Here is a 144179-nt window from a genome sequence, read left to right as displayed (position 1 = left end):
TTACTGGAAAGTGTTGAAATTTTATCCACTTTGTTTGGGGCGGCACAGTGGCGCAGTGGTTAGCACCGCAGCCTCACAGTTCCAGCGACCCAGGTTCAATTCTGGGTACTGCCTGTGTGGAGTTTGCAAGTTCTCCCTGTGTCTGCGTGGGTTTCCTCCGGGTGCTCCGGTTTCCTCCCGCATGTCAAAGACTTGCAGTTTGATAGGTAAATTGGCCATTATAAATTGCCCCTAGTATAGGTAGGTGGTAGGGAAATATAGGAACAGGTGGGGATGTGGTAGGAATATGGGATTAGTGTAGGATTAGTATAAATGGGTGGTTGATGGTCGGCACAGACTTGGTGGGCCGAAGGGCCTGTTTCAGTGCTGTATCTCTAAACAAAATGCACAGGATGTGCACATGACCAGGCCTGAGAAAAATAAAATAATTCAAATTTACTGTGGAAATCCCCGACTCCCAAAGACATCAACATCTGATTGGATGTTGGGTGTGGATGAAAAAAAAATACGCAAATATAAAATTTTCAGAGAGAAAGAGAGAGACAACAAGAGAGGAGAGAGAGAGATGGTCATATCTGTTTGGAAAAATTTGGACTAAAATTAAATTAAAATTGAGATTTCCAACTTTTTGATAAGATGTTTGTAGGGGTTATTCGCTGTTTGGGCGCTCTCTCATTTTCAGCTGGCAGAGGGATCACACAGGTCTGAAATGATCTGATTACATGCCAACTTATATCAATTTAGATTTAGAAATGACTTTCTATCTCTCTTCTGATGGTGCTCTTTGACAATCTAATACTAGCCTTAGTCTAAGTTACACTTGGCATCATTTCTGCCTCTAGTTATCTAGGTTGCATCCCCCCGTTACAACTAAAGAAAAGATGGGAAATGAAAATGAAATGCTTTCCAATTATTGTTCGGATGGTAAATTAACCCTTAAGCATAAACCCACACATTTCCTGATGTGTAGTAATTCAGCAAGAATCATAAAATCTGAAGCACAAAAACCATAAACTGAGCTCAGATTTATTTCTGGCATATTTATACTATTTAAGGTTCAGAAAAAATTGACTTTAAAAAAAAAGTGCTTTTAATTCAAAATCAGTCATGACTTCATTGTTCTTCCATAATGCAGCCGAGTACTCACTGGTTAAAGCACAAATTAGGTTAAATGCCACATCCTACTACCTCACCTGATGTGATTAGTGTCTGTGAAATCCCTTCAGTCTGATCTGTGGACTCTGTATTTGCCAGACCCAGGAAATGAGACTAGATGTAAAATTTATATTTAACTCTTGCCACTGAGGGCTATGTCTTCAGGTCACACTCCAGAGACTTGAACATTTAACCCAGGCTAGCACTCGGGTGCAGAACTGAGGGAATGCTGCACTGTCTGTCAGATGAAATGTTAAACTGAGGATCTTTCACAAATTCAAGATGATCCAAAGCGCTTTGCAGCCAAAGGAGTACTTTTGAAATGTAATCACTGTTGCAATGTAGGAAACGTGGCTGCCAAATTAATGCATTAATCCCATACACAGTGATGAGATAAATAACCAGATCATCTGTTCTTTTTAGTGATGTTGGTTAAGGGATAAATGTTGGCCAGGACACTGGGGGTAACTCCCTTGCTCTTCTTCGAAATAGTGCCAGGGATTCATATTCGACTGAGAAGGCAGATGGGGCCTCAGTTTAATGTCTTACCTGAAAGACGGATCCTCTGACAGTGCAGCACTCCCTCAGTACTGGCACTGCAAGTGTCAACCTAGATTTTCTGCTTAAGTCTCTGGAGTGGGATCTTGAACCCATGTCTTTCTGATTAAGAGGTGAGAATGCTACCCATTGAACCACAATTGACAATACATAGCATCGTGTTATTTTGGATTAATGTATCAATTAATTTTGGAATGTAATCAGGAGTGATAATTATCAATAGAACGCATATTGATAGATGGTCAGACTGGTGCTCTGGCTGGGATTGGGGGGGAGACAATGGTCAGTTCTTCGATAATTATTTCTTTTTCTTTTCTATCCTGCACTGAAACATGAAGAAATTCCAGGAGGTAAGATATGGAAATTTTCAAATATTCAAATATTAAAGGTCCATATTCTATACTATAATACTGCTTGGAAAGTTAATTTCCTCTCCTTGACACATCAGCATGAAGTTCCTTTCCTCTGCTATTTTAATGCAGTTGATGATCTATTTAAATTCTTTATCTAAACACATTAAAGAAAGAACTTGCATTTCTACAGCACTTTTCATGACCTCAGGATCTCCCAAAGCACTACAGCCAATGAAATACTTTTGAAGTGGAGTCACTTTATAACGTAGGAAACATGGCAGGCAATTTGCGCACAGCCAGCTCCCACAAACAGCAATGTGATAAAGACCAGATAATCTGCTTTTAATGATGTTAAATCCACTGCTGTTCTTTGAAACAATGGCCGAGGGATCCTTTACATCCACCAGAGAGGGCAGACAGGATCTTTGGTTTAATGTCTCTAATGAAAAACGGCACCTCTGACAGTGCAGCACTCCCTCAGTCCTGTACTGGAAGTGTGAGCCTAGATTTTTTTCCTCAAATATCTGAAGTAGATCTCAAACCCAAGAATTTCCGATGCAGGAGAGAGAGTACTATTTTGAAGAAGAGCAAGGGAGTTATCCCCACAGCTGACATCACATGACTCAGAAGAATAGAATAGATGCAGGAGTGATGGAGCAGGGTGAACATTGGGAAGGAGAAACTGAAAAAGAACAGGAACAAGCTGAGAGTCATGCTAGAGGACTGGAAGTTTATGCGAAAGAGCCCGAGAGACGCCAGTCACACAATTTACAGCTGCTCATATTGCCAACGCTGGTTGGACATATTCCTAGTGTTTTCAGCACATGACCTGCTGCCTCCAACCGCCCACCCACACGTTACTGGTATTGGCCGTCCAACACATCCATTATTGCGGTGTCCCACCTTCCCACGCCCAATCAGAAAGCAAACAGACTCTTCATCATCCTATTGGATGATTCTTGAATGTCGGCCAAATAGCCTTTTTTTCTATCTCATTATTATTACTAATAAGTAAAGTGTTCCATGAATTTTTCAAAAAACACTATTATTCCCAATCCTGGAATGTTGGCAACCTTACATGTTACATGAGTGACCTGCGTACTTTGTTCTGTGTTAGTAGCCCCTCAATGTTGTGTTCTACTCCATGAGTGTCCAAATTGTGGCCTGTAAACTCGGGGAAGGCTGATCCTTTTATTCAAAATTAATTCTCAGGATGTGGGCATCACTGGCAAGGCCGGCATTTATTCCCCATTCCTAGATGCCCTGTGAGAAGGTGGTGGTGGGCCTCCTTCTTGAACCGCTGCAGTCTCATGCAGTGAAGGGACTGACATGAAGCCGCAGCCATTATAGTTCCAAGTCAGGATGGTGTGTGACTTGGAGGGCAACTTGGAGGTGATGGTGTTCCCATGCACTTGTCCTTCTTGGTGGCAGGCTTGGAAGGTGATTCCTGTTTTGAATTTTGTGGGACTTGTGCTTTATGGAGAAAGCTATACTTGGCACTGTCGGCTCTTTGTAAAAAGGTATATTTTTGTTTAGATCTTGTGGAAGATTGTCTCGATTTTTCAAACAAAGACACTGTGCTTGTGCGGGATAACCTACATCAACTATTGATGATCTCGACAAAAGAAAACATTGCAACGGCAGAATTTCAAGATCTGAATCAAAGACAAGTGACTGAAGGTATTGTTTCCTTTTTGTTGAAGTATTTAACAACTGAATGATTGATATGTGTTTCATCCAATCTCCAAGTCCCAGTTTTTATTTAATTCATTCATGCGATGTGGGCGTTACTGGCCAGGCCACCATTTATTGCCCATCCCTAATTGCCCTTGAGAAGGTGGTGGTGAGCTGCCTTCTTGAACCGCTGCAGTCCATTTGGGGTAGGTAGACCCACAGTGCTGTTAGGAAGGGAGTTCCAGGATTTTGACCCAGCGACAGTGAAGGAACGGCGATATAGTTCCAAGTCAGGATGGTGTGTGACTTGGAGGGGAACTTGCAGGTGGTGGAGTTCCCATGCATTTGCTGCCCTGGTCCTTCTAGTTGGTAGAGTTCGTGGGTTTGGAAGGTGCTGTCTAAGGAGCCTTGGTGCATTGCTGCAGTGCATCTTGTCGATGGTGCACACTGCTGCCACAGTGCGTCGGTGGTGCAGGGAGTGAATTTTGTAGATGGGGTGCCAATCAAGCAGGCTGCTTTGTCTTGGATGGTGTTGAGCTTCTTGAGTGTTGTTGGAGCTGCACCCATCCAGGCAAGTGGAGAGTATTCCATCACACTCCTGACTTGTGCCTTGTAGATGGTGGACAGGCTTTGGGGAGTCAGGAAGTGAGTTACTCACCTCAGGATTCCTAGCCTCTGACCTGCTCTTGTAGGCACGGTATTTATATGGCTACTCCAGTTCAGTTTCTGGTCAATGGTAGCCCCTAGGATGTTGATAGTGGGGGATTCAGCGATGGTAATGCTGTTGAATGTCAAGGGGAGATGGTTAGATTCTCTCTTGTTGGAGATGGTCATTGCCTGGCACTTGTGTGGCACGAATGTGACTTGCCACTTATCAGCCCAAGGCTGGATATTGTCCAGGTCTTGCTGCATTTCGACACGGACTGCTTCAGTATGTGAGGAGTCGCGAATGGTGCTGAACATTGTGCAATCATCAGCGAGCGTCCCCACTTCTGACCTTATGATTGAAGAAAGGTCATTGATGAAGCAGCTGAAGATGGTTGGGTTTAGGACACTACCCTGAGGAACTCCTGCAGTGATGTCCTGGAGCTCAGAAGATTGACCTCCAACAACCACAACCATCTTCCTTTGCGCTCGGTATGACTCCAACCAGCGGAGGGTTTTTCCCCTGATTCCCATTGACCTCAGTTTTGCTAGGGCTCCTTGATGCCATAGTCGGTCAAATGCTGCCTTAATGTCAAGGGCAGTCACTCTCACCTCACCTCTTGAGTTCAGCTCTTTTGTCCATGTTTGAACCAAGGCTGTAATGAGGTCAGGAGCTGAGTGGCACTGGCGGAACCCAAACTGAGCATCACTGAGCAGGATATTGCTAAGCAAGTGCTGCTTGATGGCACTGTTGATGACACCTTCCATCACTCTACTGATGATTGACAGTAGGCTGATGGGGCGGTAATTGGCCGGGTTGGACTTGTCCTGCTTTTTGTGTACAGGACATATCTGGGCAATTTTCCACATTGCAGGGTAGATGCCAGTGTTGTAGCTGTACTGGAACAGCTTGGCTAGGGGCGCGGCAAGTTCTGGAGCACAGGTCTTCAGTACTATTGCCGGAATATCGTCAGGGCCCATAGCTTTTGCAGTATCCAGTGCCTTCAGTCGTTTCTTGATATCACGTGGAGTGAATTGAATTGGCTGAAGTTTGGCATCAGTGATGCTGGGGCCTTCAGGAGGAGGCCGAGATGGATCATCAACTCGGCACTACGGGCTGAAGATTGCTGCAAATGCTTCTGCCTTATCTTTCGCACTGATGTGCTGGGCTCCCCCATCATTGAGGATGGGGATATTTGTGGAGCCACCTCCTCCAGTTAGTTGTTTAATTGTCCACCATCATTCACGGCTGGATGTGGCAGGACTGCAGAGCTTAGATCTGATCTGTTGGTTATGGAATCGCTTAGCTCTGTCTATCGCATGCTGCTTACGCAGTTTGGCACGCAGATAATCCTGTGTTGTAGCTTCACCAGGTTGACACCTCATTTTGAGGTATGCCTGGTGCTGCTCCTGGCATGCCCTCCTGCACTCTTCATTGAACCAGGGTTGGTCTCCTGGCTTGATGGTAATGGTAGAGTGGGGAATATGCTGGGCCATGAGGTTACAGATTGTGGTTGAGTACAATTCTGCTGCTGCTGATGGTCCACAGTGCCTCATGGATGCCCAGTTTTGCATTGCTAGATCTGTTCGAAATCTATCTCATTTAGCAAGGTGATAATGCCACACAACACGATGGACGGTATCCTCAATGTGAAGGCGGGACTTCGTCTCCACAAAGACTGTGCAGTGGTCACTCCTACCAGTACAGTCATGGACAGAAGCATCTGCGGCAGGCAGATTGGTGAGGACGAGGTCAAGTATGTTTTTCCCTCGTGTTGGTTCCCCCACCACCTGCCGCAGACCCAGTCTAGCAGCTATGTCCTTTAGGACTTGGCCAGCTCAGTCAGTAGTGGTGCTACTGAGCCACTCTTGGTGATGGACATTGAAGTCCTCCACCCAGAGTGTATTCTGTGCCCTTGCCACCCTCAGTGCTTCCTCCAAGTGGTGTTCAACATGGAGGAGTACTGAGTCATCAGCTGAGGGAGGGCGGTAGGTGGTAATCAGTAGGAGGTTAAGTTTATATATTTAATTTTTTCTCAGGACCAGATGAGCAGTTGAAAAACCCCCAATGTTTCAGTGCCCACAATCAAAGTGAGACTTTTTCCTGTGCATCTCGGATTTACTGTATGTTGCTGTATTTGGGTCAACTTACATTCGCCAATCCAAATAATATTAAGAAACCTGTGCCCATAAATCCCATTTGTCCATTCCTGCTGTCCTTGTCAGCACAGACCTGTTTTGGAAGCTGCCTGGTGTCCTGCACCCAAGGCCACTTTTGTCCCTCTGCCCCAGCTAGCACTGACCCCCACACTGCCTCTGCACCCCACTCCCCGCCACCAGAAACATCGTGCAGCCAACAATGCCTAAAATTACAGCCCCTGTCCCTGCCACCTGTAACCAACATTCATTCAGCTAGAAACATATTAATTTCCATGCAGGTGTGAGAAGGAAAATGTAAAGCGTCCATCTGGTGTCAACACTTTCAGGCATACTTCATTGTCACTGGGTCAAAATCCTGGAACTCCCTTCCTAACAGCACTGTTGGTGTTGCTGCACCACTTGGACTGCAGCGGTTCAAGAAGTCAAGAAGGTGGCACATCACCACCTTCTGAAGGAAAATTTGGGATGGGCAATAAATGCTGGCCGAGCCAGCGAAGCTCACATCCCAAGAATGAATTTAAAAAACTGCCTTTTGAAAGAATCTATTAAGCAATATAAAGTTCTTTTAGAGCTGAAAAATAAAGTTATTTTCTACCCATGGAGATGAATTGCAAGGATTTTATTTTCTCCTATCTTTGGTGTCTGCATAACAAATTTATTTTTACATCTGAGAGACGGGGAGGGTGGGAGTGCGGAGGAGAAGGTCACAGACTGGTGAAGCTAATACAATAATTAATTTTGAAATGCAAATTACAGATCCATTTCAGTAAAAACCAAATCATAATTGGTGCAAAGGGGGTCATTTTGACCTTGTGCGATAGTGAAACAGCAGCGTATAAAATAAAATCCAGGAGAGGTGTAAAATGAGCTGATGATTTGCTCCTCATCCATTAGATCTTGAATTTTTTTAAATTCCAAATCTCCTGCTATAAAACCCAGGAACCCATTATCTTATTATCTACTCGAATCCATTTGAGATGCTGCTTTTAATAACTTGTGCACCTGAGCTCCCCATCTTCCTCTGCTATTCCACATCACCCAGTCTATTCCCACTCAAAAAATTATTTATTATTCTTTATAATTATTTTTAAGCAGAATGACACACCTCACATTTTTTTTTTAGAATTAGAACATTACAGCGCAGTACAGGCCCTTCGGCCCTCGATGTTGCGCCGACCATCTGACCTACACTATTCCATTTTCATCCATATGTCTATCCAATGACCACTTAAATGCCCTTAAAGTTGGCGAGTCTACTACTGTTGCAGGCAGGGCGTTCCACGCCCCTACTACTCTCTGCGTAAAGAAACTACCTCTGACATCTGTCCTATATCTTTCACCCCTCAACTTAAGGCTATGTCCCCTCGTGTTTGCCAACATCATCCGAGGAAAAAGACTCTCACTATCCACCCTATCTAACCCTTTGATTATCTTGTATGTCTCTATTAAGTCACCTCTCCTCCTCCTTCTCTCTAACGAAAACAACCCCAAGTCCCTCAGCCTTTCCTCGTAAGACCTTCCCTCCATACCAGGCAACATCCTAGTAAATCTCCTCTGCACCCTTTCCAAAGCTTCCACATCCTTCCTAGAATGCGGTGACCAGAACTGCACGCAATACTCAAGGTGCGGTCTCACCAGAGTTTTGTACAGCTGCAGCATGACCTCGTGGCTCCGAAATGGGATGGGGTCATGTGACCACATAGACGTTCTCTGCCAATTCTCAATTTTGTCACTAACCTGAGTTTCTTTTTAAATTCTTTTTGGAACTAGCAAAGAGGCCTGACAACTTAGTAAAAGGTAAGTTATTGAATTGTTCTGACCTTAATATTACTGATAAATTTACAAATTAGTGGGGAAAATAGTCGCCCCCAAAGTGCTTGCCTGACTCTCCGGTACATGTACGTTATTCCAATCCCTCTTTCTTCTGACACTCAGGCGGGTTTCATTTTAACTGAACCCACCAGTAATGAGCAGGGCGGGTTTGTGGTGGCTGGGGAGGGGGCGAGATGGCCATTTTAAACCCCACCTGATTTTACGTTCCATTGAAGGCAACAGAACGTATATCAGACAGGGGTGTAAAACTAGCCTGTGATCCGATGCCCCAACCAGGTGGGTTAGATTAAAATAAACTCCCTCTTAGGCACCTCTATGGGGCAGGTTTGAGGCATGGCATTTCCTGATGGCTTATTGGGTAACTGCACTGTGAAGGGTAGCATTGAGCCCTACAGAGTAAGCCTGGGGTTTGCTCCTCTATTTGAGCTGAGACAGATCACAGTCAGAGTTCTAGATTAGACCCTAAGGCAGCCCTCAACATCCTGAGGCTAGACCTCAGCACTACTCATGCTGGTGCTATGGCCACTCTCCAATACCTCACCGAAATTCTTCAGCCTAGGTCATAAGTATGGCAAGGCAATTCAACCACTGGAGGCATCACAGTCCAGCCAAATCTTACTCTCACCTGACATGTACACCATCTTGGAGGGGTTCTGTGTGTGGGGAGAGGGTAATTACTGCAGAATTTACCACAGTGCAGAGTCGCCGGCGATGGAGGCAAAGACAAAAGAAGCTTAAAAATTAAGTTTGACAATCCTCCATTCTTTGGGGTGCAATCTGTTGCTTTTGGATTATTTAGATTAGTGTGTGGTGACCTTTAAAACTTGAAAGGTTTTCCCCTATTTATTCTGTCAAAACTCTCCATAATTTTAAACGCCTCCATTAAATCTCCCCTTAACCTTCTCTGCTCTAAGGAGAACAATCCCAGCTTCTCCAGTCTCTCCACATAGCTGAAGTCCCTCATCCCGGGTACCATTCTACTAAATCTCCTCTGCACCCAAGCCTTGAAAGCCTTCCTAAAGGTCGGTACCCAGTACTATTCTTGCTGGAGCCTAACCAGTATTTTATGAAGGTTTAGCACATATTTCTTGCTTTTGTACTCCTTGCCTCTATTTATAAAGCCAAGGTTCCTGTATGCTTCTTTTAAACAACCTTCTTGACTTAACTTGCCACCTTCAAAGTTTTGTGTACATATACCCTTATGTTACCGGCACCCCATTTAAAATTGTACCATGTAATCAGAATATCGATCTACCACAAGATGCAAGTTACAGAATCTATTGTTCATGATTTTTGAGACCTCATGCTTTGCTTTTGATCTTTTCATAGGCATCATCTTTGACATAATTTTCTACGAGTCAACAGAGTGCATTAAAGATTGCAAATTCAAGGATTCTGTATTTCCAGTTTCTTTTGCCGTGAAATGCAACTCGAAGAGATATCAAATGTCATGCAGCAAGTCCAACAATATCGAGTTTCTGGTGGGTGCAGTCCTAAAATGATTACATCAAACCCTTGCCAGTGTCCCCAGTACCATCCCTAGTGATGGTAGCACATGTGCATCAGACAACCTCAATCCAATTGAAGGATAATGTTGAAGAACAGAACACTTTGTGTTCATCTGTCTCTCACACTCTGAAGTGAGAAGTTTAATTATTTTTTTTTACCAGGGCTCAATTTTCCATTACTCACCATGGGGAATTATTCTGTCACTCACTATCAGCATGAAACAGTCCTGGTTTGGGTACAGCACGGTAAAGTAAAGATTGCTAGAAGATTCAACCTGAGGCGTTCAGCTGGTTACAGCAGCCAGTCACAAAGCCATACAGCAAGACTCCAGGTTCAGTCCCCCATTGGGGAGGTTAGGGCTGCTACAATTGGTTTCAATATACCTGGTGTCAGAAGGGCTCAGTGCTAGCGCTCTTACCTCTGAGTTAGACGCTTATGGGTTTAGATCCCATTCCCTGTGCCAATGAGTTTCGTGTTCTCACCACTCAGTATAAAGAAATTTCCCCTAAGTTCTTTATTTGGTCCTCTTGTTCTGGAGGCAGCCACGAGTGGAAAAGAAACAGTTCCTCTACATCCACCCTTTTGAACCCCTTCATTTTAAAGACTTTGATCAGGTCTCCACTTCACCTTCTCAATCTTTCGTGATAGTTGCATCCTCCCAATTCTGAACATCTTTGTAAATGTGTCCTGCACTTTCCTCAGTGCTTCAATATCCCTTTTGTAGTACAGAGACCAGAATTGTACACAGTATTCCACATGTGCTCTAACCAAAGCTCCATATAAATGTAACATTACTTCCCTGCTTTCTCTTCCTCTGGATGTGAATCCCAGTGCTCGATATAGCCTTATTGACTTACGTTGCTACTTTTAGCGATTCATGTGTCTGCATTCTCTGGTTTCTTTGCTTAGTTTCTTCGTGGAAGTTTTATGTTCTAGTCTTAGTAAATATTCCTGAATGCACTCTGACGATTTTGATTTTTTCTAAATCAGGAGCAGAATACCCCAGAAGACGAAATAGTGGATGGCAGCAAACGCAACATCATATTCCACATGGAAAATTACATGGGACAATTCTCAAGGTTTGAATCCGAGGTAGCACGTGACCATTGGCTGTGTACAGAGTTTGTAAATGGGCTTTATAAATTAGCATTAAAGAAGGTACAGGTCGATAACGATGAAGGAACATTGCTGGAAGTATCATCGTGCTCACCAAACTAGAGTACTGGCAGGAACAGACCAATCAACCCCTAAAAATAAGCTGACACTGGCCTCCAAAAAACTGACAAGTCAAGGACAACTCCAAGAATAAGCTGATGATGTGTGACAACAGGCAGTTAGTTATCTGTGCTTTTTTACTTAAGCTGGAGGTGTACCAGGCATCCCATCACATTTGTTTGGATTAAAAAAACATAATTATTCATGAGCTTGAAAGAAAAGATATAAATATTGTTGAGTAGCTGGCCTTGGGAAACTGTAAAAAAGTCTTGGTTTACTAAGGTGTTAACCTGTTATTTTCCTAGGTTAAAGGTGCTTTAGAAAAGTACAGTATTTTGTAGAGAAGGAACGGGTTAACATTTTAATTGCAGACTCTTCATCAGAGCCAAGAATTATGTTGTGTTGAGCTGTAGGGTCAATTAATCTTAAATATTGAATACAGGAAAATATCTGAGTACAATATTATATTTATATTTTTCCCCTATTTTTGTCATTGTATAAAGATTTGCAAATGGTTTTAAAGCTGTTATGGGTTTTGTTCAAAATTAAAACTATTTAGAAAAAGAAGTTTATTGTAAACATGATTTGTAGGGGTCAATATGCCTGTGTCATTGTAGGTTATGTTGTGAATAAAGCTAAGGCATTGCTTTCTCAACTTTCATTGCTTGTTGCCCAGATTTATTCTCGAAACTGGAACAGTTCTCAGGATGTTAAGGCTGCACAGATGATTTCTGGCAACATTGTACCTTAATGAGAACAAAAAATGGTATTTCTATAGAGCCTTAATACATCCCTCAGAAACATCCCAAAGCATTCACCTACAATAGATTACTTTGAACTGTAGTCACTGATGTTACATAGCAGCAGAGTCACAAGAAACAGCAATGAGGAGAATGACTCGTTGACTTATTCTCCTTGATACAGCTGAATAGGTACTTTTTTCCCGACTAGGCAGCTCCAGGTCCAGCAACACCTCAATTCTAAATTGCTCATCGTTGCTTTCAAATCCCTCAAGGCGTTACCCCCTCCCCTCTGTAGCCTCCTACAGCCCTACAACCCTCCGAGATCTCTGCACTCCTCAACTTCTGACCTCTTGTGCATCCCTGAATTTAATCGCTCCACCATTGATCTCCGTGTCTTCAGCTGCCGAGGCCCTAAGCTCTGGAACTCCCTCCCAAAACCTCTCCATCTCTCTATACTTCACTATTCTCCTTTAAAATGCTCCTTGAAACCTACCTCTTTATCAGGCTTTTGTTCCTTTATCCTAATATCTCCTTCTTTGGCCCAGCGTCAAATTTTGATCGATAATGCACCTGTGAATTGCAATGGGACAGTTTGCAATGTATAAGGTGCTATATACATGTAAATTGTTGTTGTTGAGTGTTTTGACAGTAAAATTTACACCATTTAACACGGCAAGTTACTTCAGATTGCAAGTACCAGCATTGCCTTTTACTTGGGGTAATGATTTCTAAAGAGCCTGTCAGTAAGAGGTTGGAGGGAGGAGTCTAGCCAAGAGCCTACAGGGTACAATCCAGAAACAAGGGAGGCCGAGTGTTGGAGGGAGGAATGGTCCAGTGCTTCAACGGCTGATTCAGCCTCGAAAGAAACTTGCCCCAATCGCCATCTAAACTCAGCGGCAACTCATATCTGCTGAGCCTTGCAGACTGCTATGACATTGGGCAATCCATGTTGCTAAGCTAATTATGTCAGACATGACATTCCCCATTGTTAAGCTGATGATGTGATTGGGAACAAAATACAATTATCGAGCTGTTGGGAGATATATCTTCTCTGCTCCTTTTGAAAGTGGTGCTAACCCTGTTCTAAATGCTATATTGAATATTGAAAGAAAAATTGCTCAGTAAGACTTCAGTTGATTCACAGCTACAGAAATCTGACGGTTCCTTATACCTGTCATGGTGCAATTGAGGTTGGTTCAAACTGGGCGCCTGTCTACCCGTTGGAGACTGGGCCATTGCCCCCCCCCTCAAAATGGGGGGGGACAATGAACTCCTGTCCTGTTGGCAACATCGCTGTGGCCGCACCATGATTCCCGCAGGGTGGGGGGGGCGGGGGACAGCTACTGCTGGGCAGGGGAAGTGCTGCATGAATGATGTTCATGCTGGATTTTGGGGTCCTATGACCCATGTTAAACTCTAATTGCCATCCATGGACTGAACTGGTCACTCGGGTGGGCTAAGGGGGCAAACAGCCCATAATTTCCGATTGTTGTAATGTGTTAATACAGTCTGGTTGAAACTCCATACCATAGAAAAAAACCATAGAAAAGTTACAGCACAGAAGGAGGCCATTCAGCCCATTGTGTCTGCGCTGGCTGAAAAAAACTAGTCGCCCAATCTAATCCCACCTTTCAGCACCTGGTCCATAGCCTTGCAGGTTACAGCACTTCAGGTGCATCTCCAGGTACCTTTTAAAAGAGTTGAGGGTTTCTGCCTCCACCATCGATTCGGGCAGTGAAATCCAGACACCCTCTGGCTGAAAAGGTTTTTCCTCATGTCCCCTCTAATCCTTCTACCAATCACCTTAAATCAGTGCCCTCTGGTAACTGACCGCCCCGCCAGGGGAAACAGGTCCTTCCTGTCTACTCTATCTAGGCCCCTCATAATTTTGTACACCTCAATTAAGTCACCCCTCACCCTCTTCTGTTCTCAGGAAAACAACCCTAGCTGATCCAATCTTTCTTTATAGCTGCATCTTTCAAGCCCTGGCAACATTCTTGTAAATCTCCTCTGCATTCTCTCCAGAGCAATTATGTCCTTCCTATAATATGGTAACCAGAACTGTACGCAATACACCAACTGTGGCCTAACCAGCATTTTATACAGTTCCAGTATTACATCCCTGCTTTTGTATTCTATACCTCGGCATTAAAGGGAAGCATTCCATATTCCTTCTTCACCATTCATTGGACGCCGTCATCCTGTGGTTTGTGAACACAGTAAGACTTTTCACTGCTTTGTTTGCCTGGCTTCTCAAGAGAAATTGCTTGAATGTCAAAGGAGGAAAATGTCTTTATAACCAAGAATCTTTCCATGCTCACCAGTTCCTGCTCACCACAATCGATAGGAGTATATAGTGCTTCACTGTTCTCAGAGTTTGCCGGAAGGGGTTGCATGAAAATTGTTTCCTTTAAACAGTAATTCCAGTTGTATGTGATGTAAATTATTGTCCCTTGCTGATATTTTACCTCTCTGAATCATTTGTAAATAAATCTGAACAAGTTTAGCTTGTACAAAGTGGTCTTGTGTGTATTTTCTCCACTTTTATAATGGCTACCATATGTGGTAAACCATGGTCATTTCTATAGCGTCTTCCTCAATTACTGCACGTCCCAAACCGCTTTACAGCCAATGAAGTACATTTGAAGTGTAGTCAATCTTGTAACACAGCAGACAATTTGTGCACAGTAAGATCCCACAGGCAAACAAAATATTAACAGTATTGCCTGATTTAGTTTGGCAACGGCATAGATGATAGAGAGGAGTGAGTCCATTTCATCACACTGAAATGGTTAATTTCCAATCCAACACCATTACCATCAATGACACTTATTTATTTAAATAAATTATGGTCACTGTTACTCAAGTGTTCTCTTACCTTCATTTCCCTTACTTGCTCTGCCTCATTGCCCAGAACCAGATCCAGCCATCAGGAATACTTTGGACAGCCTAGATACTGTGCTCACATCTCTGGAGTGGGATTTGAACCCACAACTTTCTGACTTAAAAAGCAAGAGTGCTCCCCACTGAGCCACAACTGACAGGACTGTTCGATTTTTAAAAAATTATTTATTTGGGCATCACTGGTGACATCGGTATTTACTGCCCATTCCTAATTGCCCTCGAGAAGGTGGCGGTGAGCTGCCTTCTTGAAGATAACTGAGTGGCTTATTAAGCCATTTCAGGGGGCAATTAAAAGTCAACCACATTGCTGTAGGTCTGGAGTCACATGTAGGCCAGACCGGGTAAGGAAGGCAGATTTCCTTCTCTAAAGGACATTATTGAACCAGATGGGCTTTTATGACAATCCAGTAGTTTCATGGTCACCATTACTGAGACTAGCTTTTTATTCCAGATTTATTTGATTAACTGAATTTAAATTCCGCAGCTGCCGTGGTGGGATTTGAACTCATGTCTTCAGATCATTAGTTCAGGCCTCGGGATTACTAGTCAAGTAACAATCACTCAGCTACCATACCCTAAATTAGCTCTGAAAATGGATGACAGTGGTGCCTCAGGCCCATACACAGCCATCACCGGCAATGGAGCACATTCAATTTTATCTGGTAAAGCAAATGATTAAAGGGCTCGGAGCCAAAACAATCTCAACCTATTCTCAAGCTTGAAATGGGTAAGAAGCCGGACTTGCAGGCTTGGAGCCAAACGTGGAACGTGAGTGCAAAATCAGCCACTTTTGATAAGAAGAACTACACTGCAGAATGAACCAGAGATTGGCTACACAGTGGTTATCACCGCAGCCTCACTGCTCCAGCGACCCGGGTTCAATTCTGGGTACTGCCTGTGCGGAGTCTGCAAGTTCTCCCTGTAACTGTGTGGGTTTCCGCCGGGTGCTCCGGTTTCCTCCCACAGCCAAAGACTTGCAGGTTGATAGGTAAATTGGCCATTATGAATTGCCCCTAGTAAAGGTAGGGGAATTGAGGGAAGGTGGGGATGTGAGAGGGTAATGGGATTAATGTAGGATTAGTATAAATGGGTGGCTGATGGTCAGCACAGACTCATTGGGCCGAAGGGCCTGTTTCAGTGCTGTATCTCTAAATAAAAATAAATAACAAAGTTGTCCAATGCTGATGTTCATCAGGCCCCCATTATTACAAAGCATCATAACGTACTAACAGCACCGAAACAGGCCATTCAGCCCCACTGGACTGTGCTGGTGTTTATGCTCCACCCGTGCCTTCTCCCTCCCCCGTGTGACACAGTGGCGTAGTGGTTAGCACTGCAGCCTCACAGCTCCAGGGACCCGGGTTCGATTCTGGGTACTGCCTGTGTGGAGTTTGCAAGTTCTCCCTGTGACTGTGTGGGTTTTCGCCGGGTGCTCTGGTTTCCTCCCACAGCTAAAGACTTGCAGGTTGATAGGTAAATTGGCCATTGTAAATTGCCCCTAGTGTAAGTAGGTGGTAGGGAATATAGGATTACTGCAGGGTTAGTATAAATGGGTGGTTCTTGGTCGGCACAGACTCAGTGGGCCGAAGGGCCTGTTTTAGTGCTGTATCTCTAAAAAAATATAACCCCATCAACAAATCCTTCTATTCCTTTCTCCCTCATGTGTTTATTCAGCTTCCTCTTAAATACATCAATCCTATTTGCCTCAACTGTTCCTCGTGGTAGTGAGTTCAACTCAACATCATTGAAAAATACCCAGATTATCGGATCATTATCACATTACTATTTTTGGGAGCTTGCTGTGCACAAATTGGCTGCAGTGCCTCCTGAATTTGAACTGTGACTGCACTCCAAAAGTACTTCATTGGATGTAAAGTACTTTGGAATGCTATATAAATGCGAGTTCTTTTGAGTCTGGAAACCAGTATCTGAACTATAATGATATATTTGAGAATTAAATCATTGTTTCAGCCCCAAAGGTTTCAATCTGTCTCAAAATGGAATCCAGAATTTTAACTTTGAAAGTTGATTTGGCAGTAGACAAGGATGTGGGACACAGTTTTTGTGATAATGCAGTGCCAACTCCTGCACACTTCTGCTGCAGCACTGCCAACCCTCTCCACCTTAAACTGCAACAATTCACCTGAAGTGTGTTGGACATTGCAGCAAGTACACACTGGGAATAGTAAGTTGTATTCCCACTGTGGCTGAAGTGACACTGTTGATCAGGAGGGTGAACTGAGTTGAGAATAAAGCTGTATACTGTCTTTTCTCATTGTCAGCAAAACTGAGGGAAAGGGTCCAGGCCAGCAGTGCTGGCCTGAATGGCCTGTTTTTGTACTGTCATATTGTTAATGTTAACAGGGTCTGGCCCCTTTAAGAACCCCTTTAAAAATAATTCCCCTGAAGTGTAAGCACCTGGAGGAGGAAACTTTTCCCAGTCAAGTGAACATAAAAGGAGAGGTTCCTACCTTCCTTACTTCTACACTTGACTATTCTGGTGTACTTTGGCCAGCTGCTTAACAAGGTCATAAATCTGTGACTGTGACAAAGGTAACTATCATTCTCAACCTGTCTGCAGACTTTGATACAGTTTACTACACTATCCTCCTCTAACACCTCTCCCCTGTCTTCCAGCTGGGTGGGACTGCAGTCATCTGGTTTCATTCTTAGCTATCCAGTGTAAGGTTTTTTTGTGTTTGGGGGTGGGGAGACATTGACTAGTTTTGGACCTGCAAGGTACGAATTCTGGTATTCTTAAATCAAGATAGAGAGTTTATTGAACACAACAAGGATTTACAATGTAACACTTAACAACAGCAGTAGCAATACAGCAAAGTGTCCTTGGTTCTTGCTTCCTGACCCGCTGTGGCGCAGTCATCTCTAGTTAAGTGTTCTGTTGACCATAGTCTGGTTCCTTATTCAAATCTGCACATGCTGATGCCTCTCAGCACCTTACTTTTAACCCTCTCTGAGGGTTACTTCATTCCATATTAAATCATATTCCAACTTAATCCTTTCAATTGGTCAAGTATGGCCTCACCTTCCATACATTATCTCTACAAATGGTTTGATGGCCTAAGTAATTGTCACATGATGGGGAATGTTTGATATGCCCCATCAACATCCCAGTTATGAATGACCTCTGAGTATCGTTATTTACATTTCCATCCCCATGAGGCCTCCAACTCTATCAGTTATTGTTACCAAGTCTCTCTTAATTGAAATAGAACCATCGGAAAATTACAGTACAGAAAGAGGCCATTCAGCCCGTCATGTCTGTGCCAGCTGAACAAACTAGCCACTACCTAGTCTCACCTTCCAGCACCTGGACCATAGCCTTGTCCAGGTACCTTTAAAAGAATTGAGGTTTCTGCCTCCACCACTGTTCCTGGGAGTGAATTCCAGACACTCACCACCCTCTGGGTAAAAAAGATTTTCCTCATGTCCCCTCTAATCCTTCTACCAATCACTTTAAATCTGTGCCCCCTGTTAATTGACCTCTCCGCTAAAGAAAACAGGTTCTTCCTGTCTACTCTATCTAGGCCCCTCATAATTTTATACACCTCAATTAAGTCACCCCTCAGCCTCCTCTGTTCTAAGGAAAACAACCCTAACCTATCCAATTTTTCCTCACAGCTGCAACTTTCAAGCCCTGGCAACATTCTTGTAAATCTTCTCTGTACTCTCTCCAGAGCAATTATGTCCTTCCTGTAATGTGGTTGCCTGCTCAAGAGCAAAGAGCAAAGTAGGGAAAGTCCTCATCAGGGAACTCCTCTTTGCTGACGATGCTGCTTTAACATCTCACACTGAAGAGTGTCTACAGAGACTCATCGACAGGATTGTGGCTGCCTGCAATGAATTTGGCCTAACCATCAGCCTCAAGAAAACGAACATCATGGGACAGGACGTCAGAAATGCTCCATCCATCAATATCGGCGACCACGCTCTGGAAGTGGTTCAAGAGTTCACCTACCTAGGCTCAACTATCACCAGTAACCTGTCTCTTGATGCAGAAATCAACAAGCGCATGGGAAAGGCTTCCACTGCTATGTCCAGACTGGCCAAGAGAGTGTGGGAAAATGGCGCACTGACACAGAACACAAAAGTCCGAGTGTATCAAGCCTGTGTCCTCAGTACCTTGCTCTACGGCAGCGAGGCCTGGAGAACGTATGTCAGCCAAGAGCGACGTCTCAATTCATTCCATCTTTGCTGCCTCTGGAGAATCCTTGGCATCAGGTGGCAGGACCGTATCTCCAACACAGATGTCCTTGAGGCGGCCAACATCCCCAGCATATACACACTACTGAGTCAGCGGCACTTGAGATGGCTTGGCCACGTGAGCCGCATGGAAGATGGCAGGATCCCCAAGGACACATTGTACAGCGAGCTTATCACTGGTATCAGGCCCACCGGCCGTCCATGTCTCCACTTTAAAGACGTCTGCAAACGCGACATGAAGTCCTGTGACATTGCTCACAAGTCGTGGGAGTCAGTTGCCAGTGATCGCCAGAGCTGGCGGGCAGCCATAAAGGCGGGGCTAAAGTGTGGCGAGTCGAAGAAACTTAGCAGTTGGCAGGAAAAAAGACAGAAGCACAAGGGGAGAGCCAACTGTGTAACAGCCCCGACAACCAATTTTATCTGCAGCACCTGTGGAAGAGTCTGTCACTCTAGAATTGGCCTTTATAGCCATTCCAGGCGCTGCTTCACAAACCACTGACCACCTCCAGGCGCTTACCCATTGTCTCCTGAGACAAGGAGGCCAAAGAGAGAAACAGAAGAGAATGTGGTGACCAGAACTGTACGTAATACTCCAGCTGTGGCCTAACCAGTGTTTTATACAGTTCAAGCATTACATCCCTGCTTTTGTATTTTATACTTTGGCCAACAAAGGAAAGCATTCCATATGCCTTCTTCACCACTCTATCTACCTGTCCTGCCACCTTCAGGGACCTGTGGACATGCACTCCAAGGTGTCTCACTTCCTCTACCTCTCTCAATATCCTTCCGTTTATTGTGTATTCCCTCACTTTATTTGCCCTCCCCAAATGCATTACCTCACACTTCTCCGGATTGAATTCCATTTGCCACTTTTCCACCCACTCAACCAAACCATTGATATCATTCTGCAGTCTACAGCTATCCTCTTCACTATTAACTACATGGACAATTTTGGTGTCATCTGCTAATTTCCCAATCATGCCTCCCACATTTACGTCCAATTCATTAATAGACACCACAAACAGCAAGGGACCCAGCACTGAGCCCTGCAGAACGCCACTGGAAACCCCGCATTCCATTCGATAAAACATTCGTTGACTACTACCCTTTGTTTCCTGGGCCTGAGTCAATTCTGGATTCAACTTGCCACATTCCCCTGTATCCCATGGGCTTTCATTTTTCTGACCAGTCTGCCATGTGGGACCTTGTCAAATGCCTTACTAAAATCCATGTAGACCAAATGGACTGCACTACCCTCATCTATCCTCCTTGTTACTTCCTCAAAAAACTCAATTAAGTTAATATGACATGACCTTCCCCAAACAAATCCATGCTGACTATCCCTGATTAATCCGTGCCTTTCTAAGTGGCAGTTAATCCGGTCCCTCAGAATTGAATCTAACAATTTACCCACCACCGAGGTCAGACTTTAATTATTTGATCTATCCCTCACACCCTTTTTAAACAAAGGTACGACGTTTGCAGACCTCCAGTCGTCTGGTACCTCTCCTGTATCTAGTAAGGATTTGAAGATGATCCTCAGCACATACGCTATTTCCTCCCTGGCTTCCTTTAACAACCTGGGATACAATCCATCCGGCCCTGATGATTTATCCACTTTCAAGGATGCCAGACCTTCTAGTACTTCCTCTCTCATTATGTTTATCGTATCTGATATTTCACACTCCTCCTCTTTAACTATAATGTCTGCATCAACCCTCTGCTTTGAGAAGACAAAGACAAAGTACTCAATAAGAACTCTGCCCACATCTTCTGCATCCACGCATAAGTTCCCTTGTACATCTCTGACAGGCCCTACCATTTCCTTAGTTATTTTCTTGCTCTTAATGTACTGATAAAACATCTTTGGGTTTTCCTTGATTTTACCTGCCAATATTTTTCCATGTCCTCGCTTTGCTTTTCTAATTTCCTTTTTTACTTCACCCCTGCACGTGCTATACTCCTCCAGGCTTTCTAAAGCATTAAGATTTTTTGATCGTCATAAGCTTTCTTCTTCTGCTTTAACTTACCCTGTAAGCTTCTAGATAACCAGGGGGCTTTAGATTTGGCAGTACCACCCTTTATCTTTGTGGAGACATGCCTACACTGTGCCCGGAGTATCTCACTTTTGAATGTCTCCCACTGGTTTACCACTGATTTTCCTTCAAGTAGCTGTATCCAGTCCACTTTCGCCAGGTCACCTCTCAGTTTTGTAAAATATGCCTTCTCCCAATTTAGAACCTTTACTCCTCTTTTATCTTTGTCCTTTTCCATGATTATGCTAAAACTAACTATATTATGGTCACTATTTCCAAAATGGTCACCCACTGTTACTTCATCTACTTGCCCAGCTTCATTGCCAAAGACTAAATCTAGAATTGCGCCCCCGTTCGTTAGGCTGGCTAAAAAAGTTCTCTTGAATGCAGTTCAAGAAGTTTGTCCCTTCTTTGCCCTTCACACTGTTTGTACCCCAGTTGATATTGGGGTAATTGAAATCCCCAACTATTATTGCCCTATTGTTTTTGCACTCAGAAATTTGTCTACGTATTTGTTCTTCTATCTCCCTCTCACTATTTGGGGGTCTATAGTACACTCCCAGTAGTGTAGCTGCCCCTTTTTTATTTCTGACATCCACCCATATGGCCTCGTTTGATGATTCATTTAGCATATCATCCCTCCTCAAAGCTGTTATTGATTCCTTAACTAATAATGCTACAAATGGACAGGGGCAGTCATCGGACATCCTGCCTCATCTCAAAACCATTTCTGCCTTTGTCCCACAGCAGACACCATCTTTCACCATCTTCCCAGTACAGCATATGAATATACATTTCGCATAACATTGTGATTCCAGACACAAGGTACAAAACTTAATCCTAATAAAACATACACATACAAAGTGTTCCCTAGCATAACTGCACCATTTCCTAAGATTATTCTACTTAAAAAATATAGTGCATCATATAAACTGCAGCAAGTCATAACAGTTTCAATCAAGTAATACAGTAACAACAGATTAAACATGGCAGTTGTTAACCCCTTAATTGCTACACCAGTTGTAGCCAGAAAAATATCTGCGGTGACGTCACTTCCCACATCCACACTGTTAACTCTGGTGTTCCCCAAGGATCTAACCTTGGCTCCCTCCTATTTCTAATCTACATTCTGCCTCTGGGCAACATTATTTGAAAACACAGCATTAGTTTCCACATGAACACTTAACACCCAGCTCAACCTCACCACCACCTCTCCTGACCTCTCCACTGTCTCTCAGTTGTCAAATTGCTTTTCCAACATCCAGTACTGGATGAGCAGAAATTTCCTCTAACTAAATATTGGAAAGACCAAAGCCATTTTCTTCGGTCCCCACTCCAAACTCCAATCCCTAGCTACTGACTCCATCCTTCTCTTTAGCAACTCTCTGAGATTAAACCCGACTGTTCACAAACTTGGTGTCATATCTGACCCCAAAATGAGCTTCCGACAACATAGCTGCACCAACACTAATACCAGCTATACCCTCCTCTGTAATAGCGCCTGACTCCACCCCTGTCTCAGCTCAACTGCTGCTGAAAACCCTCATCCATGTCTTCGCTACCTCTAACATTAAATATTCCAATGCTCTCCTGGCCAGCTTCCCATCTTCTGCCCTCTGTAAATTTGAGGTCATCCAAAACTCTGCTGCCTGAGTCCAAGTCCCATTCCCCCATCACCCCAGTGCTCACTGACCTACATTGGCTCTCCGTCTGACAACACCTTGACTTTAAAATTCTCATCATTGTTTTCAAATCCCTCCATGGCCTCACCCCTCCCTATCTCTGTAATCTCCTCCATGGCCTCACCCCTCCCTATCTCTGTAATCTCCTCCATGGCCTCACCCCTCCCTATCTCTGTAATCTCCTCCATGGCCTCACCCTCCCCCCCCCCCCCATCTCTGTAATCTCCTCCAGCTCTTCAAACCACTGAGAACTCTGCGTTCCTCTAATTCTGCCCTCTTGACCAACCCCCAATTTTAATTGGTCCACCATTGCCAGCTGTGCCTCCAGCTGCCTGGGCCATAAGCTCTGGAATTCCCTCCCTAAACCTCTCCACCTCTCGATCCTTGCTTTCCTCCTTTAAGAAGCTCCTTAAGACCTACCGCTTTGACCAAGCTTTTGGCCAGGTGTCCTAATATCTCCTTATATGGCTCGGTGCCAGATGTTGTTTGATAACTCCTGTGAAATGCCTTAGGATATTTTCCTATGTTAAAAGTACTAAATAAAAGCAACTTTTTGTTGTTGGTTCAGCGTGAGCTCAGTGACAGTGGGGCTGGGAGATGAAGAGCTACAGGACGGTGTGACCTTTGTTGATTCTATGATCACATAGCTGGACTGCTGTCCCACCCAGCTGGCTGGGGCCCTGACGTCTGACCAGAACCACAAACAAGCTTAGAAACTGAGAACTGAAGCATTCTGATTCATATTGAAGAATGCAGTTGGTCAGGTATAAAAGACATTGGCTAATTGGAGATTGAACAGTTTCATTGCTTGTGTTAACTAAACCTTCCCCACATGGCAATAGTTGGAGCCCTGTCCTCATTGCTCTATACACGAGCCATGATTAGATATAAGCTTTAAGAAAGCCATTTGTACCTTGTTTCCTTACATTCTCTCCCCGCCCACCTTCTGTGGAGTCAGAATCTCCACGATGAACCATGCAGGTTGCAACTTTACGTTCAATAAGTTTTAAAATTCATTCATGTATTTTTTCCAGGAAACCATTGTGATAAGTAATGTGCGCCCCCACAGCGATTACTGAAATCAATCTTGTCCAAATTATTGATAATGCACAGATATTGATGTGGGAAGGTGTATAGAGTCATAGAGTTATACAGCACAGAAACAGGTCCTTCAGCCCATCATGTCCGTGCTGGCCATCAAGCACCTATCTATTCTAATCCCATTTTCCAGCACTTGGCCCGTAGCCTTCTATGCTATGGCATTTCAAGTGCTCATCTAGATACTTTTTAAATGTTGTGAGGGTTCCTGCCTCTACCACCCCTTCAGGGTTCACAGGTTGCAGACAATGCTGGCAAGGTCAGCAATTATTGCCAATCCTGAGTTACCCTTGAGAAGATGGCTGTGAGCTGCCTTCTTGAACCGCTGCAATCCGTGTAATGAAGGTACTCCAACAATGGTGTTAGCTAAAGAAGGGACGAGCGACTTCAGTACTGTGGAGAGACTGGAGAATCTGGGATTGGGGAAGACTAACGGGAGACAAGAACAAAGAACAAAGAACAATACAGCACAGGAACAGGCCTCAAGAGGGCTTCAAATTTGAGGGGTATTGATCGAGCAAGAAGGGAGAAACTATTTCCTCTGGTAAGTGAGTTGATAACCAGAGGTCACAGATTTAAAATAATTGACTAAAGAACTAGAGGGGAAATGAGGATTCACAGAAGGTTGTTAAGATCTGGAATGCACTACTTGAAAGGGTGGTGAATTAAATTCCAGAAGAACTTTCATAAGGCAATCAGACATGTATTTGAAGACAACGAATTGCAGGTTTCTGGGGGAAAAGCTGTGGAACTAAATTAGACAACTCTTTCAAACAGCTGGCACAGGTATGACAGGCCGAATGGCCTCCTCCTATGCTATAAGATTTTATGATTCTAATTCCAAGATATTAAACCCAGAGACAATGAAGGGAAGGAAAAGCGATACACACCCAATACAAGATGGTGTGTGACTTGCAAAGGGACTTGAATGTGATGAAGTTGCTGTAAAATCTAGGCATTTAGGAACTACCTGCACAGCAAGCTCCTGAAATTGGCTGTTCTCACAGGGAACAAATGAGACCTGGAGGGTAAGGTTGGCTGGAGTAGCACACAACTCATTTCTCATCTGATGAGAAAGCAACCAGAACAAAACTGGGCAGGGCAGTCGATTAGCTCACAACAACAACTTGTATTTATACAGCACCTTTAACACAATAAAACGTCCCAAAATGTTTCAAAGTGGCATTATTAGACAAAATGTGACATTGAGCCACATAAGGAGACATGAGGACAGATGATCTAAAAGCTTGGTCAAAGAGGTAGGTTTTAAGGAGTGTCTTAAAGGAGGAGACAGAGGTAGAGAGGCGGAGAAGTTTAGGGAGGGAATTCCAGAGCATAGGGCCCAGGCAGCTGAAGGCAGAGCCGCCAAAGGTGGAGGGATTTAAATTGTGAATGCTCATGAGGCCGGAATTAGTGAAGCGCACAGATCTCAGCGAGTTGTGGGGCCAGAGATGATTACAGGAGAGGGGCCAGTCCATGGACAGATTTGAAAACAAGGATGAGAACTTTAAAATCAAAGTGTTGCTTAACCGGAAGCCAGTGTAGGTCAGCGAGCACAAGGGTAACAGGTGAATGGGATTTGGTGCAAGTTAGGACATGGGCAGTAGAGTTTTGAATGACACCAAGTTTAAGGAGGGTGGAATGTGGGAGACCAGCCAGGAATGGGTTAGAATAGTCAAGTCTGGAGGTAACAAAGGCATAAATGAGGGTCTCGACAGCAGGTGAGCTATGGTGGGGATGGAGTCAGATGACGTTATGGAGGTGGAAATAAGCAGTCTTAGTGGTGGCAAGGATATGTGGTTGTAAGGTCATCTCCGGGTCAAGTATGACACCAAGGTTGCAAAGCCTGGTTCAGCCTTCACAGATCTCTTACCTTTAGAATTAAGTTGAATCTAGTGCATTCCAACAAGATTGAAAGTCTCCTCTGTTTGCTGGTTGTAGAAGTCCAGAGAGAAATGATTTTGGAACTGGCAATCCAATTCCTCATGTATGTGAGATACAGTACTAACACTGGCGATAAGATCAGTGAATCGCACAATGTACAGCCCATGACTTGTGTCAGTCCTAACTCTTCCCTTTTCCCATATACTTTTATATTCTATCTTTTCAAATACATATCCTGTTCCACATCAAATCAGAGAATCACCTGTCATGACCAGGTGAGAAAGGTGTCTAGGGGTCTTTTGCTGTCTTTACCTGGTAAAGTGTAACAGGGTTTAATTTTAAACACACTGTGTTTTGAGCTCCCGTTTTTGTGAATCCTCGTTCACAGTTTCCAGTTGTAAGGCAAAGAAATGAGCACACCAGGTTTTCTCAGGTTTAAAGAAGATGAAATTTTATTCAACCTTAAACTCTAATACGGGTCATGCCTACGGATAGACGACGTGCCCATGCTAGCATGCACACGCGATATAAACATGTAAATAGGGACAGAAAATAGGAGGAAAATATACTAGAGAGGGGTTTGAGGCAATTTCAGAAGAGTTTCTTGTTTACGGTGCTTCTACTCACTTGTTTGTAGGTAGTCTTGCTTTTTGTCTGTGCCCAGTGTTCCTTTTAAACCTTGTTCACTTGGGGGACTTTTCTCTTTCTGGTTCATGTGTTTTCACAAGATTCAGCTCCGTGGGAAAGAGATGGAACAGGCAGACAGGAGAGGCTGTAATTCTTGCTTCAGTTGCAGGAGCACATGGCATTCTGAGTTCAAATCCTTTGTTGGAAGTTCAAATTCTAAAAAAACTCCCAGGTTGCCCAGCAGGTTAGTCATGTGACTAGCTCCTAATTTCTAACCGCCTCTCCTGCTAGGTTTGTGGATTGTACCAGAGCAGTCTCTGGAATGCTAGCTCCCACCGCAACCCCCCGCCTTCAACATCTGGTAATCAAAAGTCCATTGTTGGTTGAATGAGTCAGGGCATGGCCCTTTGTCCCAACACTGTCGGTTATCATGCAAAAATGTCTTTCGAGTCAGAGGCTTGCATTGTTATGTTTTAATGTTCATGTGATGAAATCATGTGTGCCTCAATCTTGGCAGGTAGTGGGGGTTGCATGACGCAACACAGGAGGCCATTCATCCCACTGTGCCTGTGCCAGCTTCGAGTGTTTCACTCACCCGAACTTTCCCCAGAAAACTGCAAATTTCTCCCCTTCAAGTATTAATTCAATACCCTTTTGAAAGTTACTATTGAATTTGCTGTCTTCACCCTTGCAGGCACTGCATTCCAGATCATAACATCTCTCTGATTAAACAGAATTCTCAGCTCACCTCTGGTTCTTCTGTCAATTATCTTAAATCTGTCCCCTCTGGTTACTGACCCTTCAGCCATCGGAAAGTTTTTGGTTTAGTATGTAAAAACAACTTCCTGATTTTGCACACCTCTACTAATTACCCCTTAAACTTCTCTGTTCCAAGGAAAACAATCCCAGCTTCTCCGGTCTCTCCACATAACTCAAGTCTCTCTATTTTCAGTACCAATCTATTAAATCTACCCTGCACCCTCTCCAAGGCTTTGACATTCTTCCTAAAGCTGAGGCTGAATCAGTGAGTAGAATGGTTTATTGATATTGAAAGGCCAAAAATTCTGATTGGCCTGTTCCAGTTTAAATCCAGAGGACAGGGCCATACACAGGTGGCATCTGTCCCAATGGAGTCCTGGAAAATCAGAGTGGCATCCTCCTGCTCCAATGTGGAAATAGAGGACAGAGCAGAAATGTTCAAAACTTTTTCTCTTCACCCAAGGGGACACCAGGGTAGGCACCTTAAGATAATCACATTTGGAATTGGTTTACTTTTTCTGAGCATTTCAGATCCCATGGAGCATCTATAATGGAAGCCACATCAAAGGCTACTAGGCTAGATGGGATTGAGGTTCACAAGGAGGAGGTGTTATCAATTTTGGAAAGTGTGAAAATAGATAAGTCCCCTGGGCCAGATGGGATTTATCCTAGGATTCTCTGGGAAGCTAGGGAGGAGATTGCAGATCTTTAAAGATCCTTGATCTTTATGTCGTCATTGTCGACAGGAATAGTGCCGGAAGACTGGAGGATAGCAAATGTTGTCCCCTTGTTCAAGAAGGGGAGTAGAGACAGCCCTGGTAATTATAGACCTGTGAGCCTTACTTCGGTTGTGGGTAAAATGTTGGAAAAGGTTATAAGAGATAGGATTTATAATCATCTTGAAAAGAATAAGTTAATTAGCGATAGTCAGCACGGTTTTGTGACGGGTAGGTCGTGCCTCACAAACCTTATTGAGTTTTTAGAGAAGGTGACCAAACAGGTGGATGAGGGTAAAGCAGTGGATGTGGTGTATATGGATTTCAGTAAGGCGTTTGATAAGGTTCCCCATGGTAGGCTATTGCAGAAAATACGGAAGTATGGGGTTGAAGGTGATTCAGAGCTTTGGATCAGAAATTGGCTAGCTGAAAGAAGACAGAGGGTGGTGGTTGATGGCAAATGTTCATCCTGGAGTTTAGTTACTAGTGGTGTACCGCAAGGATCTGTTTTGGGGCCACTGCTGTTTGTCATTTTTATAAATGACCTGGAAGAGGGTGTAGAAGGGTGGGTTAGTAAATTTGCGGATGACACTAAGGTCGGTGGAGTTGTGGATAGTGCCGAAGGATGCTGTAGGGTACAGAGGGACATAGATAGGCTGCAGAGCTGGGCTGAGAGATGGCAAATGGAGTTTAATGCGGAAAAGTGCGAGGTGATTCACTTTGGAAGGAGTAACAGGAATGCAGAGTACTGGGCTAATGGGAAGATTCTTGGTAGTGTAGATGAACAGAGAGATCTTGGTGTCCAGGTGCATAAATCCCTGAAGGTTGCTACCCAGGTTAATAGGGCTGTTAAGAAGGCATATGGTGTGTTAGCTTTTATTAGTAGGGGGATCGAGTTTCGGAGCCACGATGTCATGCTGCAGCTGTACAAAACTCTGGTGAGACCGCACCTGGAGTATTGCGTGCAGTTCTGGTCACCGCATTATAGGAAGGATGTGGAAGCTATGGAAAGGGTGCAGAGAAGATTTACTAGGATGTTGCCTGGTATGGAGGGAAGGTTTTACGAGGAAAGGCTGAGGGACTTGAGGTTGTTTTCATTGGAGAGGAGGAGGAGAGGTGACTTAATAGAGACATATAAGATAATCAGAGGGTTAGATAGGGTGGATAGTGAGAGTCTTTTTCCTCAGATGGTGATGGCAAACACGAGGGGACATAGCTTTAAGTTGAGGGGTGATAGATATAGGACAGATGTCAGAGGTAGTTTCTTTACTCAGAGAGTAGTAGGGGCGTGGAACGCCCTGCCTGCAACAGTAGTAGACTGGCCAACTTTAAGGGCATTTAAGTGGTCATTGGATAGACATATGGATGAAAATGGAATAGTGTAGGTCAGATGGTTTCACAGGTCGGCGCAACATCGAGGGCCGAAGGGCCTGTACTGCGCTGTAATGTTCTAATTCTAAAAAAAAAGAGGGTGCGAAAAGGTTCAAAAATACACACAACTTCCTGTTAAGCAACTTGTTGAAATAAAATGCTTCAGATTTAGGAATGGGTGGGTTATTGTTTGTGTCTCAGTCTGTTTGTGTCTCTGTCTCAGTCAGAAGGTGATGGGTTCAAGCCCCACTACAGACAGTCCTAGCAACTAGAGACAAGAATATGGTCTCTCAATACTGGGTTGCCAACCAGTGGGGTACTAAGAAAGATCTGGAGTGGTCAGTGGTATTACTCCCACCTGAGGCAGAAAAGTTAGGTTAAGTCCAGACACTGTTGGCTCTCAACACTAGATTGAGATCCCACGAGGTGATGTATCCAATGGGTGAGGCTTTCCCCCACCCTATCATGAAGATTAGGTGGGGCTCTTTAACCTTGGTTGGAACCCACCTAGGTTAAAAAGGTAAAAGCCATGTGGAAGGTAACACAGTTACCACAGAAACCACAGTTGCTCTTCCTGAGTAAGTGACTCAAGAATCTCACCTGCGACATTTGACTTAAGACCTATGCCAGAACACAATGGATAGAGTGCAGGAATAAAAAGTCAATTGTTTTGATTAAGAGTGCATAATTTTAATTTAACTTGATTTCAACTGTTACTTGACCATCACAATGTAATGGCTCAAAGCTGTAGTTTACAAAATATGTACAAAGAATTGACCAATTGTATGAATGAGGCAAATTCTAATAATCATTATTGAAACTGACACTTCAACATTTTAAATGTCCAGGATTGATGATTTTACAGCTAGTTACATATTACCAGATGTTACTTACTTAAACAATTGTTGAAAAAGAATTGCCAAAGTTTTAAAGTAACATATTTTATACATTTACACTGGTCGAGATACTGACTGTATTCAATAATAAGCAAAACATTATAGCATGTAAGTATCCCACCCCACACCCTCAGTCATGTCATGAATTAAATCTGAAGCCAAGCAATTTCCCTTGGCAAGTCTGACTTAACTATAACATCGCATTGTACCAACATCCGTGAAAACAGCATTTCGAACAGAAATATTCAGTTGAAGGAAGGGTACAATAAATGTTGGTATTTTACTGGTTCTGTCATGATGTAACTGTAAAATTCGTAAGAGCCACTGGACAGAGAAAATAATCAAGACTGCACTTAGATGGATTCAATCCAGTTGAGGACTTCACCACTGACTGAATACACTGTATTAACTGGTGTTTCACTGTTGGTCTTTGACCCATATAAAACATTTATCTGTCATACCTCACAGGCTCACATATGCAAACTGGTCACGTTTTTGAAAAAAGGTATCAGGAAAGACAGTCATTGGCATCGAATTGACCTCTGCAGTTAGCCTGTAAATGTCGTTGGGAAGTAAAGCCTAGCTACCCGACCTAAACCCTACTACATGTCGGGTTCGGGTTGGGTCGGGTCTGTATTCGGCGTCCAGCATTCGGGCTCGGGTTGGGCTGGACTGTATTGTTTTGTTTCGTATGGTTTTTGTTTTATCTATGATCTTTTTCCAGTTTCAAAAATATGCTCGTTATTTTCGGGTCGGGTCGGGCATTTAAAAAAATTAAAGGACTCAGGCCCGGGTTGGCTGTTGTCAGGTCGGGTTTTAATTTTATACCCGAGCCAGGCGTTATTGGGAAGTACAGGAGTTAGACCTTGTAGTCTCAGACACTAAGTCTCTCACTGCTTCAGCTTAACTGCAGAATAATGCATTGCACATTAGATGATATAATGTTTCTCTCCTTATAAAACACCATGTCCACAGACTTACTATGAGCATGACCACAAGATCTACTGATCTATTCAGATTCCAAATACAGTATTTTGGTATGCCTGTTTACCTATCACACACAGGGAAGAGAGAAAAATATACATCTCTGCAAAAAGTTGCTGACACAAGTTCCTTGCATGTATAAGTCAACAGGAGATACATTTCTTTCTCTCCCAAGTCTCTCCAAATCTATTGGTCACATGCGTGACAAAATCACAGATTGTGAGGCAAGCCTCTAAACCATGCAGTTCAACTAATTTTGGTTCTCTCAACAGCTCAGTTGCAAGTTGCTGCGCCACCACCCCCCACCCTTGGCCACATGAATCATGTAAATTGGACAGTGAAGGAACAACCCTGACAGTCTCTAGTTATTGCCTGTGTCAGAAGGTAAAGTGGTTAGGATGAAACTTTTTTTGCAGTTTAATGCAGTCTCCAACAAGGCAAATTTAAGAATATTGTGCACACGTAGTTATATATCAACAGCAGCTGTTTCTACCTACTGTTCATACAATCAAACAGGTTATCCATTTCACAAAGTGAAGCCATCTTATTTTTGCAGTTTTTTTGCTGTAGCCAGCAGCACCAGTCACAGACTGACACAGAAACTGAAGAGATATCATAGTACACTTAGACAGCATAGTCACTGAGAGGTTATTTCCCCTGGCTGGGGAATCTAGAACATGGAAGCTCAGCCTCAGGATCGGGGGTTGATCATTAGGACAGAGATGAGAAGAAATTTCTTCACTCAGACTAGTGAATCCTTGCAAACCTCTACCCACTGGGTTGTGACTGTTACATCTTTGATTATATTCAAGGCTGGGATAGATGGATTTTTGGAGTCTGAAGGATTATGGGAAGTGGGTGGGAGAGTTAAGGCAGAAGGTCAACCACGACCATATCGAATGGCAGAGCAGGTTTGAAGGGCCATATGGTCTACACCTGCTCCCATTTCTTATATTCTTTGAACTTTAAGTGGTGTTGGATTTTATTTTATGGAATAATTGATCAGGCATTATTCTGAGGGTACAGAAAACATCCTAAGCCACACTAGTGAAGCTCGACCATTATCTGAACCCAAGGACTGCCACTCATAGGTACATTATCAGAAAAATGTTAATACCGCATTTTAATTTTCTCCCCCTCCTCCTCAAAAACCCAAATTATCAGAAAATCTCCCTTGAAATACCTTTGTTGAAAAATGAAGAGTCAATTCAGTGTTGCAGGTAAATGAAGATTTTCTACTTCTGCTACTCAAATGTCACAGTGAAGCACTCCATCAGGAGGTGCAAAAGGGCAAGACAGAGGTGAAAATTCCCTTTATTCTGCAGTCTGTTCCTTAAACTGGGACCACCTGGCCCTCCCATGCCTATCACACGAACAACCACACACACACACACACCATTGTAAATACAAAGAAAATTACAGCACAGGAACAGGCCCTTCGGCCCTCCAAGCCTATGCCGATCCAAATTCTAATGGCTTGTTAAAACGATTAATAATTAGAATGACAGTTGTTTAAATTCGTGCTGAATTGCGGAGAATTTTGGGATGTGGGCCTATCCAAATTCACTTCACATTGGACACTTGCAAACTTGGGTGTGGGGGATGATATTTCCACCAGGATGAGTAAATTTTGAACTCAGATCCCAAAGATAAAACTACAAAGCACTGATGAATACAACCCATTCCCATAAAAAACTTCCGTTCTCTGATTACAATCAAGACTCATCGCTTCAAACAGCAGCGTTGTGACTCAGCAGAGTATAGTGCACTAGCTACCAAAGCACTCTAATTCTGCTGTTCAGCAACACAATTAATTACAAGAAAAAAAAAAGACACTTGTGGATTTTATTCTCCAATAACCAGCAGACCGCACAAGGAGAGTTACTCAACTTCTTTACCCAGAAAGTGGTAGAATGTGGAACTCTCTACCACAGGAAGTAGGTGACACAAATAGGACAGATGTATTTAAGAAGCAGCAGAAAGGAATGGAAGCTTATGCTGATAGTGAGATCAAACAGGATGGAGAATGCTCATGTGGAGTATAAACATTGGCATAGACCTGTTGAACGAATGGCCTGTTCCTGTGCCATAAATACTATGTAAAACACAATTTAATATCAATAAAATGATAATTTCTGTATGGTTGTGAATCAAATTGATTCCTGTTTGTATCCTTGTGCAAAACAAGTCCCTTTGAACATGACCTTAAAAAAATGAATATTTTTGCAATGGCAACTAACGCACAAGGTGGGGAAAAGAACTGAAGTATGAACGCGCAATTTGTTCACAAGGCTGGTGGCATGACTGGACGATATAAGGCAACATCTACGATCAGTGTAAACAAATGTTTCAACGATACATTCGGAAAAATGTTTCCATTTTGTCAGCTTTGTAAAGAAATTACTATCATGATGTCAAAAAAAAAGTATACAAATTTATATACACTTTAAAAATCAAAGCAAGCCCAGAAGCTGGTTGGATGGCGCCAAGATCAACTGGAGAATTAGAGGCTCCAGAGCATTGCAACGGCCTTGCAAATCCCCACGTCATGGTAATTGAAGTAGCACAGGCCAGCGAAAGTGACAGCTGACAGTATCTGGAGGCCCGTCTTGGCCAGCTTCACCTTGGTCTCTCCGTGTACATAATCCGTAAGTATTTCCCCAAAGCCCCTGAAAGAAAGCAGAGGGGTTAAAGAAAGAAAAAAATTAACTGAATAAATAAGCAGCCAATGAACATACATAAAATCCAAAATCATTGCTCAGTGTATCCATTTTGCATTACAGAATGAATGCCAGTGTTTGCCCAGACTGTATTTTTGGATATCTCATGATAAATGGGTCACTACTCCACCCTACTGTAGTGTCATTATTAACATTTTAGAACCTGCATGTTTTCAACTGATGCATTAATAAGTCTTTGTATTACTTTGAGAAATCTTTAAATTTTTCAGTGAAAGATGACTCATTCTAAATGCATAGATAGCAGCTTAATATTAGGGGGCATCATTTAAAAATTAGAGCCAGACTTTTTTGGGGTGATATTAGGAAACACTTCATGCAAAGGGTGGTAGAAGTTGGAACTCTCTTCTGCAAATGGCAATTGATGCTACATCAATTTATTAATTTTAAAAGAGAATGATAGATCTCTGTTAACCAAACTTAAGGTATGTGAAGCAAAGACAGATGCGTGGAGCTCGGTTGCAAATCAGCCATGATCTCATTGAATGGCGGAACAGGCTCGAGGAGTTAAATGGCATCCTCCTGTTATATGTGAAATGATTCTTTTGCAATAAACAAACCCTAAACCAGAAGTAGTTAAGGAAGCGAAGCAAATACAACACGACAGAGTGAGCACGAGAGAAAGAGAAATAAGAAGGATGATCTGGAGTGATGTTCCACTTTCAGGAATAGCCACCAGATAATTTTGACGAATTAAAACTGGGCAAAAAGGTTGGATTTGGGACTTCTGCACACAAATAGAATACTATATCACATTTAGTTTGCAGTGACCCCCTTCCTTTGAAGCATTTTTATTTTTCAATTAAAAAAAAACTATTAACATAAGTACGTATAACCCTCTGTCACCCTGGGCATGATACATTTACAGCAAAGAAGGAAAATCAGCAACTTTGCTTCAAGGTATCCATAGCCAGCTGTCAAGTGACACTCAACTGCTCCAAGGAGACTCTCCTGGCAATATTTCCCAACAGAAAGAGAAAAGAAAGCATAGAAGGGGAGAGGAGTAGTAGCATTCTCACCTCTAAGTCAGCAGGTAGTGGGTTCCAGCCTCATTGCAGACTTGTGCACCCAATCTAGGCCAACATATATGAAAGCAGTATTGAGGGAGTACTACTGCACTGTGGGAGGTGACAAGTAGTTTTAAATTAATGACCCCTCATTACTGAGTTCCTATCCAGAGGAAGTAGTCTTCATTTTTCACACAATCAAAACCCATCATTATTATTGAAAGCTCTTAATTCTTATCTTAGCTTTCTCTGCTCCAGTGGAAACAGTCCCAGTCAGTCAAGTCTTTCCACATTATAGTTTTTTTTTATCTCCAACACATCTGCACTTTACACACTCTGTCCTTTCCAGAATAGGACATCCAAAGATGTATACAGTTCTCTAAATGTGGCTGGCCCATTACCATGTACAAACTGTATAACGTCTGTACATTATGAAGTTCCCTCAGTTTTCTCGACTCCTTCCCTGGAAGTACAGCACCTTGTTGACATACTGTTCTAAGCTATCTAATCACTACCTGAGTCAACATGTTTTGGATAGGGGTGGAGGAAGAGAAAATAAAAAAAAAGGACAAAAGAGATTAAAATAGGTTCATCCGTGCACAAAACTTGTGCTTGCTTCAAGTTCAGCTAAAGGCAGCACAGGCAGTGAAGAGGTCAGTGTTATGGGATGTGGGTGCAGGCAGTTTACCACTTAAAGCAGAGCAGGATGTCACACATCTGTTTCTAAATTAAAGAAAGTACCCAACAGAACATGCCTGTCCAAAGCATTTAACAAGATGAGCCATAAACATATTATTTAAAAGGCAGATTTGCTGTCCCACCCATAAACTAGTTTGGCCGATTTTACTTTTGTCAGCTCCTAACTCAACTCCAACAATGGCTCCACAGCCATCAACAGAGCTTGGACATCTTGCTTAAGTGAGCATGCTTGCTGTGCAAGCCTATACAGCAGGAACCAAGCTACTTGACCACAGCAGAGCATGATTCTATTCTTGGCAAAATCATCCATCATTCAGAAGGAACTGTGGCTGGTGAATTAAGCTTACCTCACACCATCCAGTTACCTCAATTCCTGTTCTCCCTCCTCCCCATGCAAGGAACATCTGACTAACACTCTGCTATTTTAGGCAGTTACTGTAAACAGTTGAAACAAATTTTCCTAATGAAAAAAAAAATGAATTTTTTCATAAAGGTCAAGCACAAAAATATTCTTTCAAACCAGGAAATTAAGTGAAACTCATTGATGTCAGAATTGTGTGTCTGGCAAATGTGTAGGTGACTGCTCGTTAACCACAACACATTCTGTTTTTAGCCCAATGCCCATAAGAACATAAAAAAGCAGCATTGCTAGCAAGATCAGCACACGAGAAAAGTTAGATCACGTCTTCTACAAAACAGCCATCAATTCTTTCCCGCTGCTCCTCCCAAATGGTCATTCGTATTGTAGACATACATTTATTGTAATCAGAAACAAAAACAAGAAATGCTGGAAATACTCAGCAGGTTTGGCAGCATCTGTGTAGAAAGAAGCAGAGTTAGCGTTTCGGGTCTGTGACCTTTCATCAGAACTGGCAAAGGTTAGAAATGCAAGTTGTAAGCAAGTAAAGGGGGTGGGGGGAAAAGAGAACAAAAGGGAAGGTGTGTGATAGCACAGAGGGCCAGAGAGATTAAGTGACAAGGAGGTCATGGGGCAAAGGCAAAGAGAGTGTGCTAATGGTGTGGTGAAAGACAAAACAATAGTGCAGAGAGAGGGTTAATGACAGAATAATGAACAGCCCTAGCCAAAATCACAGACATGAAAAACCCAGTTTAAGGCAGGCACATGGTAAAAACAAAATGGTGAAACAAAATAAAATAAATAAAAAGGGCCAGTCTCGAGGACAAGGGGAACACGGTTGTACGCCCATCGACTCCCACATCTACCTCAAATACACTTCTTCACACCCAGCTTCCTGCAAGGACTCCATTCCATTCTCCCAATTTCTCCATCTCCGCCGCAACTGTTTTGATGATGCAACCGTCTACAGCAGTGCTTCTGATATGTCCTCCTTTTTCCTCAACCGAGGATTCCCCCCCCCCCTCCCAAACTGTGGTTGACAGGGCCCTCAACCATGTCCGACCCATTTCCCGCACTTCTGCCCTCACTCTTTCCCCTCCCTCCCAGAACCGTGACAGGGCTCCCTTGTCCTCACTTTCCACCCCACCAGCCGACACATCCAAAGGATCGTCCTCCACCATTTCCGCCACCTCCAGCGTGATGCCACCACCAAATGCATCTTTCCTTCCCCTCCCCTGTCAGCATTACAAAGGGATCGTTCCCTCCGCGACACCCTGGTCCACTCCTCCATTACCCCCGACGCCTCGTCCCCTTCCCATGCATCGCAAGAGGTGTAATACCTGTTCTTTTACTTCCTCTCTCCTCACCATCTCAAGTCCCAAACACTCCTTTCAGATGAAGCAGCCATTTACTTGTACTTCTTTCAATTTAGTACACTGTATTTGCTGCTCACAATGTAGTCTCCTCTACATTGGGGAGACCAAATGCAGTCTGGGTGACCGCTTTGCGGAACACCTCCACTCAGTCCAAAAGCATGACCCAGAGCTTCCGGTTGCTTGCAATTAAAACACCCCCCACTCTCATGCCTGCTGCAGTGTTCCACTGAACATCAATACAAGTTCGAGGAACAGCACCTCATTTTCCGATTAGGCACTCTACAGCCTTCCGGATTGAACATTGAGTTCAATCATTTCGGAGCATGGCTGTCCCTTTTTATTATTTTATTTCATCATTTTTATTTACCATGTGCCTGCCTTAAACTGAGTTTTTCATGTTTGTGATTTTGGCTAGGGCTGTTCATTATTCTGTCATTAACACTTTCTCTGCAGTAATGCTTTGTCTTTCACCACACCATTAGCACACTCTCTTTGCCTTTGCCCCATGACCTCCTTGTTAGTTAATCTCTCTGGCCCTCTGTCCTATCACACACCTTCCCCTTTGTTCTCTTTCACCGCACCCCCACTTTACTTGCTTAAAACCTATTACATTTCTAACCTTTGCCAGTTCTGATGAAAGGTCACTGATCTGAAACATTAACTCTGCTTCTCTTTCCACAGATGCTGCCAAACCTGCTGAGTATTTCCAGCACTAAGTTTTTATTTCAGATTTCCAGCATATGCAGTATTTAGCTTTTATTTTATTGTAAGCAGACTTGGCAATAGATTCCAGCCATATTACAGCCATCACAAGCATGAAAGCGCATCAGCCACTCGATAGTTTAATCAGCAGACACAATTGAACAATGTGGGACATGATTTGTATGTGTCCAAAACACCAATGTGCATTTATATAGCACCTTTAACGTAGTGAAATGTCCCCTGGCACTTTACAGGAGTGTTATCAAACAACATTTGATTACTAGCCATATAAGGAAATATTAGGACAGGTGACCAAAAATTTGGACAGAGAGATAGGTTTTAAACCTTCCAAATCCGTGATCTCTACCACCTAGAAGGGCAAGGGCAGCAAATGCATGGGAACACCACCAACTTAAAATTCCCTTCCTAGCCACACACCATCCTGACTTGGAACTATATCACTGTTCCTTCACGGTCACTGGGTCAAAAACCTGGAAACTCCCTTCCTAACAGCACTGTGGGTATACCCCCCACATGGACTGCACTGGCGCACCACCACCTTCTCAAGGGCAATTAGGGATGGGCAATAAATGCTGGCCTTGCTAGCGACGCCCACATCTCATGAAACGAGGGGTTTAGGGAGGGAGTTCTAGAGCTTAGGGCCTAGGCAGCTGAAGGTAGGGCCACCAATAATGGAGCAATTAAGATCAGGGATGCGCTTGAGGTCAGAATTGGAGGAGTGCAAGGATCTCGGAAGGTTGTCGCACTGGAGAAGGTTACAGAGATAGGGAGGGTTCAGGCCATGGATGGGATTTGAAAACAAGGGCATTTATCATAGTCAAAAGGGCCCCACAGGTGAAGAGTTAAGGGGCACTGACCCTGTCCAGTACAAAAGCAAAACAATCACTAATCTTGTAGAACATTCATTTGATCTCTAGCGGGCTAGGAACACACTGAGCACAGGTGTTCTCAGCATGCAGATCCAAATTGCTCCCCTGCTATCTTGAGGGACACTAACTCATGCTGAAGGCACAGCTCCAACCGGCTATGCCTTGGTTAAATGACCATTTTTGTGTGTGAGCCCGATGGCACCACAGCCGAGAACCATCTTATTCTGACATGACATGCATACAGACACGCAGTCACTGCATCATAGGACACGGGATGGCCATCAGATCCTAGAATTTTGGCTGCATTTTCTCCTCGATACCTTGAGGCAGAGAACCATTACCAACTTTTCTGAGAAAATTAACAGCACAGATCAGAATGAAACCTCAGACCCTCTGCCCCAAATAGCTGTTTCTGCCTTTACCAGCTAAGGTACTAGAGAATGCAGCTATACATTTATAATCTCCTACATGTTCAGTGCTCAACAACTAAAAAGGTCAAAAAACATCGTGAAACATAAGTAGAACAAAAAGAACAACATGACACAGATGTTCAAAATTATAAAATTTGCTAGATTATTAGTGCGTATTTCATACTTCAAGAGTTCACCTACCTAGGCTCAACTATCACCAGAAACCTGTCTCTAGATGCAGAAATCAACAAGCGCATGGGTAAGGCTTCCACTGCTATGTCCAGACTGGCCAAGAGAGTGTGGGAAAATGGCGCACTGACACGGAACACAAAAGTCCGAGTGTATCAGGCCTGTGTCCTCAGTACCTTGCTCTACGGCAGCGAGGCCTGGACAACGTATGCCAGCCAAGAGCGACGTCTCAATTCATTCCATCTTCGCTGCCTTCGGAGAATACTTGGCATCGGGTGGCAGGACTATATCTCCAACACAGAAGTCCTTGAAGCGGCCAACACCCCCAGCTTATACACACTACTGAGTCAGCGGCGCTTGAGATGGCTTGGCCATGTGAGCCGCATGGAAGATGGCAGGATCCCCAAGGACACATTGTACAGCGAGCTCGCCACTGGTATCAGACCCACCGGCCGTCCATGTCTCCGCTATAAAGACGTCTGCAAACGCGACATGAAATCGTGTGACATTGATCACAAGTCGTGGGAGTCAGTTGCCAGCATTCGCCAGAGCTGGCGGGCAGCCATAAAGACAGGGCAAAATTGTGGCGAGTCGAAGAGACTTAGTAGTTGGCAGGAAAAAAGACAGAGGCGCAAGGGGAGAGCCAACTGTGCAACAGCCCCGACAAACAAATTTCTCTGCAGCACCTGTGGAAGAGCCTGTCACTCCAGAATTGGCCTTTATAGCCACTCCAGGCGCTGCTTCACAAACCACTGACCACCTCCAGGCGCATATCCATTGTCTCTCGAGATAAGCAGGCCCAAAAGATTTCATACTAAAATTAAGGACTTGGAACTAAAATCCTTTCTACGCATACAGCACAGTTCTTAAAAGCTGGACTGTCAGGAACAGAGCCCTGTCATTTTCTCAGAAAAACCATGGTGGTAATGGTTCTGTAAAAACCATTTACATTTCATCTGGACCCACCTTCCAGTTCCCCTTTCCACAGACACTGCCTGACCCGCTGATAGTTACCAGCATTTTCTGTTTTTATTTAAGGAGTGTTACGACCGAGGTGGGAGGAGTGCACTGTTTATTCTAGTTCCATTTCTCCACAGGTCACAACATATATTTAAATGTTCCCACTTATCGATAGAGTCAATCATATACTCTATTTTTCCCCAGAATAAAGCACACCAACCAGGTTTCTTTAACAAAATTATTGCTTTATTATAAAATAAATCTTAACCAGTAATAAAGTAAAGCATTAACACACAGATTGAAATATTACAGTTCCCTTTTTACCTTAGCCCTTCACACATACACTGGTTAACCAGAAAAATAAAGGGATTTTTGTTTTTAGAGTTCTATTACAGACGCAAAAACATTTGGGCTGAATATTTGAATTGCTAATGTTGTCCCCTTGTTTAAGAAGGGTAGCAGGGATAATCCAGGTAATTATAGACCTGTGAGCCTGACGTCAGTGGTAGGGAAGCTGCTGGAGAAGATACTGAGGGATAGGATCTATTCCCATTTGGAAGAAAATGAGCTTATCAGTGATAGGCAACATGGTTTTGTGCAGGGAAGGTCATGTCTTACCAACTTAATAGAATTCTTTGAGGAAGTGACAAAGTTGATTGATGAGGGAAGGGCTGTAGATGTCATATACATGGACTTCAGTAAGGCGTTTGATAAGGTTCCCCATGGTAGGCTGATGGAGAAAGTGAAGGCGCATGGGGTCCAAGGTGTACTAGCTAGATGGATAAAGAATTGGCTGGGCAACAGGAGACAGAGAGTAGCAGTGGAAGGGAGTTTCTCAAAATGGAGACGTGTGACCAGTGGTGTTCCACAGGGATCCGTGCTGGGACCACTGTTGTTTGTGATATACATTAATGATTTGGAGGAAAGTATAGGTGGTCTGATTAGCAAGTTTGCAGACGACACTAAGATTGGTGGAGTAGCAGATACTGAAGGGGACTGTCAGAGAATACAGCAGAATATAGATAGACTGGAGAATTGGGCAGAGAAATGGCAGATGGAGTTCAATCAGGGCAAATGCGAGGTGATGCATTTTGGAAGATCCAATTCAAGAGTGAACTATACAGTAAATGGAAAAGTCCTGGGGAAAATTGATGTACAGAGAGATTTGGGTGTTCAGGTCCATTGTTCCCTGAAGGTGGCAACGCAGGTCAATAGAGTGGTCAAGAAGGCATACGGCATGCTTTCCTTCATCGGACGGGGTATTGAGTACAAGAGTTGGCAGGTCATGTTACAGTTGTATTGGACTTTGGTTCGGCCACATTTGGAATACTGCGTGCAGTTCTGGTCGCCACATTACCAAAAGGATGTGGATGCTTTGGAGAGGGTGCAGAGGAGGTTCACCAGGATGTTGCCTGGTATGGAGGGCGCTAGCTATGAAGAGAGGTTGAGTAGATTAGGATTATTTTCATTAGAAAGACAGAGGTTGAGGGGGGACCTGATTGAGGTGTACAATATCATGAGAGGTATAGACAGGGTGGATAGCAAGAAGCTTTTTCCCCCAGAGTGGGGGATTTAATTACAAGGGGACACGAGTTCAAAGTGAAAGGGGAAAAGTTTAGGGGGGATATGCGTGGAAAGTTCTTTACGCAGAGGGTGGTGGGTGCATGGAACGCATTGCCAGCCGAGGTGGTAGACGCGGGCACGATAGCATCTTTTAAGATGTATCTAGACAGATACATGAATGGGCAGGAAGTAAAGAGATACAGACCCTTAGAAAATAGGCGACAGGTTTAGATAGAGGATTTGGATCGGCGTAGGCTTGGAGGGCCGAAGGGCCTGTTCCTGTGCTGTAATTTTCTTTGTTCTCTTTGTTCTTTATTTGCTCATTCTTGAAGAAACAGCAGATGAGATATGTTGTGTTCCAAAACTGGCAGACAGACTGGCCTATGAGTGCACATAGACGGGTCACTGGGATCTTTTAGAACAGCTCTTTTCAGGCGGCGTTGAGAATTAATTTAGCAGGCTTTTCTTCAAAGACGAGACGAGATGAGTTGACACAGTGGACTTCTCAGGGTCTTTTAGAGTGGTGCTGGAAAGCTGAGCTGGGTTGTGGTCTTCTCTCCTTCCTTATGAATTCTTTTCTCTCCTTGGAGGTTCTCTTCTCTCCTTCTGCAGGCTTTTTAAAGAGATGGAACAAGCTGGGCTGAGCTGTGGTTCTGTCCTTCAGTTTTATTTTTTTTAAAACTCCGTTTAAACAGCTCACTCCCAACTTCAAACAATTTAAAAGTGAAACCGGAAACAGAAAGTCCACCTTCTGACCTGTTACTTCTCTGCACACATCTTCCCCAGTTACTTGGGCTTCTGCTCTATTTTTAACTTGAGTCATGACAACCAGTAAATGTTGTTGTCAAACAGGTCCTTTCAGTTTCCTCGCGATGACCCTCTTGGAAAAAAAAAACGGGTCCAACATTTCTTCAGTTTGACTATGAATCCTTCAAAAATATTTTTTAATAAAAACAGAAGCACTTTCGAAACAGGAACTGAGGTTTGTTGGTCAAAAAAATTGATGTTTTGTCATAAGCAAAGGTTTTTTTTCTGCCTGTTTCAAAGGCGCTGATTCCTGCTCACTTACTGAACCATTGATGAATGCTAACCACACTTCCAGTATCTCACTCAAGCGGCCACTTGGTATCTGAGATTCCCCACAGGGAGTGTCAGCGGGGTGGTAGACCAACGCAATCCCATCTGCACGAGATATACAAACGTGCAGCTTCCAGCAGGCAGTCTTTGAACTGTAAATCACCAAATTTTATTCCCTTCTCCCTCCCAGATCTCCCCCCCCACCCCACCCCCGAGACTAACCATTTCACCCCAATTGTTGAGCCAGCTGAAATTTGTGGACTCAGTGCATAGACTAGGAATCAAACCAGAAGCTTCAGTCTTGTAACACACAATGTGTTTACTGACAGCTTTGGTGAAGCTTGCAGATTTGTGTATTTACAGGTGCTACTCTTACTAAGGTTGAAACTTCTAAATTCCCTTTTTTTGGAACCTCATGATGATTTTACATTTGCAGCCATTAAAACACTGAATGAAAGGTTTTTATTTTTAAGCACTGTTTAGCATTCTGCATGGCTAATTAAATAAAAGCCTTATTTTCTTTTCACCAACAATGTGCCACAGCCCTAGCCTCCAAATTTCTCCTCCTTTGAGCGAGACTGTTTACCAAATAATGGGGCAACATTGTGCTGTACGAATGGAGAAGTCAACCAAATTCCTTGTTTTCAAATCCCTCCTTGGCCTCGTCCCTTGCAACTTCCATAACCCTCTGAGATCTCTGCACTCCTCCACTTCCATTAAATCTGCTTCTACCACTCTCGTAGTGAATTTCACATAACAATTCACTGCATCAAAAAAAAATCTCATTACCCTCTGGCTCTTTTGTTTTGAGATAAAGTTTGTTGGGCAATGAGAAAAAGATTATCGTTTTGTCATATATCTAAGATTCCTTTCCTATCTCTCCCAAAGGTACCTTTAGTGAAAGCAGTTTCTCCCTCTTTATCAAAATTGAACACCTCTATTAAATCTCTCCATAACCTTCCCTGATCTCTCAATCATCAGCAAAGTGATGGAAGATGTCAGTGACAATGCTGTCAAGCAGCACTTACTCAGCAACAGTCTGCTCACTGATGCTCAGTTAGGGTTCTGCCAGAGGCAAGTGGCTCCCGACCACATTACAGCCTTGGTCAAAACATGGACAAATGAGCTGAATTCAAGAGCTGAGGTGCGGTGAGAGTGACTGCCCTTGACATCAAGGCAGCATTTGACTGATTGTGGCTTCAAGACAAATTGATGCCAATGGGAATAAAGGGAAAGCTCGCTACTGGGTGGAGTCATACCTAGCACAAAGAAAGACGGTTGTAGTTTTTAAGAGGCCAAACATCTCAGCCCCAGGACATGGTTGCACAAGTTCCTCAGGGTAATGTCCTAGACCCAACCATCTTCATCTGCTTCATCAATGATGTTCCTTCCAACACAAGGTCAGAAGTGGGAATGTTCCCTGATGATTGATTGCACAGTGTTCAGCTCCATTCACTAGTCCTCAGAAACTGAAGCAATCCATGCCCCCATGGCAAGTGGCATTCACACCACACAAGTGCCAGGCAATAACCATCTCCAACAAGAGAACCCAACCAGCTCCCCTTGACATTCAATAGAATTACCATTGCTGAATCTCACACCATCAACATCCTGGGGGGTTTCCATTGACCAGAAACTAAACTGGACCAGCCAAATAAATACTGTGGCTACAAGAGTAGGTCAGAGGTTGGGAATTTTGCTGTGAATAATTCACCTCCTGACTCCCGAAAACCTGTCCATCATCCACAAGGCACAAGTCAGGAGTGTGATGGAATACTCTCCACTTGTCTGGATGGGTGCAGCTCCAACACCACCTCAAGATACTCAACACCATCCAGGACAAAGCAGCCCACTTGATCAGCACCCCATCCACCAGCACTGCACAGTGGCATCAGTGTGTACCATCTACAAGATGCACTGCAGCAACTCACCAAGGCTCCTTCAACAGCACCGTACAAACCCACAACCTTAACACTGAAGGACAAGGGCAGGTGCATGCAAACACCAGCACCTGCAAGTTTGCCTCCAAGTCACACTACCCTGACTTGGAAATATATCATTCCTTCATGGTCACTTGGTCAAAATCCTAACAGCACTGTGGATGTACATGCAGTACAGGACTGCAGAGGTTCAAGAAGGTGGCCCATGACGATCAGCTTAAGGGCAATTAGGGATGGGTAATAAATGCTGGCCTTCACAGCGATGCTCACATTGCAAGAACAAATCAACAAGATCTAAAAGAGAACAATCGCAGCTTCTCGAATATCTTCATATAACTGCAGTCTTTCATCCCTCCTATCACTTTACCTCAATAGTCTATCCTCTCCTAATACTTTATTGAAAAAACAAAGTTATAGAAGAATTACAAGAACTTAAAAAAAGTGATCTTACCAGTGACCATGGAGAGTAACAGCTGCGGCTAGCGAATAATCCATGACTGATCCGGGGTAGAAGTAGGCAGCAGGTAAAAGGCCCAGTAACGTTACACTCAGTATTCGTTCGCTAGTCCAGTGTAGAGAGGCAGCTTTCGAACCAGCTAACAGAGGAAAGGACAAAACAGGATCTAATAACTGGATTTTATGATGTCCTTAAAACCAAGTACAAATCTCTCAAATAATGCTAACATAATTGTACAGTAAAGGCCTCATAAATGGCCCTATGATTCCAGCTTGTTGCAGGAATCAATTAGTGGAGGATGGTTAAAAATTCTCTACTCCTGATAATTCAAAGTCACATTTGTGCGAAAGAATTTATCCAACAATTTGAATTGAGCAACTTTGAATCAAAAGTAAGCTATAGTAAATTATATGCCAATAAAAACAGAACATAAAAGGTGCCACTGTTTAGAAATTGTGCAACATTTGAAATTCAGATCAAATTTCAGGTGTTGACTTTTGCTGTTGTAACCATTTGAAGAAGGAACATGGAAGAGAGGTGCATTTGATGAAATTGGAACCGTTTGCATTATCCATGGATCAAATCAGACACATGTACTCTTTTTCAAGAACAACGTTCTAATCCATGGTCATTTCCAATTTATTCTCATTGCCATTGACAGAAGTTTGTATTTCTGCAACACCTACATTCACCTAAACACAAACAAAAATGGAATATACCAAGGACTGAGTGTCATTGCTCACAATACATTCATGAACCCTGTGTCATGACATTATGTGACAGCACAATGTATTATTCTTCAGTTAAAATGGTTGTGTGTATAACCCGCTGTCCCCTTTGAAAATCACAAATTCTAGTTGCTATACATTCTGGTGATCAAATATAGGTTAATTGCTCTATCTCTCCCACATGTGGCTCCTAAGATCAGTCAGAAGCTATTTTATACTGCTTGGAAATGTTTTCTGTAGACTGGAGATTAATTCCTGCCTTTTTTTTCCCCCCAATGGGACTGAAATATGCATGTAGTAGAGTGTGACATCAGAAATACGACAAGAATTGCATTTCTGTTGAACTTCTCATTATAGAAAGACAACTGAAAAATCTTTACATGGAGCTAAAGGCAGTGACTGCCAATTAACAGGAGGAAAGGGAGAAGAACAGAATTGTGGCCTGGGAACCTAAAACACGGTTACAGGAGGAGTTTTAAGCACATTTTTGAAAGGGCTCAGGGAGATGGCAAGGTGGAAGGGAGTAGGCAGGAAGTACAGGGGACAGGGGGATTGTGGCCAGCGATGGAGCAGAAAGATGGGGACAAGGAAAAGACCAGTGCCAAAGGAAGACTTGTATTTACATAGAGACTCCTACAATCTCAGGACTTCCTAAAGTACTTTGAAGCCAATGAAATCCTTCTGAAGTGTAGTCACTTTTCTAATGTAGGTAACATGGCAGCGAACTCGCCTATTTTTCTTCAAAATAGTGGCGTGGGATATTTTACAATCACCTGAGAGGGAAAGAATGGCCTCAGTTTAATGTTGTCTCCGGAAGAGGCACCTCCAATAGTGCAGCACTCCCTCAGTACTGCACTACAAGTGTCAGCTTAGATTTTGTGCTCAAGGCTCTGGAATGGGACTTGAACTCACAACCTTCTGACTCGGGGGTGGGAATATTACCCATGGAGCTGCAGCTGAACACCTAAGGAGCAGCAGGTGTATGCGTGCAGGGAGGGATGAGAGGCCAAAGAGGCATTTAAAAGCAAGGATTTCAATCTTGCAGTCAACATAGAGGCACATTAGAACTTGCAGTGGAAGGGGATTATGAACAGGGACATTTTGTGTTAGTAAGGAGGCAGCCTGCAGTATTTTGCACAAGTTCTGGCCTGAGTTAGGCAGGTTGGAAGGAGAGCATTAGAGAAGGTGACAAAGGCCAACACTTGTTGTTTAGGTCCACACATAAACAATAGTCACTTCCATGAGGTAGCAGAGGGCAACTGACATCAAAAGGCACCTCAAAAAGGAATTGTCTTCAGAACAGATGGGGAAAGGGGGGAAATTACTGAAAAAGGAGGTGGAGATAAAATGGTATTATGTAACAATTCAGAAAGTACCCCCACCCTTCTCAGACAGCACAGGGTGTTAGTAGTTAAGCCCCTACATATAACAGTAGGCAGAGGAGTTCCTAAGAAACAGGCCTAGAATGAGTTCTACTTATTTGGGGGCTGCTGGGGGTGAGAAATGCAAGAAAGACAATGAAACACACAGTGACAGAAATCCAAGTAGAAAAGGCTTGGAAGAAATTGAGCAAACCTGAATATAGACCAAGCAGCTGAAGAAGCAGACCCAGTGCAACTGAATCATCAGTGACAAGAGAAACCTTTAAGTCTGTGACCAGACCACATTGCTAAATCAGGTGCCATACTGCAACCCGTTTAAAAACTGGGTCCACCAGTCTGCCACTGGGATAAGGGAATCAGAATAACAACAACGTAAACAAATGTCATTCTTAGAAACTGCACCAGTATAAAAAAAGTGGATTTTCTCTTAAATCAAAATGCACCAACTATTTTCTTTTCTCATGTGTCTATATAGCAAGATAAAAATCACTGCCCACCCATACAGTAACCACATGCAAGGTAAGCATAAGAACATTCAACTCACACATTCATTTTGCTTTGAAGTAAACTTTAATGGTGACTTAGGGCAGTTCTAGAAAGTTCTCAGGCAGTTTTTACTCAGGATGGAATTATACATTGCTACAGTGGTATAGATTCCTATAACATTATCCCAGAAATTGTCCTTGATAGCTCACATCCCAGAGGCCATCCTTTACTGATGAGAAAGGTCACAGACCTGAAACGTAAACTCTGTTTCTCTCTCCACAGATGCTTCCAGGCCTGATTATTTCCAGCATTTTCTATTTTTATGCCACCCTTCACTGGCCTGGCACTAGAAAATTTACATATACCACATGCAGAATTAGCACCAACTAACATTATACTGAATACAAAACTGGATCATATTACTCAAGAAACTTAATGCCAATCTCCTGCCACATCAGAGACCTTAAGCAAACCTGCCCTTGCGTGCATCTAGCTGGATAGCCTAAGTTCCGTTCCCCCAATTCGTCAGGAGGAGAAAAGTGTTTTAGGAGATGGAGTGCTCCTGGGACCCATCTATCAAGTAAAATGATAGGGCTTTGGACTTTTACACATTATGAGGGCAGCTCTGCTACTAATAATGTGCTCCTGATTTGTGTCACTGCAGGTAGAACCATGCTGCATCCTAGCAACAGGCACAAGTAATGTATCCAAGGCAAGATAGGCCAGAGGAAGAAAAAACATGAAGCAAGGAGAACGACTCAAGGGAGTGGGTTGGGAAACAGCTCTCAGCCTTTCAGTATGTCACTCTGGAGACATCCCGTGGGAGCTGTTTAACTGGTCCAAGGCAACTGACAGCCTTGATAGGGAAATATCTGGCCTTGGCTGAGCTGAAACAGGCAGGTGCTCTTTTCTCTAGAAACGTCTGAGGAGTGACCTGATAAAGGCAACCAAAGAGTCTGAATAGGGTTGAGAGGAGAAAATGTTTGCACTTTTGGTGGAGCTCCAAAACCATGGCCATGAATATAAAAACAATCACAAATAAATCAAAAGGGAATTCAGGAGAAACTTCTTTATGCAGAGACTGGTGAGAACGTGGAATTTCACTACCACTAGGAATAGTTAGAAATATAGAAAATTTACAGCACAGCAGAAGGCCATTGGCCATCTTCGCTGTGCTGACCAAAAAGCAGCAATCCAACCGTACCCCATTTTCCAGCTCTTGGTCAGTAGCCTTGTAGATTACAACACTTTAGGTGCATATCCAAGTAGTTTGTAAATACGATTAGAATCTCTGCCTCTACCATCCTTTCAGGCAGTGAATTCCAGATCCTACCACCCTCTGGGTGAAACAAATTTCACAACACCCCTCTAATGCTTCTGCCAATTACTTTAAATCTATCCCCCCTGGTTATTCACCTCTTTACTAAAGGAAATGGGTCCTTCATATCCACTCCATCTCGGCACCTCATAATTTTATACATCTCAATTAAATCTCCCTTCAACCTCCTGTGTTCCAGAGAAAACAACCCCAGCTTATCCAACCTTTTCACGGATAAAATTCTCCATTCCTGGCAACATCCTCATAAACCTCCTCTGTACCCTCTCTGTGATCATATCCTTTCTGTAATGCAGTGACCAGAACTGTACGCAGTATGCTAGTTGTGGCCTATCTAGTGCTTTATACAGTTCGAGCAAACCTCCCTGCTCTTATATACTGTGCTTCCACTAATAAAGGGAAGTAACCCATATGTCTTCTTAACCTCTTTATCGACCTGCTCTGCTATTTTCAGGGATCCGTGGACATGCACTCCAAGGTCCCTCTGTTCCTATATACCTCTCAGTATCCTACCATATATTGTGCATTCCCTTACTTTGTTCGCTTTCCCCAAATGCATTACTTCACATCACTCTGCAATGAATCCCCTTTGCCACTTTTCCTCTCACCCGACAATCCCATTGATGTTTTCCTGCAGTCGACAGTTTTCTTCCTCAATATCCACCACACGGTCAATTTTTTATCATCTGCAAATCTAATTGTACTCTCTACATTTAAGTCTAAATTATTGATATATACCATGAGGAGCAAGAGACCCTGTACTGAGCCCTGAAGAATCCCACCGGAAACAATCTTTCAGTCATAAATACACCTGTCAACCATTACCCTTTGCTTCCTGCCAGAGCTAATTTTGGATCCAACTCATCACTTTCCTTTGGATCCCATGGGCTTTTAATTTTGTGACCAGTGCGCCACATGAGGCCTTGTTAAAATCCACAAAGACTACATCTTTGTTAACTCCTCAAAAAAAATGTAATCATGTCAGTAAGACACATATTTTCATTAACAAGTCCTTGCTGACTGCAGTTGATTAATCCTTGCTTTTCAAAATGTGATTTATACTGAGCCGCAGAACTTTTTCCAATAATTTGTCCACCACCAAGGTTAGGCTCCCTGGCCTGTAATTTCTTGGCCTATCCTTTCCTCCCTTTTTAAACAATGGTACAATGTTAGCAGCCCTCGGGCACCACACCTGTAGCCAGAGAGGATTTGAAAATGATTATTGAGGCAAATAGTATGGATGTATGCAAGAGGAGACTAAATGAGCACATGAGAGCTCAAAGAATAGAAGGATATGCTGATAAGGTGAGATGAAGAGAATCATGTGGAGCATAAATAAAAGCAAAATACTGCGGATGCTGGAAATCTGAAATAAAAACAAGAAATGCTGGAACCACTCAGCAGGTCTGGCAGCATCTGTGGAAAGAAAAGCAGAGTTAACGTTTCGGGTCAGTGACCCTTCTTCGGAAGGAGCATAAATGCTGGCATAGACCAGTTGGGGCAAATTGTCCGTTTTTGAGCTGTAGGCTCAATGTAACTCAACATTTAGTTCAGGTCGTTAGAAACTGTGGACACAAATCTACATCCTATAGCTTCATTTTGGGGCATATTAATGCACTGTGTTTTTGAATCAATGATTCTCTTCTTGTTGCTGATTTGCTTCCTTATATTCCTCTCCTAGCTGGGGTATAGTTTCACAGGGACAGTCACACTCTGTGTAAGCCAAGACAACAAGTGGCAAATGGTAATTGAACTAAAGGGAATACCACAGCCAAGCCTAACTGTGTCCTCTCCGAAGAAGCCCATACCTGCCCATTCCAGCAGGGAAGCAATCAATTCCTAAAATTAGCTGATTTTCCCCCTTCCTGGCCCAGAGGTGCCAAAAGCCAATGATAGTGCCCAACTGCTCCCCCAGCAGAGATCAACTCTCTGCACAGACCAGGGGTCATGTCTGAAACATTTGGAAAGCATCTGAGAGCGCAGATTTTTAACAGTAACAGAATAAGGTTGCAGAAAGATGCAGTTCCGATATGCGTTTTAATTTTTGTATCATTTCCCATCTTAGGGCAGATTAATAGACTAATGGTAGGGAGAACATGATTTTAGCACATTCAGTTCCCTAATCCTGCAGAGTTAACATTTATAGCAATACTATTGCAGTCGGCATTGAGCTGAAGTCAGACATGTGAAGGAAGGGAAGGAAAGGCGTTGATCAACACTGGACCACTCTTGCACATGGCACAGTAGCCTGGTTAAGGGCCAGGTCAGGGAGCAACCAGGCTTCCCACTTTTCTTCTCAGTTGCAAGTTATGTGGGCCTGGGGAGACAGAGCTGAAAACAGTCACTATAGAAAGTAACAGCACTAAAATAAACACTCGTTGAATGGTTCCAGCTCGTTTGGATAACTGGAATAGGCACACGCCATTAAAGAATTACACAATAGTTTACGTCATCACATTACAGGAAGGATGCGATCACTCTAGAGAGGGTACAGAGGATATTTATGACGATATTACCAGGAATGGAGAATTTTAACTAGGGAGAAAGATTGGATAGGCTACATTAAAGCACTGTAATGCCTTATATGTGAGGTAAAGGTCTGCAAAGGAAACCCGACCGAGCCCGAATCGGGTAGCAAGCCTTTACCCATGCACTGATGTAAAGGCCTGCTACCCGAACTGACCCCGACGGGACCCAACATGCGTCAAGTTCAGGTCGGGTCGCACTTCCGGGTCCAGCATTCAAGCTCGGTCGGGTTTCCTTTGCAGACCTTTAGGCTACAACGCCCACATTTTTGGCCCCATTTGTTAATCCCATCCATTCGTTCTTGCCTCCCATTTGGTATCCATTTTTTTTCCCCTCTAGCACACTGCAAGGTGCTGAGATTTCTTTAATGTGGAACTATACAAACGTAAGGCTCTGTTGTAAAAACAGCACATTTCTATGCCTTTACTGCCACCTCGTGTTTACAACAGTATGCTGCAACACATTCCACCAAAATAACTCAAGCTGTAAATCTGCATGAAAGCACACCTGAAATCTACTGTAAACACAGAGCAGTGGATAACTGAAAGGAGAAGCAGCTTTTTGCAATAACGCTGAGCTGCAAATTATTTTGCGATGGTGTAATTTTGTTTTCTGTACAGTTTTAATCAGAAAGATGCAATTCAAAAAAAAACATGGGGGAAAAAATTCTGTACAGAAAAATGGGTATGTTTGTGTTTCAAGTGCAGACCCTTGAGAATGCTGAGTTCGGAAGAAGGTTCTGCACCAAAAAAACATTGGAACAGGAGGAGGCCATTCAGCTCCTCGAACCTATTTCACCATTCACTTAGATCTGTATCTTAAATCTATCCATCTGCCTTGGTTCGAAAACCCTTCATACCCTTGCTGAACAAAAATCTATCAATCGCAGTTTTGAAATCTTCAACTGAAGCCCAGCCTCAACAGCATTTTTGGGGAGACTTTTCCAGATTTCCACTACCCTTTGTGTGGAAAAAGTGCTTCTTCACATCAACCCTTAACAGCCTAGCTCTAATTTTGGAGTTCAGGATCCCCCCACCAAAGGAAATAGTTTCCCTCAATCTATCCTAATTATCTTAAACACCTCAATTAGATCACCCCATGATCAAGCCTAGTATTTAAAAAGTACTGGAAATCTGAAATAAAAACAGGAAATGTTGTAAATACTCAACACGTCAGGCAGCATTTATAGAGAAAGAAACAAAGTTAATATTTCAAGTCAATGACCTTTCCTCAGACCAAGTCAATGCAAACCTGTTCTCATAATTTAACCCTTTTAGCCCCGGTATCATTCTGGTGAATCTCCATTGCACCCTCTGCAAGATCAAAAGGAAATGCTGCAGATGCAAGCCTGGCTCCAGGATTTAATTTAGGCCAAAACCTCTGAACAATATCAGAGGTGCAATCCTTCAAATGAGATCTTAAACCAAGGTTCCACCTGGGAAATAGATTCGAGAGGCTGAATGGCCTAATTCAATGTGAAGCCTATTGGGATATTTCTGTGAAATGTGATAAAGTGCTATGTAAAATGTTGTTCTTCCTTTCTTACAGCCCCAGTTGATCCGCATTTCTCTCACATACCATCCATGGTTTTGATACACATAACCTGTGTACAAGTATATTGCTTTGCCACACTATGTTTTATTACTATTGTAGAATATTTTCTTTCCTCTTCAGTTCATCTGCTCCCACACTACCACAGCTAATCTGTAACCAGCCACAAGCTTTCAAAGAGAAACCCAGAGAGAACTTCCTGTGTGATCGTAACTTGTGACAAATAACCTGGCCTCTGTCCATGTGTCTGAATCCCAGCCCTATTGTCACAGGAAGGAATTATGGGAACAGCTCCCCATTCCACCCATCTTCCCATAAAGAGAAAAAGCTCAATATCACAGAACCCCGCAGTTACAACACTTACTCAAATGGCTGGGAGACGTGTGAATCTGCGAAGTCAGAAGCACTGGGGGCTGCTGGGTCTTTCTGGAAGCGACAAGAGGCCTGGCCGCCAATGATATAGTGAAGAACGGTGCTGGAGAGAAGCAGGGAGAAACAGGCATTAAGCTTTCTCAACAGCAGCTGCAAAACATGATACTTTCAAAATTTACTTAACCAAGTCATTAATTCTCCATAGATGGGGGTTACAATAAACTTATACACATGCGTGTATACACATTATAAATGTGCCTGTGTGCGTTTGGCAAACTTTTGCTTATTAAACATAGGAACAGGAGGAGACCATTCTCTTCTGCCATTCATTAAGATTATGGCTGATCTTAACTCCTTTTACTCGCTTTGCTTCCATAACCCTTAACACCCTTGCCTAACAAAATCTTTCAATCTCAGTTTTGACATTTTCAAATGACCTCCAGCCTCAACAGCTTCGTAGGGAATAGAGTTCCAGATTGCCACGACCCTTTAAGTAAAGAAGTGCTTCCTGACATCGCCCCTGAATGGCCTTGCTCTACCTTATGCTGAACTCCCTCAAAGAAAATTATTTCTCTCTAGCTATTGTTGCTGCAGGGTAGATAAACAAACCACGTGACAGTTTTATCACAAGTAATGTCATGGTTCAGTGATGAAATGCATAAAGATGGAGATTAATGTGGGAAATAGATTCCCAAAAGAAATGACAGACCTTGTCCAACTGGCCATGCTTCCTATGAATGTTCAAAGCTCATCCTCTGAAGGAGGGAGGGAGAAGTCACAGCTGGGTCCAATCTTTGCACTGGTGGGAGTTTTGAAGGAGTCTGCAGTATATGAATGGGACATTTTGTGCAGCCCCATTTGGTGGGCAACCTCCATGAATATAATATTTACCTACCTACCTCTCTCTCTACCCCACATCCATCTCAAAACCCAGCTTTTCGACCAAGCTTTCAGTCAGTTCTCCTAACTCTCTCCAAGACTCACTGCTTATACTTATATTCCTTTTATCTGCTGTTTCTCTGATCCCTCCCTCCATTCCCCAAAGTACATGTAAAGCTCCTTGTGACATTTTCTACATTAAAGGCTTGGTATTTAAGTGCAAGTTGCGTCTTTTGTCGAGAGATTTAGGATTTAAGTTCCAATCCCAAACAGGTGAGGAAAATAAATCACAGCAACAAACATCCTCCAGGAAGCTGCGACTGCTCTTCCTTGTCCTCCAAATATCTATGGTCTTTTTCACACATTAAAAGTATGAAAGATTATACTTCCTGAATAGGTTCTGTTACAAATCATAACACATTAAACTCTGAACGCCCAGAAAAGTGCAACATGTAAAATAAATGCAAGGCACTTTGTTTAAATCCAGATAAAATCAAACAGCATATCCGGACTCTGGATGAGTCAGCCTTTGAACTGGGATGGCTAGCAACAACTTGCATTTAAATATTGCCTTTTATAGAGTAAATGTCTCGAGGTACTTCACAGGCAGGAAAAAAATGGACTCCAAGCAGAAGCGTTAAGTAAGTAACTGAAGGTGTGGTGGAATAAATAGACTTTGAGAAGGCTTTCAAAAGTGGAGAGAAAAGCAGCAAGGTGGTGGGTGTTAGGAAGAGTGTTCCTGGGTCTAGAGGTAGAAAAGCTGAAGGTTCTTCTGCAGGTGTCAGGGAAACGCACAGGAGGCCAGGGGTGGAAGAGTGGAAGGCACATACCAGCATGGACAATTGAGGCGGTCACAACTGGAGGGATGGTGCATCACTGTGGGCAGTTTTACAAATAGGAAAATAAACTTACATTTAACACTGTGGAAAGGACAGAACAACTAAGTGGGATCTCCCACATGATTGGATGGGTAGTGGACTTTTGGATGACTTTGAACTTTTGTAGGGTGATGCTTGGAAGTACTGAAATCTAGCCTGGAGATGATAAAGATGGGGATATGGGTCTTAGAAGTAGTCAAAATATGGATTTAATGTTAGCTTGGGGCCAAATAGGTCTTCAAGCCTGTTCACAGTGTGAAGGAGGAGGATGTTCTTGGTCTTGCAAGTGTCAAGTTGAAGGATGTTCTGAGGCAGCAACAACCCAATGTTGGCAAGCAGTCAGTTAATAGACTGATGGATGCGAAATTCAGAATGGCTGTGCAGAGAAACAGCTGGATACTATTTGAACACAAATGGTAGCTGATACTGCCCCACACTCCCATTCCCTTTTTTTTTTAATTCATTCATGGGATGTGGGCATCGCTGGCTAGGCCAGCATTTATTGCCCATCCCTAATTGCCCTCGAGAAGGTGGCCTTCTTGAACCGCTGCAGTCCATGTGGGGTAGGTACACCCACAGTGCTGTTAGGAAGGGAGTTCCAGGATTTTGACCCAGCGACAGTGAAGGAACGGAAATATAGTTCCAAGTCAGGATGGTGTGTGACTTGGAGGGGAACTTGCAGGTGGTGGTGTTCCCTTGTATTTGCTGCCCTTGTCCTTCTAGTTGGTAGAGGTCACGGGTTTGGAAGGAGCTGTCTAAGGAGCCTCGGTGCATTGCTGCAGTGCATCTTGTAGATGGTACACACTGCTGCCACTGTGCGTCGGTGGTGGAGGGAGTGAATGTTTGTAGATGGGGTGCCAATCAAGTGAGCTGCTTTGTCTTGGATGGTGTCGAGCTTCGAGTGTTGTTGGAGCTGCACCCATCCAGGCAAGTGGAGAGTATTCCATCACACTCCTGACTTGTGCCTTCTAGATGGTGGACAGGCTTTGGTCAGTCAGGAGGTGAGTTACTCACCACAGGATTCCTAGCCTCTGACCTGCTCTTGTAGCAACGGTATTTGTATGGCTACTCCAGTTCAGTTTCTGGTCAATGGTAGCCCCTAGGATGTTGATAGTGGGGGATTCAGCGATGGTAATGCCGTTGAATGTCAAGGGGAGATAGTTAGATTCTCTCTTGTTGGAGATGGTCATTGCCCGGCACTTGTGTGGCACGAATGTTACTTGCCACTTATCAGCCCAAGCCTGGATATTGTCCAGGTCTTGCTGCATTTCTACACAGACTGCTTCAGTATCTGAGGAGTCACGAATGGTGCTGTACATTGTGCAATCATCAGCGAACATCCTGACTTCTGACCTTATGATTGAAGGAAGGTCATTGATGAAGCAGCTGAAGATGGTTGGGCCTAGGACACGACCCTGAGGAACTCCTGCAGTGATGTCCTGGAGCTCAGATGACTGACCTCCAACAACCACAACCATCTTTCTTTGTGCTAGGTATGACTCCAGCCAGCGGAGGGTTTTCCCCGATTCCCACTGACCTCAGTTTTGCTGGGACTCCTTGATGCCATACTCGGTCAAATGCTGCCTTGATGTCAAGGGCAGTCACTCTCACCTCACCTCTGGAGTTCAGCTCTTTTGTCCATGTCTGAACCAAGGCTGTAATGAGGTCAGGAGCTGAGTGTCCCTGGCAGAACCCAAACTGAGCGTCACTGAGCAGGTTATTACTATGCAAGTGCCACTTGATGGGACTGTTGATGACACCTTACTTCACTTTACTGATGATTGAGAGTAGACTGATGGGGCGGTAAATGGCTGGGTTGGGCTTGTCCTGCTTTTTGTGTACTGGACATATCTGGGCAATTTTTCACATTGCAGGGTAGATGCCAGTGTTGTAGCTGTACTGGAACAGCTTGGCTAGGGGCGCGGCAAGTTCTGGAGCACAGGTCTTCAGTACTATTGCCGGAATATTGTCAGGGCCCATAGCTTTTGCAGTATCCAGTGCCTTCAGTCGTTTCTTGAGATCACGCGGAGTGAATCGAATTGGCTGAAGTCTGGCATCTGTGATGTTGGGGACTTCAGGAGGAGGCCGAGATGGTTCATCAACTCGGTACTTCTGGCTGAAGAATGTTGCAAATGCTTCAGCCTTATCTTTTGCACTGATGTGCTGAGCTCCCCCATCATTGAGGATGGGGATATTTGTGGAGCTACTTCCTCCAGTTAGTTGGAGAGTATCGTCAAAGGGAAGACGGGACTTTGTCTCCACAAGGACTACTAATACTATCATGGACAGATGCATCAGTGGCAGGCAGATTGGTGAGGACGAGGTCAAGTATATTTTTCTCTCTTGTTGGTTTGCTCACCACCTGCCGCACAGTCTAGCAGCTTTGTCCTTTAGGACTCGACCAGCTCGGTCAGTAGTGGTGCTACCGAGCCACGCTTGGTGATGGACATTGAAATCTCCCACCTGGAGTACATTCTGTCCCCTTGCCACCCACTGCTCCCTCCAAGTGGTGTTCAACATGAGGAGTACTGATTCATCCGCCGAGGTGGAGATGGGGCGGGGTTGGTGGTAATCAGGAGGTTACCTTGCCCATGTTTGCCCTGATGCCGTGAGACTTCATGGGGTCCAGAGTTGATGTTGAGGACTCCCAGGGAAACTCCCTCCCAACTGTATACCACTGTGCCTCCACCTCTGCTGGGCCTGTCCTGCCGGTAGGACAGGACATACCCGGGGATGGTGATGACGGTGTCTGGGACATTGTTTGTACGGTATGATTCCATGAGTATGATTATGTCAGGCTGTTGCTTGACTAGTCTGTGGGACAGCTCTCCCAACTTTGGCACAAGTCCCCAGATATTAGTAAGGAGGACTTTGCAGGGTCGACCGGGCTGGGTTTGCCATTGTCATTTCCAGTGCCTAGGTCAATGCTAGGTGATTGTCCAGTTTCATTCCTTATTGACTTCGTAGCGGTTAGATACAACTGAGTGGCTTGCTAGGCTATTTCAGAGGGCATTTAAGAATCACCCACATTGCTGTGGGTCTGGAGTCCAGACCAGGCAAGGACAGCAGATTTCCTTTCCTAAAAGGACATTTGTGAACCAGATGGGTTTTCACAACAATCGACAGTGGTTTAATGGCCATCATTGAACTAGCTTTTCTGTTTAATTCTGCCGTGGTGGGATTCAAACACATGTCCCCAGAGCAATAACTCGGGTCTCTGGGTTACTAGTCCAGTGACAATACCACTGTGCCACCACTTCCTTGTGAAGGAATGAGCTCGATGACCGTTTTATGCTTTCTTGTATTTTTGTCTGGAGCAATTATGGCCCATGCAAAATGCTTTCTGTTCGCGAATGTTGTATTATCTTGTTTTTTTTAACCTGCCTTATCTGGTCAGAGTCCTTATTTATGCAAGCTGTCCTGTGTAGCATTATTGGTATCCTGCACTTTGAGTTGAGTGCAAGATCGGTTCTGATCTCATGACAATATTATTGGCATCATAATAATGTTATACAAGGGTAGGCGATGGCATAGTGGTATTATCACTGGACTAGTAACCCAGAGACCCAGGGTATTTCTCTGGGGCCATGGGTTCGAATCCCACCACAGCAGAAGGTGGAATTTGAATTTAATTAATAAATCTGGAATTAAAAGCTAGTCTAATGATGGCCATGAAACCATTGTCGATTGTTGTAAAAACCCATCTGGTTCACTAATGTCCTTTAGGGAAGGAAATCTGCTGTCCTTACCTGGTCTGGCCTACATATGACTCCAGACCCACAGCAATGTGGTTAACTCTTACATGCCCTCTGAAATGGCCTAGCAAGCCACTCAGTTGTACCTAACTGCTACAAAGTCAATAAAAAGGAATGAAACCAGACGGACCACCCGGCATCGACCTAGGCACTGGAAAGGACAACGACAAACCCAGCCCTGTCGACCCTGCAAAGTCCTCTTCTGGGGGCTTGTGCCAAAGTTGGGAGAGCTGTCCCACAGACTAGTCATACTCACGGAATCATACCTTACAGACAATGTCCCAGACACTGCCATCACCATCCCCGGGTATGTTCTGTCCCACCGGCAGGACAGACCCACCAGAGGTGGTGGCACAGTGGCATACAGTAGGGAGGGAGTTGCCCTGGGAGTCCTCAACATTGACTCCGGACCCCATGAAGTCTCTTGGCATCAGGTCAAACATGGGCAAGGTAACCTCCTACTGATTACCACCTACCGCCCTCCCTCAGCTGATGACTCAGTACTCCTCCATGTTGAACACCACTTGGAGGAAGCACTGAGGGTGGCAAGGGGACAAAATGTACTCTGGGTGGGGGACTTCAATGTCCATCACCAAGAGTGGCTCGGTAGCACCACTACTGACCGAGCTGGCCAAGTCCTAAAGGACATAGCTGTTAGACTGGGTCTGCAGCAGGTGGTGGGGGAACCAACACGAGGGAAAAACATACTTGACCTCGTCCTCACCAAACTGCCTGTCGCAGATGCTACTGTCCATGACAGTATTGGTAGGAGTGACCACCGCACAGTCCTTGTGGAGACGAAGTGCCGCCTTTACATTGAGGATACCGTCCATCGTGTTGTGTGGCACTATCATCATGCTAAATGGGATAGATTTCGAACAGATCTAGCAATGCAAAACTGGGCATCCATGAGGCACTGTGGGCCATCAGCAGCAGCAGAATTGTACTCAACCACAATCTGTAACCTCATGGCCCGGCATATCCCCCACTCTACCAATACCATCAAGTCAGGAGACCAACCCTGGTTCAATGAAGAGTGCAGGAGGGCATGCCAGGAGCAGCACCAGGCATACCTCAAAATGAGGTGTCAACCTGGTGAAGCTACAACCCAGGACTACTTGCATGCCAAACTGCATAAGCAGCATGTGATAGACAGAGATAAGCGATCCCATTACCAACGGATCAGATCTAAGCTCAGCAGTCATGCCAAATCCATTCGTGAATGGTGGTGGACAATTAAACAACTAACTGGAGGAGGTGTCTCCACAAATATCCCCATCTTCAACAATGGGACAGCCCAGCACATCAGTGCAAAAGATAAGGCTGAAGCATTTACAACAATCTTCAGCAGAAGTGCCAAGTTGATAATCCATCTCGGCCTCCTCCTGAAGTCCCCAGCATCACAGATGCCAGTCTTCAGCCAACTCAATTCACTCCGCGTGATATCAAGAAATGACTGAAGGCACTGGATACTGCAAAGGCTATGGGCCCTGACAACATTCCAGCAATAGTTCTGAAGACCTGTGCTCCAGAACATGCCGCGCTCCTAACCAAGCTGTTCCAGTACAACTACAACACTGGCATTTACCCAGCAATGTGGAAAATTGCCCAGGTACGTCCTGTACACAAAAAGCAGGACAAGTACAACCCGGCCAATTGCCACCCCATCAGTCTACTCTCAATCATCAGTAAAGTGATGGAAGGTGTCGTCGACATTTCTATCAAGCAGCACTTGCTCAGCAATAACCTGCTCAGTGACACTCAGTTTGGGTTCCGCCAGGGCCACTCAGCTCCTGACCTCATTACAGCCTTGGTCCAAACATGGACAAAAGAGCTGAATTCCAATAGCGAGGCGACAGTGACTGCCCTTGACATCAAGGCAGCATTTGACTGAGGATGGCATCAAGGAGCCCTAGCAAAACTGAAGTCAAAGGGAATCAGGGGGAAAACTCTCCACTGGTTGGAGTCATACCTAGCACAAAGGAAGATGGTTGTGGTTGTTGGAGGTCAAGCATCTCAGCTCCATGCAATCACTGCAGGAGTTCCTCAGGGTAGTGTTCCAGGCCCAACCATCTTCAGCTGTCTCATCAATGACTTTCCTTCAATCATAAGGCCAGACGTTATGATGTTCGCTGATGATTGCACAATGTTCAGCACCATTCGCGACTCCTCACATACTGAAGCAGTCCGTGTAGAAATGCAGCAAGACCTGCCCAATATCCAGGCTTGTGCTTATAAGTGGCAAGTAACATTCATGCCACACAAGTGCCTGGCAATGACCATCTCCAACAAGAATCTAATCACCAACCCTGGACATTCAGTGGCATTACGATCGCTGAATCCCCCACTATCAACATCCTGGGGGTTACCATTGACCAGAAACTCAACTGGAGTAGCCATATAAATACTGTGGCTACAAGAGCAGGTCACAGGCTAGGAATCAAGGGGTGAGTAACTCACCTCTTGACTCCCCAAAGCCTATCCATCTAAAAGGCATAAGTCAGGAGTGTGATGGAATACTCTCCACTTGCCTGGATAGGTGCAGCTCCAACAACATTCAAGAAGCTTGACACCATCCAGGACAGAGCAGCTCGCTTGATTGGCACCCCATCCACCACCTTCAACATTCACTCCCTCCAGCATCGACGTATAATGGCAGCACTGTGTACCATCTACAAGATGCACTACAGCAATGCACCAAGGCTCCTTAGACAGCACCTTCCAAACCCACGACCTCTACCACCTAGAAGGTGAAGGACAGCAGATGCATGGGAATATCACCTGCAAGTTCCCCTCCAAGCCACACATCATCCTGACTTGGAACTATATCTCCGTTCCTTCACTTTCGCTGGGTCAAAATCCGAACAGCACTGCAAGTATGCCTACACCACATGGACTACAGCAGTTCAAGAAGGCAGCTCACCACCACATTCTCATGGGCAATTAGGGATGGGCAATAAATGCTGACCTAGCCAGCGACACACACATCCCAGGAACGAATAAGAGTACAATCCACTCTATCATGTACTCTACTTAATCCATTTAATCTCTTAAAAACTGCATACCTATGTCTTTACCCCCAAAGGATATTTAACAAAATTCCTAAAGGTTAAAGAAAAACTAAATAAATCTGGACACCGGAATTTACAAGAATATAAAAAATAGGAACAATGCATATTACCTTAAAATGGGACTGAAATACACCTGCAAACCCTGGTACAATTACAGTCACCTCTAACCCCATTGAAGGCCAATAAATCCCAGGGCCTGATAATCTACATCCCAGAGTACTTAAGGAAGTGGCCCGAGAAATAGTGGATGCATTGGTGGTCATCTTGCAAGATTCTATAGACTCGAACAGTTCCTACAGATTGAAGGGTAGCTAATGTAATAAAAGCAAAATACTGCGAATGCTGGAAATCTGAAATAAAAACAAGAAATGCTGGAACCACTCAGCAGGTCTGGCAGCATCTGTGAAAAGAGAAGCAGAGTTAACGTTTCGGGTCAGTGACCCTTCTTCGTCACTGACAAATATTAGAAAAGTCACAGGTTATAAGCAAGCGAAGTGGGGATGGGGCAAGAGATAACAAAGGAGAAGGTGTAGATTGGACCAGGCCACATAGCTGACCAAAAGGTCCTGGAGCAAAGGCAAACAATATGAAAATGGTGTGTTGAAAGACAAAGCATTAGTACAGATTAGGTGTGAATACACTGAATATTGAACAGCAGCAAGTGCAATCCTGAAGAAAAACAGTGGGTAAGCAAACTGAACAAACTAAGATGAAATGAAATAAATGCAAAAAAAAATTGTAAAAAATGTAAAAAATAATGTAAAAAAAAGAGAAGAAAAAATAACTGAAAATGAAAGTAAAATGGGGGGCCCGTCATGCTCTGAAATTATTGAGCTAATGTAACCCCGCTATTTAAAAAGGGAGGTAGAGAGAAAGCCTGACGTCGGTAGTGGGGAAAATTCTAGAGTCCATTATCAAAGATTTTATAGCCGAACACTTGGAGAACAGTGGGAGAATCGAACAGAGTCAGCATGGATTTAGAACAAAGAACAGTACAGCACAGGAACAGGCCATTTGGCCCTCCAAGCCTGAGCCGATCTTGATGCCTGCCTAAACTAAAACCTTCTGCATTTCCGGGGTCCATATCCCTCTATTCCCTTCCTATTCATGTATTTTTCAAGATGTCTCTTAAACGTCGCTATCGTATCTGCTTCCACCACCTCCCCCGTCAGCAAGTTCCAGGCACTCACCACCCTCTGTGTAAAAAAACTTGCCTCGCACATCCCCTCTAAACTTTGCCCCTCTCACCTTAAACCAATGTCCCCTAGTAACTGATTCTTCCACCCTGGGAAAAAGCTTCTGACTATCCACTCTGTCCATGCCGCTCATAACTTTGTAAACCTCTATCATGTCGCCCCACCACCCCTGTCGTTCCAGTGAAAACAATCAGAGTTTTTCCAACCTCTCCTCATAGCTAATACCCTCCAGACCAGGCAACATCCTGGTAAACCTCCTCTGTACCCTCTCCAAAGCCTCCACGTCCTTCTGGTAGTGTGGCGACCAGAATTGCACGTAATATTCTAAGTGTGGCCTAACTAAGGTTCTGTACAGCTGCAACATGACTTGCCAATTTTTATACTCTATTCCCCAACCGATGAAGGCAAGCATGCCGTATGCCTTCTTGACTACCGTATCCACCTGCGTTGCCACTTTCAGTGACCTGTGGACCTGTACGCCCAGATCTCTCTGCCTGTCAATACTCCTAAGGGTTCTGCCATTTACTGTATACTTCCCACCTGCATTAGACCTTCCAAAATGCATTACCTCACATTTGTCCGGATTAAACTCCATCTGCCATTTCTCCGCCCAAGTCTCCAACCTATCTATATCCTGCTGTATCCTCTGACAATCCTCATCATTATCCGCAACTCCACCAACCTTTGTGTCGTCCGCAAACTTATTAATCAGACCAGCTACATTTTCCTCCAAATCATTTATATGTACTACAAACAGCAAAGGTCCCAGCACTGATCCCTGTGGAACACCACTAGTCACATCCCTCCATTCAGAAAAACACCCATCCACTGATACCCTCTGTCTTCTATGACCGAGCCAGTTCTGTATCCATCTTGCCAGCTCACCTCTGATCCCGTGTGACTTCACCTTTTGTACCAGTCTGCCATGCGGGACCTTGTCAAAGGCTTTACTAAAGTCCATATAGATAACATCCACTGCCCTTCCTTCGTCAAACATCTTCGTCACTTCCTCAAAAAACTCAATCAAATTAGTAAGACACGACCTCCCCTTCAAAAAACCATGCTGTCTCTCGCTAATAAGTTCATTTGTTTCCAAATGGGAGTAAATCCTGTCCCGAATAATCCTAATAGTTTCCCTACCACTGACGTAAGGCTCACCGGCCTATAATTTCCTGGATTATCCTTACCACCCTTCTTAAACAAAGGAACAACATTGGCTATTCTCCGGTCCTCTGGGACCTCACCTGTAGCCAATGAGGATGCAAAGATTTCTGTCAAGGCCCCAGCAATTTCTTCCCTTGCCTCCCTCAGTATTCTGGGGTAGATCCCATCAGGTCCTGGGGACTTATCTACCTTAATGCTTTGCAAGACACCCAACACCTCCTCCTTTTTGAAATGAGATGACTGAGACTATCTGCACTCCCTTCCCTAGGCTCATCATCCACCAAGTCCTTCTCTTTGGTGAATACTGATACAAAGTACACATTTAGCACCTCACCCATTTCCTCTGGCTCCACACATAGATTCCTGTCTCTGTCCTTGAGTGGACCAACCCTTTCCCTGGTTACCCTCTTGCTCTTTATATATGTATAAAAAGCCTTGGGATTTTCCTTCATCCTGTTTGCCAATGACTTTTCATGACCCCTTTTAGCCCTCCTAACTCCTTGCTTAAGTTCCTTCCTACTGTCTTTATATTCCTCAAGTGCTTCGTCTGTTCCTAGCCTTCCAGCCTTTACAAATGCTTCCTTTTTTCTTTTTGACTCGGCTCACAATATACCGTGTTATCCAAGCTTCCTGAAACTTGCCAAACTTGTCTTTCTTCCTCACAGGAACATGCTGATCCTGGATTCTAATCAGCTGACGTTTGAAAGACTCCCACATGTCAGATATAAAAGCAAAATACTGCGGATGCTGGAAATCTGAAATAAAAACAAGAAATGCTGGAACCACTCAGCAGGTCTGGCAGCATCTGTGAAAAGAGAAGCAGAGTTAACGTTTCGGGTCAGTGACCCTTCTTCGGATGAAGTTCCGATGAAGTGTCACTGACCCGAAACGTTAACTCTGCTTCTCTTTTCACAGATGCTGACAGACCTGCTGAGTGGTTCCAGCATTTCTTGTTTTTATCCCACATGTCAGATGTTGATTTACCCTCAAACAGCCGCCCCCAATCTAAATTCTTCAGTTCCTGTCTAATATTGTTATAATTAGCCTTACCCCAATTTAGCACCTTCACCCGAGGACTACTCTTATCCTTATCCACAAGTACCTTAAAACTTATGGAATTATGGTCACTGCTCGCGAAATGCTCCCCCACTGAAACTTCGACCACCTGGCCGGGCTCATTTCCCAATACCAGGTCCAGAATGGCCCCATCCCTAGTTGGACTATCTACATACTGTTTCAAGAAGCCCTCCTGGATGCTCCTTACAAATTCTGCCCCATCCAAGCCCCTAGCACTAAGTGAGTCCCAGTCAATATCGGGAAAGTTAAAATCACCTACCACCACAACCCTGTTACCTTTACATCTTTACAAAATCTGTCTACATATCTGCTCCTCTACCTCCCGCTGGCTGTTGGGAGGCCTGTAGTAAACCCCCAATATTGTGACTGCATCCTTCCTAATCCTGAGCTCCACCCATATTGCCTTGCTGCATGACCCCTCTGAGGTGTCCTCCCACAGTACAGCTGTGATATTCTCCTTAACCAGTAATGCAACTCCCCCACCCCTTTTACATCCCCCTCTATCCCACCTGAAGCTTCTAAAGTCTGGAACATTTAGCTGCAAATCCTGCCCTTGCCTCAACCAAGTCTCTGTAATAGCAACAACATCATATTTCCAAGTACTAATCCAAGCTCTAAGTTCATCTGCCTTACCTGTTATACTTCTCGCATTGAAACAAATGCACTTCAGACCACCAGTCCCGCTGTGCTCAGCAACATCTCCCTGCCTGCTCTTCCTCTTAGTCCTACTGGCCTTATTACTATGTCCTCCTCATTTATTTCACTAGCTGTCCTACTGATCTGGTTCCCACCCCCCTGCCACACTAGTTTAAACCCTCCCGAGTGATGTTCGCAAACCTTGCAGCCAGGATATTAGTGCCCCTCCAGTTTGGATGCAACCCGTCCTTCTTGTACAAGTCCCATCTGTCCCTGAAGAGAGCCCAATGGTCCAGATATCTGAAACCCTCCCTTCTACACCAGCTGCTCAGCCACGTGTTTAGCTGCACGAACTTCCTATTTCTAGCCTCACTGGCACGTGGCACAGGGAGTAATCCAGAGATTACAACCCTAGAGGTCCTGTTTTTTAAACTTACTACCTAACTCCCTAAATTCCCCCTGCAGGACCTCATCACTCTTCCTGCCTATGTCGTTGGTACCGATGTGTACCACAACCTCTGGCTGTTCACTCACCCCCTTCAGAATGCCCCCTGTCCATTCAGAGACACCCTTGACCCTGGCACCAGGGAGGCAACATATCATCCTGGAGTCTCTTTCACGTCCACAGAAGCGCCTATCTGTGCCCCTGACTATAGAGTCCCCTATAACTATTGCTCTTCTGCGCTTTGTCCCTCCCTGAACAACAGTGCCAGCCATGGTGCCACTGCTCTGGCTGCTGCTGTTTTCCTCTGATAGGCCATCCCCCCCAACAGTATCCAAAACGGTATACTTGTTAGAGAGGGGGATAGCCACAGGGGATTCCTGCACTGACTGCCTGCCCCTTCTAGCGGTCACCCATCTATCTGCCTGCACCTTGGGTGTAACCATGTCTCTAAAACTCCTGTCTATGACACTTTCTGCCACTTGCATGCTCCTAAGAGCATCCAGTTGCCGCTCCAACCGATCCATGCGGTCTGTGAGGAGCTGCAACTGGGTACACTTCCTGCAGATGTAGTCCTCTGGAACGCTGGAAGCGTCACGGACCTCCCACATCTCACAGGTGAAGCACTTCACCCCTCTAACTGTAGTTTCTAGCACTAATTAGTTAATATAAAATACTTATTAAATCCTTACTAAATTGTTATAATTAACTATATGGTCCCTAGTGCTAGATTCCTACTATAAATATTAAATGCTAACTAAATACAGTAATCTCCTCCCTCAGGTTTAGTTGCTCTACTTATTAGTTAATTAGAGTTTTAATCAATTATCAGTTTTATTTTCAAATTCGGTACAGATTCCCTACCAGCCAATCAGGTCACAGCTTTCCTGTGACGTCACTTTTTCAGCTTTTTTTCCCCACCCGAGGTAACTTACCGCTCTGGAACTCCGCCCTCCGAGTCTGCTCCGAGAATCCCCGAGGTAAGTTTTTTATACTTACCGCTCTGGAACTCCGCCCTCCAAGTCTGCGGAGTCTTACGAAAGGGAAATCATGCTTGACAAATCTACTAGAATTCTTCGAGGATGTAACTAGTAGAGTTGATGAGGGGGAGCCAATGGATGTGGTTTATTTGGACTTTCAGAAGGCTTTCGACAAAGTCCGACGTAAGAGATTAGCATGTAAAATTAAAGCGCATGGGATTGGGGGTAGTGTATTGCGATGGATAGAAGATTGGTTGGCGGACAGGAAACAAAGAGTAGGAATAAATGGGTCTTTTTCCGAATGGTAGGCAGTGACTAGTCGGGTACCGCAGGGATCGGTGCTAGGACCCCAGCTATACACAATATATACTAATGATTTATAACTAAATGCAATATCTCCAAATTTGCAGATGGCATAAAACTGGGTGGGAGGGCGAGTTGTGAGGAGGATGCAGAGAGGCTTCAGGGTGATTTGGACAAGTTGAGTGAGTGGACAAATGAATGGCAAATGCAGTATAATGTGGATAAATGTGAGGTTATCCACTTTGGAAGCAAAAACAGGAAGGCCGATTATTATCTGAATAGCTACAAACAGAGAGGAGAATATGCAACGAGATCTGGGTGTTCTCGTACACTAGTCGCTGAAGGTAAGCATGCAGGTGCATCGGGCGGTGAAAAAGGCAAATGGTATGTTGACCTTCATAGCAAGAGGATTCGAGTACAGGAGCATGGATGTCTTGCTGCAATTATACAGGACCGTGGTGAGGCCACACCTGGAATATTATGCGCAGTTTTGGTCTCCTTATCTCAGGAAGGATGCTCTTGCTATAGAGGGAGTGCAGAGAAGGTTTACCAGACTGATCCCTGGGATGACGGGACTGACATATGAGGAGAGATTGAGTCGTTTAGGATTATATTCGCTGAAGTTCAGAATAGTGAGGGGGCATCTCATAGAAAACTACAAAATTCTAACAGGACTTGGCAGGGTAGACACAGGAAGGATGTTCCCGATGGTGGGGGAGTCCAGAACCAGAGCTCATAGTCTAATGATACAGGATAAACCTTTCAGGACTGAGATGAGGAGAAATTTTTTCACCCAGAGAATGGTGAGCCTGTGGAATTCGCTACCACAGAAAGCAGTTGAGGCCAAAACATTGTACGTTTTCAAGGAGTTAGATATAGCTCTTTGGGCGAAAGGGATCAAAGGATATGGGGGGAAAAGCAGGAACAGGCTACTGAGTTGGATGATCAGCCATGATCATTTTTTTTTTATTCATTCACGGGATGTGGGCGTCGCTGTTGCCCATCCCTAATTGCCCTTGAGAAGGTGGTGGTGGGCTGCCTTCTTGAACCATTGCAGTCCATATGGGGTAGGTACACCCACAGTGCTGTTAGGAAGGGAGTTCCAGGATTATGACCCAGCGACAGTAAAGGAACGGCGATATAGTTCCAAGTCAGGATGGTGTGTGACTTGGAGGGGAACTTGCAGGTGGTGGTGTTCCCATGTATGTGCTGCCCTTGTCCTTCCAGTTGGTAGAGGTCGCGGGTTTGGAAGATGCTGTCTGAGGAGCCTTGGTGCATTGCTGCAGTCTATTTTGTAGATGGTACACACTGCTGCCACTGTGCGTCGGTGGTGGAGGGAGTGAATGTTGGTAGATGGGGTGCCAATCAAGTGGGCTGCTTTGTCCTGGATGGTGTCAAGCTTCGAGTGTTGTTGGAGCTGCACCCATCCAGGCAAGTGGAGAGTATTCCATCACACTCCTGACTTGTGCCTTGTAGATGGTGGACAGGCTTTGGGGAGTCAAGAGGTGAATTACTCGCCTCAGGATTCCTAGCCTCTGACCTGCTCTTGTGGGCACGGTATTTATATGGCTACTCCAGTTCAGTTTCTGGTCAATGGTAGCCCCTAGGATGTTGATAGTGGGGGATTCAGCGATGGTAATGCCGTTGAATGTCAAGGGGAGATGGTTAGATGGTCATTGCCTGGCACTTGTGTGGCACGAATGTTATTTGCCACTTATCAGCCCAAGCCTGGAAATTGTCCAGGTCTTGCTGCATTTCTACACGGACTGCTTCAGTATCTGGGGAGTCACGAATGGTGCTGAACATTGTGCAATCTTCAGCGAACATCCCCACTCGGTCAAATGCTGCCTTGATGTCGAGGGCAGTCACTCTCACCTCACCTCTTGAGTTCAGCTCTTTTGTCCATGTTTGAACCAAGGCTGTAATGAGGTCAGGAGCTGAGTGGCCCTGGTGGAACCCAAACTGAGCGTCACTGAGCAGGTTGTTGCTAAGCAAGTGCCGCTTGATGGCACCGTTGATGACAACTTCCATCATTTTACTGATGATTGAGAGTAGGCTAATGGGGCGGTAGTTGGCCGGGTTGGATTTGTCCTGCTTTTTGTGTACAGGACCTACCAGGGCAATTTTCCACATTGCAGGGTAGATGCCAGTGTTGTAGCTGTACTGGAACAGCCTGGCTAGGGGCGCGGCATGTTCTGGAGCACAGGTCTTCAGTACGATTGCCGGAATATTGTCAGGGCCCATAGCTTTTGCAGTATCCAGTGCCTTCAGTCGTTTCTTGAGGTCACGTGGAGTGAATCGAATTGGCTGAAGTCTGGCATCTGTGATGCTGGGGACTTCATGAGGCCGAGATGGATCATCAACTCAGCACTTCTGGCTGAAGATTGTTGCAAATGCTTCAGCCTTATCTTTCGCACTGATGTGCTGGGCTCCCCCATCATTGAGGATGGGGATATTTGTGGAGCCACCTCCTCCAGTTAGTTGTTTAATTGTCCACCACCATTCTCGGCTGGATGTGGCAGGACTGCAGAGCTTAGACATGATCCGTTGGTTATGGGATCGCTTAGCTCTGTCTATCGCATACTGCTTACACAGTTTGGCATGCAAGTCGTCCTGGGTTGTAGCTTCAACAGGTTGACACCTCATTTTGAGGTATGCCTGGTGCTGCTCCTGGCATGCCCTCCTGCACTCTTCATTGAACCAGGGTTGGTCTCCTGGCTTGGTGGTAATGGTAGAGTGGGGGATATGCCGGGCCATGAGGTTACAGATTGTGGTTGAGTACAATTCTGCTGCTGCTGATGGCCCACAGTGCCTCATGGATGCCCAGTTTTGCATTGCTCGATCTGTTCGAAATCTATCCCATTCAGCACGGTGATAGTGCCACACAACACGATGGACAATATCCTCAATGTGAAGGCGGGACTTTGTCTCCACAAGGACTGTGCGGTGGTCACTCCTACCAATACTGTCATGGACAGATACATCTGCGGCAGGCGGATTGGTGAGGACGAGGTCGAGTATGTTCTTCCCTCGTGTTGGTTCCCCCACCACTGCTGCAGACCCAGTCTCGCAGTCATGTCCTTTAGGACTCGGCCACTCGGTCAGTAGTGGTGCTACCGAGCCACTCTTGGTGATGGACATTGAAGTCCCCCACCCAGAGTACATTTTGTGCCTTTGCTACCCTCAGTGCTTCCTCCAAGTGGTGTTCAACACGGAGGAGTACTGAGTCATCAGCTGAGGGAGGGCGGTAGGTGGTAATCAGTAGGACGTTACCTTGCCCATGTTTGACCTGATGCCATGACACCTCATTGGGTCCGGAGTCGATGTTGAGGACTCCCAGGACAGCTCCCTCCCTACTGTACACCACCTCTGCTGGGTCTGTCCTGCCGGTGGGACAGGACGTACCCGGGGATGGTGATAGCAGTGTCTGGGACATTGTCTGTAAGGTATGATTCCGTGAGTATGACTATGTCAGGCTGTTGCTTGACTAGTCTGTGGGACAGCTCTCCCAACTTTGGCACAAGCCCCCAGATGTTAGTAAGGAGGACTTTGCAGGGTCGACAGGGCTGGGTTGGCCATTGTCGTTTCCGGTGCCGAGGTCGATGCCGGGTGGTCCGTCCGGTTTCATTCCTTTTTATAGACTTTGTAGCGGTTCGGTACAACTGAGTGCCTTGCTTGGCCATTTCAGAGTGCATGTAAGAGTTAATCATATTGTTGTGGGTCTGGTGTCACATGTCGGCCAGACCAGGTAAGGACAGCAGATTTCCTTCCCTAAAGGACATTAGTGAACCAGATGGGTTTTTACAACAATCGACAATGGTTTCATGGCCATCATTAGACTAGTTTTAATTCCAGATTTATTAAATTCAAATTCCACCTTCTGCTGTGGTGGGATTTGAACCCATGCCCCCAGAAGAATACCCTGGGTCTCTGGGTTACTAGTCCAGTGATAATACCACTACGCCACCGCCTACCATAATGAATGGTAGAGCAGGCTCGAAGGGCCGAATGGCCTACTGCTTCTATTTTCTATGTTTCTATGTAACCATGCTTCATCCAAAGACTATATATGTCTTGACAGTTAAAGAAAGGAACTTGCATTTATATAGTACCTTTCATGTCCTAATGCACTTTACTGCCAATGAGGTACTTTTGAAGTGTAGTCACAGTTGTAGTGTAGGAAATACAGCAGCCAATGTGCACACAGCAAGCTCCCACAAACAGCAATGTAATAACAACCAGATAATCTACTTTTCGTGATGTTGGTTGAGGGCTAAATATTGGACAGGATACCAGGGAGAACTCCCCTGCCCTTTTAAACATTGCCAAGGGACCTATTACCTCCCACCTGAGAAGGTAAATGAGCCCTCTATTTAACATCTCATCTGAAAGACAGCACCTCTGACAGTGTAGCACTCCCAGTCTGAATTATGCACTTAAGTCTCTGGAGTGGAACTTGAACTCATGACTTTCTGACTCAAGGGTGAATGTGCTGTCCACTGATTTTATATTTCATAGAATGAAACAGCACAGCAGGAGGCCATTCAGCCCATTGTGTCTGTGCTGCCTCTTTGGTAGTGCTATCCAATTAGTCCCACTCCCCTGCACATTCCCCATAGCCCTGCAAATTCTTTCCCTTCAAGTATTTATTCACTGCTTTTTTTGATGTATACAAATGGCTTGGATATTGGAATTCAGAGTAAAATTTTCTGCTGACCCAAACTTGGAGGAGTGGCAAAGTGAGGACGATAGCAATCGACTGCAACAGGACAAAGACAGGCTAGCAGAATGGCAGACATGTGGCAGATAGAATTTAAGACAGAGAAGTGTGAGGTGATACATTTTGGTAGAAGGGATAAGGAGAGGCAATATAGACTAAATGACACAGTTCTACAGAGTTTACAGGGACAGAGGGATCTCCAGAGTCAGGTGCATAGATCTTTGAATGTGGCAAGACATATTGAGAGGGTAGTTAGCAAAGCATATGGGATCTTAGGCTTCATAAATAGAACTATCAATTACAAAAGGAGGGAAGTTACGTTGAACCTTTATAAGGCCCTGATTAGGCCACACTAGAGTACTGCGTCCAGTTTTGGTCACCACACTTTAGGAAGTCCTTGAGAGGATGCACAGATTTACCAAATTGGTTCCAGGGATGGGGGATTTTAGTGACAAGATTAGGTTGGAGAAGCTAGGGCTGTTCTCCACAGAGCAAAGGAGGTTGAAGGAAGATTTGATAAATGTGTACAAGGTTATGACAGGTTTAGAAAGATAGATAAAGAAAAGCTGTGCTCATTAGCTGATGGTACGAGGACTAGGGAACACAGATTTAAGGTTTTGGACAATAGATGCAGGGGAGAGTGTGAGGAAGAACTTTTTTTTTACACAGCAAATGGTAACGATCTGGAACTCGCTGCCTACAAGGGTAGTGGAAGCAGAAACAATGAATGACTTCAGAACAGAATTGGATGGACACGTGAGGAAAATAAACTTGCAGGGCTTCAGGGATAGAGCAGGGGAATGGGAATGACTGAATTGCTTTCCAGAGAACTGGTATAGACTCAATGGGCCGAATGGCCTCCTTCAATGCCATTATGTCCATAACAATTCTCTTTTGAAAGTTAGTATTGAATCAATTTCTGCTGCCCTTTCAGGAGGCACATTCCAGATCATAACTCATTTTGTCAAAATGTTTCCTCCTCTCCCCTCTGGTTCTTCTACCAATTATATCTGTGTCCTCTGGTTATCAACCCTCCTGCCACTGGAAACAGTTTCTCTTTATTTACTCTATCAAACAGCACTGTGGGTGTACCTTGTACTTGCACCTCAAGGACTGCCAAGGTGGCAACTCACCATTAACGGCAATTAGGGATGGGCTGACGGAGCCAAGAAAAAAAACCTTCATAATTTTGAACAGCTCTATTAAATCTCCTCTTAACCTTCTCTGCTCAAGTCACTAGAATCTCTCTGCAACATCACAAGAGATTGAGTGGTGATTGAGAAGAAATTAAATAAGCTATTATTTGCAATGATGTGATAATGGGGAGAGCAGAGTGGCCGTTACCACAGCAACCGGGCCTGGGCGAGAGGGGGTCAGCCTGTGTGTGCGTTGGGGAGGGAAGAATTCAGAACAAACGCTCACTCAATCGCCTCCCACGGACAAGCAACACCAGGCGTACATTAAACCCAAACAGCTGAAAGATTTCCCCCCTCCCAAGCTACAAGAAGCGATCACTCACGCTTAAAACCACGTCCACACATTAGACCCAGCCTGACAACAGCCGCCATGTCGACCGAAACGATCAAGGTCACCCAACCGGCAGTGATTACCATGAACCGGAAACTAGCCACTGCGCATGTGCTCTGACACTGAAGGACGATGGGAATTGTAGTCCTATGCTGTGTTGACCTTTATTTTCGGTTGCCAATCACAATTTGTTGCTTTTAATTGTTTTTTTTTGTTTTTCTTCTTTTCAATACTCTAACCCCTAATAATAGAGCTATGGACTGTGTCTGTTATAAAAGCAGACCGGCCAACTTTAGGAAACTATTATCATCAGGGTGAAAACTTGTGAAAAGGTGAAAGCACATTTGGATCAATTCAGGGGCAGCTTTAGGTTCCAGTAGCATTGGCTTAAAACCTTTCATATATTCCGTTTGATACAGAGTATACTGGATACAGAATGTAATTTGAGTTCAATCACATTTTAACCTCCGAGTTAGAAGATTGAGGGTCAAACCCATTCTGGGACTTGAGCTAATCAAGGTTGATGTGGCATTGCATTGTTGAGCGAGGAGCAAAGTGTTTCGATATACACTTAAATCAAGTCTTCATCTCCTTGTTCCAGTGATTCTGTTGACTATTTGAAGAATTGGGAATTTCCTTGGTAACAGGGGATGGTAGCAACTAGAGTAGTGATCCAGAGGCCTGGACTATTGCTGTGGAGACACGAGTTCAAATTCCACCACGGCAACAGTGGGAATTTAAATTTAATTAATTGATAAATCTGGAATTAAATGATAGGCTCATTAATAATGATCATGAACGTACTGGATTGTTGTAAAAGTCCCACCTAGTTCACTAATGCCCTTCAGGGGAGGAAATCTGTTGTCCTTATCTGGCCTACACATGACTTCAGACCCACAGCAACATGGCGACACTTAACTGGCCTCTGAAATGGCTTAGTAAGCCTCTCAGTTTCAAGGGCAATAAATGCTGGCCTTGCCAGCGATGCTCACATACTAACATACGAATTAGAAGCAGGAGTAGGCCACTTCCCAAGAATGTAAGAACGAATTAAAAAAAACTTGGTGACATCACCAAAAACAAATTAAATGGTTATTCATCTCATTGTTGTGTGTTGGACTTTACTTTCACTTAACATAAGAACACTATAAAGTAATTCTCAGTGAATAGTTGAAGCAGATATTGCATATTTTAAAATTTGAAACAGAAGATACCAGGTTATGTGGCGAGAGCAGAGCAATGAGTTTAGTTTGGATTGATGTAACAAAGAACTGGTATGGACACAAAGGATTGTGCTGTAAACTTTTTTAGTTCAGTGTGAAGCAGTTAGGATGCTGCATGATGTGAGGAAATACAAACAAAGACTTGAAAATTGGGGCTGTTTTCCTTAGAATAGAGATTATGAGATAGCATCATAGAAGTTTTAAAATTATAAAGGGATGGGACAAGGTCGATAGAAACAGACATTTCCAATGATAGAGGGGTCTGGAATGAGATAATTTAGATACAAGATTAAATAAGGCAGAAAGCAATAGAATCTTTTTCACAGTGGGTTGTGAGTCTGTGGAATGGACTACCACAGAGCTTCTCAAAGTCCACACGGATCCCCTGGCTGCTCCAAAATGCAAGTTGCTGACACACAACACCACGGTTGAGGCCATACAAGAGAACAGGTCAGAACCCTCATCCCCACCACTCACGTGACGTCACACAATCAGACCGACTCACAGATGGGCGGCACAAGTTGTCATAAGCATGGGCAACAACAATGTAGTTTTATAAACAAGGTTAATGTTACTGTTACAACATACAACTGTGTGATCACATTTTTAACACTTCTGAGGCTGAAAACAAAGAGTAGAAACTGGCTGAATGTAGAGCCTGACATGAGGCTACAAAGGGATACAGATAGGTTAAGTGAGTAGGCAAAGACCTGGCAAATGGAGTATAATGTGGGAAAATGTGAAATTGTCCATTTTGGCAGTAAGATTTTTTTATTCATTCATGGTTTGAGGGCGTTGCTGGCCAGGCCAGCATTTATTGCCCATCTCTAATTGCCCTTGAGAAGATGGTGGTGAACTGCCCTCTTGGACCGCTGCAGTCCATGTGTGGTAGGTATACCCACAGTGCTGTTAGGGAGTTCCAGGATTTTGTTCCAGCGACAGTGAAGGAACAGTGATCTAGTTCCGAGTCAGGATGGTGTGTGATTTGGAGGGGAACTTGCAGGTGGTGGTGTTCCCATGCATTTGCTGCCCTTGTCCTTCTAGTTAGTAGAGGTCGTGGGTTTGGAAGGTGCTGTCTAAGGAGCCTTGGTGCGTTGCTGCACTGCATTTTGTAGATGGTACACACTGCTGTCACTGTGCATCGGTGGTGGAGGGAGTGAATGTTTGTGGATGGGTGCCAATCAAATGGGCTGCTTTGTCCTGGGTGGTGTCGAGCTTCTTGAGTGTTGTTGGAGCTGCACCTATCCAGGCAAGTGGAGAGTATTCCATCACACTCCTAACTTGTGCCTTGTAGATGGTGGACTGGTTTTGGGGAGTCAGGAGATGAGTTACTCGCTGTAGGATTCCTAGCCTCTGATCTGCTCTTGTGGCCACGGTATTTATATGGCTACTCCAGTTCAGTTTCAGGATGTTGATAGTGGGGGATTCAGTGATGGTAATGCCATTGAATGTCAAGGGGAGATGGTTAGATTCTCTCTTGTTGGAGATGGTCATTGCCAGGCACTTGTGTGGCGCGAATGTTACTTGCCACTTATCAGCCCAAGCCTGGATATTGTCCAGGTCTTGCTGCATTTTGCATGGACTGCTTCAGTATCTGAGGAGTCACAATTGGTGCTGAACATTGTGCAATCATCAGCGAACATCCCCACTTCTGACCTTATGATTGAAGGAAGGTCATTGATGAAGCAGCTGAAGATGGAGTACCCTGAGGAACTCCTGCAGTGATGTCCTGGAGCTCAGATGATTGACCTCCAACAAACACAACCATCTTCCTTTGCATTAAATATGACTCCAACTAGCGGAGAATTTTCCCCTGATTCCCATTGACTCCAGTTTTGCTAGGGCTCCTTGATGCCATACTCGGTCAAATGCTGCCTTGATATCAAGGGCAGGCACTCTCACCTCACCTCTTGAGTTGAGCTCTTTTGTCCATGTTTGGACCAAGGCTGTAATGAGGTCAGGAGCTGAGTGGATATTATCTAAATGATGAGAGACTGCAGAGCTCTGAGATGTAGAGGGATCTGGGTGTCCCGGTGCAATCACAAAAGTTTAGTGTGCAAGTTCAGCAAGTAATTAGGAAAGCTAATAGAATGTTATCGTTTATTGTGAGCAAAATTGAATACAAAAGTAGGGAGGTTATTCTTCAGTTATTCAGGGCATTGGTGAGACCACATCTGGAGTACTGTGTACAGTATTGGTCTCCTTATTTCTCCCCTCCCCCTTGCATCCCCTCCTCCCACCGGCACCATCCTACACCTGTGTAGGGGCCCCAACAACCCCACTGCCTTGTGGGCGTCTCGGGAGAGACCAAGGCTAAGGGAGTAAACCCTAACAGAAAATCCGGAGCGGAACCCCGTAGGCGGTCATGTGTCACCTTTGGCATGTTTCCGGCAGTTCCTGCAGCCATACTGGTGCCAAACGTCGTGTCCTGCACTCCTTTGGACCCCACCAGAAAGGCCGAGAGGGGGGTTTTGACGACTGGGCAACTCTCAACCTCCATAAATTTGCCCAGGCATGCGCCATGGAGAGGTCACTCCATAGTTGCCTCACAGCGACTGAAACAACACGGAAGGCAGCAGTTACGGGTTATAAGTCCAGATAAATTGGCGTAGAAACTGGGCGCCACGGGTTGCCTTTGTCGGTGGGAGAGGTCATTGCACCTCACTGGACAGCTACCGCCCGCCTCAAACCGGGCAGCCCCCGGTCAATAAGGTTCTGTCCCGCCACAGTCTGCCTGCTTCAATGGGTGCTTGGAGCTCAGGGTCATTGCCCGAAAGGTGGACTGATACACCGCACCAAACAACATGAAAAAAGGAAAGAAGGTACCAGCCCTTCGTTTTGCAAGCTGGAACGTCAGAACTATGTGTCCTGGCCTGTCGGAAGACCTTACACAAATCAACGATTCTCGGAAGACCGCCATCATTAACAACGAGCTCAGTAGACTCAATGTGGACATTGCAGCACTTCAGGAGACTCGCCTCCCTGCGAGTGGCTCTCTAGCAGAGCAAGACTACACCTTCTTCTGGCAGGGCAGGGATCCTGAAGAACCAAGACAGCATGGAGTGGGCTTCGCCATCAGAAACTCCTTGCTCAGCATGATAGAGCCTCCCTCAAATGGCTCGGAACGCATACTGTCCATCCGACTGCTCACCACCTCTGGTCCAGTACACCTACTCAGCATCTATGCTCCAACACTCTGTTCCGCACCTGAAGCTAAAGACCAGTTCTATGAACAACTCCATAACATCATTAGCAGCATCCCCAACACCGAACACCTATTCCTGCTGGGGGACTTTAATGCCAGGGTTGGGGCCGACCATGACTCATGGCCCTCCTGCCTTGGGCGCTATGGCGTTGGAAGGATGAATGAGAACGGGCAGAGACTGCTTGAGTTGTGTACCTATCATAACCTCTGCATCACCAACTCGTTCTTTCACACTAAACCCTGTCACCAGGTTTCATGGAGGCACCCAAGATCACGTCGTTGGCACCAGCTAGACCTCATTGTCACAAGGCGAGCCGCCTTAAACAGTGTTCAAATCACACGCAGCTTCCACAGTGCGGACTGCGACACCGACCACTCCCTGGTGTGCAGCAAGGTTAGACTCAGACCAAAGAAGTTGCATCATTCCAAGCAGAAGGGCCACCCGCGCATCAACACGAGCAGAATTTCTCACCCACAGCTGTTACAAAAATTTCTAAATTCACTTGTAACAGCCCTTCAAAACACTCCCACAGGGGATGCTGAGACCAAGTGGGCCCACATCAGAGACGCCATCTATGAGTCAGCTTTGACCACCTACGGCAAAAGTGCGAAGAGAAATGCAGACTGGTTTCAATCTCATAATGAAGAGCTGGAACCTGTCATAGCCGCTAAGCGCATTGCACTTTTGAACTACAAGAAAGCCCCCAGCGATTTAACATCCGCAGCACTTAAAGCAGCCAGAAGTACTGCACAAAGAACAGCTAGGCGTTGCGCAAACGACTACTGGCAACACCTATGCAGCCATATTCAGCTGGCCTCAGACACCGGAAACATCAGAGGAATGTATGATGGCATGAAGAGAGCTCTTGGGCCAACCATCAAGAAGATCACCCCCCTCAAATCTAAATCGGGGGACATAATCACTGACCAACGCAAACAGATGGACCGCTGGGTTGAGCACTACCTAGAACTGTACTCCAGGGAGAATGCTGTCACTGAGACTGCCCTCAATGCAGCCCAGCCTCTACCAGTCATGGATGAGCTGGACATACAGCCAACCAAATCGGAACTCAGTGATGCCATTGATTCCCTAGCCAGCGGAAAAGCCCCTGGGAAGGACAGCATTACCCCTGAAATAATCAAGAGTGCCAAGCCTGCTATACTCTCAGCACTACATGAACTGCTATGCCTGTGCTGGGACGAGGGAGCAGTACCCCAGGACATGCGCGATGCCAACATCATCACCCTCTATAAAAACAAAGGTGACCGCGGTGACTGCAACAACTACCGTGGAATCTCCCTGCTCAGCATAGTGGGGAAAGTCTTTGCTCGAGTCGCTCTGAACAGGCTCCAGAAGCTGGCCGAGCGCGTCTACCCTGAGGCACAGTGTGGCTTTCGTGCAGAGAGATCGACTATTGACATGCTGTTCTCCCTTCGTCAGATACAGGAGAAATGCCGTGAACAACAGATGCCCCTCTACATTGCTTTCATTGATCTCACCAAAGCCTTTGACCTCGTCAGCAGACGTGGTCTCTTCAGACTACTAGAAAAGATCGGATGTCCACCAAAGCTACTAAGTATCATCACCTCATTCCATGACAATATGAAAGGCACAATTCAACATGGTGGCTCCTCATCAGAGCCCTTTCCTATCCTGAGTGGTGTGAAACAGGGCTGTGTTCTCGCACCCACACTTTTTGGGATTTTCTTCTCCCTGCTGCTTTCACATGCGTTCAAATCCTCTGAAGAAGGAATTTTCCTCCACACAAGATCAGGGGGCAGGTTGTTCAACCTTGCCCGTCTAAGAGCGAAGTCCAAAGTACGGAAAGTCCTCATCAGAGAACTCCTCTTTGCTGACGATGCTGCTTTAACATCTCACACTGAAGAATGCCTGCAGAGTCTCATCGACAGGTTTGCGTCTGCCTGCAATGAATTTGGCCTAACCATCAGCCTCAAGAAAACGAACATCATGGGGCAGGATGTCAGAAATGCTCCATCCATCAATATTGGCGACCACGCTCTGGAAGTGGTTCAAGAGTTCACCTACCTAGGCTCAACTATCACCAGTAACCTGTCTCTAGATGCAGAAATCAACAAGCGCATGGGTAAGGCTTCCACTGCTATGTTCAGACTGGCCAAGAGAGTGTGGGAAAATGGCGCACTGACACGGAACACAAAAGTCCGAGTGTATCAGGCCTGTGTCCTCAGTACCTTGCTCTACGGCAGCGAGGCCTGGACAACGTATGCCAGCCAAGAGCGACGTCTCAATTCATTCCATCTTCGCTGCCTTCGGAGAATACTTGGCATCAGGTGGCAGGACTATATCTCCAACACAGAAGTCCTTGAAGCGGCCAACATCCCCAGCTTATACACACTACTGAGTCAGCGGCGCTTGAGATGGCTTGGCCATGTGAGCCGCATGGAAGATGGCAGGATCCCCAAAGACACATTGTACAGCGAGCTCGCCACTGGTATCAGACCCACCGGCCGTCCATGTCTCCGTTATAAAGACGTCTGCAAACGCGACATGAAATCGTGTGACATTGATCACAAGTCGTGGGAGTCAGTTGCCAGCATTCGCCAGAGCTGGCGGGCAGCCATAAAGACAGGGCTAAATTGTGGCGAGTCGAAGAGACTTAGTAGTTGGCAGGAAAAAAGACAGAGGCGCAAGGGGAGAGCCAACTGTGCAACAGCCCCAACAAACAAATTTCTCTGCAGCACCTGTGGAAGAGCCTGTCACTCCAGAATTGGCCTTTATAGCCACTCCAGGCGCTGCTTCACAAACCACTGACCACCTCCAGGCGCGTATCCATTGTCTCTCGAGATAAGGAGGCCCAAAAGAAAAAAAAGAATTTAAGGAAGGATGTAAATGCGTTGGAAACAGTTCAGAGAAGGTTTACAAGATGAATACCTGGAATGGGCGGGTTGTCTTATGAGGAAAGGTTGAACAGGCTAGTCTTGTATCTGCTGGAGTTTAGTAGAGTAAGAGGCGACTTGATTGAAACAAATAAGATCCTGAGGAGTCTTGACACGGTGGATGTGGAAAGGATGTTTCCTCTTGTGCGAGAATCTCGAACTAGGGATCACTGTTTAAAAATAAGGGGTCGCCCATTTAAGACAGAGATGAGGAGAATTTTTTTCTCTCAGAGTGTCGTGAGTCTTTGGAATTGTCTTTCTCAAAAGGCGGTGGAAGCAGAGTCTTCGAATACTTTTAAGATAGAGTGTAGATAGATTGTTGATAAGCAAGGGGATGAAAGGTTATCAGGGGTAGGCGGGAATGTGGAGTCAAGGTTACCATCAGATCAGCCATGAACTTATTGAATGGCGGAGCAGGCTCGAAGGGCTGAGTGGCCTCCTCCTGCTCCTAGTTTATATGTTCATATGAGACTGAAGCTCTCCAGCTTGGAAACAGACATTACCTCATTGGCATCTCATCAAAAGCAGTGTATTCTTCACATTAATTCTGATTAGTTTTTTTGTGGTGGCAAGCAAATTCCAATGGGGTAGGGCTGGAAGGTGGTCTGCGGGGTCTTTTGTCCCACCTAAGTAGGTCCATAGGCGAAGAAGTTTGAGATCTACTGCACTACCAAAGTTAGGGATTGAAACAGAGATCGTGAACATGATGGGCAGATGCTTGTGTAATAAAAAATATCAACACGGACTGGTTGAGCCAAATTGCCCTTTTGTGTGTTGTAATGTATTTAAACCAATAGGAGTATCATACCTAAAGATGACTGCACAAGTCAGATGAGCTATCCTACTCCCAGCAGGATGATTAACAATTTGGGTGCATCGGCACTCAGGTGACACTCAAAGTTAACCTTTCACTTTCAAATTCGGTTTGACGTTTTCTGTTTTTATTGTAGATTATATCTGATTGCAGATGAAAGGGTAAATGAAACCCTCCTTTGTATTTTCAATGCTATTGACCTGACAATATGCATTTTCTGTTTTTATCAAATTAAATTCAGATTCCAAGCATTGGCAAAGGATTTTATTTTGTTTTTAAACCAAAAATAAAATACAAATTACATTGTCTATGTAGTTTTATTTGAGTGTTCAATGCTTTTGACTTGACAGTGTGCATTTTTTTTTAAATTTTGGATTGCCAGTATTGGTAAAGGTTTTCAGTGTGTTAAAACAATGAAGTACATATAGCAAATTTCATGTAATCTTATCTAACATTTCAATGCTATTGACTTGACGATGCATTTTCTGCATTCATTTTTTAAAATCAGATTTCTGCACTAGTAAAGGATTTCATTTTTGCGTTTACAACCACAAATAAACTACATATTGCAAAGTTTACCTCATTTTATTTGATTTTTTCATTGCTTTTGACTGGACAGTATGCATTCTATCTTTTTAAAACAGAATATATGGCACACTTTTGTAAACTTATACAAATTTTCAATGCTATTGTCTTGACAATGTGCATTTCTGTATTTTTGTTTTAAAAAGTCAGATTTCCAACATTGACAAAGAATTTCATAATTTTTAAAAAATCACAAATTACATATTGCAAAATTTGTGTAGTCTTATTTGAATGATTTTTAAAAAGTCCTCTAGTTTGAATTATTTTTAAATGTAATCTTATTAGAATTTTTAAAAATGTAGTCTTATTTGAATTTTTAAAAATGCAGTCTTATTGAAACTATTTTTTAAAAAGTGTTATTTTAATTAATATTTTAAAATGCAGTCTTCTATGGATTTTTTAAAGTGTTATTTTTGTTCATATTTTAAAATGCCATCTTAATTGGATTATGATCATTATTAATTGTGGTCTGATTTGAATCTTTTTCAATACAGTCTTATATGAATAATTTTTTTTAAATGTAGTCTCATTTGAATTACTTTGAAGTGCAGTCTTATTTGCATTATTAGTTTTTATTTTAAAAATGAAGTCTTTTTTTAAAGTCTTATTTGCATTGATTATTTTTAAATACAGTCTGATTTATTATTTTTAATGCAGTTTTTTAAACATTTATTTTTACTAAATGCAGTGTAATTTTATTTTTAATTATTGTCTGATTCTAAATTATTATTTTGACTAAATGCAGTCTGATTTGAATTCTAATTTTGAGTAAATGCAGTTTGATTTGAATTATGATTTGAACCAAAAATAATTTGTTTTGAATTATTATAGTCTGATTTGAATTTTGATTTTTAAATGCTGTTTGATTTGAATTATAATTTTAATTAAATGCAGTATTATTATTTTTATATATAGTCTGATTTGAATTTTAATGATTTTTAAATGCAGTTTGATTTGAATTATGATTTTAACTAAATGCAGTATTATTATTTTTATATATAGTCTGATTTGAATTTTAATGATTTTTAAATGCAGTTTGATTTGAATTATGATTTTAACTAAATGCAGTATTATTATTTTTATATACAGTCTGATTTGAATTCTAATTTTGAGTAAATGCAGTTTGATTTGAATTATGATTTTAACTAAATGCAGTATTATTATTTTTATATACAGTCTGATTTGAATTCTAATTTTGAGTAAATGCAGTTTGATTTGAATTATGATTTTAACTAAATGCAGTTTGATTTGAATCATTATTTTTATGTATAGTCTGATTTGAATTTTAATGATTTTTAAATGCAGTTTGATTTGAATTATGATTTTAACTAAATGCAGTATTATTATTTTTATATACAGTCTGATTTGAATTCTAATTTTGAGTAAATGCAGTTTGATTTGAATTATGATTTTAACTAAATGCAGTTTGATTTGAATCATTATTTTTATGTATAGTCTGATTTGAATTTTGATGATTTTTAAATGCAGTTTGATTTGAATTGATATTAACTAAATGCAGTTTGATGTATAGGTAATGAATGACTCTGCACAGACACTGCCGCCTGCTCTCTCTCATGAATGAGAAGGTGGCGGTGCCCTTTGACCCGGCGTGCTGCGCGCTTCCGGTTGGAGACGTGGCCGCCGTCGCCATATTGCTGGCGCTCGGTAACGCCGCAGCTTCGCCGCCGAGCCGGAGGTCCCGCTGCGGCCAAACCGTCCCTTTATCGTCAGCAATAACACTTTCAGAACAATAACAAGCAAAAGAAGCAGTTCTCCAGACGACGTGAAGATGGTAAGGAAATGAAAGGCTCGCGGCATTTTCTTCCCCTCCCAGTCAGGCGGAGGAAAGTCCAGGCTGAGCTTGAGCTAGGCCGCACTCCCCACAAAGACTTTTCTTTAAAAATCCCCCCTCTTGCATCGCAAATTGCCGTATAACTTCTATTTTTCAATTATTGAATGAATTTGGCACTTTGTGAGGTTTGAATGGTGGGTTGGGTGGTCGAGTCTGCTAATCTGGGCTAAATACTGAACAGAACTGGGCTCTTCCCTCTTTTAAAACAGGGACGCTTTTGTTAAATTTAAATGTTGTTTTTGCGAAAGACTCCTAATTGGCAATTAAAAGAGTGCAACAGGGCTCTTGTAAAGCCAGCCTGTTTAGAGGGTTGGGACTTTTTTGGCTTAAACTTTAAATCACTTATTTAACATCTCCAACTCAAATGGTGTAAACCAGGATTGACTGCAAATAAGGAGAGCAGTTTTATCATTTGGCAGTTTAGGAGTGAAAGTTTTGGTTGTAAACCCTTTTTCAGTGCCCTATCCGATGAACTTGAGATGTTTGCAGCAGCTGATATATTTCCAACAGTTTCTGATTTTATTTCACATGTCCACCTTTTCTTTAGTTTGATCATTAAATGTGTGTCTTTCCCTATCCCTTAACATAGAGTAAGCTTTAATGTAGAAGGAGGGCTGTCAGATTTTTTTCTTCATGTGGATGTGACACATCATCACTCCATACAAAACGGTGCATGAAGGAACTGTGTTGAAAAGGTCACCTAATCACCATGCTAGAGAATGAGCAAAGTTAAGGTTTAAAATGGAATGCATAGTCTTTTAAACAAATATTATGGTCACTTTTCCTAATATTTATGTTAAGTATGAAATTTGAGTTAAAGTACAGTAGGTGAACTTTGAGTTTCTAAGTTGCTGTCATTAAGATACAATGCTGTTGAGGGGAAATTAAAACATTAGGTTCTATGTATTTGAAGTCACCTGGAATAGTATGACGTGAAGCTCTGGTAATGTGATCCTCTTTTGTTAAATGTGTACTAGATGTTAGAACTTGTCGTTTTGATGCTTCTGTGTTGATCAAAGTTTACATTTTGGGTTTTTAAAATGATGCAGGCTGAGATTTTGCTGTGTTGTCAGATCAGAGTGGAATGCTGGTGATATTTGGAGTTCTAAATTGCAACTCTGAGCATTGAATATTTCCCCACTTTTTGGACAGATATCCTTGCTTGATGGTTGTAAAGTTAGGGTTGCTTGATGGCTGCTATACAGCTGTTAACTACAAAGGTGTGCTCATGGTGTGAGTGAGTTTTAGAAAGCTGCGTGTAAGAGATATACTCGCTCTGTGTTGTTAAATGGAAATTTGAAGGAATGGTGTTCTTTGTCAAATTTTATCTTTTTTTAGCCACCAGCTCCCCAATGGCTCAATATGTAAACAGACTACTTAATGTAGTACTAAACATAAAGGTTCCAGGTTTGATACCTGGTTTCTACTGAGGTAACACACCTCAGTCGAGACAACAATTGGCCAAAGTGCCCCTTGGCCAGAGAATGGGGTGAAAATCAACCTGGTGCTTGCTGTTTGGTGTCTGGTCACTTGTGCTGGAAAGTATGTGTTTGAGAATGTGTGAGCACAGAATTGGATTCAACTGTGATTTCCCCTTCCACCATATTTGAAAACTGGCTATCACTAATTAGGGTCCAGTGTTGCTGATTGAAAATCCTGAAGTTCCTTCACTGTGGGTGTACCTATACCACATGGACTACAGCAGTTCAAGAAGGTGGCTTACCTCCACCACCTCATGGGTAATTGGGGCTGGGCAATCAATGCTGGCATTGCCAGCAAAGTCCACATCCCAGAATGGATTAAAAAAGGTGTGGAAAGTACACAAAGGTCCGAGTGTATCAAGCCTGTGTCCTCAGTACCTTGCTCTATGGCAGCGAGGCCTGGACAACGTATGTCAGCCAACAGCGACGTCTCAATTCATTCCATCTTCGCTGCCTCTGGAGAATACTTGGCATCAGGTGGCAGGACCGTATCTCCAACAGAAGTCCTCGAGGCGGCCAACATCCCCAGCTTATACACATGACTGAGTCAGCGGCGCTTGAGATGGGCTTGGCCATGTGAGCCGCATGGAAGATGGCAGGATCCCCAAAGACACATTGTACAGCGAGCTCGCCACTGGTATCAGACCCAGCAGCCGTCCATGTCTCCGCTTTAAAGACTTCTGCAAACGCGACATGAAGTCCTGTGACATTGATCACAAGTCGTGGGAGTCAGTTGCCGCCGTTCGCCGGAGCTGACTGGCAGCCATAAAGGTGGGGTTAAAGTGTGGTGAGTCGAAGAGACTTAGCAGTTGGCAGGAAAAAAGACAAAAGCGCAAGGGGAGAGCCAACTGTGCAACAGCCCCGACAAACAAATTTTTCTGCAGCACCTGTGGAAGAGCCTGTCACTCCAGAATTGGCCTTTATAGCCACTCCAGGCGCTGCTCCACACACCACTGACCACCTCCAGGCACTTACCCATTGTCTCTCGAGATAAGGAGGCCAAAGAAGGCAAGTATCAACTTGTGTGAAGTACTGAAGGGCTGTCAGCACTGTGGAAGCTTAAGGGAATCAAGGGTTATGGGGGCAGGGTGGGAAAGTGAAGGTAGAAGATCAGTCATGATATTATTGAATGGCAGAGCAGGCTTGAGGGACCATTTGGCTTACTTCTGCTCCTATTTGTTATTCCTGCCACAGTGCCAGGAGATGGCATTTGGGATGGAGGTGTAGGCTGAGTGAGAGCTTGACTGTGTTTCACAAGCCTGATGTAATATTGTGATATTTAAGAGGCTCACTAGCATGTTCATCAGTGTCACACAGTATCTCAGTTGCTTGTTACTGTGAGCTTCATGGGTGTATACCAGGATTTGCATACGTCACAAGCCAAAGACACATTGTACAGCGAGCTCGCCACTGGTATCAGACCCAGGGGCCGTCCATGTCTCCGCTTTAAAGACGTCTGCAAACGCGACATGAAATCCTGTGACATTGATCACAAGTCGTGGGAGTGAGTTGCCAGCGTTCGCCAGAGCTGGCGGGTAGCCATGAAGACGGGGCTAAAATGTGGCGAGTCGAAGAGACTTAGTAGTTGGCAGGAAAATAGACAGAAGCGCAAGGGGAGAGCCAACTGTGCAACAGCCCCGACAAACAAATTTCTCTGCAGCACCTGTGGAAGAGCCTGTCACTCTAGAATTGGCCTTTATAGCCACTCCAGGCGCTGCTTCACAAACCACTGACCACCTCCAGGCGCGTATCCATTGTCTCTCGAGATAAAGAGGCCCAAAAGAAAAAGAACATCTCAAGCCATGAATGTCAATGGATCTTGGCTCTCTAATTCATGAATAATCTGCCTGTGAGATAACAGTGCTAATTGACTTTTTCAAAGCAGGAAAAATATGCAAGTTAAAAAAAAACACAAGTAGAACTAAGCTGCCAGATTGCCAGGGTGGGACGCATGGACTACCGTATATTCACCAGCTGGTCTGCCTGATAGAAAGAATTTGTATTTCTACGGCATTTTTCACATCCTTGGGATGTTCCAAAGTACTTCACAGACAGCCAACCAACTATCTACAGCCACAAGTGCTGAGTAGATTATCCATCACAGCCTCCTCCCGAAGTCCCCAGCATCACAGATGCCAGTTTTCAGCCAATTCGATTGACTCCGCATGATATCAAGAAACAACTCAAGCTGCTGGACACAGTAGAAGCTATGGACTTTGGAACACCTCAGCTGTAGTACTGAAGATGTGCTCAAGACCTAGCTGTGTCCCTAGCCAAGCTGTCCAGTGCAGGTGCAACACTGGCATCTACCCGACAATGTAAAAAATAGCCCCAATATGTGCTGTTCACAAAAAGAAAGAAAGCAATCTGGACAATTACTGCCCCATCAGTTCACTCTCCAACATCAACAGAGTGATGGAAGGTGTCGTCGACAGTGCTATCAAGCGGCACTTACTCGGCAATAACCTGCTCACTGGTGCTCAGTTTGGATTCTGACAGGGGCACTTGACTCCTGACCGCATTACAGCCTTGGTCCATACATGGGCAAAAGAGCTGAATTCCAGAGGTGAGGTGAGAATGACTACCTTTGACATCAAGGCAGCATTTCAGAGAGTATGGCATCAAGGAGCCCCAGCAAAACTCAAGTCAATGGGAAATGGGGAAAACTCTTCACTAGTTGGAGTCCTATGTCGAACAAAGGAAGATGGTTGTGGTTGTTTGAGGCCAATCATCTCAGACCCAGGACATTGCTAAATAAGTTCCTCAGGGTAATGTCATAGACCCAACCATCTTCAGCTGTTTCATCGATGACCTTTCCTCCACCATAAGGTAAGAAGTGGGGATGTTTGCTGATTGCATAGTGTTCAGTACCATTTGCAACTCCTCAGATACAGTCCATGCCTGGACAACATTCAGGCTTGTGCTGCAAAATGGCAAGTAACATTTTCACCACACAAGTGCCAGGCAATGACCATCTCCATTTGAGAATCAAATCATCTCCCCTTGACATTCGACAGCATTAGCATTGCTGACTCCTTCTCCCCCCCCCCCCCACCCCTGTCAACATCCTGGGGGTTATCATTGACCAGAAACTTACAAGAGTGGGTTAGAGGTTAGGAATTCTGTGGCAAGCAGCTCATCTGACTCCCCAAAAATTGTGCACCATCTACAAGGCACAAGTCAGGAGTGTGATAGAATACTTTCCACTTACCTGGTTGAGTGCAGCCCCAACAATGTTCAAGAAACTAGACACCATTCTAGACAAAGCAACCTGCGTGATTGGCACCCCATCTACCACCTTCAATATTCACTCCTTCCAGCACCGGCGCACAGTGGCAAGCGTGTACCATCTCCACGATGCATTGCAGCAACTCACCAAGCCTCTTTCAACAGCACCTTGACCTCTACCACCTAGAAGGACAAGGGCAGCAGACGCATGGGAACATCACCACCTGCGAGTTCCCTTCCAAGCCACACCATCCTGACCTGGAGCTATATACAAATATGCCTACAGCAAATGAGAAATTATCTATCTTTAGTGTTGTTGGTTAAGGGGTAAATATTGAGCAGGAGATGAGGAGAACTCTTCCTCCTCTTTGAATAGTGCTGTGGGATCATTTACATCCAACTAAACAGGCAGTCAGGCCTCAGTTTTATGGCTTAGCTGAAAGACAGCACCTCCAGCAATGCAACCCTTTATTTACATGCCCCAACGCTGGAATTGGTCTTGAACACACAAGCTTCTGACTCAGCAGGGAGCATGCTATCACTGAGTCAATCTGACACTTATCTGAAAGAAAACAGTCGCATCAGTTCTCTGGGGTACAATTTCTGACTTTAATCTTACTCATGTTCGTACAAAATAAAAACATGCTGTCAATACTCAGCAGGTCAGGCAGCAGCTGTGGAGAGAAAGAAAAAGAGAATGTTTTAGTTTGAAGACCTTTTGTCAGAACTGGAAAAAGTACTCTTTGCCCCATATCCTGTAATACCTTTGGTTCACAAACTTTAAACCGGAGATTAATAACAATTGATCTAGCAGCAACTGCCATTTGTGGACACGTGTTCCAAATTTCTACCACTCTTTCCATGTAGAAGGGTTTTCTACCTCTACTGCTGAAAGGCCTGGCTCTAATTTGAGGCCATGTCCCCTAGTCCGAGACTCCCCAACCAGTGGAAATAGTTGCTATCTATCGTATTGTTTCCCTTTAATATCTCAGAACTTAGATCAAATTACTCCATAACCGTCTAAATTTTAGGGAATGCAATCCTGTATTGTAAAATTCCTCCTTGTAACTTAACCCTTGGGATCCAGGTATCATTCTGATAAATCTATGCTGTGCTCCCTCCAATGCTAATATATTCTTCCTCGCGTGTGATGTCGCGAACTGAACACAACATTCTAAATGTGGTCTCACCAGGGCTTTGCAGAACTAGCATAATTCTAGTCCCTTGTATTCTTGTCCTCTAGATATAAATGCCAGCATTCCATTAGCCTTTTGATTATTTTCTGCACCTGTCCATGACATTTAAAAAATCTATGCACATGGACTCCCAAGTCTCTCTGGGCCACTTTAAGGAGTCTTGCACCATGGAGTTATGGGTTGCAGGTGTACACCTTCAGTTCCCCACATGATCTAGTATCCATTCTGCCAATGTGTGCAGTTACTAAATAGAGGCACATCTCTACAGGAGAAGTTGGAGTTTTGTTGTGGGGGGGTGGGTGTGGCGATTGGCGCAGCTACAAGGCTAATACTTGAATGATTAGGACCCTTTCATTTAATGTACGGTAGCTGGTATGATCCTTCTAATAGTCCCTCACCATCTTTTGTAAGAAGTCAACCCAGCATCCCCTGGGTAGGAAGGCCATTAGTGGAGGGTTGGAAACGCATGCAACAACAAGTTCACTGATAATGGGTCAAAGGCAAACAGGTGGCATATAGTCCCCGGTTGTATCACTCTTTGAACAAGCTTGGGGGAAAGATGTCTGTGCGTATGTCTTTGGAACTCTGTGATTGCAATACTAGATTTTCTTTTTGGATTTTAATTTGTATTGATGTTTAGATTTGGAATTGTGACCTTTTACTTGACTTTGAGATCGAAGGGGAGGAAGGAAGAGTTATGCTTAAAAACAGGGTGTATTTTCCCTTAATGTAACTTTAGGACACTGGACAAGTTGCTTACCAGTACGCGGCAGTTTATTATAATATAACATGTATACCTTTTGAGTCCTGTACACATTTCAGTACTAATATTGATGCAGTACAGAGGGAAGTAGTCGCTGTGACAATGGGGCCAGTGTAATTGTAATAGAGTCCAGTACACTCTACGCAGGGCTTCCACACTAAGAGTGAAGGTGACTACCATCAATATCTGCAAGTTGCTCAATTAAACTGGCATAATTAGAAAGTGAGGGAAAGTTTGTGCTTAATGTTTCCTTTTTATCTATTTTTTTTTGTTTCATGGGATGTGGATGTCGCTGGCCAAGCCAGCATTTATTGCCCATCCCTAATTGCCCTTGAGAAGGTTGTTACGAATTGTAGTTAAGGTAGGTGGAGATTTTTGTTTGGTAGTGTGTAATGGCTTTGTAACTTTCTTCAGTTGGTCCTACTCTTTGCTTCTCACAGCTTTGCTGGTAAATGATCTTTTCTCCACTTTCCACCATCCCCTGGTTCAGAAGTAGGATAGGTACATTTTCCCAAATCACTGGATGCCAGTCTCAAAGCAGTTGACAGGATGGGTATGAGTGAGTGTTATTTGGGGTAATTTGTTCCCTTCATTTAAAATTCTCCTGGTGGTAAAACATGTGACCTCCTTTCAGCACCATAAGGGCATAAGAAATAGGAGCAGGAATAAGTCATTCAGCTGCACCTTCCCGCACTATCCCCTATTGTACTGTCTGGAAAGCTGTGGTTTAAGGCAGTGACTGCTCAATCTAGAGTGATATGCTGAAAACATGACATTTTTCATCATTCTGTAAGCTTAATTTCTAGAGTAGCGTTATGAACTTTGTTTCGCCATGGTATAAAAGTGCCCTCAATAATTTGAGTGCATTCTGCAAATCGCCAAGAATGGAAGTTGTGAAAACAAAAATTTTACACTAGTGCAGTGGGGATGTCCTCAGTTTGAATTAAAGCACTTGCTTCAGATGGAGAAGGAGCTTTGTCCTACATCTGATCCAATCTGGAACCTAACTTGGGAAGCTTGATGTCTATCACAATTTGTTCTTCCGTTACTGACATCCATCAACTTAACCAAAGTTCACCCAAATTTTTAACTTTTTCTTGAACTTTATACATTGAGGTTCAAATAGACTATAAATATGGTTATTAACTAGGTTAGATCTTTGGAACTCTTGCATTGCTGATTCACACCATATGATCATTATGCAACATCTGTTACTTAAAGTACCTGTATTTATAATTTTGAATTCAAACCTATTCACATGAATATAATAAACTATTGTAGTTGTGCATTTGTAATCCTACTTGAATTAACATTCAGAATATCAACCTGATATCTGATTTTTTGGTTTCCAGTAGCAACTTGCCGCTTTCAATTTTCAGTCTGTTACGAGGTAAAATCCACCTCCGATTTCTTTTTGTGCTCTGACAGGTTCCGGGTCAGTGGATGTGACTGGTGATGAACCCATTCTATCTGCAGTACATGGTGGTGTACCTATGAATGAATTTAATCAGTCCTTGTATATAATTTCTGAAGTTATTTCCACTATCAAAATAAGTTGTGAATTCTTGGAAAATCTGACTTATTGAAAGATCTGTAGGATCCGTAGAATGTGATGCTGGTGCATGGCATTCTTGTGTTTATAATGTTGCAACCACATTGTACTCCGATTTGAAAGTATTGTCGAAACATGTGCTGTGTGAAAGTGCTGCATTCTTACCCATGCTCCTCTGTGTACCTAAGACTCAATACTGTAGCAGGCAAGGTTGAAGCGTTTGGCATTGCAGTTGCTGAAGAGCTTCATTGACTTTATAAGAAAGATTAAGTTGTCTGCATTTATAGTGTGCAGTGCTCTGCAGTTTGCAGTGGTGTTATGTAGAGATCAGAATAACATCACAATAAACATTTTACTTTGATCAAATATTGGGACTTCAGTATGTGTAGACATGAATTAACAGTTGATTAACATATGGCCTGAGGGGATAATTAATCCAGGTTGGTACTTCGCATCCTGATGTACATAATCTTAAATGGAGATTTACAGCATAACTCACTCACGAAGTAACTTAAATTATTTCCACTAAATCTGTTCCAACGATTGCAAATTAATCTTTTTATATAATCCACTTTCTTCTACAAAGCATTTCAATTTTCCTTCAATGAAAAGGTGATCTAGTCTTGTCAAATGGGGGAAGAGTTTGTCATTCACTATTCATTTGCAAGAACAAATTTAAACTGACACTAGTATAGTTGAGTACCATATTGGGATTCAGTTTTCATGTGGAGAGTGTTGTATAAACTTCATAGTAGATTGATTTCTTGAAGTTTCAATTTACAAGATTTCCCTTTACCATGGCTAAAGATCCCACAAATACTTCAAATATTTTTAAAATAAGGTTTGTTTTGTCTAATTGCATTTACTCATTCATGGTATAGTGATATTCTCATTGTCATAGAGAGCCACAGCACTGAAACAGGCCCTTCGGCCCATCGAGTCTGTGCCGACCAACAACCACCCATTTATACTAATCCTACATTAATCCCATATTCCCTTACATCCCCACTTTCCCTCAATTCTCCTACCACCTACCTATACTAGGAAATCTGATTCCCAACCCAGAAATGGTCCCACTGTTCCAGCAGGGACCAAGTGCAGAAGATTCCAACCAAGGTGTCTGTTCATTCTTATTTCTTGTGATTTTCTTTCTGTTTTCCTGATAGCTGGGGATTGAATTTGATGGATGCTAACCAGTAGAGTGGTATTTGTACTCCTTTTTGAGCTGAATAATACAGCTGGTGCACCACATAGAGGCATAATGATTTCGCAGGCACTTTGTTGTCAGTTTCTCTGTGGTTGTGGTATTTTTCCCCCATATTGTACTTCAGAACAGGACTGGAATTCACTTTCCTGACACTTTAAATGACAGTTATGTTTGACTTAACACCTTGTTTATAGTCAGAATTGAATGGTACAAGTGTTATTAATAGAAACCTGTTTCTGTATGTAGCAAATGTAGTACTTTCTATTTACCTATTCGGCCATCAAGGGAGCAGATGTTTTCACTTTTTCTGTTTAGATTGGGTGCTTTCACAGCTGCTGGTTCTACTTAGTCAGCTGCACCAATGCAGCTATTTTAAAATCACTCATCAGAACTCTGTAATTCGTGATACATTCTGCAAAGGCTAGAAATAGTTTATCCAGGCCAACAATGATGAGTATCACAGCAAGCCCTTTGCCTGGGTCTGACTTGCAAATAGGGAAAATTAGCCAATATTCAGACTCTTAGTCATTGCTTAGTGATCTTTTTTGTACAATGGGCATTGAGTGAGGGCTGGATTTGGCTTGCCTCTCTGTGATAGTGGCCACTGTGTAAGTCGCACCTGAAGAATAGTCAGTTCAGACAAGGTACTACAGACTTACAAGTATCTGACTTCAGAAGAAATGAGGTCAGAGAAAATTCCTTCAGTGTTTATTGCAGCACAATCAATTTCATAGCTTTTGGCTACGAGTTTTTGAATTGGGTTGAATCTTCAGTTTCTTATGCTTTTCCTGTAAGTTGTCAGTTAAATTTCCATTAATCAACAAATAAAATACCTTTTTAATGACTGCATTTTAGAATATTTGCATTCTACACTTCCAAACTGTTCAGATATAGTTTTTTAAAAAAATACTGTTTTCTCCGCCTTCACTCCCGAAGGCTTCTAGAGTTGTCGCTTCATGTTCCTGGTCACCTGGGAGTACATCCCCTGAGTGGTTATTCTCAGTGTTAACTTTGGCTAGTGGTGGCACTTCCACACCTGAACCAGGAGTTGTGTTTTCCTGCCTTATTCGAAGATTTGAATGCATAATCTGGGCTGACACTTCTCTGCAGTACTAAGGGGATTGGGGAATTCTCCAGAGTTTATCTAACTGATGTGTGTGGGACATTGCTGCATGCATTTCCCAGTCATCGGTGACTAACTCTAAAAGTAATTAGTTGTAAAGCACTTTGGGACGTGAAAGGTACTATATAAATGCAAGTTCATTCTGAGAGAGTCTGAGTGTTGGCACGTTATTTGTGCGGAAATGGGGAAAGAAAGGAGGAGTGGGGCTAACTGGATTGCTCTTCGAAAGAGATGGCGCAGACTAGATGGACCGGATGACCCCTTGCTGTGCTGTACTATTCTATGATCACAGATGAACCTGACCCTGAGGCTTATCTTGGGGTTAGGTTGCCAATTTGCCCCTGATTAAATTCAGTTTTGTATTGTGTGCTGATGCCTGATGGGAACTTGTTTGCTGCTCATTGTACTACTAAATAGTTCTGAAGCTTAAGATTTGCGCAAACGCACTTACCTCCAAAGTTACGTCCCTGGTTTAAGTTTGAAAACTTATTGCTGGCCTGACCCAAAATGATTGTCCATAGTTAACCAGTCCAAGCTGTGTGCATTTGATGCTATCATCTTCATTCAGAGGCCCCCAAAGTAAAACTCTTATTTTAAGGGGCATTTGCTGCATCCAATAGCATAAGACTGTTTTTTAAAAAAAAAAATTGCTTCCGACAGCCAATTTGAGCCACCATTGCTCTTTCCCTGGGTACATATGTAATACTATTTTTGAGTTGGATGAGGTATTTATAATCGACTTCTGGTGCAATTGAATTTGTCTAGTCAACATATTTCAATAGTTTACTTCATTTGGGTGGGAACCTGCTGTAATTTCCCCCTTGTTAACTGCTTTTTCTCCTCCCTCCCCTCTAGGTGCTGTTGGCTACAGCTGTTTGCACCAAAGCTGGGAAGGCGATTGTCTCACGGCAGTTTGTGGAAATGACAAGGACCCGAATTGAAGGTTTGCTGGCAGCATTCCCCAAACTAATGAACACTGGGAAGCAGCACACGTTTGTGGAGACAGAAAGTGTGCGATACGTTTACCAGCCACTGGAAAAACTCTACATGGTGTTGATCACAACCAAAAATAGCAACATCCTGGAAGATCTGGAAACACTCCGTCTCTTCTCTCGAGTGGTAAGAGCAATAAACCCAAGCTGCTGAGAATACAGAAAGAGAGACATTCTGAATTGGATATTGGTATGCCACTGATAATTGGTGCAACTGAATTTATCATTATCATTACCCCTAGAAACCAGCATTTCCATTGCTTTCTTCACTGCCTATGCAAAATCAAACTCCTTGACCAACTAATTATGCTACGAGCATGATCCTAGAATGATCCATCCCAAATAGTAATTCATCAGGAGAAGTTGTCTTTATCTGTAGCAGCTTTGGAGGAAAGCATTGGGAAATAGAACATAAATCAGGAGGAGACAAATGTGGGCTAAGGGGAGAAGGGAATGTGTAAGATGATGCTGGTGGGAATGTTGAATGTGTTGTCAAAATCGATCCACCAACAATTTGAGTCAAGTCTAAATGTTCTGACATTGGATTAGCTCTTTTAGATTTCTACATGTTTTCTACCATAACATTGAGCAAATATAGGCTTCATTCACCACCTTACCATCCTTTTAAATGTATGGATCAGGCTGTTGACTTGCAAGAGATTGTGCTGACAAGCTCATGTCTCTCCACGGCAAGTTAGATCCTTCACATGCTACCTCAGCGGTGGGATTGGTTTACCTATTTGGTAAGTAGTTTAGTTCTTTGCAACCTTTATCATTTGCATCAAATGAAGATAATGAACATACTAGCTATTGCTGTGAGGATTGGTTTCATGTATTTGGTGATGTTGCAAAGCTCTGTGGCAAGGTGACAAGTGGAAGAGAGTTGTGTAATACATGATGTCTGGACCAGTTAGATGTTCTGAGGAAAGGCAGATGGATTTTTATGGTGAAATTGTCAGGGGGGCTGGGGCGAGTAGAATAACTGAGACATAATGGTATGCTAAGTCACGTTGCCCTGTCACTGTGTATTTTGAGTTACGATGTCTGCTTTGGCTCCGTGTCAAAGTTGTGGGTTCAAACCCCACTTGAGACTTGAACGCATAATCTACACTCACACTCTAGTTCAGCACTGAGAGAGGGCTGCACTCTGGGAGGTGCACAAATTGGCTGCCACATTTGCCTACACTTAAATTACTATACATCAAAAGTAATTAATTGATGCTGAAGCACTTTGGGACATACTGTGAATGTGCAGAGTTCTTTATGAATGCAAGTTCTTTTTATATGCATTTACATTGGAAAGGCAGTTTAATGTTTTAACAAGAAATAGCTATTTTTTCTGGGGTTATGGATCGTTGCTTGACTAAATATCCAAGTGCCTCATTGGCTTTTCAAGCACATGGCAGATTACTGTCATTAAGGGCTAAAGTAAGATTTGAGTGAGATGGGGTATTCTAATTACATTCTCAGGAAGTTGACCCAAATTGAAAAGATCGAGTTAATCACTTCATAAATTCAGTTCTTTTCTCGTGATTTGTATGCAACTTTGTTGTGGAGAACAGTAAAGCTTAGAAAACGGTACCTTTCACTCTTCTTTCATCATATCTTCAATTGAGAGTGCATTGCACGAGTCAGTTATGCCAGTAATATATCAACTAGCTGAGCTTGTAAGGAGGCCAAGAGAAAACTGCTAGCAGAGCAAAGCTGAAGTCCAAGTTTGGTGTGCTTTGCAATCCATATATTTTTGAGGCAACGCAGTTAGATTGTTTCAATGATCTCTTAACTTTCTGTACCTGCACCAGGACTTTAATTACGTAATTCTTCCTGTCCAACGAAAAGCAATCTATGGCCTAATACATTCCTTTTTTTTCAGTAGATCGTAACACAGAGCTTCAGAATAGGTCTGCTCTATTCATATTTCTAAGACATCGGCTTTTAAAGTTGCAATAATTTTCCTGTGGAAGTGTTGAATTTGATAAGTTTCCTTTGTTCCTGGTGGTATGTTAGTGAATCCTCATGCTTGTGTTGTGACTTATGGAACAGAAGCATTCACAACAAATTGTAGCGCTCAATCTTGAGCCATTATTTTTGACTTGAATTTCCCAAAAAGTAACTTGTTTTTTTTCTTGGATGTTTTTGTTAGACTTGTTGGAAGTGTAAGAAAACAGTGGTAACATATCAACTTGTGAATAAAATGAGTAGAATGCAACAGTTGAGCATAAGCTGTTCCCTGGTCCGACTGTGTTTAGTGTTAAGGTTTGGCCGCCAATACCCAAAGGCGATACTTAAGCTATGGAGACAGAAGAAATCCCAGAGGCTGATCCCTAGCATCTAAGGATTCAGCTATGAAATACTTGAGAAACTGGGGCTTATTTGCCTTCAAAACAGGTGACAGAAGGGATTGTATGGAGGCATGAGATACAAAAGGCATCTAAGTTTATTTTGGAGCACTATTTCAAGATGGGCCAGAATACTTGAGTAAGAAGAGGCCTTTAGCTTAGAACTTAGGAAGGGAAAGTTTAGAATAGGTGTTGGGAAGAACATCTTCGTGTAAATGAACAGCATTTGGAGTGTTCTGTGTAGTTATAATGTCCCTCCCCATCTCTTTCTATCTTGTGTGATCTCTCCCTCCAGTATGCTCCTCTAAAGGCATTACATGGGGTATGGTCACTTAGGACAGCCTTATGGTGTTTGGTCAGCCTGAGCTTGTCCTCACCTGATAGCTGTGGTGGAAAATGCATGTGGCTCTTTGGGTTGTAATGAGGAGCTAAGATTTCCTTTGCCCCACCTCTGGTGCTGGGTGCCAAGGCCACTTGTGCATGAACTTCAGCTAACTGAACACACTGCTAGTCAAATCTGGACTGTTTAATCTGTCTGATTTGGTGGTACAGTACATTAAGTGGTGCCTTTCCTCATTAGCCAGTTGAATGGATTTCTGTTTCCTGTATCATGTTTAAATATTATTGAATTGCTGAAATTGGATAACTGATCATTACATGTTTGTGACATTACATGTTTGGGCAGACTGAAACCTGTTTAAAAAACCAAATGTTGTACAGTGGTATTCTGATTATCTTTTTAGAATTCGGTTAATTTTTTTTACTTATTTTTGTTTGCCTTCCTGGTAGCTGCTGCATATAATTTCAATAAGTGTTTCTTTTGCTTGTTTAATAGATTCCAGAGTATTGCAGAGTCCTGGAGGAGAGTGAGATATCCGAGCACTGCTTTGATCTGATTTTTGCCTTTGATGAAATTGTGGCTCTGGGTTACCGTGAGAACGTTAACCTGGCCCAGATCCGAACATTCACAGAAATGGACTCCCACGAAGAGAAAGTTTTCCGAGCTGTCAGAGAGGTAATTGAAATAGAAGTTAAGGCAATGCAGGGGTGTACAGTCAAAGTGTGGAGCCCAGACATATGAAGAGGTAGGGTATCAAACTGTTAGTCAACGTTATTGTAGTAGTATTTTCTAACTGGTATAGAATTTACAACACAGAAATGGGTCATTTCTGCTTCTCTCTCGATTAGTATATTCCTTTATTCCTCGTGTTTATTTAGCTTCCCCTTAAATGCATCTGTGCTAATCCCCTTCGTTACTCCTCATGGTAGTGAGTTCCACATTCTTGCCACTCATTAGAATTTTAGTTTTTTAAAAAAAAGAGGGAAAAACAGCCCTGACTTTCTACAAATATGGATAGATTACGTGTATGTGATTAAAAATAATCAGGAAAGTTTTGGAAAATTGAATCCGTACCTTAATGCAGTACTTAAAGGTGGCACAGTTGGTAGCACTCTTGCCTAATATCAAGCCCAATCCAGACGCTTGAATTCATAATCTACACTGATGCTCCACTGCCATACTGTGGGAGTGCTGCCCTTTTGGATGGTTAACCTGAGGTGCCTTCAAGTAGACCAAAAATGTCTTATGGCACCATACGAAGAAGAGCAGGAGAGATCTCCCTGGTGTCCTTGTTAAAATGTTATATCTCAGCCAACCTAACTAAAACAGGTTATCTGGTCATTTATCTCATTGCTGTTTATGGGCCATTGCTGTGTGCAAATAGTTTGTCTAAGCTACAACAGTGATATACTTTAAAAAATATGTCATTGGGTTTGAAGTGTTTTGGTGCATCTGAAAGTTTGTGAAAGGGTTTATATAAAATGAATATTCAGTCACTTTTCAGTAGAAATTACATTTTAACAACAACTTGTAGTCTAATGTTTCAAGTGTGTAAAGCAAACTCTGCAGAATTAAATATAAATTGAAATTGAGCTGATTGAGCCGTTAAGATATCATTGTGTTGGATAATGTTGGAACCTTGGTCTGGCGAATCAGAAGTACTGAAAGGATTATCACTGGTTAGTCACATACCTTCTGCTTCTTGGACCCATGTTCAAATCCAGCCCAGGCTGATGGAGTGAAATCCACCCACCATATAAAGTTCCTATGTAAAATTAGATTGTGGAAGTTTAAATCCATTTATTTGTTTTCTGGGCACTTGTAATGTATTTTTAGAGTTGCCTTGAGAAGTGTTGGTGGGCTCCTGATGTTTCCAAGATGGTGATAGGCAGGAATTACAGTGCTTTGACCTAGGAAAAACAAAGACATGGTGACTTGGAGGTCAGGTCCCATGATGTTGAATGCTAATTGACAATCTAGATGGATACAGGATGGTTGGTATGAGAATCAGTCACATTAGTGGAGTAGGAAGGGATGTTCTGAAGTTCTGTATAACTGTACCATGCCTCACCTGGGGAATGCTGAGTGACAAAAGAGAAAAGTGCCCCATTTACTATATGCTGGGCACAAAATTCCGAAAAGGAAGGCTGTGCTCATGGTCCATTTCTGTTGTGTTGTGAGCTTTTGATGTATGGAATGGTTGGTTTTTGGGCTATGATTGTTTTTTGTGTTTTCCATTCAGACACAAGAACGTGAAGCAAAAGCGGAGATGCGTCGAAAGGCCAAGGAGTTGCAGCAGGCTCGCAGAGACGCAGAGAGGCAAGGCAAGAAAGCTCCTGGCTTTGGTGGATTTGGCAGTGGAGGAATCTTGGGCAGCTCAGCAGCATCCATGATAACCGATGCCATCATCGAACCAGAGAAGCCAAAGATGACCCCAGCAGTAATGAGGTGGGTTGCAATTTCCAGTGTTCACATGGCCTAGTTAATGCAGAAAATCCCATTTGTTTTCTTGTCAAGCTGCTGATTGTATTGTAAGAGAGGCTGTCATGATATGTTGCATGGATGTGACTGACCTTCGCATTTTGTATGCGTGCTCTGTGGGTGCACTTCATCAGGGTTGGGCACTGCTGTACTTCTGTCGTGCATTATGCAGCTTTGATTTGTTTACTAACTGCAATTTTTATTTTCAATGACAAAGGGGTAATGACCACATCCCTTTTTTTAAAAAATTGGGGGGGGGAAATGGGAAATGGACCACTGTTTGGAAGTAGACCAACAGAAAGTATTGGTTAGGTGAGCCCAAGCTTGGACTTCAAAATTCTCTTGAAGGAAGGGAAAACTGAAGAAGGATGGGAGTTCTGCTGTTTTGATGTATGGTGAAAGAATGACTTGTCAGATGAAGCAGTGAGTCTTCATTTGAACAGGCAGCACCTGAGAAGAAGGACCATGCAGGATAATCTATTGGGGTTCTAGGAGGAATGATAAAACATTTCAAAACCATGCTGCACTTTAGTTTCAACCTCCCCTCTTGACATCAATCAAACTACATCAGAAAAGAGGTTACATCTCCAGAACGCTTCAGGACTAACAGCATTGTGGAATACTACTTTCATGACCTTTACTATATTGCGATGCTGTCGCAATGCAATGATGGTTCATGAAGAAAGTGGAGCATCGTTTACATCTGTATTTTGCCCTCGTCAGTCGCTCACGGGGTCATTTGCTACTCGTGCTCCTGCTTCCTCTCAGTTTACAGGAAATTAAAGAATTTGCATTAAGGTACATCATGTGAATTTGATTTTATTGTACGTGTGTTTTAATCTTTTATGTTTGATATAGTCTAGGGTCAGTATACCTTTACTCAACAGGGCTGCTGTCACCTGCTTGAATGTCAACGATGTATTAGAAGTGTGAAAGATAATGTGAATGAAATAAGTGGGTTCCAATATATAATGGAAGCTAATGTGACAAAGGTCTCTCTTATCTTTTACCCTATGACAGCTTTAGAACCGTGTGACTTTTTTCTAAAGAGCTTGCATCATCTCAGCATTTCTGTTCTATTTTTTTCCATGTATGTTACAAAGACTTTTTTAAACAATTTGAACCTTTGCCAGTACAGGTTTGGATCTGACCAGCCTGGTTTAAAGTTCTGATCTATGCCTGCAGGATGTTGGCTCATTGCCAGCAATGATTAAAAAAAAATCTTTTAAAATGGTTAGATATTGAACACAGAAAATGCTGCAGCATCTATGGAGAGAGAAACAGTTAATGTTTCCTGTTGATGACCTTTTGCGACCTGCTGAGTATTTCTAGCATTTTCTGTTTTTCTTCCAGATTTCCGGCATCCACAGTATTTTGCTTTTGTATTATATATTGAACATGTCTGGAATTTCTTGAGTAGGAAAAAAGAGTCTTTATTCCCTGTAGCTTTCCTTACCTGCCAGTAGTGACGCTGTTCAATTATTGTTGGGTAGCATGAAGAATTGAAGAGTCGGTTAGTTCCTTTGGCCTGTTTCAGTTTCTGCGTTATGTTAGTTGTGATATATATTATAGACCAAACCTGTGCCATTTTAAACCCATTATCGCTTAATTGTGTTCTCTTGTGGATTAAGGGCTGATGCAGCAGGTCTTGCGTGTGAAGCTGGTTTATATATAATCAGGTATGGTTTGCTTCAATTGCTCTCAGTAATGCATGGGGAGGGGGCCCTTCCTACAGCATCCAGTACGTGGTAGCCCATTGAGTTGAAGGCCTTTTTTTCATTATTCAGATTGCTTCTGCTTATCTTGGCTTGATTGTGGTATCGCTGTCTGCATAATAGACTAAAACGTTTGCAGATTTACGTTGATACAGACATATAGTTGGTGTACTGAACCAAGCATTTTTGGGGAAGTTCTGCATTGTCATGAATGTTAAGAGTTTAATGTGTTCTGTTGTATGTGCAAGAACTGGTAGATATACAATGGCAAATGTGAAAATTTTGGCATGACGTGTTAGCTGGTCGATGAGATAATTGTGTTTAAGCTTGGTTATCTCTTGAAACCTAAAGTGTAGCTTCTCTTTATTTCCTCAGACCTTCTGGTCCAAGCAAGGCCTTAAAACTTGGAGCAAAGGGAAAGGATGTGGAGAATTTCGTAGACAAGCTGAAGTCAGAAGGAGAACAGATTAGTTCCTCGACTAAGCGTTCATCAGAAGCAGCTAAAGTACTGTCACCTCCTGTTAATGTAGAAAGGTGAGTAATGACCTTGCTCTGAACATAGTCTGTGCAAACTTAGAAATTTCCTTAGGTGTGGCATTTTAATACTAAATGTACAGATTTCTTATAACTGACATCTGTTGTTCAAAACCATTTCAATGGGGAGAGCAGCAAAACTTATTTCCTAGCATCACGCAAGACTATCCTAGCAAAACTGTACTCATAGAGGGTCTTAAGGAGAAATGTGTACAGTTTATTTAAACCTTGGCTAATATGGTAATGTTACCTTTATTCTCAACTTGACTATTCCATTACTCTTCTGGCTCCCCTCCCACCTTGCATCCTCCGTGAACTTGAGCTTACCCAAAATGTTGCTGCCTGTACCCTAAATTGTATCAATTCCCATTCACCCATCTTCTCTGTACTCGCTGACCCACTTTGACTCCCACTCCGGCAATGCCTCAATTTAAAAATTCTCATTCATGTTTTCAAATCCCTCTGTGGCCTCGCCCTTCCCTATCTCTAATCCTACAAACCTCCCATATCTCCTCTCTCTTTTCTCCACCCCCCACCCCCCCACCCCGCAGTTCTGGCCTCGTGCGCATCCCCGATTTCCTTTGCCTCCCCATTGGTGGCTGTGCCTCCAGCTGCATAGGCCCTAAGCTCTGGAATTTCCTCCCTAAACATCTCTGCCTCTACCTCTTTCTCCTCCCTTTAAGATGCTTCTTTAAAGCTGCCTCTTTGACCACTTGTCCTAATAGTTTTCCCCATGTGGCTCGGTGTCAGGTTTTTTGGTAACGTTTCCTATGATGTGTATTGGGGTGCTTGACTGCATTTAAGGTACTATAGAAATGCAAGTTTTTGTATTTGTGACAAACAATGTAGGATTTATTGTCATGCGGAAAGAGCAACACAATCAGCAAAATTAACTCCATTTGTAGGCGACACTGTTGAAAGTATCACTTGCAGTGACTTCCTGCTCCTGCAGTTACCTCCTCGTGTTCCCCAAGGATCAATCCTTGGCAACCTCCTAGTTCTCATTTACATGCTACCCCGCAGCAACGTCACCTGAAAATAGCGTTAGTTTTCACATGTATGCTGACTGCACCCAGCTCTACTTCACCATCACCCCCCTCAATTCTCCACTGTTGCTAAATTATCAGACTGCTTATCCCACATCCAGTACTGAATAAGCAGGAATTTGCTCCAATAAATATTTGGAAGACCAAAGTCATTGTCTTCAGCCCCTGCTACGACTGTGCTCCCTAGCTACAGACTCTTAACGCTCTTCATGTCAACTGTTTAAGGTTGAACCAGACTGCTAGTAACCCTGGTGTCATATTTGACCCTGAGATGAGCTTCTGACCACATCGGTGGCACCACTTAAACCACCTATTCCATCTCAGTAACATCTCCTCCTGATTCCGACCCTGCCTCAGCTCATCTTCTGACACACCGCTCCTGAGCTTGCTGGCCTACATTGACTCCCAGTAAAGCAACACCATGATTTTTAAAATTCTCATCCTTGTTTTCAAATCACTCCATGACTTTGTCTCTCCCTCTCTGTAATCTTCTAGCCCCACAACTCTGATATCTGAGCTAAGCTAATTCTGGCCTCTTACAAGCATCTATGATTTTAATTACTTCACCATTGGCAGCTGTACTTTCAGTTGCGTAGGCTCTGGAATTCTCTCCTTCAACCTCTGACTCTGCACTTCTCTTTCCTCTTTTATGATGCTCCTTAAAACCTACCTCTTTAACCAAGTTTTTGGCGATCTGTCTTCAGTGTCTCAGTGTCATATTTTGATTTGTAGTGTTCCTGTGAAGCTCTTTGGGATGTTTCATTATGTCAAAGGAGCTATATAAATACAAACCTCATAAATAACCTCCTACCACTTGCGTATTTCCAAAGTGTAGATACGTTTGCTATATTTGAATCTGCAGCTGCATGCAATAATTTCCTTGCACGTCTTAATGGGCTCCATCCTGCGCTCAAATTCACCTTTGAAATGGAGCAGTCAAATGAGCCCTTTCCTTGATGTACTAGTTGATAAATCTGTTGAGTTCTCTACCACGGTCTACCGCAAACCTGCCTTCACTAGTCAATATGCGTGTTGGGATTCTTACAGTTCCACACGCTATAAAATTGGTCTTATCGGCAACCTCGTAAATAGGGCCTGTGCCATTTGCTCACCATGCAAACCTGATGCTGAAATACAGCGAATCAAGGGCATCCTACCTGACAATGGCTACCCTGATCAGAGCATTTCTTGCTGTATATCGCGCAAACCTATGAACGGGCCTAAGGCCGTCATATTCGGCCCTGAAAAGTGCCTAGTCTACCTCAAACTACCCTGGAAGGGTAACGTCCCAAAAATTTGAGCAACAGGTAAAGCTTGCTATTTCACGCTGCTACTGTGCAGTAGCAACACGTGTGGTGTTCGCCACTAACAGGATGCTACTGTCAAGCCAAAAAGACATTCTGCCTGTCTCAAGTGAGTAATGTGATTTATGAATTTCAATGCCAGCGTGATGCTAGGTATATATACCCGTACGTCCCAAAGACTGGTGGATCATATCAAACAACATGCCCCTTCCGTTGTTCACGACGGGCAAGGTACAGGCCGTACCCAACCAGCCTGTGCTTGCAAATCTCAAAACAGTGTCTAACGTTAAATGTGACTCTGCGATTGAACAATATCTGTTGAATAATCCTCTGTGTTAAGAATTACGCTGACAACCAATTTAAGATTGTCAGTTGGGCTCACAGTGTGGCACATTTGCACATACTGGAAGCTGCATATATTAATGCACAGGGCCCTGTTCTTGGCAGACTGAAAGAACATGTACACACGTTGCGCTTGTTTCATGCTGAACAAAATAACTGACAGCCATTTGCTGGTTCATTGGTCAAGGCATTGCCCTGAGGAATCAGAGTCAAGCTGCCTGGTTGAAATTTCAAACAAAGCTTGGCAGTTAGCTGTCAGTCACCATAAACTGGTGCATTCTTCATGGCAACACTTCTACCAATCAGAGTTCACTGGCCATCCAGTCAGCACTCTCTTATGCAGTATAAGTTGTTTTCCCTTAAGTTGGTTATTGGGTATTGTCCTGTTGAGTGCAAGATGAAAAGCTTTGATGACATGTCTCTGTTTTCAGCAGTTCTAAATACAAGTTGGTGTTGCAAGTGTCCAGTGCAGAGAATGGATTCTACATTCTAGTAAAACTTTGTGTCACCAATTAGCTTAACAGTCAGACAGTGCACAAGAGCAAATAAAAAACAAGAAACACTGAAAATACTCAGGTGGTCAGGCAGCATCTGTGAAGAGAGAAGCAGAGTTGACGTTTCAGGTAACACTGACCTGAAATGTTAATTCTGCTTCCCTCTCCACAGGTGCTGCCTGACCACCTGAGTATTTCCAGCGTTTCTTGTTTTTATTTCAGATTTCCAGCATCTGGAGTATTTTGCTTTTATTTTAGTGCACAAGAGCAACTGGCTGATTTCCCTCTAGGAAGATTTACCAAGAACCAATTTTTTTTTTCTTATAAAAGTTTCCTTTTCCCGAGAATATATAATTCCCAAAATTCTCTCTCGGATGTACTAACAGCAGAAGGGGCATGCAATGATGCTGACTGGTTCTTTTATCTTATTTGAATGTTTGTTTTTTTACATCAGGGATCAGGAATGAAAGTTTTTTCGGGCTGTAAAGTGACTTGTGCTTAGCCAGTTTTATTTGTATTAATTTCCCCCTAATTTGCTACCTTGCTCAGAGAACCCATAGGATAGTACAGTGGCATTTCACCTTCGGAACTTGGGTTCACAGCAGTCTAGAATGTAATGCCTGCTTGTTGAGAGAGTCTTAAATGAAATAATTTCTGGCAATGTTAATCTAAATTCTAGTGGATGTGAATCTCTAGCACACATGTATGATTAATTGGCAATCTCCTTTAGAGAGACTGCAGACCACTAGTGTGGGAAATGGTCAATTGTTATGCTGTTGTAATAGGTATTCTAGCAAGTTTGGATTTGAGACACATTGAGTTAAGTAGAATGGACTTTACACTGACCATGGAATGGCCTGTCCTCTAGATTGGAGTCGTGGATCTGCTACTGCCGTTATATCAAACAAAATTTCCATTTCCACTTGCATTGTATGACTTATTGCAGGCATCAAGTGGCAGGACAGTGCTGAACACTGTCCTCGAGTATTGCAGTATAACTGGAACTGAGGCCATGTTCAAAAATATTGCATTGCTCTCTGCCATTTGCATGCCTGATTGTAGAATCCCAAAGCTGTCTTCTACAGCAAGCTGCAGTCAGGCCCTTGCAACAGTGGTGGACTGATGAAATGCTATAAAAGCACTGAACACTATAAAGGCACATGAAAGGCCACCTTGAAATCCTGCAATATTATCCCTGATACCTGGGAAGATAGTGATTGACAAAATGGTGATGCCAATATGTCAGCCAGATCAGCTTGAATGAGTGAGATTGCAGAGTCTGGCTGTCCAATGCCTGGCATGCTGCTTTAGTGCATCCACAACACCGAGACTTCTGCATTGATTTATAATGTCAGTTATACAACACAGAAACAGGCCCTTCAGCCCATCGTGTCCGTGCTGGCCATCAAGCACCTATCTATTCTAATCCCATTTTCCAGCACTTGGCCCGTAGCCTTGTTTGCTATGGCGCTTCAAGTGCTCATCTAAATGCTGCTTAAGTGTTGTGAGGGTTCCTGCCTCTATCACCCCTTCAGATTTGAAAGGAAACTCTGCCACTCTTGCCTGAATTAGGAGTGTTTGCTGCTGGCACCAAGTGCTTCAAATGGAAAGTGCCTGTTTTCCTTCACCAGCTTCCCTACCTGATGAACAGAAAATTCAAAGTTTTACAGGTATGGGTTGCAGTCTTTGGCTGCTGCCAGTATAAGAGCTTTCCAAATGCTTTGAAACATTGGTTATTTGTTTATTTTCTGGGATTTGTAATCAGATAACTAGGTTCACATGGTGGTAATCTGGTTACATTTTTCTCATCGCTGTTGGTCTTTTACTCTACTTTAATCCCTGACCCCAAAGGTACTTTAATTGTTTTTATCTCTACTGATTTGAAGTTGTTGACATTTTGCTTGGGATCCTGTTCTATGGCCACCACTTGACTTGAGCGCCTTATCCAGTCTTCCGTGTGTGTGCCTCAATCAGTGTTGGCAAGCTGTTTGCTTTGCAAACCAGCCTGATTCCCATCCTCCCCGGGCATTCATATCTGCATTCCAGCCAGTGTCACTGAATAAGGGACGAGATCTGTGGCTGATGATTTTTTTTTCCATCACCCTGCCTTCAAGACCTGAGATCTTGGCCAAGTGTTGCCCTTTCTGCTGACAGTAACTAACTGGGCATGGGCATCTGCATGTTTTCAGCACCATACTGGGCAATGTCAGTGTTTGTCTCTCTACTCTTAGTTTAATACTTTGACAATTACTCCTGTGTGTCAATTCTGTAGGATGAATGGATTACTTTTCCTCTTGATCTCCAAGTTATGAAACTGAGCTGACAGTTTAATTTTATAGCATGTGATTTTGTTACCTATTTACATATCTGTGGACAAAGTATTAGAGATGAGAGTGCGACCAACAGGACCAGCTGAGTTAGTTAGGGGTAGACGGTGGTGCAGTGATAATGTCACTGGACTAGTAATCCAGAGGCCCAGGCTAATGCCCTTGTGGCGTGGGTTCAAATCCCACCATGGGAGCTGGTGATGTGTAAATTCAACTAATTAATTAAAAAAATCTAGGATTGAAAACTAGTCTCAGTAATGGCACCATTACTATCATTGTCATAAAAACCTATCTGGTTCCCTAATGTCCTTTTTAGAGGGGAAATCTGGCCTACACGTGACTGCAGACCCACAGCAAAAAAATAAAATGTGACTCTCAACTGCCCTCTGAAATGGCCTAGCAAGCCGCTCAGTTGTCAAGGGCAATTAAGGGTGGCAACAAATAGTCATAGAGATACAGCACTGAAACAGGCCCTTCGGCCCACCAAGTCCGCACCGACCATCAACCACCCATTTATACTAATCCTACATTAAACCCATATTCCTACCACATCCCCACCTTCCCTCAATTCTCCTACCACCTACCTACACTAGGGGCAATATTTTTTACAATGGCCAATTTGCCTATCAACCTGCAAATCTTTGGCATGTGGGAAGAAACAGGAGCACCCGGAGGAAACCCACGCGGTCACAGGGAGAACTTGCAAACTCTGCACAGGCAGTACCCAAAACAGAACCCGGGTCACTGTAAGGCTGCGGTGCTAACCACTGTGCCGCCCTTGCCAGCAATGCCCACATCCCATGAAAGAATTTTTTTTTTTAAAGCTCACACCCAACCTTGAGTGCATAAACTAGTCTGGCAGTTCAGTGCTGTGCTGCATTGTCAGAGGTGCCATCTTACAAATGAGCCATTAAAACCTGTCTTGGGTGCACATAAAGGTGTCTATGGTATTCAAAGGAGAGCAGAATATTCTGTGTCCTGTGAACCAGAGTTGCCAAAAATGAATTAGTTATTCATCTCATTCCCGCTCGAGACCTTGCTGTGTCCAAATTAACTCTTTATTGGCTATGTAACAATGACTGTGTTTCGGAAGTATTGCATGGATTTTGAAGCATTTTGGGATGTAATGGGATGCTCTATGAAAGCAAGCTCTCTGTTTCTTCAGTGTTGTTGACTAACATTCTGAAGTAATGATTCAGGTGTCTATTGTCACATCATGAGCTCTTCATGACTGATGTACCTTCTCTGGTAACTTTTACAGTGTACATCTGAAGATTGAAGAGAAGATATCACTGACATGTGGCCGGGATGGTGGCTTGCAAAACATGGAAGTACATGGCATGATCATGCTCCGGGTTAGTGATGAAAAGCAGGGGAAAATTCGTCTTCAAGTGGAGAATGATGACAAAAAAGGGGTTCAGTTACAGGTAAAAGCTACATGTGGCTGAGTCTTGTTTGGCTCATTTGTAGTTATTGGGGGTTGTGCTCTATTTTTAAATTCCTCAGTGTTTTACTCTTATCAGTGTTGTCGGCCTCCTCTCGATCCCTTCTTTGTTCTTTCGGTCGCCTCTTCTGAAAATGTTGACTCTGCTTTTTGGACTTCCAAAAGGCATTTGATACAGTGCCACACAACAGCCTTGTGAGCAAAGTTATAGCTCATGGAATACAAAGGATGTTAGCAATGTGGGTACAGAATTAGCTGAGCGACAGGAAACAAAGAATAGTGCTTAATGGGTGTTTTTTGGGCGGGAGGAATGTATGTACTGGAGTTCCCCAGAGGTCAGTGTTGGGACCCTTGCTTTTCTGGATTCATATTAGGGGCGGCGCAGTGGTTAGCACCGCAGCCTCACAGCTCCAGTGACCCGGGTTCAATTCTGGGTACTGCCTGTGTGGAGTTTGCAAGTTCTCCCTGTGTCTGCGTGGGTTTCCTCCGGGTGCTCCGGTTTCCTCCCACATGCCAAAGACTTGCAGGTTGATAGGTAAATTGGCCATTATAAATTGCCCCTAGTATAGGTAGGTGGTAGGGGGATGTGGTAGGAATATGGAATTAGTGTAGGATTAGTATAAATGGGTGGTTGATGGTCGGCACAGACTCGGTGGGCCGAAGGGCCTGTTTCAGTGCTGTATCTCTAAAACTAAAAAAGCTAAATATTAACGACCTAGACCTTGGTGTACAAGGCACAATTTCAAAATTTGTGGATGATATGAAACTGGGAAGCATTGTGAACTGTGAAGAGGATAGTGTAGAACTGCAAAGGACGTAGACAAGTGGAATGGGCGGATAGGTGGCAGATGAAGGTCGATGTGGAGAAATGTGAAATGATTCATTTTGGTAGGAAGAACATGGAGAAACAATATAAAATAAAGGGTACAATTCCAAAGGCGGGTGCAGGAGCAGAGGGACCTGGAGATATATGTGCACAAGTCATCAGAGGTGGCAGAGCAGGTTGAGAGAGCGCTTAATAAAGCATCGAGTTTCCTGGGCTTTATTAATAGGGGCATAGAGTACAAGAGCAAGGAGGTTCTGTTGAACTTATATAAGACACTAGTTTGGCCTCAGCTGGAGTGTTGTGTCCAGTTCTGTGCTGTGCCATCTATGAGGAACTTCAGTTACGAAGATAGTTTAGAGAAATTAGGACTGTTTTCCTTGGAGAAGAGAAGGCTGAGAGATGATTTGATAGAGGTATTAAAAATCATGAGGGGTCTGGACAGAGTAGAAAGAGAAAAACTGTTCCCACTTGTGAAAGGATTGAGAACGAGAGGGCACAGATTTAAAGTAATGGGGAAGAGAAGCAAAAATGACATGAGGAAAAACCTTTTCATGCAGCGAGTGGTTAAGGTCTGGACTGCGCTGCCTGAGAATGTGGTGGAGGCAGGTTCAATTGAAGCATTCAAAAGGGAATTGGGCTGTTTTATGGAAAAAAAAAAGAATGTGCAGGGTTACAGAGAGAAGTTGGGGGAATGGCACTCAGTGAATTGCTGTTTTGGAGAGCTGGTGCAGACACGATGGGCCAAATGGCCGCCTGCACTGTAACATTTCTATGTTTCTATGATTCTGCTGAGCTGTGGGGCTACAGGTACCATTCAGTTCCAGTGCCTTGCTCTTGTGGCTGTCCTTCAAGTGTGAGCCTCAATAGTGAGTACTGGAAAGCCATTGAACTGTCGAGGACACCACAACGGTGATGGATCCTATCCTTGCTCAACTTCTATACATCTTCATGTCCAGCAAGTGGCCGCTGTATAGCTAATAGGGAGAGGAAATACTGTTTGATTTTCTCTTGGCTGAGTTCAATTACAGTGCCCCACTTTCAACTAGCATCCCTGTTAGCACCCTAGATTTGTGATTGAACCTGGGACTGTCCCAGTAAGTATGGCTGTGTTACTCACTGTAACCCTTTGGAGTCATTGGGAAGAGCCCTGTGGCCGTTTAATTTTTATTCAGCAGTAATATGTGTTTATTCTCTTAAAATTGTAAAAGCCATTGAAAAAAATAGATGTGAACGAGCAGCTATTCAAATCCCACTTGTATTCACATTTTCTCAAGATTGAGAGTTGCTTTGGCATCACTGTCAGTTTTTGTTCTCCTGATGATATCCATGCAGTCAGTCCCTGCTTACAATATCAAACGGACCTTTTATGGAAGCATCTAAGTGATTTCACACTTGAAGGACTTGATGCTACACCCAAAACTTGTCCTGGTGCTTTGGTGTATCTACAAGGTTAAGACTTGTAAAGAGTGGGATGAGGAGTGACAAGAAGAAATATTTGTTTGCACAGAAGGTGATGAGCAATGATTGCCAAGCAGGGTTATTGAGGGCAGGATAGTCATAGAGAGATGCAGCACTGAAACAGGCCCTTCAGCCTACCGAGTCCATGCCGACCATCAACCACCCATTTATACTAATCCTACATTAATCCCATTTTTCCCCCTCACATCCCCACCTTCCCTCAATTCTGCTACCACCTACCTATGCTAGGGGCAATTTTATTTTTACAATGGCCAATTTACCTATCAACCCTCAAGTCTTTGGCATGTGGGAGGAAACCTGAGCACCCAGAGGAAACCCACGTGGTCACAGGGAGAACTTGCAAACTCCGCACACAGGCAGTACCCAGAACTGAACCCAGGTCGCTGGAGCTGTGAGGCTGCAGTGCTAGCCACTGCGCCACTGTGCTCAGTGTCATACTTTGTTTTATAATGCTCCTGTAAAGTACCTTGGGGTGTTTTATCACGTTAAAGCTGCTATATAGATATAGTTGTTGTTGACATCTGCATTATAAGAGTTGATTGTCAGAATCGCTAGAAATTAATCAAAATGAGAAATTAACTAATGTATATTGCATAGATTTTATGCATAGCGGAGATAGTGAAGACAAATTTAAGGAACAGCTGGATGCTGTCATTTTTGCCCAGTTGTAACTTGTGATCAGAAAACGTCTGTTTTGTGTTTGAACTGTTAACAAATGGATCAACTAACGGTGCAGTGATTAAACCCATGACTGTGATTAGGTCCATGACTTTATTGGTCGTATGGTTTAATACCATCCTACTTGACTCATTTACTTGGCTGAGATCTTTTTTAATTCATGAGATGTGTGGGTATTGCTAATAAGGGCATTGCCCATCCCTAATTGCCTGTGAGACAACTGAGTGGCTTGCTAGGCCATTTCAGAGGATAGTTGAGTTAACAGCATTGCTGTGGGTCTGGAGCCTCACATAGGCCAGACCAGCAGACTTACTTCCCTAAGGGCCACCAGAGAAGCAGATTTTTTTTTTTTTTGCAACAAACTGGTAGTTTCATGCTCACCATGACTGATACTATTAAATCTAAATTTCCCAGCTGTCATGGTGGGTTTTGAACTTGTCTCCAGGTAATGTGTGCCGGGATCGCTAGTCCAGTCACGTAACCACTCTGTTACTGTACCTGCTAAGAATTACCTCTCCCAAAGTCTTCAGATTGTACTTGGATTTGAAAAAAAATTGAAGTAGCAGATAAGTCTGAGGGGCAACAGGAAAAATAAGCACATCTCAAGCTGCTCTGGACAAGAAATGAGATGACAATGCCATTTATTTCCAGGCTAAACCTTTGTTTTTTTGTGGTGTTGTCTACAGACTCATCCGAACGTGGATAAGAAACTTTTCACGACAGACTCTGTGATAGGCCTAAAGAACCCAGAGAAGTCCTTTCCGCTGAATAACGATGTTGGGGTCCTGAAGTGGAGATTGCAAACTAATGATGACGCCTTTATTCCCCTCACCAGTAAGTTTTTAAACCTATACTGGTGATTAACACTTGGGCACCTTCCAGTCTGGTTCAAGAAAATGTGCTAATTAATTTACAGAAGTATTGGAACGGCTATGGCACACATTGTGTTGATATGTTGCCTTTTGTGCATACTTGATTTTCATTGTTCCAGCATTGGTGGCCATGCTTTCAGTTCTCTAGGCCCTGAGCTCTAGAATTCTTTTCCTAATTCACTTCTTCTCCTTTTTAAGATGCTCCTTAACACTTTCATCAAGCTTATGGTAGCCAGTCCGAATATCTCCGAATGTGACTTGGTGTCAGATTTTGTTTGCTAATACTCCCGTAAAGCACCTTGGGATATTTTACTACGTTTTTAAGGTGCTATATATGTAGGTTGTATCATGCGGCAAACTCAGGAACACCTTTCTAGGAAGTAAAATTAGAGGCAGTCCCCCTTGGCTTTCCAGTGGCTGGTTATAAATTGGGTGTAATTTATTGCTTAGAACTACTCAAAACAACCTTAGTGCAGTACTGTGATACTCTGACAATAAACCCAACAGGAAGTGCTAAATGTGGAAACTTGTCTGTTAGCCCTGCTAGCTTTTTCTTGTGACCTGTTCAGGAATAACAAGAAAAACAGCTTTTATCTTTGGTGGAAAAATTAGGCATTTAAAATTGTAATGCAAAAGAAAGCTGAGTGTGTTTGGAATACGATAAGAACCAAATGTTTTTATTCGTAATGGTATAAATGTGTATTAAACGGGAGTGAAGCATTTTTTCTTTGAAAAATTGCAGATCGTACATTTAATTTTACAAGCCCTGAAATCGCCATTTCTCTGACACTGGACTCGTGCATCTTGCCCACATTGCCCTGGTCCAAATCATTTCTATTAGTAGCTGTGCCTTTAGTTGCTTAGCCCTCACTGTGGAACTCCTTCCTTAAATCCCTCCATCTCTCCACTTCCCCCTGTTCCTTTATATTGCTCCTTAAAACTTGCCTCTCATCCCTTTCTAATATCTCCATTTATAGCTCAGAGACCCATTTTATTCCTTATACCTCTGAAGTACCTTTGAATGTTTCACTACATCACAACACTATATGTCATTTGTTAAATCATTAATGCACAGACCAGAGTGTTAGCATCTAATGATTCTACGTTCGGGTTTTAGCATAGAGAGTTTCTGATTGCTGGCTGGTCATCATAGGAATAAAGCTGCATGTCTGTGAAGGTGATGTATCTATTCGTTTTCTGTAAACGCTGCAACATTTTTTGTAATCAGTGTTATTGAGAACGCTGATCACTTATGTGACCTAATTCAATTGCGGGACAGGCTTTAACAGCTCTTTCAAAGGGCTGGCCCAAACACAATGGGCCGAAAGGTGGCCTCCTGTGCTAGAAGATTTTGAGGGGCTGAATGGCCTCTTCCTGTTTCTTCTTTCCTAAGAAAGGCGCAGTTCAAAATTAAGTTAAAGCTGTCCTCTTCAGGGTGGTTTCAATACTTTCTCTTTCTAACTTAGTTAACTGCTGGCCTTCGGAGAGTGCCACTGGTTGTGATGTAAATATTGAGTATGAACTACAGGAGAGCACTCTGGAACTAAACGACGTGATCATCTCCATTCCCATTCCGTAAGTTTTTGTGGCTGAAAATGTTAATTTTTCTAAGTTTTCCCTCTGATTTATTCCCTGCTTCTCTCCTCCTAGTGCTGATGCCAGAAACAGCAGCACTCCTTTCAGCCTCCCACATATCCACCTAGTCAGTGAGGTTTGGCTGTCCATCTGCAGGGACCATTGCAATTGATTGCGATAAAATATTACATTGTGTTTCAAATTTTGAACCAGTCACATGGTCTTTTTTGATCTTGTGCACTGATGTGCCTCCCTATTTAAAAACACCAAAAGTGCTAGAAACATCAGGTCAGGCAGCACCTGTAGCAAGAGAAACAGTTAACATTATAGGTGGATGATCTTTCATCATCGACCTGAAACGTTAACTTTGGTTCTCTCTCCACAGATACTATGTGGCCTGAGTATTACCAGCATTTTTGGTGTTTATTTCAGATTTTCAGCATCTGCAGTATTTTACTTCAGAACCTGCCTATTTATATGGTTTTCTCTTTTTAAATGTTATATTGAGGTTAATGTTACAGTAATAAAGTTATGCCTGACATCCAAGTATTTACAATTGCATAACTATAATGCAATTTATTTTAGTGACAGAATATGTGAGCTGTAAACTTTAAAACAAATCTTCCAGGCCGGAAATCTGGAATTGCTTGAAGTAGCCAGAACACTGTGAATGGATGTTTGCCAGATCGTACTATAATGACAGTTCTCTTCCGTTGTACCTAGGGCTGGTGTTGGTGCCCCATTAATTGGGGAACTCGATGGCGAGTATCGCCATGACAGCCGGAAAAACATTCTCGAGTGGTGCCTACCAGTCATCGATGCCAAAAATAAATCTGGCAGCCTGGAGTTCAGTATAGCTGGACAGCCCAATGATTTCTTCCCAGTCAATGTCTCCTTTGTATCCAAAAGGAACTATTGCAATATACAGGTATGAACTCCCACCAATAAAACGTAGTGCCAGTCTGGTCCGGTTTCTTCTGGTGTATTTTGTGTTGTATTTGACCCTGAGATGAGCTGCCGAGCGCACATCCATGTTAATATATTCAAGGCAGAGTTAGATGGATTTTTGATTGCCAAGAGAGTCAAAGGTTATGGGGGGGGCAGACACGAAAGTGGAGTTGAGGCCACAATCAGATCAACCATAATCTTATCAAATGGTGGAGCAGGCTCGAGGAGCTGAATGGCCTACTTTCGTTCACAATTCTTGTCGTCTTGTGTTCATTGTATATCAGTTGTTTAATTGTATGCAGGTGGAGGGCATTAATTACGATAGAGACACACTTTGGGGTGATGGTTGAGTTAGGAGGTGCATACTTGTAATGTTTCACTCTCTAAATAAATGTTGGACTGAGTGAAGATTGGTTCCAGTACTATCCTTCAACTGGCTTTCTGGAATATAACAATCTGTGGCATCACCAAGACCACCTACTTCCACCTCCAGACTGTTGCCTGACTCTGCACCTGCCTCAGCTCATCTGCTGAAACCCTCATTGTGCCTTTTTGTTACCTTTAGATTTGAGCATTCCAACACTGTCCTGGTCAGTCTCCCATCTTCCATCCTCCATAAACTTGAAGTGATCCAAAGCTCTGCTGCCGATATCTTAACTCTCAGCAAGTTCTGTTCACCTGTCTCCCCTGTGCTCGCTGACCTACATTGGATCCAGCAATGCCTCAGTTTTAAAATTCCTATCCTGGTTTTCAAATTCTTGTGGCCTTGCTCCTCCCCATCTCTGTAACCTCCTCTAGTGCGTCTGTGCTACTCTAGTTCTGGCTTTGTGCGCATCCCCTATTGTAATTGCTCGTTTGTAGGTAGCTGTGCTTTTAGCTGCTTAAGCTGTAAACTCTGGAATTCCCTAAACCTATCTGCATCTCTACCTCTCTCCTCCTTTAAGAGCCTCTTTAAAATTTACTTCTTTGGCCGAGCTTTTGATTTATCTTGTTGGTTTGGTGTCAAATTTTGTTAGTGCTCTTAAATTTTACTACCTGAAAGGTGCTATATAAATGAAATTGTTGTGGTGCAGGACAACCATTGCATTGAATTTATGCTGAAGGAATATTTTTTTTAAATTTCATGGATGTGAGCATCGCTGGCAAGGCCAGCATTTATTGCCCATCCCTAATTGTCCTCGAGAAGCTGGTGGTGAGCAATCTTCTTGAACTGCTGCAGTCCACCTGGTGTGGGGAACACCCATAGTGCTGTTTGGGAGGGAGTTCCAGCATTTTGATCTAGTGACCAGGAAGGGACGGTGATATATTTCCAAATCAGGATGGTGTTTGGAAGGAGGCGGCTGTTGGCCCGATCAAAAGATCTTTCGTGTAAATCAAGCAGTTTTCCCAATTCCAAAAGTGCAAGTTTTCCTGAAGTATACAAAATACATAGTTACAAAACAGTGCACATGGAAGCATTGAAGAGAACACTATGCTAATTCATTAGATGACCTCCAACTGTAAACTTAAAGCCATATATTTAAAGTAGCTGGCAGTGAGCTCAAGATGATGTCTAATTCTGGAGTTTCACAGATGGAGATTGTTTTTTGGGAACGTTCAAGTAATCAGCTGGGAAGAGATGCAAAGTAATGAGGTGGTAGCTAGTACCCACAAGACTGGCCTCTGCTTTTCCAGGAGAAAGTTGAGCAGAAATAAAAATACTTTTCTCTTTCCCCTTCATCCCCAGGTGACTGGAATCAGTCATGTCGACAGCAACAGTCCTGTGAGATTTTCCATGGAAACTATGCTACTGGTTGACAAATATGAAATACTGTAACATCAGTGCACAACAGATATCCAGAAATCACAAGAACAGATGTCGCCGAGCTGCACACAAGATTGAAGACCCTAAACTTCAAAAATAAAATCGCACAGTGTTTGTGTATATGAAACGATTCAGAGCATCTAGACAGCAAAGTGGTTTATTATGTCGTCCAAACCTGCCTACTATTCTCAGATCTGAAAAGGAGTTTGATATTAATATTTTAATTAACCAACAAGTAAACACTTGTCTTTGTTTTGAAAGGTGGGGTGGGTGGGTGGGAGGGGAATGACATTTGGTAGCACCTACAGTGTCATGTATTTCAGCTGCAGCACCTGTTATTCCCTATCATATTGCCTCCTTGGCTGTAATTATCGTTTTAGCCCTTTTGTTGAGTTAGTTCCAATGTGAAGTGATATTTTTTTCCTTTTTCTTTTTCTCTTTGATTTGGATGAAAGATGATCGAAGCAGAAATTTTGTAACCCTGTAAAATGTATGAGGGAATATGACAACATTCCAGTGTAAAAAGATTTAACTAAAAAAAAATGTAATCTTTAAAAATGATTAAAAGTATATTGTAAAACTGAAAAGACAATGTTGCTTTGCTTTCCCTCCTGTTGGGAAAGTGTTTATAGCAATGATCGCACCTGTGGAGTTACGTCACATTGGTGGTTGGGGGGAGGGGGGGTGTTGGGGGGTGCAAAACCCAGGTAGGCATTATGGTCACGAGTAGAGTGCCTTGGTGGGGTGGGGGGAGAATTGGATGTTGGAGCATAGCCATCTGTCTTGTTGAAAATCCATGGGCCATGTTTCTTTGCTGAAAAATCCATCAATTTTGAAGCAGGAGCGTACTTGAAATGAACCGAAATGTGTCATTTTTAATATAAACATTCAGCATTTTCCACTGGAGCATTTCTTGCACTGGTCCAGAAATGCAGCACTAATTTCCTGCCTTCCATATTTGATTTTCCTCCTCAGGTTTTCATGCTTGTGTTTAATCTTTTCCAAAACACGGAAAGGATTGTCTTACCTACAGCTTAAATTGCAAAGCACATGTACTTGTATTCACATGTCAGAGGCTACTAATTGGGGCTGTTCATTTGCAGGCTTTTTAAGGGTATTGCTAACTTTCCAGGCTGCCTTGGATGGATAGAAGCTGTAGCAGCAAGCGTGAGAGGAAGAACAAGGGATTGAAATCATTGGTGGTGAGTGTGTGTGTGTTGGAAGTTCTGAAATCAGAACAAGGAGTAGTTACTAGTTCTGATGAAAGACCATCAACCTGAAACAATAACTGTTTCACTCTCCAGATGCTGTCTGACCAGACTGTTTCCAGCATTTTCTGTTTTTATTTTGAATGGTAGTTAAGGCTGAGATAGCAACTAGGCTACATATAATTCACTCCTTATGGTATGTGAGCTGTCATGCATTTGTCTTCCTAAGCTGTCGAGTAGGATGTCAGCTACACGTGTGGCTGCAAATACTGAGTTACATGTGAGAAGCAGAAGCTGCTCAATAGCCTTGGAGGTCAAAGGTAGGATTTAAGTTTGTTGTAGAAGGCTGTGATCAATGTTCTCGCTGAAGGTTCCAGGTATAATAAAATACCCGAGTTAGGAAAGCAGGATCTTTGGTTTCCTGAGCCATCAAACTTGGGTGGAATTTTACCTTGGCAGGACCAGCCAAAATGTCGGGTGCAAGCCCGCCTCCGCCTGGCCTGGGAGCTGCACTGTAATTTTGTGTGACACAGGCCATTAACTGACCTCAGGAGGGACTTCTGCCCCTCTGAGACAGGGAGTCCCGCCTCCAAGAGCTGCCGGCCTATCAACGAGCGGCAGCTCTCGGTCCGAGCCATGCCACTGGGAATGGTGGCTGCTGTTGGGACTGTAGCTAAGGAAAGGAGCAAGAGGGACGCCAACCTCAGAAAAAAGGCAGGTTTTTGGGGCCTCGCCAGGGACAATCAGCCAGGTCCTGTTGAGGCAAAGGGGGGTCCATTGGGAGGAGTGGGGGAATGTGGTTCAGTTGAGGTGGGGGGGCCTTCATAAAGGGCACAGGGTGTCTGATCAGGAGGGACCCACACCCCCTCAGCCTGCAAGGAGGCTGCTGGGCTGCTTCCCGGAGGGACTGAGCCTCCTACCTACCTGCTGCTGGTAACATACCAGCAGTGGCAGGAAGAGGCCCTTAAGTGACAATTAAGTGGCCACTTAATTGGCCTGGGGTGGGTAGGCCGTTTCTCACTGCTGCCGCCTCTTGTAAAATTGCAGAGGGGGTGGGAAGGCGACTGGAACACACCCCATACCTCCCTCTCAATTTTATGACCCCCTCCCTGGCTCCAGCCTCCTTCTGTAGGGGGGGCGGGGGCATTAGCTTCTGGCCCCTATCTCAGCCTGATTTTATTTTCCCATGCTTCTCGCCTCTTATTACGAACTTATGAATTAGCAGAAGTAGGCCACTCGGCCCCTCAAACCTGCTTCGCCATTCAACAAGACCATGGTTGATCTGTTTGTGTCTCGAATTCTACACTTCCATCTATCCCTGATAGCCTTTGATTCCCTTGGCTAACAAAAATCTATCTACCTCTGCCGTAAAAATATTCAGTGAGCCCGCCTCCACCACCTTCTGAGGCAGTGTTCCAAAGTCGCACAGCCCTCAGAAAAAATTTCACCTCTCTCATCCGCACGCCCTCTGGACCTTATGTTTGTTTCTATACTTATTACCTCCTCTTGCCTTGCACCATCAGCCTTTTGTCATTCAGTCACTCCTGCCTTCCACCACAATACACACCTTACCCTCTGTTTTCTGCCCTCCCACTTTCTCCCTGACTGGGCTCTTGCTTAAAAGTTGTCCATCTCTAACTTCCAGTTCTGATGAAGGGTCACTGACCTTAAATGTTCATTTTTTTATTCATTCATGGGATGTGGGTGTCACTGACTAAAGCCTGGCTACCTGACCAAACATGACTGCCTGTGTGGGGATGGATCTATATTCTGTTTCCAGCATTCGGCTCGGGTCAGGCTGGACTGCACTGTTTTGCATTGTTTTCTTTTTAATCTACATTTTGATGTGATTTTTTTTTTCTGTACTAATATGTTTGATATTGCTGGGTCGGACATGAAAAAATTAAACGACTAATTAATTTTATACTCGAGCCAGGCTTTATCACTAACAAGGCCAACATCTATTGCCCATCCTTAATTGCCCCTTGAAGGTCATGGTGAGCTACTGCCTTGAACTGCTGCAGTCCTGTGTAGTGAAGGTACTCCCATGGTGCTGATGGGGAGTTCCAGGATTTTGACCCAGTGACAATGAAGGAGCAGTAGTATATTTTCATATTGGGATGGTGTGTGACATGGAAGGGAACTTGTAGGAGATGGTATTCCTATATTATCATTATTGGCGGTAGTGGTTGCTCAGCATGTGCTGCTGGACCTGCTGAGTGTTAACTTGCGTTTTCTGTTTTTATTGCTCAATTAGGGAAAAGGGTGCTGGTATGGAATGACTTTTAGCAAATATAACTTTTTTTTTTACTTGGTATCCAAGCACGGCGGCACAGGGCGCAGTGGTTAGCACCGCAGCCTCACAGCTCCAGCGACCCGGGTTCAATTCTGGGTACTGCCTGTGTGGAGTTTGCAAGTTCTCCCTGTGTCTGCGTGGGTTTCCTCCGGGTACTCCGGTTTCCTCCCACATGCCAAAGACTTGCAGGTTGATAGGTAAATTGGCCATTAGCAATTGCCCCTAGTATAGGTAGGTGGTAGGGAAATATAGGGACAGGTGGGGATGTGGTAGGAATATGGAATTAGTGTAGGATTAGTATAAATGGGTGGTTGATGGTCGGCACAGACTCGGTGGGCCGAAGGGCCTGTTTCAGTGCTGTATCACTAAACTAAACTAAACGACTGTCTCACTTCACTCAATTTATAGCAGGCCTAACTGGTCTCTGCTGGTGTTAATGCTCCACGTGAGCCTCCTCCCACCCTGAACTTTATCTCTTAGCACATCTTTATATTCCTTTCTCCCTCCTGGAACTACTTACACTGAAACAATGCATGGAGGAAAATTAATGCAGAGGTTTTTAAAATTGTGTTTTAATGGGGAAAGACTTTCACCTGGTTAGGGAATTAGTGATGGGAAATATCTATTTGATAGTCACTAAGTAGAGGTGGAGATTTGGTGAAATTTGCCTATGGTGATTAGAGAATGAAATATTTTGCTATAAGAGGCAGAGACCATTGCATCTTTTAAGGGAACAGTTGTTAATCTGTGAAGCAGATTAAGATGCAAGGTGATGTGGAGAGAGAGCAGGATAATGAAGTTACTGTTCCATTGCTCTAGCAAACAGCCAGCATGGATACAATGGACCATAAACACTTGAGAAAAGTTTGAAACTGAGAAATTTGCTCCTACCTACAATATAAATTCAAAATGTTTGAGAAGCTGTCCTGAATTTCCCTAATAAATCTCCTTTTTGTATGCTAGTTGTTAGTTTAATGTCGTCATAATCTGACCAGTAGGATGTTGAGGCCTGGGAGAGGGTGTAGAGGAGATTTACCAGAATTATGCCAGGGTTGAGGGACTTCAGTTATATGGAGAGATGAGGGAAGCTAAGATTACTCAGACCAGAGGAGGTTAGGGAGATTTGATGGAGGTGTTGAAAATTATGAAGAGTTGATGGAGTAAATAGGGAGAAGCTTTTCACTGGTAAGAGGGTTAGTAACCAGAGGACAAGATAATTGGTAAAAGAATCAGAGCGGAGGTGAGGAATATTTTTACGCAACAAGTTGTGATCTGGAATGCACTGCTCAAAAGGGCAGTGGGAGCAGATTCAGTAGGAACTTTCAAAAGAAAATGGAATTCATGCGTGAAAAGGAAAAGTTTGCAGGGCTATGGGGAATGAGCAGAGGAGTCGGACTAATTGGATAGATCTTTCAAAGAGCCAGCACAGGCATGTTGGGTTGAATGGCCGCCTTCTGTGCTTTGATTCTATGATTCTTTTGTGGGAATGTTGTTTCCTTGCTTTCCCTTGGATCTGTTCCTTTTTGAATACTGTTGTTTTTTTCCAGTTCTGATGAGGCATCCATGCCTAAAACATCATCTGTTCTCTTCACGTGTGCTGGCTGGCCGGTTGTTCCCAGCCTTTTTATTTTGTTGCAGCACACAACCTGTTTGTTAAGACTCATTATTAGCATAGAAAACTATTTGATTAAAAGCTCGAGCACATCCATTTTAACAATACTTTTAATTTAAATGCATACAATTTTTTTGGACAGGTTGATTTTTGCCAGTGAACTGATTAAATACCTGGGTGAGTTATAGGGAAGTGAAGACAGTCATTTTCATACAATGGGAGAGGTGTATTCTTAAATATTATTCATTCGTAGTCACGGATGTTTTTGTGAATGGAAGGTTGTTTCCAGTGGCCTTCCACGGGGCTCGGTGTTGGGTCCCTTGCTGTTTGTGATATATATTAATGATTTGGACTTAAATGTGGGTGGCATGGTTGGGAAATTTGCTGATGACAAAAATTGGCCGTGTAGTTCATAGTGAAGAGGAAAGCCGTAGACTCCAGAATGATATCAATGGTTTGGCTGAGTGGGCGGAAATGTCGCAAATGGAATTCCATCTGGAAAAGTGTGAGGTAATGCATTTGGGGAAGGCAAATAAAGCGAGGGAATATACAAACAGGAGGATATTGAGAGGGGTAGAAGAAGTGAGACACCTTGGAGTGCATGTCCACAGGCTCCTGAAGGTGGTAGGACAGGTAGATAAAGTGAAGAAGGCATATGGAATGCTTTCCTTAATTGGCCGAGGTATAGAATTCAAAAGCAAGGATGTAATGCTGGAACAGTATGAAACACAGTTGGAGTATGATATACAGTTCTGGTCACCACATGACAGAAAGGACATAATTGCTCTGGAGAGAGTACAGAGGAGATTTACAAGAATGTTGTCAGGGTTCGAATGTTTCAGCTATGAGGAAAAATTGGATAGGCTAGGGTTGTTTCCCTTAGAACAGAGGAGGCTGAAGGGTGACTTAATAGAGGTGTACAAAATTACAAGGGGCCTAGATAAAGTAGACAGGAAGGACCTGTTTCCCATAGCGGAGAGGCCAATTACCAGGGGGCACAGATTTAAGGTGATTGGCAGAAGGATTAGAGGGGACATGAGGGCAATTTTTTTACACAGAGGGTGGTGAGTGCCTGGAACTTGCTGCCGGGGGAGGTGGTGGAAGCAGGTACGATAGCGACGTTTAAGAGGCATCTTGACAAATACATGAATAGGATGGAATTGAGGGATACGGTCCCCGGAAGTGCAGAAGGTTTTGGTTCAGACAGGCATCAAGATCGACACAGGCTTGGAGGACCGAATGACCTGTTCTTTGTTCTTTGAAACTTTTTCACCCAGAGCGTGGTGGATGTCTGGATTTCACTGTCAGGAATGGTTGTGGAGGCAGAAACCCTCAATTCTTTTAAAAGCTACCTAGACCTGCACCTGAAGTGCTGTAACCAGCAAGGCTATGGACCAGGTGCTGGTAAGTGGGATTAGATGGGTGGCTAGTTTTTTCGGCCGGCATAGACACAACGGGCCTCCTCCTGTGCCGTAATTTTTCTATGGTTCTAAATGCTCTGAGTTTGGGTAACTTGGGCAAAATTTAGTTAATGCTCCTGTGAAGTGCCTTGGGATGTTTTACTCTGGTAAAGTTGATATTTAGGCTGATGGATCAGCAAGGTTAGATGCTTTGTATGGAGTTAGTTCCCCTAAGCTCAGGAGGACGAGAACGGATTGGGTCTGACTGCTGATCTAGCAGTTCCTGCTGAAAGTGTGGTTTGTGGTTGAGGATAGGATTGGGCTCAGCTCTAATATCCTCCTCCACAGTCGCCATCAAATAGGTCATTGGGACCCAAGGATTTTGTGGATTATGTACATGGGTGGAAAAAGCGTAACTTTGAGAACCTATAAATATTGAGTCAAGGCAAAGAAGCATTGTAATGGAGACTTGATAAGGCAGACACCTTCCAAGTCACCTTCACTTCTGACCCAACACCACTTATTTAACATACATTGTTCCATTATTTAGGTTACTTGTAGACTTTTTATCTTGCAGAGTAACAGCTTCTGATGACCCAAACCTCAAACAGCCTCTGTATACCCTGTACATATAGTGTCAATACGTGATAGAATGTTCACCTTTTTTAAAATCAGATGGTGTCTTAACCCTGAACTTTGAACAGAAGATAGCATGTAACAGTGTTGTAGAATGCCTTAGTGTGAATGCTGTACTGTATATCATTGATGTCCCTCTTTTCCTTCTCCATACCATGAAAAATTTGATTTTGTTAAAACATTTGAGATGTACATTGCTAATAAAAGGCAACACAAAAAAGACACACAACTTCCTGTTCTGTGAATTGACAATGCAATATATTTTTTCCACATTGCCAAATGATAGTGTTGAATACATCTTTAAAAAGTAATAGTGTCACGTCTCCATCTCTCCCCAAACTGCACTAAAGCCAAGTTGAGTCAGGCTGCCTCCAAGTCTATCTCACAGCTGGCTATAGTGTAACTCCATTCCAAAACCTAGATTTTTGTATGGGAAGTTTCTAATATTACGAGAGAGCAGATACTGTTGCCTAGACTTGCCTGTCATTAAAACCTTACAACCAAGAAAGAGTAGCTTGGGTTCAGTGCACTTGACTGACAAGTCAGACTCTGGCTCAACTCTCATGTAGCAAGTGTCAGTTGACTATACTAAACAATTTTAAGACTGGCACACATTGCCTTCCTGTTACTAAAAGAACATAAGAAATAGGAGCAGGAGTAGGCCATTCAGCCCCTCAAGCCTCTCTGCCGTTCAGTAAAATCATGACCGATCTGATTGTGGCCTTAACTCCACTTTCCTGCCTGCTCCCCATAACACTTGACTCCTTTGTCCCTTGAAGATATTTATGCTGGGCTTTTTAGCTAGTCTAACTATCATAAAATGCTAATCTGAATCCATTTAGGCTTAGTTGACACTCCCAGTGCAGCACTGAGGGAGTGTCGGAGGTGGCGTATTTCAGATGAAACATTAAAACAAGGCCCTGGGAGAATCTAGAATTAGGGGGCACAGTTTAAAATTAACTGGTAATTTAAGACGGAGAGAGGAATTTCTTCTCTGAGGGTCGTTATTGTTTGGAATTCTCTTCCCAGCCTCCACTGCTTGCTGGGATCATTGAATATATTCAAGGCTGAGTTAGACAGATTTTTGATTGATAAGGAAGTCAAGTGTTGTGGGGAGCAGGCAGGAAGTGGAGTTAAGGCCACAATCAGATCAGTCATGATTTTACTGAACGGCAGAGCAGGCTTGAGGGGCTGAATGGCCTACTCCCGCTCCTATTTCTTATGTTCTTTTAGTAACAGAAAGGCAATGTGTGCTAGTACAAAAACTCTAGGCAAAACCACTGATCACTTGTCTGCAGGCCACAGGAATAATATTGCAAGTGGCTGAATCCCGAAGGTAAGCAGAATGTGATACTGGATGGAGACGTGGCACAGTGGTGTGAAGGGGAGGAAGCTTATGGTACATTATCCAAGGAGACAGCCATCATTTCATCATTGTTCTTTTCTGCTTTCTTCAAAGTGATGATGTGGAGCCTGTTCGTTTCCTCTGTGCACAAGAACCAACCACATGCCCATGCAGATTCAAATTTGGAATACATCCCATCAAAACACTGCTGATAAAAGATGATGTTCTTCATGTTCTCTGCTACATTTGTTGGAGCAATGCCTTCCTAAACACAACACAAACAATTTTTCTAGAATCATTGCTGATCGAAAATAATGGGCTAGATTTTGCTGGAGTGGGGCATCTTGTGACTTTTTTTTACATCCTTTAGCTCAAAAAAAAAAATCGTTGCATCATAACTTGCTGGAGATTGGACTGATAATGATACGGTGAGAACTGTGTAACCTCGGTGAATGATAGAACCAGCAGTCTATCCCCTTAACCAACAGTTTTAAGGATAGATAAAGAAACAGGAACAACAGAGAAGGAAATAGTGAATTAAAGTCAAAATATGTACAGAAAGAGAAATAGGGTTAGAAAGACAGGAAAAGATTTTTTCTTAAATTTGCTATTTTTACACCTCAATGATGAACGTACTATATGTAGGAACACTTTAATGCCCTTAACTTGCTGTCAGATTTGTACATTAATAACATGTATCATTGACACGCCGTTACTTTTCCAGTTAAGATCTGACCCATTAATAACCTTGGTGCAGTAAAGATGCTTTATGAGGACCTGGAGCTTATCAATTTCTATCTGTTGAAAGTATGCATCTGGCCAGACTGCAACATGTCTTTTTATAAAGGGAAAATCCTATTAAGCTACCACGTAGAGCTGTGCCATACGCAGCTATTTTAATATATTACTAGTTGATATAACGCAACAAGGAATCAAGTGCAGTCTATGGGATAACTGGACCAAGGCACGCCAATATAATTTAGTCCTCAATTTAAAGTCATCCAGTCTGCCCTTGTTTTATATTTCTATTATAAATTCCTACACCTACATTTATAATGGAAAGTACCAACATCAAACAGGTCACGCTGTATTTACACATTCCTGCCACAGGCAGTGCTGTGGTGCCTTCGGCGTGACAAGTTTACATAGCCAGTTCCATTATAATTTGGACAGAAAAATTTAGAATGGGAAAAGTTGACAGCAAATGGATGCAGGATTTTAATAAGGTAAGCAAATTTCCAATACAATTAAAAATACCTTAAAACCGCTGGCCCTTGTATTTGCATAGCACTGTATCATATCTTTGATAGTCCAATACCCTCTATCTAAGTTTTGAACATTTCAATTGACCTCCCACAACCCCCCCCGCCCCCAGTTTTTTGGGGAAGTGAGTTCCTGCCTTCCGCTACTCTTTGTGTGAGAAGTGCTTCCTGATTTCACTTCTAAACACAGATCAGGAAGGTCAATCATCCATCTTGGCTCATTCAAGAGGCTACAGTTCTGTTTATAATATGTAAATGTTTCTTAAACGATTACCTATTAAGCCCATTCCATGTGTTAGTCACTATGTTGGGGGGAGCGTGGGGTGTGGAAATCTGCTCACATCAGTCCCAAACTCAACTTTTACAGATATGAACCTCTCCTGTTCTCCTTGTTAGTTTGAAGTAACTCTGAATCATCCTTTTCCGCATCCATTATTGTTCATACTGACTGGTTGAATTTCCTGCTGTGTTTCAGGAGCAGACTACGGCACAGTGAGTTGCCAGGGCTCACATGGTGGATAAAAGCAAGTAAGCCATAGTTTGGAAAACTCTGCCTTCAGTGCTGAGGATAGTTGGGGAATATATTCAATCAACTCGCTCCTCCCATCCCCATAACCTCCTACAGCCCTCCGAAATCCCTATGCTCCTCCAATTTGGCCTCTTGCACAACCCCACTTCCTTCACCCCACCATTGAAGGCAGCGCCTTCAGTTGCCTAGACCCTAAACTCTGAAATTTGCTCCCTAAACCTCTCCACCTTCTCGCTTAAGACCTATCTGTTTGACCAAGCTTTTGTCCAAATATTTCCTCCTTTGTCTCTGTCAATTTTTGTCTCATTACCTTTGTGAAATACCTTTTACTGTGCTAAAAGCGTGATATAAATGCAAGTTGTATTTACCTTAAACTTCACGACTTTTCTGCTTCCTTCCTCAGTGCAGTACATGTGATAGTCTGATCCAGCAACTCGAATTTGGAACACCATTGGGATGCCATGTGGCGTTTGTTTGCCCAACTGCTTTTTGTAGAACACCAGATCAAAACTTGTGCTATCATTCCCTGTTGGTAGGTACGAGATATTAGTTATTTCCGGTCACTGTAAGATATAAAAGCTGTTTTATAATGTAAAATGCTCGATGATTGTGAATTTTCTGTCTTTTACAAAGTGCACATTTACAAAAGTGTTTTTCTTCTTTTCTAGAGTTTTCCAGGCTAGCCACAGTCCAATACTAACTTGCTTCCAGACCCCCATTAATGCAGCTCTGAAGTGTGCTGTGGTGAGATGCCCGAGCACAACTTGCTATGACGTTTAAGCTGTAAGAGTTTGTTGAATTACCAGTTCATAGAATTTGTGCAGGAGGCCATTTGGCCCATTGTGCCTGTGCCAGCTCTTTGTAAGAGCTATCCAATTAGTCCAATTCCCCTGCTCTTGCACCATAGCCCTGCAAATATTATCTTTTTAAGCATATGTTCAATTCCCCTTTGAAAGTTACTATTGAACCTACCTCAACCACCCTTTAAGACAGCGGGTTCCAGATCACAACAACTCTCTGTGTAAAAGAAAAAAAATTCCACGTTTTCCCTCTGATTCTTTTGCCAGTTACCTTAAATATGTTTCTTCTGGTGACTGACTCTTCTGTTCCTGGGAGCAGTCTCTCCCTATCAATTATATCAAAACTCCTCACAATTCTGGACACCTCTATTATTTCTCCACTTAACCTTCTCTGCTCACAGGCAAATAATCCCAGCTGCTTTAACTAAAGTTCCCTTAAACTGGTACCAATCTAGTAAATCTCCTCTGCACCCTCTCCAGGGCCTTCACTTTTGTGTGGCGTCCAGAGTTTGACATAATCCAAGTGACATCTAACCAGTTGTTTTGTTTAAATGGGAGTGAGAATGTAAGAGGCCGAACTGTAAATGGAAAGTACTTGCATCCGGTTTCCATTGTCTCACCAATTTCCCCCTCCCCATCTCTCCTGGTGGCATTGACTCTGCAGGCGCAGTTAGGGTTGCCAACCCTCCTGGATTGCACTGGAGTCTCCAGAAATGAAAGATCAATCTCCAGGACAATGTTATAAGCAACACCCAGGAGAAAAATCATGGGCGTTAAAAAAAAAAATTGTGTGTTTCATTTTCTTTGAACACTTTCTTTCGTTAGTTGTAAAAATATTGGAGATGGGGAAAATTGGCTGTTTGACTGTGGGTCAAGAATCATCCATTTGGGCAACAATGAACCTTTACACTTGGCGTGGGAAGATGACGTGATGTAACGTTGGATGTGTTGAGTGACCAATGGTAGGAGTGTGAGGGATGGGGTGAGCAAAGGCAAGAAATCATGTCATGAAACCTCCAGGAGTACATCTAACTAGAGTTGGCAACCCGAGCTCCACAGGCACCTGTTGCACTCCAGTCCCTCGCCCAAGTGACCATCCTTCGTGACCAATCTCTTAGTGAACAATGACAGGGCTATTTGGCAGAATCTGGGTATCGCAGCCTAGCCCAATTCTGTCCTTATGACAATGGGGAAATGGCTAGTTACCGATTAGGAATGGGGACCTTGGTCAATTGTCACCCACCATACCTAAGGTGGAGTTTAGCTAACTCAGTGCACACAATGTATTGTACTGAGACCTGCCTGGTGGCTTAGTACCTCTGGGCTGTACAGTTACTCGCTGAACCATCATGAGTTTTCTTCACTTTAAGCCAAGATTTGCTATCACATCACAACAACAACCTGCATGTGTATAGCACCTTGGAAATAGAAAAACATCCCAAGACACTTCACAGAAATGATAGCAGCCAACATTTGACACCAAGCCAAAGAGGGGGATATTAAAAGGGATAATTAAAAGCTTGATCAAACAGTTAGGTTTTAAGGAGCATTGTAAAAAGAGGTGAGAGGGGTAGGGAGATTCGGAGAGTGAATTTGAGACGAGTGAAGGAACAGCTGCCAATTGTGGGTTGAAGGGAGCTGAGAAAGCATAAGAGGCCAGAGTTGGAGGGTGGCGCAGTGGTTAGCACCGCAGCCTCACAGCTCCAGCGAACCGGGTTCGGTTCTGGGCACTACCTGTGTGGAGTTTGCAAGTTCTCCCTGTGACTGTGTGGGATTCCGCCGGGTGCTCCAGTTTCCTCCCACAACCAAAGACTTGCAGGTTGATAGGTAAATTGGCCATTGTAAATTGCCCCTAGTGTAGGTAGGTGGTAGGAGAATTGAGGGAAGATGGGGATGTGGTAGGGAATATGGGATTGATGTAGGATTAGTATAAATGGGTGGTTGATGGTCGGCACAGACTCGGTGGGCCGAAGGGCCTGTTTCAGTGCTGTAACTCTATGCAGAGTTCAATGGGTTTTAGGTCTGGAGGAGGTTATGGTGATAGGGAGGGGCAGGGCTGTGACAACAAATAGAAATAACAAAAATTCAGCACCCAGCCTATGAAAAAGAAATTTGGCTTCAAACAGGCCTGTAGAAACTCTCAGCACAAGCTCATTCAAACATTCAGGCATAGGATCCTAACCTTTCACTACAGAGTCTCTGAATTGGTAACACGCCTCCCTGGAGCTGCTTTTCAACAGATTTTACATCTTCACACTTGATGAATAACTTTGGACTTGAGGCAAACATTCTACACTGATCAGAGCGTGGATCAAACCTGGCACTGTGACCGTATAGAGCACAGAAGGCGGCCATTCAGCCCATCGTGTCTGTGTTCGCTCAATGCTGGAGCAATCGAAGTCAAATCTTACTGCTCTGTTTACTCCTTATAACTTCCTCTGACAAAGAGGGAATTACTTTTTCTAATTAAGTAACTCTCCCAGACCTGCTGAATATTTCCAGCACTTTCTATTTTTATCTTGCTTGCTGTATCTGTTTTACAGTAACTCGCATTATTGAGCAGAAGTGCAATGTTTTGAATAAGCGGTGCGGTTACTTATTGCTGAATAGTCACAAGGTGAATCCCTGAAAATGCAGAAGTATCCTGTGACAATGCTAGTTCTTTAAATTAGAGCTTCGCCGATATTAACAACACTTCTTGATAGTGTTTTCTCCTGGGGAGATTATTTTTACATTCCAAAGGCCAGACTGGATTTGAAGTTGCAGCATCAGTGTCAGAACTGATGTTGGGTGGGAGTGGCGGAGTTCAAAACGAGGGGACTTAAATATAAGATAATCACTAATAAATTCAATAGCAAGAAAATCATCTTTACCCAGAGAGTGATGAGAATGTGGAACTTGCTGCCATACCACATGGAGTAGCTGAGGCAAATGGTATAGATGAATTTAAGAGGAAGCTAGATAACTACATGAGGGAGAAAGGAATAGAAAGATTTGCCAGTGGGGTGAGATCAAGCAGAGTGGGAGGAAGTGGAGCACAAATACTGGCATACTGTTGGGCTGAATAGCCTGTTTCTGTGCTGTAAATACTTTGTAATTCTACGTGAAGAACAAGCCAGTAGACAGAAAACAAGTGGAGGGATGCAAGTTGGAGGGATGGAAGAATTCAATCATGCATTGATTAGATTTACGAACATTGTTTGAGAGCTTGCCTAGTAAGTAAAGCAATGCCCAGGATATTGCTGATTCATGCAGATGAGGAGGGCTTTGGCTCAATGCCTGTTAACCTGTAACCACTGAGGTTAGGACATGTTTAGTAAGGTAACAAAGCAACTCCTGATCACTAGGGAGTAGCCTCTGGCAGATGATGCATGTCTGTACGAAAGGTGAGGACTTGGACCAGGCTCCACTGTGAAGGCTTCCATGGTCAAATGTGGTCTCTCAGCACTCACTAGGCTTTGGGCTCGACAGCCCGGGATTTCCTGCCCCATAAAATGAATGCACAGGCCAGCAAGCTCAGGAGTGGAAAAAGCTAGCCCTATGAAGGATGGGCATTTGAGCGAGATGGCAAATGGCACCCATGGAACAGACAACACCAACAACTTGCATTCCTATAGCACCTTTAACATAGTAAAATGTCCCAAGGTGCTTCACAGGTGCGTAATCAGCTGAAAACTTGCACAGAGACAAATAAGGAGATATTAGGACAGGTGACAAAAGCTTGGTTTAAGAGGCAGGTTTTAAGGAGTGTCTTAAAGGAAGAGAGAGATGTTTTGGGAGGGGCCTTAGGTCCTAGACGGCTGAGCGCATGGTTGCCAATGGTGGAGCAATTAAAATCAGGGATATGCAAGAGCCCACAATTGAAGAAGCACAGATATCTTGCAGGACTGTGGGGCTGGAGGAGATTGCAAAGATAGGGAGGGGCGAGGCCATGGAGGGATTTGAAAATGAAGATAAGAATTGTAAAACTGTGGCTTCGCCAGCCTGGGAGCTAATATAGGTCAGTAAGCACAGGGTTGATGGATGAACAAGACTTGGTGCAAGTTAGGATACGAGCAACAGAGTTTTGGAAGAGCTCAAGTTTAAGGAGGGTGGTGGATAAGGAGGCCAGCCAGGAGTGCATCAGAATAGTTGCATCTGGAGGTAGCAAAAGCATGGATGGGGGTTTGAGCTAAGATGGTAGGGGAGACTGGCGATGTTATGGAGGTAGAGTAGGTGGTCTTGGTGACTGAGAGGACGTGGGTCACAAGTTCATCTGCGGGATAGTATCGGTGATGAGAAAACAGAGTTTGTGACGGGGACTAAAGGAGTTTCTTCTACCCAATATATGTCAAACGTGTATCAGTACATTCATAACAGAAAGGGGAAATGGGAGGATCCAAGGAAATATATGCAGTTGTGTAAATAATCACCTCATCAGTGAATGAACTCTGACAGATGCAAAGATGTGGTAAAAGAACTAGGAGGAAATGAGAACTTTTTTTAACACAACGGGTTGTTGTGATCTGGAATGCGTGCCTGAAAGGGTGGTGGAAATAAATTCAATAATAATTTTTAAAGAGGAATTGGGTAAATACTTGAAAAAGGAGAACTTTGCAGGGCTATGGGGAAAGACCAAGGGAGTGGAACTAATTGGAGAGCTCTTTCAAGATATTCGGCACAAACACAATGGCCCCAAAGGTGTCCTTCTGTGCTGGATATGATACAAATCCATATTCAACTGGCTTAAAAAATGTGAAGATAATATAGAAACCTGTCTTTGCTTCAGGAAATGTGCAATCCTCAAAGATTGGCACTGGTGCAGTCTTTCCATCGCTGTGTGCCATAAGTATCTCGCCATATATATTACGGATAATTCGCGCACAGTTTTTTCTGTCGTACTTTTTAAAACAATCAACTTCAAAGCCTATAGTTGGAAAAGACAAGTGTGAAATGTGGCATTAGTTAAGATCAGAAACAGTAGCCCATGAATATAACTGCATTAATATAAACAAGAAATGCTGGTATCACTCAGCAGGTCTGGCAGCATTTATTTAGAGATACAGCACTGAAACAGGCCCTTCGGCCCACCGAGCCTGTGCCGACCAACAACCACCCATTTATACTAACCCCACAATAATCCCATATGCCCTACCACCTACCTACACTAGGGGCAATTTGTAACAGCCAATTTACCTATCACCTGCAAGTCTTTTGGCGGTGGGAGGAAACCCACGCAGACACGGGGAGAACTTGCAAACTCCACACAGACAGAACCCATAATTGAACCTGGGTCCCTGGAGCTGTGAGGCTGCGGTGCTAACCACTGCGCCACTGTGCCGCCCAGGAGAAGAAGGGTCACTGACCCGAAACGTTAACTCTGCTTCTCTTTCCACAGATGCTGCCAGACCTGCTGAGTGATTCCAGCATTTCTTGTTTTTATTTCAGATTTCCAGCATCCGCAGTATTTTGCTTTTAATATAACTGCATTGATCAGTATCTTACCATTGATCCTCCTGGAGTCTTTGTGGGGAAGGAGGATTCAACATCAGCCACAAGATTGGATAAAGCAAAGGAAAACAAACAAAATCAGAGTTTTTGAATCATTTTGAGAAACACATTCCATCTGCCACCCCCAATCATAGAATGCTAGAATTTGCATTACCTTGCACAGTTGTTCTCGCATGTTCATAGCAAGGGTATTTTTGCTATTGAGATGTCTCATAAGGGAAGCAACAAAGTTAATCTTGAGTGTGGGAATTTATGTTAGGGAAGTTTAAGGAGTAGTTGAGATGAGTAGCACAGATGTATTTAAGGGAAAGCTAGATAAACTCATGAGAGAGAAAGAATTAGAAGGATATGTTGATGGAGTAGGTGTGGAGTTAAAACCAACATGGATCTATTGGGTTGAATAGCTTGTTCCTGGGCTGTAAATATTTAGACGTGTTTTCTCTGGAAAATCCCCCACTTAAAGTTTCCAAAGTTATGAAGATAAATGACAGTTGATCAAAACAAATTCTTCAATGTGGTGAAGGTTATCTCCCATGTCCTTACCCTGTGGAAATCAAGACTTCTTGCACTGATTTATTCTTTTTCAACTGTGGAAATCCTCATCTCCCTGAGTCTTCCCATCCTATTATCTTCAGGCTTTCAAAACCTAAGCTTGGAACTACTTACCAGCTGCTTCCTGATTGAACTCCTCTTCCCGACAACTTTTACCAACCTCGTTGGTGTCCTACACCAGTGTTTCTCAAACTGGGGTCCACAGAATCTTTCCTGGAGGTCCATGAATTAGTCGAGCAGTACACAAATGAGTGGCAGCTGGAGGCAGGTTGGGGGAATGCAGCCACCACATGTGCAGTGCAGAGTGGGCTGGCTGTCTCACCTCGGAGGTGAGCACTCATGGAGGGATGCTGAGAGCAGCATGAGGATTGTCAGGTTAACCGGCCGTCACTTAAGCTGGTGAAGGACGCCACGTGACTTGTTCAACAGAGGGAAGTTTCTAAATATTCATACTACTTAAAGAAAGGGTGCCAAAATACAAGTTCACACAGGTATTATGACTATTATATCATATTATAATTTAGATAGAGGGTGCTGTTAATGATTAATTATGTTGTTAAAGGTAAACAGCTGAAGGGCATTATTCAATTAGGGATTTGAAGTGACTATAAAGAGAGCCTGCTGGACACAGAATGGTTGGTGAACAGAAGACAGAGATGTGTATTGCTGTGGATAAACTGACTATCTGCAGGAGTGTGGAATACCACACCTCAGCACCTACAGGCAGTGGTCGCGATGGTGGTCCCACGGGCCATCGATCTGGTCGGGTGGTAATGATTGCCGTTCCTCCGGCCTGGGTATTCTGCTGCGGGGAGGTAACTTCACCATCTCCGAAGTTAAGGAGGTGGTGGGCGGTCGCCTCCTCGTAGCAGACGTGATGTACAACAATCCTCCGCTCCGGTTGATCAACGTGTATGCCCCGGTACAACGCAGCGAGCGGCTGACCGTCTTCCAGCAGCTCCCACTGCTGCTGGCGACGTCCAGGCCGGTCATCCTAGGCAGTGACTTCAACTGCATCATCGATGCGGCTGGACGATCCGGCAGTGACGACAACAAACTGGATGCTACGTCCAGATTCCTAATGGAAACAGTTAAAGATGCCAAACTGCACGACGTCTTCAGCAAACCTGCAGACGGTGCGCAGCGCAGATACACATGGTCAAGATCAGACGGGTCTGCCCGTTCCAGGATTGACTTCCTGTTTGTGTCCCGTGCTGTCACGGTCGGATCCACCGACGTCAAGCCGGTGTTCTTCTCCGACCACTGCCTCTTACTGGCCGACTGTCACTTACAGGACGACCAACGGGTTGGCAGAGGGACGTGGAAGCTCAATGCTACACTGCTGACCCCAGAGAACGTTGAGGAACTCAAAAGGGATTACAAAGGTTGGAGGACCGTGAAACCCCTCTTTGAGTCTCCAGTTCACTGGTGGGAAGCGATCAAGGAGAACATCAAGAGGTTCTTCATCCACAAAGGTGTGCAGAGGGCGAGAGAGAGACAGAGGGAAATGTCCCGACTCCAGAAAATTATGCAAAATCTACTCCGGTTGCAATCAATGGGGGTCGAGGTCAAGGAGGACCTCCAAGAGGTGAAGAGCCAGCAGGCCTCGCTCTTTGCCGAGGAGGCCTCCAAGATCATCTTCCGGTCCAGAGTCCGCTCCATCGAGCAGGATGAGATGTGCTCGCGTTACTTCTTCCAAAAGGTACACAGAGAGAGCTCTGTTATCAGCAGCCTGAAGGAAGAAGATGGCTCGGTAACGCCTTCGCAGTCCAACATACTAAGGATCAGCAAATCCTTTTATGCTGGGCTGTATGACGTGAAGCCCACAGACAGCAGAGCCTCCCAGTCCTTCCTGTCATCTATCACAGTGGTCTTAGATGACAGCATAAGGGAGAGACTGGACAAGCCGTTAACTCTGGACGAGCTGACAAAGGCCGTCGAGTCCTTCGAGACGAGTAAAACTCCCGGGAGCGACGGCTTACCGGTCGAGTTGTACTCGGCCCTGTGGGACTGGGTCGGCCCGGACCTGCTGGAAGTATACGAGAGTATGCTCCTGGCCGGCAGCATGGCAGAATCCATGAGGAAAGGCATCATCACCCTCATTTACAAGCGGAAGGGGGAGAGGGTAGAAATCAGAAATTGGCGGCCCATCTCACTGCTTAATGTTGACTACAAGATTCTGTCCAAAGTCATAGCCAGTCGAGTCAAGTCTGCTCTGGAGTTGGTGATTCACCCCGATCAGACCTGTACTGTACCCGGCAGGAAGATCTCTGATAGTCTCGCGCTACTCAGGGATACGATCGCCTACGTACGGGACAGGAGGGTGGACACCTGCCTCATCAGCCTGGACCAGGAGAAGGCTTTTGACAGGATATCGCACACCTACATGATGGACGTGCTTTCCAAAATGGGGTTTGGGGAGGGAATCTGCAATTGGATCAAACTGCTCTACACAAACATCAGTAGCGCAGTCTCAATCAACGGGTGGGAATCGGAAAGTTTCCCGATCAAATCTGGAGTCAGACAGGGCTGTCCTCTCTCCCCGGTCTTGTTTGTTTGCTGTATTGAACCCTTTGCTGAGTCTATTAGGAAGGATGCAAGCATAAGAGGGGTGACAATCCCAGGCAGCGGAGGCACTCAGGTTAAAACCTCCCTGTACATGGATGACGTCGCCGTCTTCTGCTTGGATCCGCAGTCCGTGCGCAGACTGATGAGCATCTGCGACCAGTTCGAACTGGCCTCGGGAGCCAAAGTTAACCACGGCAAGAGCGAGGCTATGCTCTTTGGGAACTGGGCTGACCGATCCTTTGTCCCCTTCACCGTCAGGTCAGATTACCTGAAGGTGCTGGGGATATGGTTCGGAAGGGCCGGGGCGTGCACCAAAACCTGGGAGGAGCGAGTAGCCAAGGTTCAACATAAGCTGAGCATGTGGGAGCAGCAATCTCTCTCCATTGTGGGTAAGAACCTGGTCATCAGGTGCGAGGCTCTCACGTTGTTGCTGTACGTGGCGCAGGTCTGGCCCAAACCCCACTCCTGCGCTGTGGCGGTCACCCAAGCCATTTTCCGCTTCATCTGGGGATCTAAAATGTCCGGAGGGACACGATGTTCAAATCTCTGGACAAGGGCGGGAAAAATGTACCCAACCCTCATCCTGATGACCACCTTCGTGTGCGGCTGCATCAAGCTGTGTGTAGACCTCCAGTACGCAAACTCCAAGTGTCACTACGTGCTGAGGTTCTATCTGTCCCCGGTGTTGTGAAGGATGGGCTTGGCCACATTGCCGCGGAACGCTCCATGCAGTTGGGCCGTGCCGTACCACCTATCCTTCGTGGAGCAGTTTCTGCGGGAAAACACCTTTGACCACCGGTCCATCAGGCAGTGGTCTGCACGGAATGTCCTCAAGGGCCTACGGGAAAAGAAGACAGTGGATGCTGTCCGATGGTTCCCCGAGCAGACCGTCAAAGTCATTTGGCGGAATGCCTCATCACCAGAACTTTCAAACAAGCACCAAGACGTAGCTTGGCTGGTGGTGAGAAGGGCCCTCCCCGTCAGATCCTTCATGCACACCCGAAGTCTCGCCCCCTCCGCACAGTGCCCCCGCGTTGGCTGTGGTGGGGAAGAGACGGTCGCCCACCTCCTCCTGGAATGTACCTTTGCAAAGCAGGTGTGGAAAGAGATGCAGTGGTTTTTGGCGAGGTTCATCCCAAGCAGCTCTGTAACACAGGAGTCTGTGCTCTACGGGCTGTTCCCAGGGACGCACACCGAGATAAACATCAACTGCTGCTGGAGGACTATCAATTCAGTGAAAGACACCCTTTGGTCTGCCCGAAACTTGCTGGTCTTCCAGTGCAAAGAGTTGTCCACGACCGAATGTTGCAGACTGGCACATTCCAAGGTCCAGGACTACGTGCTGAGGGATGCACTAAAGCTTGGGGCAGCCGCAGCAAAGGCTCAATGGGGAAAGACCACAGTGTAAGGTCCCCCCACCAAGCTGAACTGAGGGGCTGGATCCATGGGAAACCCCTCGAACTGTATCGTTGATATTTTCATTTGCTGTAAATGTGAAACTGTAATTGGCATGACAATAGTGAAATGGAAGGCTTGTGAAGAAACTCATGATAGTATAGAAGAAAACTGATCTCCCTTGCAATGTTTGTATTTTTGGTGCTGTTTGAAACTGTTTGGCAATGTAATTTTTGCAGATTTTTATGAATAAAGTATATTTTGGAAATAAAAAAAAATAAAAAAATAAAAATAAACTGACTATCAGGAAAAGGATCTGCGTTTAGTTTCATTCTTCACTGTCTCGGATCCATTTAGCATGGTAGCAGAGGATGGTTGCCTAAGGGTCAAGATGGGAAACTAAGAACTTTTAAGAAGACTGGCTGAAACCAAGTGTAAAGTGTCAGGGTGTGATTTTTCACTGACGTTCTCTGAAACTGAACCTTACGGCCAATGGTAAAATGAAATGGATGTGTGAACGCGGGTTACATCCATATTGAACAGAAAACAAGGTATGGTCTTGGCACTGTCATCTCCTTACTAAAGCAAGATCAAGTGCTAAGTAGTTTGTGAGCCAGAGACCCTTCAATTGGCCACTGAGGAAGGTTTGGAGCTTCTATTAAGTGTTATGGATAAAATTTGTAAGAAAGATGATCTAGTAAATGCATGCCAGGCATGGTCAGACTTTGATAAATTTAGAAAGTCAGACAATCATTCCATAGAGGAATATGTTATGGAACTTAACACAGTGTAACAGGCTGCAGAAATTCTATTTGGAAATTTCTTGTTCAGTGCTTGCTTTCAAATTGTTGGATTGTGCTAAAGTGTCGCACATGGAAAGGCTCCTGGCCTTAACTGGAGTGAGATTCTCCGAGACGAGCTTTTGGATCAGGTGCCTGATGCTTTTAAAAAATAAATTCCTGGGAAAGCAGTCATTTCCAGCAGCCTTCATGGCACCAATGGGACATTTGGCAGTGTCACAGAGAATGGAGGACTCAATGGTCGCGGCATTTCGAGATCATTTGGACATGGGGCAAAGGCATCAATGCAGCAGAAGAATCGCAGACAAAAGAAATGAGGATGGAGATGATTTTGGCAGATCTGGCAGTGGACAGGAATGGAGGGGCAATAACAGACGAATGAACCCCAGGAATGCCTGGGAATTATTAACAAGTGTTTCAGATGTGATTCCGAATATCATAATGTGGTAAACGGTCCAAAACGGAACAACAGGATTTTTGGGGCGATGCATGACATGGAAGGTTCAGAAGTGGAAGATGATGATATTGATCAGTCTGAGGCAATTTTACTGATCACAAGAAGCTTCAGTTTGGTAATGAGTCTGCTAGTCATGGATTCATTTAATTGCGCCATGTTGAACAGTGGTTGCACATCCACAGTGTGTGGAACGGATTGGTTATAATGTTATTTAGATTCACTAAGGAGTAGGGATCGAAGTACGGTCTGGGAGTATGAAAGTTCTACGTGTTTCAGGTTCAGGGATGACGACACATTAAAGTCACTGAAAAGGGTGGTGATTCCATACAAAATAGCTGGTGTAAGCCACTTCATTTGTACAGATGTGGTATCTAATGAGATACCCTTGATGCTGAGTAAGCCTCCCATTGAAAAAGGCACAAATTGAATTGGACAGGGAACATGATAAAGCAATTTTCTTTGGAAAGTCAGTAAGTTTGTTATTTACCCAATCAGGACATTTATGGCATCCCTTTAATAGAAGCTGGCATCTCTAATTAGAATATTAAAGAGATGTTAATGGCATCAGGTGATAGGAGTTTGAGAGACAAAAAGCAAATTGTCTTAAAGTTGCATCGACAATTTGCTCATCCCTCTTGTCACAGATTAAGAATCCTACTAAAAGATGCAGGGGTGATTGATGATGAGCACACAAAGCTTATTGAACAGATTAGTGCAAAATGTGACATATGCAAAAAGTATCAGAGGATGCCATCATGGCCTATTGTAAGTCTTCCATTAGCAAAAGACCAAGGCCAGAATTTTACCCTCAGTGGACGAGAGCCGGCCACAGACCGAACAGTTGGTGGCGAACCCGCATCCATCTCGCCTGGGGATTCGTCCCGTATTTTGCGGGTCCCCAGGCTTCAGTTGGTGTGAGGCGGGACTTCCACCCGCTTGAGGTAGGAAGTCCCGCCTAATAGAGCTGCTGGCCAATCAGCGAGCCGGCAGCTCTTAGTTCAAGCAGTGCCACCTTAAGCGGTGGCCACTGCTGGGACTGCAGCCTAGCATGAATAGAAGACGCCTGGGAGCCGGGAAGGAAGGTAAGTTTTGGTTGCCTCGCTGGGGGTAATTGGTCAGGCCCCCACCAGTCGGGTGGTTGATTTGGGGGAAGGGGGGGTGTGTTGGGTCTTGGAGGTGGTTGGGGAAGCGGGAGCTGCCCTCCATCGGGCACAGGGTGTTTGACCATGAGGGCCACCCCGTGACGCTCGGAAGCTGCCTGCTTTCGTTAGGTGGCTTTTCCTGGCTTCAGGATGCCCGCTTGTCACACGTAAATACCGTGTGGAGGCGGACAAAGGCCCTTAAGAGGCTGTTAAGTGGCCACTTAAGGGCCTTGATTGGCCTGGGGCGGGCGGGCCATTTTTCACCGCTGCCACCCTGCATAAAGTGGCGGAGGAGACGAGAGTGGGTTGGGAAGGTCTCCCGGTGCCTCCCGCTCCATTTTACGCCACCCCCACCACCAACCCACTCGTCTGGGTGGCGTAAAATTCCGGCCCAAGTCGTAGCAATGGATAAGGATATGGATAAGGTGTGGGACAAGGACAGAAACATTTTCATTTTGCATTTCATAGACATGGCAACAAGATTCAGTCTTTCTACAGTAATACACGGTAAAGATAAAAGAGTAATTGCAGATAAAGTCATGGAAAATTGGATAGAGACTGGACTGGGAGCACTGGCTAAATTCCTGATTGACAATGGGGGAGAATTTGCTAATGACAAGTTTCGAAACGTGTGAAAATATGAACATTCTAGTGATGAAGATTGCAGCTGAAAGTCCTTTCAGGAATGGACTTTGTGAAAGAAATCACACAGTGATTGATGAGATGCTCCATAAGATCTTAGCCGACAAACCAAACTGCAAGCTAACATCTGCCCTGGCGTGTGCAGTCCATGTGAAGAATTCGCTCCAAATGCTTGGGGGCTATAGTCTATATCAGTTGTTCTTTGGGAGGAATCCCAAAATACCTCCTATGCTGTGTGATCAGCCCCCGGTCTTAGGAAGGTCTTCAATTAGTTCCACCTTCTCTGAGCACTTGAATGTCCGACATGAAAGGCAAATGTCTCAGTTAAAATTTTGCGAGCCTTACGGCATCCCATAAGACTGCCAGAGATAAACTTTTATCCGGGGGATTTAGTATACAACATATACAATTTGGACTAACCATCAGCCTCAAGAAAACGAACATCATGGGACAGGACGTCAGAAATGCTCCATCAATCAATATTGGCGACCACGCTCTGGAAGTGGTTCAAGAGTTCACCTACTTAGGCTCAACTATCACCAGTAACCTGTCTCTTGATGCAGAAATCAACGAGCGCATGGGAAAGGTATCCGCTGCTATGTCCAGACTGGCCAAGAGAGTGTGGGAAAATGGCACACTGACACGGAACACAAAAGTCTGAGTGTTTCAAGTCTGTGTCCTCAGTACCTTGTTCTATGGCAGCGAGGCCTGGACAACGTATGTCAGCCAAGAGCGACGTCTCAATTCATTCTGTCTTCGCTGCCTCCGGAGGATCCTTGGCATCAGGTGGCACGACCGTATCTCCAACATAGAAGTCCTCGAGGCGGCCAACATCCCCAGCATATACATCCTACTGAGCCAGCGGCGCTTGAGATGGCTTGGCCATGTGAGCCGCACGTAAGATGGCAGGATCCCCAAGGACACATTGTAGAGTGAGCTCGTCACTGGTATCAGACCCACTG

The 144179-nt window shown here is 43.8% G+C and overlaps 4 protein-coding genes across 6 annotated transcripts in view; 2 read left to right on the top strand and 2 right to left on the bottom strand.

Moving 5' to 3' along the window:
- LOC137381648 (uncharacterized) overlaps positions 1–12342 on the top strand; it is a 27788-nt gene extending 15446 nt beyond the window's left edge. For 2 of the 3 annotated variants that reach the window (XM_068054357.1, XM_068054356.1), the window contains exons 4-7: positions 3603–3746; positions 8316–8342; positions 9708–9859; positions 10878–12342. In XM_068054357.1, coding sequence (XP_067910458.1) covers positions 3603–3746; positions 8316–8342; positions 9708–9859; positions 10878–11105 — 551 coding nt within the window. In that variant the 3' untranslated portion in view covers positions 11106–12342. The remainder of the gene's footprint in view (positions 1–3602; positions 3747–8315; positions 8343–9707; positions 9860–10877) is intronic. The other variant, XM_068054358.1, reaches the window with a different exon arrangement.
- A 17466-nt stretch (positions 12343–29808) lies between these two features.
- Positions 29809–74463, bottom strand: sdhdb (succinate dehydrogenase complex, subunit D, integral membrane protein b). Its single transcript, XM_068054130.1, has 4 exons — positions 74391–74463; positions 53763–53873; positions 45384–45528; positions 29809–33692 (listed from the first exon to the last, which is right to left on the bottom strand). The coding sequence occupies exons 1-4, from the start codon at positions 74437–74439 to the stop codon at positions 33527–33529; spliced, it is 471 nt and encodes a 156-aa protein (XP_067910231.1). The 5' UTR covers positions 74440–74463; the 3' UTR covers positions 29809–33526.
- A 10300-nt stretch (positions 74464–84763) lies between these two features.
- LOC137381474 (coatomer subunit delta) lies at positions 84764–119663 on the top strand. The gene is made up of 10 exons (XM_068054129.1): positions 84764–84933; positions 96399–96662; positions 99710–99889; positions 101457–101662; positions 103786–103944; positions 110719–110884; positions 114571–114718; positions 116223–116331; positions 117055–117259; positions 119006–119663. The coding sequence occupies exons 1-10, from the start codon at positions 84931–84933 to the stop codon at positions 119093–119095; spliced, it is 1530 nt and encodes a 509-aa protein (XP_067910230.1). The 5' UTR covers positions 84764–84930; the 3' UTR covers positions 119096–119663.
- Positions 119664–127475: 7812 nt separating this feature from the next.
- LOC137381472 (interleukin-18-like) overlaps positions 127476–144179 on the bottom strand; it is a 21060-nt gene continuing 4356 nt past the window's right edge. The window contains exons 2-5 of the mRNA XM_068054128.1: positions 135656–135673; positions 134925–135077; positions 129740–129897; positions 127476–127845 (exon numbers count right to left, since the gene is read on the bottom strand). Coding sequence (XP_067910229.1) covers positions 127630–127845; positions 129740–129897; positions 134925–135077; positions 135656–135673 — 545 coding nt within the window. The 3' untranslated portion in view covers positions 127476–127629. The remainder of the gene's footprint in view (positions 127846–129739; positions 129898–134924; positions 135078–135655; positions 135674–144179) is intronic.

This window comes from Heterodontus francisci, chromosome 22 (assembly GCF_036365525.1).
Source record: "Heterodontus francisci isolate sHetFra1 chromosome 22, sHetFra1.hap1, whole genome shotgun sequence".
Taxonomy (NCBI): Eukaryota; Metazoa; Chordata; class Chondrichthyes; order Heterodontiformes; family Heterodontidae; genus Heterodontus; species Heterodontus francisci.
This window is presented reverse-complemented; position numbering and strand designations above follow the sequence as displayed.

Excerpts from the sequence above, each read along its gene's own strand:
- sdhdb (XM_068054130.1), bottom strand. The coding sequence starts at position 74,439 with ATGGCGGCTGTTGTCAGGCTGGGTCTAATGTGTGGACGTGGTTTTAAG. Across the intron at positions 53,874-74,390 it reads GTGTGGACGTGGTTTTAAGC|CACCGTTCTTCACTATATCA; the intron begins GTGAGTGATCGC and ends GCTTCTCTCCAG. Across the intron at positions 33,693-45,383 it reads GTTACTCTCCATGGTCACTG|GGGCTTTGGGGAAATACTTA; the intron begins GTAAGATCACTT and ends GCTTTCTTTCAG.
- LOC137381474 (XM_068054129.1), top strand. Across the intron at positions 96,663-99,709 it reads TCCGTCTCTTCTCTCGAGTG|ATTCCAGAGTATTGCAGAGT; the intron begins GTAAGAGCAATA and ends CTTGTTTAATAG. Across the intron at positions 116,332-117,054 it reads ATCATCTCCATTCCCATTCC|GGCTGGTGTTGGTGCCCCAT; the intron begins GTAAGTTTTTGT and ends CGTTGTACCTAG.